General features: G+C 41.9%; 1 protein-coding gene across 3 annotated transcripts; it reads left to right on the top strand.

Annotated features, from left to right (window-relative positions):
- The first annotated feature begins 43278 nt into the window (after positions 1-43278).
- Positions 43279-136307, top strand: LOC126108665 (uncharacterized). 3 transcript variants are annotated; one of them, XM_049913975.1, is made up of 9 exons: positions 43279-43416; positions 72187-72304; positions 85394-85464; positions 94966-95142; positions 106867-107103; positions 117835-117924; positions 125755-125814; positions 132120-132191; positions 135973-136307. In XM_049913975.1, the coding sequence occupies exons 1-9, from the start codon at positions 43303-43305 to the stop codon at positions 136132-136134; spliced, it is 1101 nt and encodes a 366-aa protein (XP_049769932.1). In that variant the 5' UTR covers positions 43279-43302; the 3' UTR covers positions 136135-136307. The 3 variants fall into 3 exon arrangements, with proteins under 3 accessions (XP_049769932.1, XP_049769931.1, XP_049769933.1); XM_049913974.1 differs by having other exon boundaries at positions 106864-107103; XM_049913976.1 differs by having other exon boundaries at positions 43382-43510; positions 106864-107103.
- The last annotated feature ends 7872 nt before the right edge of the window (positions 136308-144179 follow it).

The following is a 144179-nucleotide window of genomic DNA, read 5'->3' as shown; positions in this document are numbered from 1 at the left end:
GGTCATTTGATTAAGTTGAATAGTATATAGCTTCAAAAAGAATCTACATTTCAGTACATTTTAGCTATAAATCATCATACTTGTGTTTTGTGTATGCAGAAAACGTTAAATGATCCATTCAGCCCAAGTACAATATGTGCTCATAGAGTTTTCCTACTATGCATGTAAAATGGAAAGAATAGTCAAATGGTTCGGTTGACTGGGGATCATGGTTTTCATTCAGAGTTTGCCCTTGTGCTACTTTACAAGGGATAAAATACAGGAAATAAAGGTTTTCTATAATGGAAACCAGACTGCATTTAAAGGCCAAACAACATGAAAGATAGAAAGTATTTGAGATTAAATGATAAAGATTTTATGTAAATAAAGCAGTAAAACAAACCAAGGAAAAGTACGAAAAGTGAATTTAAGCTTAGAGAGAAGAAATAAAAACTTAGAGTTTTGCAAGTGATGTATTTATGTTGGAGATTGCAAAGTACTTCAAACACTAGTTATTTAAAAACAGTAGAAAGTTGAATGTGAACAAGACTAAAATGTGGGTAATACATTACACTCAAATAAAGTCCAGTGATGCCGGGAATGAGAGTAAACAAATAATTGTAAAGATAGAAGTCAGACTTTGCACTTTACATAATAAAATAACTGTTGATGGCTAAAGCAAAGATGATGTATAATGCAGACCAGCAACATCAAAAACAAGGAACTTGTTAATACTGAATGTAGATGTAGGAGTTGGGGAGACTTTTCAGGAAGTATTTCTTTGGAATGTAATACTGGATGAAAGTGAAATATAAAGACATATACTTGGGATGAGAAGAGAATTGCTTTTGAAACATGATGGCTACTGCGGAACACTGACTATTCTATGGGTAGTTCAGATATTTAATGAAGAGATAGTGAATCAAGTTAGGAAGAATAGCATTTGTTGCACAAGTTGGCTAAGTAAAGAGATAGGTTAGTAGGACACACCCCGAGATATCTAAGAATAGATTATTTGGTAATGGAGGGAAGTGTGTATGATAAGAATTGTAGGAGAAAACCTAGGCATGATTAAAGTGATCAGGTTCAAGTAGGTATGGGCTGCATTAATTACAAGGAGATGACTAGACTTATAGAGAATAACTGTTGTTTAGAGCTGCATCAACCTAGTCTTTGGACTGGAAACAACAACAAAATTGCCATATGGTGTGGTAAGGGGGGAAGGGGTGTAGCATGCCGTTAAGACTTCTGTAGTCCCTTCAGGGATGTACAAAGAGAGTGGCATGTAAAAATAAGTTATTTATTTGAAATCAACACTCTTGATTTCATTAGACTGATTGGTTCTAATGCTGGTGACACATAAAACCTAATGTTGGAGATGCCATTTGCATAACTGTGAAGCACACAGAGCAGCCTCAGTATACCTTGGTACACAAATGTGTTACTATTCTGGGCTGGGGGAACACTCTGATACTAAGGCACCTGAAACATTCTGAATGGGGTTACTGGTAGGACGGAATGAAAGCATAACTCTGTACAAATATCCGCCAAAATTAGTACGTATACGACAGTCTGTTAAGTACTGTGGAACATATTTTAGATTGCCATATTTCTACTAAAGATAAATTTTTATTTGCTCAATAGTGGGTTCACACGGAACTACATTTATGTTTGCAACCTGGAGAGGGTACTATAAATATTGTTTATAGTCTAGTTTTTTGTTGAATTATTATGAATTTGTAGAAGACTTACTTTTATACTGGATTTACACTTTAAAAAACATGCAGGCTAATTATTCAGCTCTGTATTTTTTAGGGTGTGATGAGTGAGAAGGTAACATTCCTTAAATCTACAGTTATTTGGGATGAAACTTGATTGGCTAACACAATGAGTGCAATGGCAGTGTACTGAATGCTTGTTGCCAAAACACCTGAAAATACAGTCTGTGAAAGAATAGTCATCATGTTTGCTGGGAATAATGTACGGTGTCCGTAACAGACTTTCTGACTCCAGACAAGCCTGTGAACACCGACCATACTGAGTGTTGCATAGAGAAGATTTGTGCAGTTACTCAAAACGAGGACAATCAGAGGGGACATTTTTGTTGCATAATGCTAGTGCATAAGCCTCTGTGTGATAAATAATTTCATTATTGCAGAAGGTATAAAATGCCATTTGCACAAGTTCGAGGGAGTTTTTGTTAACCACGTATATAGCATACCTACAAAATATGATACACTTCCATGCAAAATATTTGGAAAAAAGGTGTTCTGAAGTGAAGTGATGTGTTTGGAAAGGATACACGAGATTAAAATGTTACCACATTTGCCGCATCCACTCACATTTCGTAAATGTGAACATCATTGTGGAAGTGAAGTAGCCCAGTACATTTTTTACTTAAATAAGGCACACTGTAAGATAAATTTGAAAATAACACAGAGGAGGCTGAGGAAGGGAGGGGGAGGGATAGTAGGGCAGGGGTGGCAGACAGTGAAGTGCTTCAGGTTACACAAAGGACATGGGAGAGGTGGGGAGGGGGGTGGGGGATAGCCTCCTCCTTTTCCCAACCCTGTCACCACTCACATCATGCACTGGTGCTGTTGCTCACAGTGTGGCTACAGTTGCCTAAGACTGCAGTCATGTGTGTGTGTGTGTGTGTGTGTGTGTGTGTGTGTGTGTGTGTGTGTGTGTGTGTGTGTGTGTGTCATCTGTCTTTGACAAAGGCCTTACTGACCTAAAGCTTTATTTGTGACAGTCTTTTTGTTGCGCCTATCTACGACTCAGCATCTCAGCTATAGAGTGAGTAGCAACTTTACTTTCCATAAAAATAAAGGAAAGTTCTATGTATAATGTGTAAGCATAAAAGTTGAACCCTGTTGTCCTCTTTTTTTTCCAGACACAGAATATTCAGGCTTACAAATTATACTTATAGGTGTCAGTGCTCTATAATATTTCAGAATTTGCTGCTAGGGGAGAAAATCCCAAACACAACACCAGAGCTAAAGCTAATTTACATATACCAAGGAGCATGTTAACAACAACGGGAAAGAAACTTCCTGGAAGATTAAAACTGTGTGCTGGACCGAGACTCGAACTCAGGACCCTTGCCTTTCGCAGACAAGTGCTCTACCATCTGAGCTACCCAAGCATGCCTCACACCCCGTCCTCACAGCTTTACATCCACCAGTACTTCGTCTCCTACTTTCCAAACTTCACAGGAGTACTAGTTCTGCAAGGTTTGCAGGAGATCTTCTGTGAAGTTTGGAAAGTAGGAGACGAGGTACTGGTGGAAGTAAAGCTGCGAGGATGGGGTGTGAGTCGTGCTTGGGTAGCTCAGATGATAGAGCACTTTCCCCCCCAAAGGCATAGGTCCCGAGTTCGAGTCTCGGCCTGGGACACAGTTTTAATCTGCCAGGAGGTTTCATATCAGAGCAGACTCTGCTGCAGAGTGAAAATCTCATTCTGGAAACATCCCCCAGCTTGTGGCTAAGCCATGTCTCCGCTATATCCTTTCTTTCAGGAGTGCTAGTTCTGCAAGGTTCGCAGGAGAGCTTCTGTAAAGTTTGGAAAGTATAAAAAAACAACCCACTCACCCATAAACAGTCAGCCACTAGATTCTCCACATGTGATAGCACTTCGCCACTAATTACAATGTTGACTTGTGCTTCAGTCTTCACTGGACTCATTTGGTTACCTACAGTGCCCAAGATCTTGATGTTGCACGAGCATCATTAGAATTTCTCTGTCCTCCTTCCACTGATTACTGTTTCCACAGGAAATCAAACTCATATCTGAACCACTGTTATTTGCCTTCAATTAAGCTATTGTATGAATTGCTTTCCCTATAGCTGCTATGGCCACAACAACTTCCCCACTGCTAGCAAAGGCAGTGACAACAGTTGGTATGCAATTTTTTTCTCTGCATATGCTATACAAACCAGTACCTCTGCTCCCTACCACTGACATCGGTCAATCACAAAGCTATTTTAATCGAACTGCATGTAATGTGTATCAGGTCACTATATCGTGTACCAGCCTCTGGACTAATATTGGGCATTTTGGTGCACCAAATGTAAAAAACCTTTCGCCAGTGCTTTCAAATAATAATAGTGCTATTCTTTGACATTGTCAGTGGGGAAACATGTGGTTTGTTGATTTAAAATGCGTGCGGAAAAAAAATCCTTCATCAAACTGCAAATATTTTTTACTGATCACAAGGTTTGGCTCGTTATCAAGCCATCTTCAGATTAATCTACAATGTCATTCATGCATAACCCTTATTACAGGATACTATATTTTTCACAGCTAAGTCTCCCTAGTTAAATAAAGAATCATAAAGTGAAAAATCTTTATTGGTTATTTAAAGTGACAACATTAATCACTAATCAAATTTTGTTATAGTGGTCATTTTTCTACAAATATGTACAAACTACTGATGGCAATGATAGTTGAATTGCCCATGAGTTTATGCAAACAAGATATCATTTCTAAGATCCATATCAGGAACAAGGACACTGACAACTGTAAACCACACGTCTTATAAATGTAGTGGTTGACGAGTGTGATCAGGTGTACTGCCGTGGCATATCGCCATTGTGACAACTATTCTCCGTCCGTCGTAAGAATAAATCTCGTGTAAGTAAACATTACACTATGTCTTCTTCTCTGTTTGCTGGAACCTCATTGGATTTCGTTTCATGTGGAGCGGAAGCTGAGCTGTCTTGAATACACTCGAGTGCGATAATACGTATTTGTTTTGTGCTCTGCATCATGCATACGTCGGCTCAGCGATGATATGGGGTGACAGGTTTCAGTGCGTTTAACTTGGACAGCACTGACCAGACAAGTGATCCATCTAACCCGCAGTGAAGTAACAGTTGCAGTAAAGACATAAAGAGAGATGAGCAAAGAAACAATATAGCTTTGAATGTCATTTAATTTTTAAACAAAAGGAAGTAATATATGGCAAAACTCAGGTGATACGCTTCTTAGGTGAGCAGACGGAAAACGTGACATGCTCTCGATGTTAGCTAACATAGACACAGGTTCCCAGGTAGGTGCCGTGTTTCTCGACTTCCGCAAGGCGTTCGATACAGTTCCCCACAGTCGTTTAATGAACAAAGTAAGAGCGTATGGACTATCAGACCAATTGTGTGATTGAACTGAAGAGTTCGTAGATAACAGAATGCAGCATGTCATTCTCAATGGAGAGAAGTCTTCTGAAGTAAGAGTGATTTCAGCTGTGCCACAGGGGAGTGTCGTAGGACCGTTGCTATTCACAACATACATAAATGACCTTGTGGATGACATCAGAAGTTCACTGAGGCCTTTTGCAGATGATGCTGTGGTATATCGAGAGGTTGTAACATTGGAAAATTGTACTGAAATGCAGGAGGATCTGCAGTGAATTGCCGCATGGTGCAGGGAATGGCAATTTAATCTCAATGTAGACAAGTGTAATGTGCTTCGAATACATAGAAAGAAAGATCCCTTATCATTTAGCTACAATATAGCAGGTCAGCAACTGGAAGCAGTTAATTCCATAAATTATCTGGGAGTACGCATTAGGAGTGATTTAAAATGGAATGATCATATAAAGTTGATCGTTGGTAAAGCAGCGCCAGACTGAGATTCATTGGAAGAATCCTAAGGAAATGCAATCCGAAAACAAAGGAAGTAGGTTACAGTACACTTGTTCGCCCACTACTTGAGTATTGCTCGGCAGTGTGGGATCCGTACCAGATAGGGCTGATAGAAGAGAGAGAGAAGATCCAACGGAGAGCAGCGCGCTTTGTTACAGGATCATTTAGTAATCGCGAAAGCGTTACGGAGATGATAGATAAACTCCAGTGGAAGACTCTGTAGGAGAGACGCTCAGTAGCTCGGTACGGGCTTTTGTCAAAGTTTCGAGAACATACCTTCACCAAGAGTCAAGCAGTATATTGCTCCCTCCTACGTATATCTTGCGAAGAGACCATGAGCATAAAATCAGACAGATTAGAGCCCACACAGAGGCATACCAACAATCCTTCTTTCCACGAACAATACGAGACTGGAATACAAGGGAGATCCGATAGAGGTACATAAGGTACCCTCCGCCACACACTGTCAGGTGGCTTGCGGAGTATGGATGTAGATGGAGATGTAGAACATAACGTTGTAATTAAAAACAAGAGTGATGAAAATTGCTGACTTCAACAAGTGTAATTTTTTTTCACGAGCTATGTGTGGCATAAAAGCGCACTGGTAATTTCCCATGTAGTTAAATATTGATGCCACCGAGGGTATTACAGTCAGTCATCTGGTAATCTCTGGACTCCTTCCACATTGTACTCCGAGCAATACGGTACATTTTGGAAGTTTACGTTGATAACAAGATGATCAGCAACAGAATCCCAAGCCACCAAAAACACATTTCTTCCTCCTCCTCTTTTATGACGTACTGTTCTGCATTTCGCCATTGTTCTGCAGTGATGTGTTACAAAGCTTCGTGCATTATTTCCAGGACATTTGGCAGTTTGTTATTTCTCTCGACAAATCACTTAACTTGGCTCCAGATCAAGTCTGTTGGGTTCAGTTGCAGTATTATGTGAAAACAGTAAAAATGCCGCATTTGCAGTGTGCTTGACGCTGTGAACATTATAGTTCTCCATTTTTCTACATGCTTATTACTCTGGCTCATATGAGACCACATCTGTCCTACAAAACAATGTGCATATTCAAATAAAGAGTATTTGATTTTTAAGTTTTCTCCAAAAAATTTAGTTGTGTAATGTTTTCTTAACTTCAACAATCTCTGATAATCCTTTATGAAATATTAATAATTAAGAATATGTAATTGCAATGAAAACCAGAATTTTGCTTGCAATATGTAGTTAGAAACTAGCAGACGTGTATTTTTCTTGAAAAGTATGCCTTAATTAACATATATTTGATGAATATCACATTTAAACGATTTAGGTATTCAAACAGGAAAAAATCATAGACAACAACGTTTTTTGAACCACCGCCTGCCAGCATACACAATTGTCGTTCAGTGACACTATTGTTTTCGCCATGCATGTAATTGGAATTCTTTCCCTTATATTTATTTCTTAGGTTTTCTCAAAAATATAAAAGCTGCTTTTTCTGTACAATCTTGTGAAAAACATTAAGAACAACTTGTTTCTCACCATTAATGGTGTTACACGAGAATTTCACTACGAAGCAGTGTCATCAATTTTCACAGTACATATGAACAATAAGACAATCAGAGCACAAGTAGCATTTACAGAGATTTGTGACAGTACACGATTTTTGAAATAAAAATTATGTAACGAAAGTATGATTAAGAAAAACGTTGATGGCTGTTAATACGTCAGAAATTCTTAAAGGTTCTTTTACAGTAACATAGTAGTATCAGGCCACGGAGTACGTCCGGCGACACAGCCTGTTCGATTGTGTCCTCTTCTCGGATCCGGTCGGTGCCCTTCAAAGTCTCTCTGCACCGTACACTGCCCATCCCTCAGTGCAGCGGGTCCAGGAAAACTGTCACTGGCTCACTCTCGGTGGACCACTGTGACTTTTCTGTGGGTCCCCGGTCACGTCGGTCTGCCAGGACGTGAGGTTGCCGACGCTGCTGGCGAGGCTGCAGTCCTCGTACCTACGCCCGCTAATTCCCGTATTCCCTCCGACGATCTCTGTGTTGCCGCCTGTCAGGAGGTGGTGCCCCTTTGGCATTGCCAACGGTCCTCTCTACACGGGAATAAGCTCCGGCTCACGAAACCTCTCACAGCGGCTCGGACGACCTCCTCTCGGCCCTCTTGCCGGGAGGAGGTCATTTTAACTGGGCTACGTATTGGGCACTCCCTTCTTAGCTATCGTCTTTTGGTAAGTGGTGCTACCTCACCTTTTTGTAAACATTGCGCTCAAGTTTTAATTGTTCGCCACTTCCTGACCGAATGCCCGTTTTTTTAACTGTCTATTTTCCCGCTCGGGTTTGCTGTCTGCCGTTTCAGCAAATGATGTGCGACTGTGCTTTACTTTTTATCTGCCGAAACAATATGGCAGAGGCCATTTAATTTTTGGTTTTGGACTCCTATTTATGTATGGTGTCTTTTTCAACCCTTCCTCCACTTGCCTGTTTTTAGCTGCCTTCTCTTATGTCAATTGGGACTGACATATAGTTGTTTTTTAGCTCCTCTGTGTCTTCATGTTCTGTAGTTTTGACTTGGGTGCGTACAATCCCAGTTGTTTTTTCTGCCTCCCTCCTCAATCCGAATTGCCGTCACTCCTCTGCCCACTCGGTACTCCCTGTAAACTCGAGCAGCGCTGCGGAGACCGCCCGACTCTGTCAGAATAGCGCCTCGGCGTTGAACGAAATGGGGGATCTCGCCAGTACCCCAGATGTGGCTGCGTTAATGAAATGAAACTATTTGCTTCCAGAGATAGTTTCACGTGTCAAACATCTGTAATGTATATATGCAGACTGCAGTGCCAACAAGTTTAGGAGAATACCAAATGCGCTGAGGCACGAATGGAAATTTGAATTGGGGATGGACGGTGTCCTGGGTCAGTCAGTGTTGTCGTGCAAACCCACTGTGCCAGATTGGCGTATCGGTCGGCACGACTGCCTAGTGAGCAGAAGACACGGGTCGGAATTCCCGCCTCGGTACAAATTTTCATTTGTAACTTCAGTTTGCGTATAAAATTTTTATTAGTTGTGGCAAATTCGTCTCGAGTTCTCAGTGACTCGGTACAATATGGAAAGTCGTATTCCTGCCACTCGGAGAATTTTCGTAACTGGTGGCGGAGTGAGGCCACAGTGTAATGCAGCTGGCTACAGTCTCGTAAGGTAAAACACGTTTCCGAGTAACGAGGGCTGACTGCAGAATGAATGTCACGTTACAGTAAACATACAAGTACAGCACATTAACAAGTGTTCTTTCGAAAATAAATTATTCAGTTTTCGAAATGCAGTTCCGTCGAGATCGATATTGGTGTGGTCTGTGATAAGAGTCAAGTGTATCAGCATTTCATCTGCGTAATGCACTGAGCAGAAAGTAATGTGCCAGGATTACAGAAGTGCTTTCGCTAAGTGGGCACAAAAAATGCAGACGTGTGAAAATCGTAATCCGAATAATAATGGAGATACACTGTAGCCATTGTAGTGCTAAGAAAGGACTGTGGTGGCATTTAGATTCAAATTGATGTTCTAGTGGCTGATCCTCAGATGAGGACACCACGTGCTAGTTATTAGGCAGTGTAGGCTTCGGGCTCACGAGGAGCAGGTATGCGAATACGAGTCAGTAATTTTCCGAATAAAGATTACGATAATGTGCACAGTGTGCAGACCCGGTGTCACTGCCTCTGTCACACTAGCCCGAATAATTACGGTCTTTTCGAGATTCGTCAGTGTGAGCCGAGGAAGACTGACATTCGGTGCAGTTGTCGGCGTCGGCTGGTGAAACACGTTTTCCGTTGACAGTTCACCACGTGCCGGGGGAATTCTGTGGTGGGCGTCAGCTCAGCTACGTGTATGTGTGCACCAGTTAGTGTGTGCTTCCCTTTAGCTTTCACAGTATTGTATCGCTTATGTTAAGTGGAAGCAGTGATCCTTTAGAATGACTTTCAGTGCCGACCGGTAAACACCCAATTCTTCAAAGAATTGCACTGAAATGTATAAAACAGCTTCAAAAACCTTATTACTTTACAAATGAGTCAATGTGTTAAATATTTGCTTCTTAGCATGTAAGCGAGAAAAAGTTTAGGAAAGGTTTGAAATTATGCTTAAAGTCTGTTTTGTCTCCTGAACTTGGTGTCGTACAATGATATAACATTAAAGGTACTTTCATTGTTATATTTGGACACTGTCTGCAAACTGTGTAGTGAATAAGTCCATAGTAAAGAAGTAATAAATTAAAACGTCGTGTTTGCACCTGAATTTTGACCACACAAACAGTGAACGTGTAGTGAGTGATAAACTTTTTTTACTTTCATCTTTTTGCAGGGAGTGAAAGTGAGAACACGCTTCATAAAGTTTTGAAATTGTGCGTAAACTTTACAGCAAGTCCCTAGGTGCTCTCCTTGTCAAACACTGGACGAATGAAGTTGTGTATCTGCACACTGTCAGTTTGACTGCCTCGAGACGGCCTCACAGTTTGAAACTGTAATATTTGTCTTAAAACTTACTGCACCTCTTACTGAGTGGATTATGACAGCAATTTGATCAATAATAATGTGAAATATTGTATATCGAATGTTTGTTGCCCCTAGGCTGTAGCTGATAACTGGCTCATGTGTAGCATTTTAGTAATATTGATAGTTGTAATGCAGTAGCAGACCCCGAAAGTTTCTACTCAGAGTTCTTGTCTACTGTTTTGCAAAGTATAATCAAGTTTCAACACTTCGAGCCTCATATTTTAACTACGTACCCGTCAATTAATTCAACGCGAACTCCCTCTACTCAAAACTCTGATCAATTTTAGCCACTTTCACTGGAAGAGCATTATTTTGGAAAATAATGTTGCTATCTGTTTGTCTATACTGAGACTGTTCATTACGATTTACCCTGCGACAGTAAATTGTCTTCCTCCATTACGAATTGTGCGATCTCTCGTTTTTTTCCTGTAAAATTATAGACTGAAACAGAAGGTGTCAACTACTTAGAAGGAAATTCAGAAATCCCAGTACATTTTAGTGATGTATTTATCTACATTTACATCTACATACATACTGCACAAACCGTTACAAAGTGTGTTACGGAGGGAACTCGGTGTGTTATCACGTGTGAGTGTCTCTATCAGTTCCAGCCACATGTGGAGTGCTGGAAGAATGAGTGCTTAAATGCCTCAGTGACTGCTTCAGTGAGTCCAATCTTCTCTTTGCGGTCCCCGTGTCAGCTGCATGTAGGGGGTAGAACGATATCTGGAAATTCTTCATTACTACTGATTCTGGAAATATTGTGGGAAGGCTTCCGTAGGATAACTCGAGCGTATCTCGGAGTGTCCGCCACTCTGTTTTATGTGAGGCTCTCCTGTCAGTCTGACAAACATTCATCCAATTGTGCTGCCCTTCCTTATAACTCCAGTGTCCAATGTTAGTCCTTTATAGCACGGTTCGTACACACATTTGAGCAATGTTCTGGGACGGGTTGCACGAGTGTTTTGTAGACAAGTTCCTTTGTATGGTGCATTAGGAAAGTTACTATGCACCGAACTACAGACTATAGATGTAGATTATGCTGGAAATTCAAAACAAAGTTGATGGAACTGTCTTTTCGTGTGCTTTTTAATTATAAAATAATTTAACTTATTTAACTTAATGTCTTTATTTAAAAAAAACTTTTTGGTAACCACGTTAGCTGTTAGCAGTTCCTTTATTACAGGATCACACACAACTGGTTTCAGAACTATTCAGTCGGATCCTCAGGTGCATACATCATACAGAAAAATATAATATGAACTAGAAGATACAATAATGGTAAAAAATAAGGCAATTAACCAGAAACTAATTTATATTTGGTTTGTTAAAGTACACAGTCTCACATTATTCGGATGGCATTCGAATTGCCAGAGCTGCCTGAATTGGATAGTTACAAGATGAAACATCAGAATTTCCAGTGGGTAGCAGGTGCGGGCAGTGTATACGAGCTCTGTGAGCTGCGGGTACGGACCTAAAAAAGGAGTCGAAATAAGATGCTGGAGAAGAACTGTATGGAACAAACCCTTGCGTGGATAGAAAAATACACTCCTGGAAATTGAAATAAGAACACCGTGAATTCATTGTCCCAGGAAGGGGAAACTTTATTGACACATTCCTGGGGTCAGATACATCACATGATCACACTGACAGAACCACAGGCACATAGACACAGGCAACAGAGCATGCACAATGTCGGCACTAATACAGTGTATATCCACCTTTCGCAGCAATGCAGGCTGCTATTCTCCCATGGAGACGATCGTAGAGATGCTGGATGTAGTCCTGTGGAACGGCTTGCCATGCCATTTCCACCTGGTGCCTCAGTTGGACCAGCGTTCGTGCTGGACGTGCAGACCGCGTGAGACGACGCTTCATCCAGTCCCAAACATGCTCAATGGGGGACAGATCCGGAGATCTTGCTGGCCAGGGTAGTTGACTTACACCTTCTAGAGCACGTTGGGTGGCACGGGATACATGCGGACGTGCATTGTCCTGTTGGAACAGCAAGTTCCCTTGCCGGTCTAGGAATGGTAGAACGATGGGTTTGATGACGGTTTGGATGTACCGTGCACTATTCAGTGTCCCCTCGACGATCACCAGTGGTGTACGGCCAGTGTAGGAGATCGCTCCCCACACCGTGATGCCAGGTGTTGGCCCTGTGTGCCTCGGTCGTATGCAGTCCTGATTGTGGCGCTCACCTGCACGGCGCCAAACACGCATACGACCATCATTGGCACCAAGGCAGAAGCGACTCTCATCGCTGAAGACGACACATCTCCATTCGTCCCTCCATTCACATCTGTCGCGACACCACTGGAGGCGGGCTGCACGATGTTGGGGTGTGAGCGGAAGACGGCCTAACGGTGTGTGGGACCGTAGCCCAGCTTCATGGAGACGGTTGCGAATGGTCCTCGCCGATACCCCAGGAGCAACAGTGTCCCTAATTTGCTGGGAAGTGGCGGTGCGGTCCCCTACGGCACTGCGTAGGCTCCTACGGTCTTGGCATGCATCCGTGTGTTGCTGCGGTCCGGTCCCAGGTCGACGGGCACGTGCACCTTCCGCCGACCACTGGCGACAACATCGATGTACTGTGGAGACCTCACGCCCCACGTGTTGAGCAATTCGGCGGTACGTCCACCCGGCCTCCCGCATGCCAACTATACGCCCTCGCTCAAAGTCCGTCAACTGCACATACGGTTCACGTCCACGCTGTCACGGCATGCTACCAGTGTTAAAGACTGCGATGGAGCTCCGTATGCCACGGCAAACTGGCTGACACTGACGGCGGCGGTGCACAAATGCTGCGCAGCTAGCGCCATTCGACGGCCAACACCGCGGTTCCTGGTGTGTCCGCTGTGCCGTGCGTGTGATCATTGCTTGTACAGCCCTCTCGCAGTGTCCGGAGCAAGTATGGTGGGTCTGACACACCGGTGTCAATGTGTTCTTTTTTCCATTTCCAGGAGTGTATATTCACGTTGCTGTGCGTGCTCACACAGCCAGCCTCTTCGTTTGTATCTTTAATATTCATTGGTCTGCAAGCACTGGCAATGGCAGGATACCCGTAAACGCGAAGTTTAACTGCACAAATAGTCACGGGTAATGACGTCAGCACTGCAGGAAGCATCTGACGCTGCCTTCCACTCGCCCCACACCGCCCGATCCCCTCGTAAACCTTTCGTTCCCCACAAACACCGTGCGATTCGTCGACAGGCAGTAGAGGGAGGACTGAAGTGAAGGGAGGATGAGTGACGTAGCGCCGATGTGATGGGTGAGGGAGAGGGGAAGACAGTGAGTGAACTAGAAAAAAGTGTGGAGTGTGCTATCTGTGAAGAGTTTGAAGTACCAGTTCATTGAAATTGAGTGGTTAGTTCACACTTCACTGGAGTGAAGCGTTCATTTGAACAACTCATTCACGAGCTCCCCATCACTAAGTGCAGTGCATACAAACAGGCGCTGAAGCGTAAGCAAGACAAGAGCAGGGCACAGCACGACATCCCACGTCCCAGGCCAGCGCCGAAGCCAGTAAGGAAGGAGCGGCGTGACGTCTGCCACGGTCGCACGCCCTGGCGGAACGGCACAGCCCGTGGAACCTCGGCGCCCTACACACACACGCGAAACAACCGCTGCAGCAGCTACACAACAGCCACAGGCAACACCTGAAAACCAACAAGCATCGGTGCCGACACCTATGCCCCCAAACAACACGACCCCACTCCCGGAAGTCACGTGCTCCGAAGAAACGGACGATATACAGGAAAACACATCCACGCAAGAACCCCCCGATCTCCAAGCCCAGAGGAGGAATAGACGTACACGTAAACACAGGGCGGGGAACACGAAATCACCACAACAGGCCACGCAGCAACAACAGATCAGCAACACACAGGAAAACAGTCAACAAGACAAAAAAAATGGTTCAAATGGCTCTGAGCACTATGGGACTCAACTGCTGTGGTCATAAGTCCCCTAGAACTTTAGAACTACTTAAACCTAACTAACCTAAGGACATAACACACATCCATGCCTGAGGCAGGATTCGAACCTGCGACCGTAGCGGTCGTGCGGTTCCAGACTGTAGCGCCTTTAACCGCTCGGCCACTCCGGCCGGCAGTCAACAACACACTGAGACTGTAACTCACACTACCATCCCCCTCAACACGGAAGTAACACAGGCGCCACAACCTCTGTCACAAAACATAGCCGGCCGCGGTGGTCTAGCGGATCTGGCGCTGCAGTCCGGAACCGCGGGACTGCTACGGTCGCAGGTTCGAATCCTGCCTCGGGCATGGGTGTGTGTGATGTCCTTAGGTTAGTTAGGTTTAAGTAGTTCTAAGTTCTAGGGGACTTATGACCTAAGATGTTGAGTCCCATAGTGCTCAGAGCCATTTGAACCACAAAACATAAACACAAATGCCACTCCTAACAACACACCAATACCCGCACAAACGGCCGCTAACTCCACAACAGCACCTCAGGCTGCCACAGCCAACATCAACACACCACCTGGGGGAATACTGGAAACACTATTCCCCGACACACGCCGTTCAAATCCGTACCCAGGTGCTGTCGGCCGTTGCTACACTCGTCACGCAGCTCATGAGCGCCGAACCCGGGCAATACTGGGCTGTCATACACACTGCCATCACAACACTGCTTCACACTCTTACATGAATAATATACCACATCCGGCCCGTAACGCAGACCCGCACACACTATCACAGATCCTGTTCTGGAATGCAGACTCGATCCACAACAAAAGGGCAGGTGGAGCGCATGGACCGCAAGCGAATCCTTGTCGCGCTACTGAGCGAGACTAAGCTTAAACCGCACAAACAATTAAACTTTCCTGGCTACTGTGTCTATCGTACCGACCGACCGGATGACGCCGTGGCAGGTGGAACTGCAATCGTCATACACAAAGACATTGAGCACACAAACATAGAGCTCCCTGAACTGGAAAAAGTCGAGGCTATGGCCATCAGAGTCAAGTTCGACGGAGCCTACACCACACTGATATCGGTATACAACAGCCCTGTAGGCATTGCGAGAATTATTGCACAATCAGCATAACAGCTCATGCATCGAAGCTGCTTACAAGAATAATATACAGAAGAATGGAAAAGAAAATTGAGAATGCGCTAGGTGACGATCAGTTTGGCTTTAGGACGGGACGAGAGAGACAATTCTGACATTACGGCTAATAATGGAAGCAAGGCTAAAGAAAAATCAAGACACTTTCATAGGATTTGTCGACCTGGAAAAAGCGTTCGACAATATAAAATGGTGCAAGGTGTTCGAGATTCTGAAAAAATTAGGGGTAAGCTATAGGGCGAGACGGGTCATATACAATATGTACAACAACCAAGAGGGAATAATAAGAGTGGATGATCAAGAACGAAGTGCTCGTATTAAGAAGGGTGTAAGACAAGGCTGTAGCCTTTCGCCCCTAGTCTTCAATCTGTACATCAAGGAAGCAATGATGGAAATAAAAAAAAGGTTCAGGAGTGGAATTAAAATACAAGGTGAAAGGATATCAATGATACGGTTCGCTGATGACATTGCTATCCTGAGTGAAAGTGAAGAAGAATTAAATGACCTGCTGAACGGAATGAACAGTCTAATGAGTACACAGTATGGTTTGAGAGTAAATCGGAGAAAGACAAAGGTAATGAGAAGTAGTAGAAATGAGAACAGCGAGATACTAAACATCAGGATTGATGGTCATGAAGTCAAAAAAGTTAAGGAATTCTGCCACCTAGGCAGTAAAATAACCAATGACGGACGGAGCAAGGAGGACGTCAAAAGCAGACTCGCTCTGGCAAAAAAGGCATTTCTGGCCAAGAGAAGTCTACTAATATCAAATACCGGCCTTAATTTGAGGAAGAAATTTCTGAGGATGTACGACTGGAGTACAGCATTGTATGGTAGTGAAACATGGACTGTGGGAAAACCGGAACAGAAGAGAATCAAAGCATTTGAGATGTGGTGCTATAGACGAATGTTGAAAATTAGGTGGACTGATAAGGTAAGGAATGAGGAGGTTCTACGCGGAATCGGAGAGGAAAGGAATATGTGGAAAACACTGATAAGGAGAAGGGACAGGATGATAGGACATGTGCTAAGACATGAGGGAATGACTTCCGTGCTACTAGAGGGAGCTGTAGAGGGCAAAAAGAGGAAGACAGAGGTTGGAATACGTCAAGCAAATAATTGAGGACGTAGGTTGCAAGTGCTACTCTGAGATGAAGAGGTTAGCACAGGAAAGGAATTCGTGGCGGGCCGCATCAAACCAGTCAGTAGACTGAGACAAAAAAAAAAAAAAACTCAACATTTCACCGCGAGTAATAGTCGCTAGAGATCTGAACGCAAAACACCCAGAATGGAATTCACGCATACGAAATCCCAACGGCAAAAAACTGTACGAACATTCACTAGGCAGAAACTACATCACACTAGCGGCGACTGAACCGACGCACATTCCCTATCAGAGACACGGGCCAGACGTGTTAGACATGGCCCTCATCAAGGGCATCACATCGACACTCAATGTAGCCGTTGAAAGCGATCTGCCCTCAAACCACCAACCTGTGAGGAAACACTGCAGCACATGGAACAACGCAGGATGTTGCACTATGGGCGTGCGAATTCGACATTGTTCAAGGAAACGCTCGATAGCCACTTCCCACCCGTACACGAAATTAACGAAACAGCACAAATTGACAAGGCGGTAGAAACCCTCACTAACGCCGTCCAGGACGCAATGGCGGTCACCATACCTGATCGCACCTCACAACAACACAGTGTGGCCCCGTCCCAGGAAATCCTGGACCTAATCTCAATGAGGAATCGCCTCAGGAGACCATGGCAGCGCACCAGGCGTCCGTACTTCAAACGGCACATTAACAGGCTGTAGGGCATCAAACACGACAAAATACGAACACACAGAACACAACATTGGAACCAAAAACTCGAAGGGCTGGATACCACGCGACCTGGCGTGTGGCAACTAGCCTGACACTTCACCTGGGAGAAAATGTACACCCCAACGCTTCAAGGGCCTGACGGACCTGCACACTCAGCGGAAGAGAAAGCAGAACTAATGGCCCGAACACTCGCAGCGTCATTCACAACGAACCTGGTACCATCAGATCCAGTGTTCACACTTGCTACTGACCAAGAGGTTACACGCATTCTAGCCCAACCATCGCGCGACGACAGTCGACATGCTAGTATAGCCAAAGTCTCCTGGGCTACAATGCATTCCGCTGCTAGGGAAGCCCCTGGTTATGATGGCATTCAAAACCGTGTCCTCCAGGAGTTCACGGATAAAGCAAGTGAGTGCCTAACACACATAACGAATGCCATACTAAAACACCAACACTTCCCCGCCTTTTGGAAGACGGCCAAGGTCCTGATGTTGAGGAAGCCGTGGAAAGACCACAGCCTCCCACAAAATTACCCGACCCATCAGCCTTCTGAGCTCGCTCAGTAAGATTATTGAGAAGGTGATTCTCAAACGCATCACTAGGCACTGCATAACAAATGACATCCTGAGACCGGAGCAGTTCGGCTTCAGGAATCACCACTCCACAACGCAACAACTCCTACAGGTCGTTGAACATATAACATATGGCTTCAACATAAACAAAGCTACAGGGGCAGTGTTCCTGGACATCGAAAAGGCTTTCGACCGTCTATGGCACAACGGCCTCATCAGCAAACTCAGCGACGCGGGATTCCCCGACGTGCTGCTGCGTCTAATACACTCATACCTCACAGTCAGGAGTTTCAACACTGGCGTGCAGGGAAAACAATCAACACAACACGGTATACACGCGGGAGTACCCCAGGGAAGCATCCTAGGGCCCCTACTGTTTAACCTCTACATAAACGGTCTCCCAACCACACACAACACAACGATGGCAATCTACGCGGATGACACAGCCATCCTCGCGCAAGACTGGAAACCATCAAACATTACGTCACGCCTACAGACTGCACTCAGAGTGGCCGAGCCTTGGTTGGAGAAATGGCGTGTTAGAGTAAACGTCGACAAGTGCAAAGCCGTTCTGTTCACTAGAAGACCGAAGCAACTGCGCAAACACCGCTACTGCAGACCAATAACTCTACATGCACGCTCAATGCGTTTCCGCGAGAAAGTCAAATACCTCGGTGCCTGGCTGGACCGGAAATTACTCTGGGGGACCACATACAACACGTGACCAACCGAGCTAGCGCGAGGCTCAAACAGCTCTATCCTATGCTCAACAGGCATAGCACACTGAACAGAAGGGTGTCGAGGTCCATGTACCTGACACTTATCCGACCCCTGATGACGTACGCAGCTTCTGTCTGGGGATACGCTGCGCCAACTCGCCTGCGCCGTCTGCAGCTCATACAGAACAAAGTACTCAAAATCATAAGCAATGCTCCACGATACACACGCATCATGGACCTTCACCGGGAATACCGACTTGAGACTCTCACGGAGGTAATCCACAAACTCAACACAAGACTATACAGAAACTCCAGACATTCACAGAACCCGTTTATTCTGAATCTGGAGAACTACGACCACAACCATAGATGGAAAAATAAAAGACCAAAAGATATACTTGTAAGGACCTAACATCTATGGCCAAGCATACGCAAACATAACGGTACAGGCGAGCCCCTCTTAATCAGACGCCATTACTGGATATCCAGCTGGAATACACTGCCGAATAACTGGCACCATGCAGGGAAGCCGTACTGTACACTGCATGCAGGGAAGCCTCCCCCCCCCCCTCCCCCCCCCTGCTCCCCACAGTGAGATGATCTATGGCCGATCTCCCACTACTGTATAACGATCTCGATTGTTCCAGGAATGTAGCAGCTGCAGCAACCGGGATACATCGCCATCGCTTGCCATAGTAATGATGTATGATACTATAGTAACAAATCCAACCTTGCATGAGCTATCGCAGCTAGTAAGCCACTACTGCTCTTACTACCCATCCCACTGTCGCAGAGGTTTTTTTCCCACGGCACGAGCCATGGCACTTTTTTCCCTCTGCTCTTCAAATCGCTACCCTCACTCGCGTTTCGTCCACTTTCTATCACCTGATGGACCGTGTTAATGCGTAGTCTTACCCAGACGCACGGATAACATCACAGCCCAGCATCCTGTGATCCACTTACTAGATAACTAACATGTTGCCGGAGGTGACAGTAGAACTTTTGGTTTGGTCACGTTGGTGCGGGCGTGGAGGGGCCCCATCTCTTTTTTAAATGGTAAATGCCAAACGACGCCTTGCTCGGTGAAAGGAGCGTAAACATTCGACGATTAAACAGTGGAAAAACGTTGTGTGAACTGACGGATCACGGTACCAAATGTGGCGATCCAGCGGTTTGGTTCGGGTATGGCAAATGCCCAGTGAACGTCATCTGCCAGGGTGTGTAGTGCTGACAGTAAAATTCGGAAGCGGTGGTGTTGTGGTGTGGTCGTCTTTTTCATGCAAAGGGCTTGCACCCTTTGTTGTTTTGCGTGGCACTATCACAGCACAGGTCTAAATTGATGTTTTAAGCACCTTCTTGCTTCCCACTGTTGAAAAGCAATTCGGGGATGGCAACTGCATCTTTCAACACGATCGAGCACCTGTTGATAATGCACGGCCTGTGGCGACGTGGTTACACGACAATAACACCCCTGTAATGGACTGGCCTGCACAGAGTCCTGACCTGAATTCTATAGAACACCTTTGGGATGTTTTGGAACGCCGACTCCGTGCCAGGTTTGACCGACCGACATCGATGTCTCTCCTCAGTGCAGCACTCCGTGAAGAATGGGCTGCCATTCCCCAAGAAACCTTGCAGCACCTCGTTGATCATATGCCTGTGTCAGTGGAAGCTTTCGTGAAGGGAGACATGAACTTGTAAGTCATTTTTAGCCAAATGTGTGGATATTTTTGATCGCATAGTATACCTATGCCAGTGCTCCTGGGAGTCGTGTCGAGGCCAGGAACTGTCGCAGTAGAGACGTGTCCTGCTCGGCACTTGCGTGCACAACTTTGGCCGAGTGCAGCAGTGGCAGAAGACCAAAGTCGCCGCGCTGGTCCGGTAGCAGGTGGAAGGACCAGCAGGTCGGCACCAGTGATGGGCTCAGACACATCTTCTACATCTACATTTATACTCCGCAAGTTACCCAACGGTGTCATTACCTCCCTTTCCTGTTCCAGTCGCGTACGGTTCGAGGGAAGAACGACTGTCTGAAAGCCTCCGTGCGCGCTCTAATCTCTCTAATTTTACATTCGTGATCTCCTCGGGAGGTATAAGTAGGGGAAGCAATATACTCGATACCTCATCCAGAAACGCACCCTCTCGAAACCTGGCGAGCAAGCTACACCGCGATGCAGAGCGCCTCTCTTGCAGAGTCTGCCACTTGAGTTTGTTAAACATCTCCGTAACGCTATCACGGTTACCAAATAACCCTGTGACGAAACGCGCCGCTCTTCTTTGGATCTTCTCTATCTCCTCCGTCAACCCGATCTGGTACGGATCCCACACTGATGCACAATACTCAAGTATAGGTCGAACGAGTGCTTTGTAAGCCACCTTTTTGTTGATGGACTACATTTTCTAAGGACTCTCCCAATGAATCTCAACCTGGTACCCGCCTTACCAACAATTAATTTTATATGATCATTCCACTTCAAATCGTTCTGCACGCATACTCCCAGATATTTTACAGAAGTAACTGCTACCAGTGTTTGTTCTGCTATCATATAATCATACAACAAAGGATCCTTCTTTCTATGTATTCGCAATACATTACATTTGTCTATGTTAAGGGTCATTTGCCACTCCCTGCACCAAGTGCCTATCCGCTGCAGATCTTCCTGCATTTCGCTACACTTTTCTAATGCTGCAACTTCTCTGTATACTACAGCATTATCCGCGAAAAGCCGTGCGGAACTTTGGACACTATGTACTAGGTCATTTATATATATATTGTGAAAAGCAATGGTCCCATAACACTCCCCTGTGGCACGCCAGAGGTTACCTTAACGTCTGTAGACATCTTTCCATTGAGAACAACATACTGTGTTCTGTTTGCTAAAAACTCTTCAATCCAGACACACAGCTGGTCTGATATTCCTTAGGCTCTTACTTTGTTTATCAGGCGACAGTGTGGAACTGTATCGAACGCCTTCCGGAAGTCAAGGAAAATAGCATCTACCTGGAAGCCTCTATCTAATATTTTCTGGGTGTCACGAACAAATAAAGCGAGTTGGGTCTCACACGATCGCTGTTTCCAGAATCCATGTTGATTCCTACATAGTAGATTCTGGGTTGACATGATACTCTAGCAAAAAACATGTTCTAAAATTCTACAACAGATCGACGTCAGAGATATAGGTCTATAGTTTTGCGCATCTGCTCGACGACCCTTCTTGAAGACTGGGACTACCTGCGCTCTTTTCCAATCACTTGGAACCGTCCGTTCCTCTAGAGACTTGCGGTACACGGCTGTTAGAAGGGGGGCAAGTTCTTTCGCATACTCTGTGTAGAATCGAATTGGTATCCCGTGAGGTCCAGTGGACTTTCCTCTGTTGAGTGATTCCAGTTGCTTTTCTATTCTGCAATTGTAAGACCCCTTACAAACGCTTGGCGCAGCTCCAGATCTAATTTCGAGTGTCGGTTGTCACGGGTCAGTACTGAAGACTTGTTCAGAGCAGACAGATGGAATTGGGTTGCCGGTTTATGACAATGTAGCAGTCTTTGGGGAAAAATACACACATCCGACTGGATATCCACCATATATTCGTAGCCCGACTTCCAATCAGCGATAAAAAGGTGCCGAGACAATGCTCGGCAACTGGAGGCCGCACCCACTTCTGACTGCTGCTGGCATTTAAATACGTGCACGGCGATGTGCACTCGTGTGCCCGGTCTCTGAATCTTTTGTGATACTGGCAGACTGAGTACTGTTCTTACGAGATACGGGAGGAATGACTTCCGGACCTCCTGCACTACCAGTTTCTGCCGGGATAGGAATCGCTGGTTTGCTCGGTGGGAGGCTCGATCTCCACTGCCGAGTTGTGACAGTCTGTCCTCACGACAACTGTCAGCAGCCGGTGCCCAGGTCGGGGTGGAGAACGTTGTCGACCATACCAGATCACTCGACATCGTCAGCAACTTGTTACACATGGTGACCGACGCACCGACCGTTAGCCATTAGAGTCCTGCATGACCGAGTAAGCGAGCACAAAATACGAGATGGGGCGAGCACACCCTAACTGGATAGGCTGCCCGCACTAGTTCTAGTGACCGAGCATAGAAGTCGTGACCAAATACGTAGCACGCAACTTCAAACACATTACACGTGTTATTATCCGTGTGAGACTGCAGCCAGTACGGGCTTCTTATTTGTGGTGTCTCTCTCTCTCTATCTCTCTCTCTCTCTCTCTCTGCAATCATGCAGTGCGAGGAAACCAGTGCAGTAAGACGTAAGATTGAAATCAATGTTTACACATTGAAGAGACAAGAAGGTCTAAAAAGCCAAGTACGGAGCATATTTTTGGTGGTTGTAGACGAAAACAGTGCGTCTACTGGATACGTAATATGCATAAACTGCTCCACATTATTTTGTTTCCAATCGTGAACCACTCTTTTAAAGAAACACAGTTGCAAGAAACCTCACAAAGATACCGGCAGTAATAAAAAATAGTATTACAGCAAAGTGTGTTGCAGTGTGTGCTAAAGATATGAGACCTTTTAATGTTGTTTGCGGTGAAGGTTTCAGAGAACTAGGCCAAGAATTAATACATCTAGGTGCGCATTATGGAAAAGTTAACGTGGCAGATGTCATGCCACATCCCTCTACTATAAGCAGACATGTCAAAGAACAAGCTGATGGAATACAGTATAATGCCTTCTGTTATTGCGGGAGTTATTAATAAAACATGTGCTGCGATAGTTGATATATGGACTGATTCGCATAATCAGGTGCACTATTTGACGCTTACATCTCATTACATTAACACAGATTGGTCTCTTCTGGTCAATGTTTTATTTACAACAAAATTCCCGGACGTTAGGAAGACGGGAGTAAATATTGTAAAAGAAAGTGCTCTATGAATTTAGCTGAGTAACGTACTCGTTCTTGGAAACGTTACTTTTGTATTAAAAGAAAGAGAGAGAGACAGAAATAGAGAGAGAGAGAGAGAGAGGCGTTGGATTTGTACAGTACAGAGCAGCGAGCCGGGGTGAGGCGAGGTGAGACGTGAGCGGTGACCGGTCATGCTCGGTTATCCGCGTGTCCGGAATCCGGACAACAGACATGGGGCGAGTACGTGACCGAGCCGAGTCGTATGGGGCCAGACACGAGCGGCTCGGTCCCCCCGTCAACAGGTGAGCCGTGACCGGTCAAACATGGAATGTTGCAGCACTCTATTAGCCATCCAGGTGCCCCGGGCGAGTCGTCCAGTTGGCACCCTTTATTGTATAAATAGCGAACCTGGCAGTGCTTTGCAACACGGTATTTGACTGTTTTCTAGAAATCGTCTTAAGTGGTTAATGGTGTCATCTTATGATCATAACATGGTTTTTTCCATCGTAAATTTGAGTATTTTACTTTTTCAAATGGAAATGAAATCCAAATAATCTGAAAGCCCGCTAAGACGCTCCATGTGAGTCTTGTGTAGCCTGTGACGTCAGTCCAGCATGCTGCTGTCGCTGCCGTAACAGTCAGTATAGCAGTGATATATTGTTTGGGCATTCACGTTTTGCAAAATTACCGGAAAATTAAAATGTTGACACAGTCACGACACTCGTTTCACTCACAATTATTCAGCCACGAAAACATGACCGCTGCCTCCGACTCTTACTGACAATTACTGACATGCGGTTGCAAATCGTAGCGTTGCCAACATATGCAGTCTAACAAACATTGTGTGGCGCTGTATTATTTCAGTACGTTAGGGGAGAATTCTCTATGAATGAAGTGCACGCATTGCATGATCTATTAATTAATGTACATGAGTCATTAAGTCACAAATATTCGATATAAATACATTCGTATTAATTAAATCGTAATGTAATGTATATTTCACAGTCTGTATTTTCTTTTATTTGGAGCGACCGGTAGTTTCTGTTGTGAACGAGAGATGGTGCGGCTGCATGGGCTCTTCCTTGTTGCAGTTCTTGAAACAAATAAGAGAGGCGCTTTGGTAGAGCCCGTGCTAGCCCGCGTCAAACATGGATGGTTGCAGACAATACGAAGATTGCATTCAGCATGATTTCTCTTCTGCTACCCCGAATTCATCGTGCATTCGTGAGATTAGTGACGTATGTTGAATGAGACTGAATAATATTTTAGTTTCGCGAAATGGGTGATTGTAAATTGTAATTTTTTTTTTACATGCGTTTAGTACGTGGCGCCCCTTGGGCCCCGGCGCCCTGGGCGACCGCCCGGGTCGCCCCACCCTAAAGCCGGCGCTGCCAACCGGCGCCGGAACTGCGGTGGCTACCGTCCTGTCGGCCACCGCATCCGCAACACGTTGTCCGGCAGGGTTCCGGTGCCCACCTTGTAGCACAAATGCCATAAAAATTGGGAATGTCTTTGGTCCCCTATATCCTCTTCTGTTAACACTTGCCAGAGGTGTTCCCATTCTGACATCCGCTAAATTTGAATGTTTGTTACAGTACCAGAGGACTGTTATACCACCAGAGTGTAAGATATGATCACCACACCACCTGTCCGCCCCGGTAGCTGAGTGGCCAGCACAACAGACTGTCAATCCTAAGGGCCCGGGTTCGATTCCCGGCTGGGTCGGAGAAAAAATGGTTCAAATGGTTCTGAGCACTATGGGACTTAACTGCTGTGGTCATCAGTCCCCTAGAACTTAGAACTACTTAAACCTAACTAACCTAAGGACATCACACACATCCATGCCCGAGGCAGGATTCGAACCTGCGACCGTAGCGGTCGCGCAGTTCCGGACTGTAGCGCCTAGAACCGCTCGGCCACTTCGATGGGTCGGAGATTTTCTCCGCTCGGGGACTGGGTGTCGTGTTGTCCTAATCGTCATCATTTCATCCCCATCGACGCGCGAGTCACCGAAGTGGCGTCAAATCGAAAGACCTGCACCAGGCGAGCGGTCTACCTGACAGGAGGCCCTCGTCACATGACAGTATTATTATTACTACACCACCTGGAGCTGATATGTATGAAAAGCTAAAATCGGAAGTGAAACGTTCAATTTCCGGCACATACGGGCTAGACGACGAGTTGGCGGATAGCGAATCTAGCAGTACGACTGCGGTAGTGACCGTTACACCACATCTGTCGCAGTCACACCTCCCGTCGTTTCGTAGGTTAAATCACATCGGGGTCACCGCCATGGTCGTACTGCTAGATTCGCTATCTGCCGACTCGTCGTCTAGACTGTATGTGCTTGGAATGACTTACCACTTCGTATGTAAATGGTCTCTCTATTGCATTTGCCTAAGTAGTTATGCTCTTTACAAGGAAATTGTAAGTTTACGGGTGGATGACATACAGTCTTAGTACAGAAAAAAATGAAATGAATCTGAAGTAAAATCATTTCTTGTTCCTAAGGAACAGAAAAGCAGAAACAAGATATAAAAACCGTAAAACTCTCTGACAGCTCAGAATAAATTCACCATTGATTCCAGCACTCCCGGTGGCTGACACATTCTCACACACACGACACAGCTCAACACTGCAATGCATTAAATTGCGACAGAAGTGAAGCTCGGTCACTACGTCCACTGACAGGTGTGCAGATGCTTTGGCTCACGTAGTGTACTTGGCAGAGGTCCCATACATATGAACAGCATTCTAGTTTGGGTCACACAAGTGATCTGTAAACAGCCTCCAGTCAGTCTACAAAACAGACTGTTTGCAAGTAACCAGTGTGACCCAACCTAGAATACTGCTCAAATGTGGGTGACTCATACCAAGTAAGATAACAGAGGCTATTGAACGTACGCAGAGGAGGGCTCCTTGAATAGTCACAGATGTGTCTGGACTGTGGGAGTGTAATATGGAGATAATGAACAAAAAGAACTGACAGATCCTTGAAAAGAGATGCAAACTATCACAAGAAATTCTACTTACAAAATTTCAGAAACCAGGTTTTAGCGATCAATCTATGAACAAGGATAACAAAGAACTGAACTGAACATGGCGGAACAGTCAAAGATAATGCTTAGAGTCCAAAGATGAATGCATATTGCTGTTGGTGTCGATTTCATCGGCGCCACAACTATGTTATGACCCCCTGTGTATGACTCCTGTAGGGGTCCCACGGACAATCATTCTTCTCCGGGTTCCTTGTGTGAATGAAACGGGATCGAGCTCTAATATCTGATACAGTGGGAAGTACCTGCTGCCATGCACTTCACAGTCATTTCCCGTGCACAGGTGTAGATAATACTTCCTTCAAAATCAAGGAAGAAACATTGTGGTGCAAAAAAATTGCACAAAATGTAAAACAGAAGAGTTTTTTTTAATGTTTATGAAGAGGTACCATACTTGGCATACTTTCTTTTACATAAAACTGATTTTACAGGAACTAAATTGGACAAGTCATTTCTAGCTGCTTGATCTATCGTGTAGCCAGAACAGAATGTAAAAAATAACCTTGGTACAGAGCAGTTTGAACTATAGTTTGAAACTGCTCTATAATAGTCCAGTGAATTCAAATGCCATGCAGAGGCAACAGAACACATAAGTTACTTGTTTGGCAACTGTATGTTCCATATGTCAATTAGTTTGACAGATTAATGATATGAATATAATAGAGGGAAACATTCCACGTGGGAAAAATATATCTAAAAACAAAGATGATGTGACTTACCAAACAAAAGCGCTGGCATGTTGATAGACACACAAACAAACACACAAAATTTTGTGTGTATGTTTGTGTGTCTATCAACATGGCAGCGCTTTCGTTTGGTAAGTCACATCATCTTTGTTTTTAGATATAGTTTGATAGATTTGTTAGATTTTGTTCAGTTAAACTCTAAAGTTAAACTGTGATCTGACATGAATGGAGAGATTAGTTCTATTTTATAATGACCCATTAAAGAGAAACTAAGAAATCAGGAAACAAAATAAAAACATCTGGAACATAATAACGAAGGAAAGCAGCAGAAAAAAACATAACATACATAGAAATTTAAAAAGGTAACGGTTTTGTAGAGAAGCCTTAAAAGAGTTGCAGAAATATTAGATACACATTTTTTGACAGCAGCAAAGAGGACTGGCTGTAAAGGGTCTCTGGATGAAGCACTGGTCCTTTACAGAAAGCTATTAGCAAAAGGTGTTACAGTAATGAGACTGAAAGAGTAATTATGGCAATTAAAAATAAAAATCTGTCAATGTGAATAATATTTAGTATGGTATTGAAATATGGCTAAAATGTATAAGGGCAGTCTTATGTAACATACAGTATTCAGTACGTCTCTGCAAAAGGAACTGTTCCTGATAGACTAAAACCAGCTGTAGTAACAGCACTGTTTAAAAAAAGTGATAAATGTAATGTCACAAACTATTGCCCAGCCTCTCTTTTAACTATCTTTCCAAAATTTCTTGAAAAACTTGTGTACAGAATAATTGTTGACCATCTATACTTACACAATATCCTCAGCAATAATCAGTTTGGGTTTCTTGTTGGTCTTTCAACCAAACATGCATTTTTTTTTAACAGTCAAGTTTTGGAAGCCATCTACAACACATGTCACCAGTAGGTATTTTTTGTGATCTCTCAAAAGCTCTATTTTAGGTCCACAGCTATTTCTTATTTTTGTGAATGACTTTCCTCTTTGTTCCAAAACAAAGACTGAATTTATCCTTTACTACAATTCTTATTGATGAAGTGTCAGAAAATAGCTTTGAACAAACTGCCAACAAAGCTTTCACTGAAATCTTAAAATGGTTTTCTCCAAATGGTCTCTCACTCAATGCAGTTAAAACCCATTATACACATATTAAAAAAAAAAAAAATGTATTGCATCATCCCAGTTCCCAGAACTCCTGAAGATAGGCATTGAATGTGGGTACTGTATCACAGACACGTTCCCTTTGACTGTTCAGAAACTAAACTCGCCCAAAGATGTAAACAGCCATGAATGAGCAGCGCCTGTTATACGGAGGGGGTCCGACAGCCGATCAGTTCCAGACATTCCACCAGGAAGGAGGTACACGGCTCGTGTTGTCTGTAGTTCAACAATGCCTAGACAGTCAATACCACAGTTCGACCGTGTCCGCATTGTTACTTTGTGCCAGGAATGGATCTCAACAAGGGAAGTGTCCAGGCGTCTCGGAGTGAAGCAAAGTGATGTTGTTCGGACATGGAGGAGATACAGAGAGATGGGAACTGTCGATGACATTCCTCACTCAGGCTGCCCAAGGGCTACTACTGCAGTGGATGACCGCTACCTACAGATTTTAGTTTGGAGGAACCCTGACAGCAATGCCACCATGTTGAATAACGCTTTTCGTGCAGCCACAGGACGTTCTGTTACGACTCAAACTGTGCGCAATAGGCTGCATTATGTGCATCTTCACTCTCTATGTCCATGCGAGGTCGATCTTGGCAACCACAACACCATGCAGTGCAGTACAGATGGGCCCAACAACACGCCGAATGGATCGCTCAGGATTGGCATCACATTCTCTTCTCCAATGACTGTCGCATATGCCTTCAACCAGACAATACTCGGAGACGTGTTTGGAGGCAACCCATTCTAGCTGAACACCTTAAACACACTGTCCAGCGAGTGGAGGTTCCCTGCTGTTTTGGGTGGCGTTATGTGGGGCCAACGTATGCAGCTGTAGGTTGTGGAAGGTGCCGTAACTGCTGTACGATACATGAATTCCATCCTCAAATAGATAGTGCAATCATATTGGCAGCATATTGGGGAGGCATTCATTTTCATGGACGACAATTCACGCTCCCATCGTGCACATCTTGTGAATGACCTCCTTCGGGATAATGACATCGCTAGACTAGAGTGACCAGCATGTCTCCAGACATGAATCCAGCAAACATGCCTGGGATGGCATGTATAGTATGCCACGATGAATACAGGCATGCATCAATGCAAGAGGACATGCTACTGGGTATTAGAGGTCCAGTGTCTCCAGCATTTCGCACCCCCATCATGCACATCTTGCACCACATCTGAAGGTCTCGCTGTATGGTGGTGTAACATGCAATGTGCGGTTTTCGTGAGCAATAAAAAGGGCAGCAATGATGTTTATGTTGATCTCTATTCCAGTTTTCTGTACAGTTTCCAAAACTCTCAGAACTGAGGTATGCAAACCTTTTTTTTATGTGTGTATGAGTGTCCACACATCACAAAGAAGGTATGAAGAAACTGGAATAAAGTGTAGAGATTAAAATTCCTTGGCGTTTATATAGAAAGCAAATGCAACTGGTGAACCTACAGATTTCATCTTTTTAAAAGACTTAGCTGACCAACATTTGCACTAAAGATTATCACTTCAGTGGCTGAAGCAAATACCATAAAGGCTTTCTACTCTGGCTACTTTGTAGGTACTAATGTTTTAAAGTATGGGGTCCTTACCACCGCTTGACAGTACATTTTTTCCATGTTGACTTTTGACTGTAATAACTTTTCTCTGTATAAAAACGACAGCAAATATTATGACTACAACACAAAACCAGAAACAATCTGCATCTTCTAATTCTTTATTGTCGCCTTGTCCCACATCACGTAGGGTCGGCGTTGCTCTTCTGGATCCTTCTCCTCCATGATACTCTATTCATTGCCTCTTCCTTCTTCCATCCTTTCTCCCTTAAGTCCCCAGATATCTTATCCTTCCACCTCATCTTCGATCTTCATCTTCTTCTCACTCCTTCAATCTTTATATCTTCAACTCTGTTTCCGATATTCTCTTCCCCTTTTCTCTGTAAGTGTCCGTACCAACTTAGTCTGCTCTCTTGTATCTTTTTCCCCATGGTTCCCACTTTCACAGCTCCTCTAACAAATTCATTTCTAATCCTGTCCTTCCTCGTTACCATACATATCCACCTCAGCATCCTTATTTCTGCCATCTTCCTTTTCTGGGCTACTGTGATTGGCCATGCCTCTCCCCTGTATATCATAGCAGGTCTTACCACCAACTTGTACACTTTCCCTTTCAACCCAATGCTCACCTTCTTGTCACACAACACTCCATTCATTTTCCTCCAGTTGTTCCAACTGCAATTTAGTCGGTGTTGTATCTCGCTTTCCAGTCCTCCGTCCCTCTGTATGTACGACCCCAGGTATTTAAATTTGCAGACCGATTTCAGCTCATCATCCTGGATCTTGCGAGACCTCATCTGCACATCCTTCAGTGCTAAATATTCTGACTTTGTCCCACTAATTTCCATCCCTCTTTCTTCTAGTGCCTTCCTCCAATCCTCCAGCTTTTCCTCAAGTCTGTCGATGCTATGCTCACAAAGAACCACATCATCCGCAAACATCATATTCCACAGCGCTTCCTTCTTTACACCTTTCACCAGCACATCCATAATCAGGTCGAAAAGGTAGGGACTAAGTGCAGACCCTTGATGTAACCCTACTTTTACTGGAAACTCCTTTGTCATATTGGACCAAAAAGCCTTGATCAGGTTCAAAAAGGAGTTTATTTGTCCAGTATTAAGCTCTTTACGTGCTCCCATTACATAGTATGTGTCTTCATAAACAACTGCCACTATTCAAACAATTCTCAAAGAGTACCTAACAGAGAAATCTTTTTATACGGTTGATGAATTTCTGAGACAAAATTAATATCACTGCTAAACTTACAATTATGTCAGAACTAGATTTGATTAATTTTATATCAGGATATCTAATTTAAACATGATTGTGATGCACCACTTAACAATTTACATCTACATCTATACTCTGCAAACTGCCTTGCAGTGCATGGCAGAGGGCACATCCCATTGTACTAGTTATTAGGGTTTCTTCCTGTTCCATTCACCTATGGAGTGCAAGAAGAATGATTGTGTGAATGCTAGTGTGTGTGCAGTAATTATTCGAACCTTATCCTTGTGATCCCTATGCGAGTGATCTTTGGGGGCTGTAGTATATCACCAGGGTCATAATTAAAAGCTGGTTCTTGAAACTTTGTTAATAGACTTTCTTGAGATAGTTTACATCTGTCTTCAAGACTCTTCCAATTCAGTTCCTTCAGTATCTCTGTAAAGCTCTCCCATGGATTAAACAAACCTGTGACCATTCGTGCTGTTCTTCTGTGTATATGTTCAATATCCCCTGTTAGTCCTTTCTGGTACAGATCCCACACACTTCAGTAATGTTCTAAAACCGGTCACACGAGTGATTTGTAAACAATCTCCTTTGTAGAATGATTGCACTTCCCCAGTATTCCATCAATAAACTGAAGTCTGCCACCAGCTTTATCCATGACTGAACCTATGTGATCATTCCATTTCATATCCCTGCAAAGTATTACACCCAGTATTTGTATGACTTGGCCAATTCCAAGAGTAACTCATTGATATTATAGTCATAACATACTACATTTTTCCGTTTTCTGAAGCACATAATCTAACATTTCTGGACATTTAGAGCAAGTTGCCAATCTCTGCAGCACGTTGAAATCTTATCAAGATCTGACTGATTATTTATGCAACTACTTTCAAGTAGTACTTCATTACAGATGGTTGCACCAACCGCAAAAAGCCTGATTTTACTATTAATATTGTCTGTGAGGTCATTAATATGCAATATGAACAATAAGGGTCCCAGCACACTTCCCTGGGGCACTTCTACATCTGACAATGACTCTCCATTCAAGATATCGTGTTGTGTCCTCCCTATCAAAAAGTCCTCTATCCAGTTAGAAATTTCACTTGATATCCCATATGATCGTACTTTTGACAATACGTGTAGGTGTAGTACTGAGTCAAATATTTTTCGGAAATCAAGAAATACTGCATCTACTAGGTTGCCCCTTGATCCAAAGCTTTCAGTATGTCATGTGACAAAAGTTGAGCTATGTTTCACATCCATATCCATGCTGGTTGGCATCAGGGGTGATTCTAGAAGTCAGTCAAGGGAGGCGGGGGGAGTGGGGCTATGGTGTGAGGTGAGGGGGGGAATGCAATATTGCTTAACAAAAGGAGAGTTGGGGTCCTCCACCGACAAACTGGTAAAATTTAGTGTTGCTTAAAGCAGTTTTTGATAACTGTTTTGTCCTTCAGGGAAAAAAAAAAAAAGACTTATTTTAACATGGAGGTTTTTATAAATTACATAAACCATAAAAAAGGTCAACTTACAACAAATAAGTTTTCATTAATTTTCTGGATTCAGAAGATTACATGAATGTAAAAATTTGCCCCCTGGTTGGCATTGAGGAGGTCATTCTGTTCAAGATGCTCATTATGTTCAATCTCAGAAGATGTTTTAAGATTCTACAACACACTGATGTCACTTCTACTACTCTTCTAGTAGATGGTGTGACCTGTGCCTTTTTGCAAGAACTGGGCACGGTTTTTTGTTCGAGGGGTCTATGATAGTTTCTAGAAGACAAGCTAACTCAGTCACAAATTCAGTATAGACTCTGACAGTGATACCATCGGGGCCTGGAGCTTTGTTCAATTTTAATGATTTCAGCTGTTTCTCAACACCACTTACACTAATATTTATTTCATTCATGTTCTCCGTAGTGCAAGAATTAAATTGGGACAATTCTCCTGGGATTTCCTTTGTAAAGAAACGTGTGAAAACAGATCATACAATGTAAGCTTTCACAGCTGGTATTGTCTTCACTTAAAACTTTTGGCCTGCTAGGCCATGATCAATGTATAAAACACTCCCCTGACATTTCGTCTCCTACTATGGGAGATATTCTCTGAGGTAAAGCGGCGAACTGCTATCGTGCATTGCTGCGAAAGGTGGATATACACTGTACTAGTGCCGACATTGTGCATGCTCTGTTGCCTGTGTCTATGTGCCTGTGGTTCTGTCAGTGTGATCATGTGATGTATCTGACCCCAGGAATGTGTCAATAAAGTTTCCCCTTCCTGGGACAATGAATTCACGGTGTTCTTATTTCAATTTCCAGGAGTGTACGTGCACGGCGATGTGCACTTGCGTGCCCGGTCTCTGAATCTTTTGTGATACTGGCAGACCGAGTACTGTTCTCGTGCGGACGTTTACGAGGTACGGGAGGAACGACTTCCGGACCTCCTGCACTACCAGTTTCTGCCGGGATAGGAATTGCCGGTTTGCTCGGTGGGAGGCTCCATCTCCACTGCCGGGTTGTGATAGTGTGTCCTCACGACCACTGTCGGCAGCCGGTGCCCAGGTCGGGGTGGAGAACGTTGTCGACCGTACCGGATCACTCGACATCGTCAGCAAATTGTTACACACGGTGACCGACGCACCGACCGGCGCCGGAACTGCGGTGGCTCCCGTCCTGTCGGCCACCGCATCCGCAACACGTTGTCCGGCAAGGTTCCGGTGCCCACCTTGTAGCGCAAATGCCATAAAAATTGGGAATGTCTTTGGTCCCCTATATCCTCCTCGTCACACTACGTTATTATTATTACCACACCACCTGGAGCTGATATGTATGAAAAGCTAAAATCAGAAGTGAAACGTTCAATTTCCGGCACATACAGGCTAGACGACGAGTTGGCGGATAGCGAATCTAGCGGTACGACCGCGGTGGTGACAGTTACACCACATCTGTCGCAGTCACACCTCCCGTCGTTTCGCAGGTTAGATCACATCGGGGTCACCGCCATGGTCGTACTGCTAGATTCGCTATCCGCCGACTCGTCGTCTAGACTGTATGTGCTTGAAATGACTTATCACTTCGTATGTAAATGGTCTCTTTATTGCATTTGCCTAAGTACTTATGCTCTTTACAAGGAAATTGTAAGTTTATGGGTGGATGACATACAGTCTTAGTACAGGAAAAAATGAAATGTATCTGTAGTAAAATCATTTCTTGTTGCTAAGGAACAGAAAAGCAGAAACAAGATATAAAAACCATAAAACTCCCTGACAGCTCAGAATATATTCACCATCAATTCCAGCACTCCCGGTGGCTGACACATTCTCACACACACAACACAGCTCAACACTGCAATGCATTAAATTGCGACAGAAGTGAAGCTCGGTCACTACGTCCACTGATAGGTGTGCAGATGCTTTGGCTCACGTAGTGTACTTGGCAGAGGTCCCATACATATGAACAGCATTCTAGTTTGGGTCACACAAGTGATCTGTAAACAGCCTCCAGTCAGTCTACAAAACAGACTGTTTGCAAATAACCAGTGTGACCCAACCTAGAATACTGCTCAAATGTGGGTGACTCATACCAAGTAAGATAACAGAGGCTATTGAACGTATGCAGAGGAGGGCTCCTCGAATAGTCACAGATGTGTCTGGACTGTGGGAGTGTAATATGGAGATAATGAACAAAAAGAACTGACAGATCCTTGAAAAGAGATGCAAACTATCACAAGGAATCCTACTTACAAAATTTCAGAAACCAGGTTTTAGTGATCAATCTATGAACGTGAGGAGGATTACCGGGTTGGTTGCACCAATAATCACACCCATTTAGCAATAGTTCATTTATTAACCTTAACATATACAAGGATAACAAAGAACTGAACTGAACATGGCGGAACAGTCAAAGATAATGCTTAGAGTCCAAAGATGAATGCATATTGCTGTTGGTGTCGATTTCATCGGTGCCACAACTATGTTATGACCCCCTGTGTATGACTCCTGTAGGGGTCCCATGGACAATCATTCTTCTCCGGGTTCCTTGTGTGAATGAAATGGGATCAAGCTCTAATATCTGATACAGTGGGAAGTACCTGCTGCCATGCACTTCACAGTCATTTCCCGTGCACAGGTGTAGATAATACTTCCTTCAAAATCAAGGAAGAAACATTGTGGTGCAAAAAAATTGCACAAAATGTAAAACAGAAGAGTTTTTTTTTAATGTTTATGAAGAGGTAATTCCAGTACCATACTTGGCATACATTCTTTTACATAAAACTGATTTTACAGGAACTAATTTGGACAAGTCATTTCTAGCTGCTTGATCTATCGTGTAGCCAGAACAGAATGTAAAAAATAACCTTGGTACAGAGCAGTTTGAACTATAGTTTGAAACTGCTCTATAATAGTCCAGTGAATTCAAATGCCATGCAGAGGCAACAGAACACATAAGTTACTTGTTTGGCAACTGTATGTTCCATATGTCAATTAGTTTGACAGATTAATGATATGAATATAATAGAGGGAAAAATTCCATGTGGGAAAAATATATCTAAAAACAAAGATGATGTGACTTACCAAACGAAAGAGCTGGCATGTTGATAGACACACAAACAAACACAAACATACACACAAAATTTTTTGTGTATGTTTGTGTTTGTTTGTGTGTCTATCAACATGCCAGCGCTTTCGTTTGGTAAGTCACATCATCTTTGTTTTTAGATATAGTTTGACAGATTTGTTAGGTTTTGTTCAGTTAAACTCTAAAGTTAAACTGTGATCTGACATGAATGGAGAGATTAGTTCTATTTTATAATGACTCATTAAACAGAAACTAAGAAATCAGGAAACAAAATAAAAACATCTGGAACATAATAACGAAGGAAAGCAGCAGAAAAAAAAACATAACATACATAGAAATTTAAAAAGGTAACAGTTTTGTAGAGAAGCCTTGAAAGAGTTGCAGAAATATTAGACACACATTTTTTGACAGCAGCAAAGAGGACTGGCTGTAAAGGATCTCTGGATGAAGCACTGGTCCTTTACAGAAAGCTATTAGCAAAAGGTGTTACAGTAATGAGACTGAAAGAGTAATTATGGCAATTAAAAATAAAAATCTGTCAGTGTGAATAATATTTAGAATAGTATTGAAATATGACTAAAATGTATAAGGGCAGTCTTATGTAACATACAGTATTCAGTACGTCTCTGCAAAAGGAACTGTTCCTGATAGACTAAAACCAGCTGTAGTAATAGCACTGTTTAAAAAAAGTGATAATGTAATGTCACAAACTATTGCCCAGCCTCTCTTTTAACTATCTTTCCAAAATTTCTTGAAAAACTTGTGTACAGAATAATTGTTGATCATCTATACTTACACAATATCCTCGGCAATAATCAGTTTGGGTCTCTTGTTGGTCTTTCAACCAAACAAGCATTTTTTTTAAACAGTCAAGTTTTGGAAGCCATCTACAAAACATGTCACCAGTAGGTATTTTTTGTGATCTCTCAAAAGCTCTATTTCAGGTCCACAGCTATTTCTTATTTTCATGAATCACTTTCCTCTTTGTTCCAAAACAAAGACTGAATTTATCCTTTACTACAATCCTTATTGATGAAGTGTCAGAAAATAGCTTTGAACAAACTGCCAACAAAGCTTTCACTGAAATCTTAAAATGGTTTTCTCCAAATGGTCTCTCACTCAATGCAGTTAAAACCCATTATACACACATAAAAAAAAATGTATTGCATCATCCCAGTTCCCAGAACTCCTGAAGATAGGCATTGACTGTGGGTACTGTATCACAGACATGTTCCCTTTGACTGTTCAGAAACTAAACTCGCCCAAAGATGTAAACAGCCATGAATGAGCAGCGCCTGTTATACGGAGGGGGTCCGACAGCCGATCAGTTCCAGACATTCCACCAGGAAGGAGGTACACGGCTCGTGTTGTCTGTAGTTCAACAATGCCTAGACAGTCAATACCACAGTTCGACCGTGTCCGCATTGTTACTTTGTGTCAGGAAGGGCTCTCAACAAGGAAAGTGTCCAGGCGTCTCGGAGTGAAGCAAAGTGATGTTGTTCGGACATGGAGGAGATACAGAGAGACGGGAACTGTCGATGACATTCCTCACTCAGGCTGCCCAAGGGCTACTACTGCAGTGGATGACCGCTACCTACAGATTTTAGTTTGGAGGAACCCTGACAGCAATGCCACCATGTTGAATAACGCTTTTCGTGCAGCCACAGGACGTTCTGTTTCGACTCAAACTGTGCGCAATAGGCTGCATTATGTGCATCTTCACTCTCTATGTCCATGCGAGGTCCATCTTGGCAACCACAACACCATGCAGTGCAGTACAGACGGGCCCAACAACATGCCGAATGGATCGCTCAGGATTGGCATCATATTCTCTTCACCAATGACTGTCGCATATGCCTTCAACCAGACAATACTTGAAGATGTGTTTGGAGGCAACCCATTCTAGCTGAACACCTTAGACACACTGTCCAGTGAGTGGAGGTTCCCTGCTGTTTTGGGTGGCGTTATGTGGGGCCAACGTATGCAGAGTAGGTTGTGGAAGGCGCCGTAACTGCTGTACGATACATGGATTCCATCCTCCAATAGATAGTGCAATCATATTGGCAGCATATTGGGGAGGCATTCATTTTCATGGACGACAATTCACGCTCCCATCGTGCACATTTTGTGAATGACTTCCTTCGAGATAATGACATCGCTAGACTAGAGTGACCAGCATGTCTCCAGACATGAATCCAGCAAACATGCCTGGGATGGCATGTATAGTATCCAACGATGAATACAGGCACGCATCAATGCAAGAGGACATGCTACTGGGTATTAGAGGTCCAGTGTCTCCAGCATTTCGCGCCCCCATCATGCACATCTTGCACCACATCTGAAGGTCTCGCTGTATGGTGGTGTAACATGCAATGTGCGGTTTTCGTGAGCAATAAAAAGGGCAGCAATGATGTTTATGTTGATCTCTATTCCAGTTTTCTGTACAGGTTCCGAAACTCTCAGAACTGAGGTATGCAGACCTTTTTTTTTATGTGTGTATGAGTGTCCAAACATCACAAAGAAAGTATGAAGAAACTGGAATAAAGTGTAGAGATTAAAATTCCTTGGCGTTTATATAGAAAGCAAATACAACTGGTGAACCTACAGATTTCATCTTTTTAAAAGACTTAGCTGACCAACATTTGCACTAAAGATTATCACTTCAGTGGCTGAAGCAAATACCATAAAGGCTTTCTACTCTGGCTACTTTGTAGGTACTAATGTTTTAAAGTATGGGGTCCTTACCACCGCTTGACAGTACATTTTTTCCATGTTGACTTTTGACTGTAATAACTTTTCTCTGTATAAAAACGACAGCAAATATTATGACTACAACACAAAACCAGAAACAGTCTGCATCTTCTTCTTCTTTATTGTCGCCTTATCCCACGTCACGTAGGGTCGGCGTTGCTCTTCTGGATCCTTCTCCTCTATGATACTCTATTCATTGCCTCTTCCTTCTTCCATCCTTTCTCCCTTAAGTCCCCAGATATCTTATCCTTCCACCTCATCTTCGATCTTCATCTTCTTCTCACTCCTTCAATCTTTATATCTTCAACTCTGTTTCCGATATTCTCTTCCCCTTTTCTCTGTGAGTGTCCGTACCAACTTAGTCTGCTCTCTTGTATCTTTTTCCCCATGGGTCCCACTTTCACAGCTCCTCTAACAAATTTATTTCCAATCCTGTCCTTCCTTGTTACCCTACATATCCACCTCAGCATCCTTATTTCTGCCATCTTCCTTTCCTGGACTACTGTGATTGGCCATGCCTCTCCCCTGTATATCATAGCAGGTCTTACCACCAACTTGTACACTTTCCCATTCAACCCAATGCTCACCTTCTTGTCACACAACACTCCACTCATTTTCCTCCAGTTGTTCCAACTGCAATTTAGTCGGTGTTGTATCTCGCTTTCCAGTCCTCCGTCCCTCTGTATGTACGACCCCAGGTATTTAAATTTGCAGACCGATTTCAGCTCATCATCCTGGATCTTGCGAGACCTCATCTGCACATCCTTCAGTGCTAAATATTCTGACTTTGTCCCACTAATTTCCATCCCTCTTTCTTCTAGTGCCTTCCTCCAATCCTCCAGCTTTTCCTCAAGTCTGTCGATGCTATGCTCACAAAGAACCACATCATCCGCAAACATCATATTCCACGGCGCTTCCTTCTTCACACCTTTCACCAGCACATCCATAATCAGGTCGAAAAGGTAGGGACTAAGTGCAGACCCTTGATGTAACCCTACTTTTACTGGAAACTCCTTTGTCATATTGGACCAAACAGCCGTGATCAGGTTCAAGGAGTTTATTTGTCCAGCATTAAGCTCTTGACATGCTCCCATTACATAGTATGTGTCTTCATAAACAACTGCCAATATTCAAATAATTCTCAAAGAGTACCTAACAGAGAAATCTTTTTATAACAGTTGATGAATTTCTGAGACAAAATTAATATCACTGCTAAACTTACAATTATGTCAGAACTAGATTTGATTAATTTTATATCAGGATATCTAATTTAAACATGATTGTGATGCACCACTTAACAATTTACATCTACATCTATACTCTGCAAACTGCCTTGCAGTGCATGGTAGAGGGCACATCCCATTGTACTAGTTATTAGGGTTTCTTCCTGTTCCATTCACCTATGGAGTGCAAGAAGAATGATTGTGTGAATGCTAGTGTGTGTGCAGTAATTATTCGAACCTTATCCTTGTGATCCCTATGCGAGTGATCTTTGGGGGCTGTAGTATATCACCAGGGTCATAATTAAAAGCTGGTTCTTGAAACTTTGTTAATAGACTTTCTTGAGATAGTTTACATCTGTCTTCAAGACTCTTCCAATTCAGTTCCTTCAGTATCTCTGTAAAGCTCTCCCATGGATTAAACAAACCTGTGACCATTCGTGCTGTTCTTCTGTGTATATGTTCAATATCCCCTGTTAGTCCTTTCTGGTACAGATCCCACACACTTCAGTAACGTTCTAAAACTGGTCACACGAGTGATTTGTAAACAATCCCCTTTGTAGACTGATTGCACTTCCCCAGTATTCCATCAATAAACTGAAGTCTGCCACCAGATTTACCCATGACTGAACCTATGTGATCTTTCCATTTCATATCCCTGCAAAGTATTACACCCAGTATTTGTATGACTTGGCCAATTCCAAGAGTAACTCATTGATATTATAGTCATAAGATACTACATTTTTCCATTTTCTGAAGCACATAATCTAACATTTCTGGACATTTACAGCAAGTTGCCAATCTCTGCAGCACATTGAAATCTTATCAATATCTGACTGATTACTTATGCAACTACTTTCAAGTAGTACTTCATTACAGATGGTTACACCATCCGCAAAAAGCCTGATTTTACTATTAATATTGTCTGTGAGGTCATTAATATGCAATATGAACAATAAGGGTCCCAGCACACTTCCCTGGGGCACTTCTACATCTGACAATGACTCTCCATTCAAGATATCATGTTGTGTCCTCCCTATCAAAAAGTCCTCTATCCAGTTAGAAATTTCACTTGATATCCCATATGATCGTACTTTTGACAATACGTGTAGGTGTAGTACTGAGTCGAATATTTTTCGGAAATCAAGAAATACTGCATCTACTAGGTTGCCCCTTGATCCAAAGCTTTCAGTATGTCATGTGACAAAAGTTGAGCTATGTTTCACATCCATATCCATGCTGGTTGGCATTAGCGGGGCGATTCTAGAAGTCAGTCAAGGGGGGCGGGGGGGGGGGGGGGGGCTATGGTGTGAGGTGGGGGGGAATGCAATATCGCTTAACAAAAGGAGAGTTGGGGTCCTCCACCGACAAACTGGTAAAATTTAGTGTTGCTTAAAGCAGTTTTTGATAACTGTTTTGTCCTTCAGGGAAAAAAAAAAGACTTATTTTAACATGGAGGTTTTTATAAATTACATAAACCATAAAAAAGGTCAACTTACAACAAATAAGTTTTCATTAATTTTCTGGATTCAGAAGATTACATGAATGTAAAAATTTGCCCCCTGGTTGGCATTGAGGAGGTCATTCTGTTCAAGATGCTCATTATGTTCAATCTCAGAAGATGTTTTAAGATTCTACAACACACTGATGTCACTTCTACTACTCTTCTAGTAGATGGTGTGACCTGTGCCTTTTTGCAAGAACTGGGCACGGTTTTTTGTTCGAGGGGTCTATGATAGTTTCTAGAAGACAAGCTAACTCAGTCACAAATTCAGTATAGACTCTGACAGTGATACCATCGGGGCCTGGAGCTTTGTTCAATTTTAATGATTTCAGCTGTTTCTCAACACCACTTACACTAATATTTATTTCATTCATGTTCTCCGTAGTGCAATTGGGGCAATTCTCCTGGGATTTCCTTTGTAAAGAAACGTGTGAAAACAGATCATACAATGTAGGCTTTCACAGCTGGTATTGTCTTCACTTAAAACTTTTGGCCTGCTAGGCCATGATCAATGTATAAAACACTCCCCTGACATTTCATCTCCGACTATGGGAGATATTTTCCGAGGTAAAGCAGCGAACTGCTATCGTGATATCTCCTGTAGTCGGAGACAAAATGTCAGGGGAGAGTTTTATACATCGACCTCGGCCTATCAGCCCAGAAGTTTTAAGTGAAGTAAATTTGGTGCTTCTAAAAGCCTTTACATGTGACCAGTATTTCTTTGGGTTCTGTTAACGACTACTTGACAACATTGTGCTACTGTAGTCACTGGTGGCCTCATGCATAGCTCTGTTGACAGGCAATCGCATTTCATTCAGCATCTCCCTGCCTTAGCTCTACACTTTGTTTTACACATATTGTGTGTTAACCCCTGTTTCTTTACACTGACTGTGTACAACAATGTCTGTGTCATACTTTTCATATTTTTTGTTACTGCTAACCTTATAATTGTTTTGGGGCTAGTTCTGATTAACTTTATGCACGAAATTCTATGTTAAACCTAACAGTGGCGCTCCACTCAAGGACAATGTCTGTATTATAATTTTCAGCTTCATTGTGTTGTGTTAAGTTCGAAATTTTACCACTCCGTTATTTTGGGCACTATAACAGATAAGTGAAAATTCAGTTTTTGTATTCATATATTTATTTATTGTATTATTTAGGATAACCTTGTGTCATGTATGTATTACTCATTCTTCCACAGAGAAAAACAATTATGCATTCCTTTAGTATATATTTTTTGACTGATGTTTTATTTAACTGTAGTACGTTTTCCGATTGTGTAGTGGGTGGTCATCATGTAATGGAAAGAAGTAAATGTTTGGATTTTCTTTTCTTCTGGGAAGCGCCAAGAAATAAAACAGTCATTTATGCTGACAGATACTCGGAGGAAGGCGTACGTACTAATAATAACGGACGTGTCTTCCAACAAAACCTAATACATACGATCGTTACGTCATAATTTTTCTTTACAACTGGTAACATGACGCGAAACTCCTAATCAATGCTCGTCACGATTCCGGTGACGGGCAGAATACGTCGCAAATAAACTTCTGGATACGCTTTCAATATTAGCTAATTTTTGATCTCGAAATTTTTCTCGAGTTCCTGAATCGCTTTGCGTAATAGCGGGTTCTTCTCTCAGACTTAAAAATCACCAGGCGGGCTTTATGAATATTTTGTGCATTGCGCCGAGGCCCTTGAAAAGAATGCACTGTTTTCATTAAGTTTGGAAGACTGTCAACACCTTACTCGTATAAATCAGGAATTATCTGTTTCACATTCCTCCATGATGACCATCTCTTCGATGGATATTAACTATTTTAGGAGTACATGATTCTTATTGTTAACTCATAGCAACACATCGGTTCTTACACAACCATTCGTTGTAAAGAAAGCGTCCACTGTATTTGTTCCGGTTCCAATTTGTTGTCTTTGCAACATTTGTTTTCCCTTTCGAAATCTGTTGTAAAAGCAGGACAGAAACGGCCAGGGTATTAAAACATATTATTTGTTCAGGAATGGTTGCGCAGCCAGTTGATGCAACGCATTGGAACGACAGAACCACTACTATTCTCTAACCTATCACTGATCTGCTCGTCGACTTCCCAATCCCAAGCCAAGTCCCAATTCCTCTCTTGTAAAATATCAAACATCTACGTACGTGCGCGGAAGTACTACCAGTTTCCCACCTCCCGCGTGGTGAACAACGCACTATCAACGAATGTCTAGCGAACACGTAATGTGAAAAATAAAAAGAATGACTTCCATTACTCGTTGTACTTCTTTATTAAATGTATGATATAGGGAAAGTAATTCGACAGAAGAAAATCCAAGTATTTTTTCGAAATTTTTCTTCATTTTTAATTTTGTATTTTACAGTAGCTCCACTAGCTACCTTCTTCTTCGTGAGTACTTTGGTCGTATTTGAGTTGGTTAATGTGTGTTTGAAAAATGTCTGAAGAATTGAATGACAACGTTAAACATTATGCCAAACTGAAGGTATATTAACAACTATTTTTAAATTACGCACGCAATATACTGGTAGTTATGGAATGCCTGATTTGTCGACGTCTTTTTATAGTTGCTTAATTCGCCACATCTCCTGTATTGTAAGGACTTCGAAGCGCATTCGGCGTCCTTAAATTAAAAATGCATTGAGTAAACCTTGGGTATTTTATTGCATGACTGTATTATTAATTGTGGACGTCCCATTCTTGTGGAAGTTTGGTGCACCTATATTCGGGGTTTAGCGCATGAACATTGCGTAGGTATGAAGTATATTTACAATCAGAAATTCGCGATACTTGCCAGTAAGTTTCGACCACTAATTTAAAACTGCATGGTGGTCATTCTTTACATAGTAAGCTAAGTATCAACACCTTCATAAATTCTTTCATGTGTCTTATTATAATGAAATCATTAGCGTAACTTTCTGGTGTATATGTTTTAGTAGTTGCTAATGTTCGATAAGTCCGAAAGAAAGCAGTATGAGTTTCGTCGTGTTTAGAATACGAGCTGCTTTGTGAGGCATGAGTGTAAGGTACGTTCAGTTTTGCATCGGTTAGCAGAATGTTCCTTGATTTAGTGCAAATGTCGATAAATTGATAGAACAGCTTATCTTCGAAATATGTATTTATCTAGTAATTAGAAACGCGCAGATTTTTTTTTAGTCCTCGTAATGTTTTTTGTCAGATAACTCCATGCTAGTTAGCAATAATAGGTCAGCTAATTCATATTACAAGTAAATTTCATACTATCCAGACTGTAGAAAGACTTTTTGTTTACATTAACTATTTGAAATGAATAGGAAATATCATGAGTATTTTTAGGTGTTTAGTACCAGAATTGAAATGATTGTTAAAATTGTTACACTACTCATGGTATTCGTGAATATAAATTAAAGTGTGTAGAAAATGTAAACAAAGGTAATAATCAAATGAACTGAAAGTACATAGTTGTCACACATCTCCCTACTACATTCCAAACAAACTGGCTGGCCACATTTGATACACTTATACTCTGTATTTCTTTTCTGGGCCACAGGAGACTTCATAAGTGTCTTCCGTTCTGTTACTTGGTATATGCATTCACTTGATTCCTAAATGTCACCGTGAATGTCTGTGGATCATTAGCTTGATGTCTGTGGTAGATTTTGAATTTGCAGGTACTTCTTTAGATATGGCTCTATCAGTTCCATGGCTAGACTTTTGGTGACTTTGAAACAGTCATCATGGGGTTTCCTCTGCAACATAAATACAGAGTAATTTTATTGATGCAACAGATGGTTTACCAGTATATAGAAGACTACCATCAGCCAGTGTTGTATCCATCTTTTGGCAAATAATTGGAAGATTTTGTGTTGAACAAATCTGCACCAGATTTTGTTGAATTGTTGTAACATATAATTTCTGGCATATTTTTTATATCATTTTCAGTTGAATGATTTATTGAAGATATAAGAATTACTGTCTTATTTCTCTTAGGAGAAAATGAAACTGCTGTTGTGTTATCAGAGAGGCCCTATACTGCTGATATAATTTTATCAGCCTAAAACGCTGGGGGAATTTCACACTTGTTCTTTCTGACTGTTACCATATAGGTTAGTCCCCTCTTTCATAGCTTACCAATGAGTTTTCAGGTCACACGCATCACTCCCTTTCCGTGTGGTTATATTGACATCTGAAGATGTAAGTGCTGCCAGAATTTGCTAGGCACATTATTTTTATGCCATATTTGGTCTTGCTAGGCATATAAATGCAGAAAGGAGAATTTCACCTAAATGGGACTAACATTTCATCCACTGTAACATTGGCTTTTAAACAATGTATGCACTGGGAATTGACAATGAATTTATAAAAAACGTTTTATACTGCAGCTGCGTAATCTGAGTCGTCTTGCCCCTGTAGTAGTCATAGTGTCAGATCTGAGGCTGCTTAGAAGTATTTCAAAGAACTTCACTGACATTGTCACCACAAATATGCAGTGACCGGTGAGGTCTTTTTCAAAATGAGATAACATATCTTCATGAAATGATTTTAATACTGATATCATCAGTAGAAGGCCTATGAAAACTTTGATTTCAGTGATGTCAGTATCTCTCGAATCGGATGGAGTAGTTGCTGCTTTCATCTGCACTAACAGGCTCACAACATTCCCACTTGAAATTATTTTTGCCATAGTAGTACTATGTTTGCTGTAAGGAATTATCTGTAGCACAGATCACACCGGGCTCTGTAAGAATAATCAAAAATATCATTGTTGTTCACGTTTTCCTCTTCAGCTATATCGTATAACTACTCTTGCACACAGGCTTCAAAATTTGAAGCAGCTGCAACCAGCTTATATCTCTTAAAAAACCACTACAAATTATAGCTGAAAAATAACAAGTAATGGGTATAATAAAGTTTTAAAATAAGCAAATTGAACACAAAATATGTAGTAATTAAAACATACATACTTAATTAAAAACATTAAATAATAATTCCATAGTTAAAAACATATGGCGAATATTTTCCTAATTATTACGTGTAATGTGAAACGTGCAGTACTCCAGACATCCAATGGTTTTGTGCTCATATCTAAACAATATGGGCCTCACTTTATCGCTAGACTTTCAAAGTCAATCGATTATTGAATGTTGCTTTACATGCAACAGTTGTAAAGACAAAGATACTGAAAAAAGTGAGACCGCAGCTTTTTGCAGTGCTGCCATACTCGATGTTTAAAATGAATAATGGCTCTGAGAGATCAATATTTTGAGTTGAGCGTTATGCCAATAAGTTTGTTCCAGTGATCTGAGTTAACATTTTGCTAAAACCAACACACTAGAAACAGTTATTAACTATCATCGTTCGAACAGTAAAGATTGATTATTTGCTTTTGACCTCTTGCAAGTTTGACATGTCAGCTACAGTATTTGTGCTAAGTAAATATTAAAGATCTACTTTGTACGGTAACTGTAGAAAGCTGTGACAATCATAGTTATGAGTGTAATACACAAAGTATGAATCAGCTTTTGATGTTGGAGAAACTGTTACATCCTATAATGTTAATCAAAGATGTATTTGCAATTTAGCTGCAGGTCTTAAATTGCGGTCGACCGAAGCGTCCGATCCCACCCGCCGGCTTTGACCAGTGACGTAAGGCTGTTGTTGTGTGTGATGTCATGATGGTGCGGAGTTTGGTTTGCGAGTGTGGCGTGTTTGTAGGTGTCGTGTTGCTGTTCGTGGTGCCTTCTGGTGGTGTTTTTAGGGTTTTCGTGCTGTGTGGTGTATTGGGTTCAGTTGGGCGTTACTGCTTGTTCTGAGTGGTTCTTGTTTTGGCTGTGTGTGGAGGGGAATTCTTTTCAGTGAGCTAATGATTTAGTGTTTTTGTGTGAAAGTTATTGTAGTGCTGTTCACTGTAGGTCGTGTGTTAGAGTAAATTAATTTGTTGCTGCTCTTTTTAGGTATGGCTATGATGGATAAAATTAACAGTGGGCACTTGCATGCTGTGATGGGGGGTGAGTCCATTAGAGTTGATTAAATTTCTGCAGCTGTTTGGCTTGTTGGCAGAGGGTTTGAAGTGTGCTGTTTGTGTGCATGACATGAAATTGGCAAAAGTTCCGGTGTCTCGGACCAGGGACGGTTATGTGGTGGTGCCGTAGGGATAACCTATGGCACTCCATACATCGCGGTTCCTGGTTAGTGAAGTCTATGTTGGGCATGCACGAGATTGTGTTGTTGACATATTACTTTTGTTATAAATCCTCTCACAGTTTTTGCGCGCATGAGACTGGTGTGAATGAGAGGAGTGTGCTTGGCTGGTTTTCATTTTCTCGTGAAGTATGTTCTGAGTTTATTAAGTACAGGGGTAAGTTGGGTGGGCCTGGGGTTGTGGTGGAGGTGGATGATTCACAGTTTGGGAAAAAGAAGTATGGGAGGGGTAAGTCTGTGGTTGATCTCTGGATGTGTGGGGGCGGGGTGGGGGGGGGGGGGCTGTTGTACCGCGGGGTGTGTTTTCGAAATGTGTTTTTAGGGTTGTGGAGGGGCAGTCTAAGAGGGAATTAGTGGAGTTAATTCAGGAGTTTATAGAACGGGGTTGTACTGCAGTTCATGATCCTTTTTCTTCTTATAGGGGGTCGGGTGAGAGGGGATACAATCATTTAGTAGTGAACCATAGTTTAGAGTTTAAAAATTATGAGACGGGGTCTTCTACGAATACCATAGAGGGGATGGCGGGGGGGGGGGGGGGGCATTAAGTCAGTTCTTGGGAGGGAGAAGAGGTGCTCTTGTAACCTTCAGTCTCATTTAGATGACTATTGTTGGCGGAATAGCGCCCCTGAAGGCTATTGTTATGTTTTCTTTTTTCTTTGTTTCTTCTCTCTCTCTCTCTCTCTCTCTCTCTCTCTCTCTCTCTCTCTCTCTCTCTCTAAAATATAGGGCTATCAGTAAGATGTCCAGGTGGTTAGTTAGGGTGATTTGTGTGGGTGGGTGGCTGCGGCTTGGGGGAGGGGGGGTTAGTTGTTGGTAGTGTATGTGAGGGGGGGGGGGAATGTGTTGGTTTGTGATTTAGTTGTGGAGGATCAATTTTGTTGCAGTTTTTGTTGAGTTGTAGTGTGTGATTGAGACACTTTTTTTGTGTGCTGCGAATGTCAAGGGAAGTGTTCGATTCCAATTTGTGGTTGTGGCTTTGGGTGTTCTGGGATCGGGAGCTGCTGTTGAGCTATATAGGTCAAGAAAAGTGTCTGATTCCAGAGGATATTGTGTTTAGTGGAATTTGGGGAGTTTTGTGTTGTCAGTTTTTTCTTCGTTTTGTGTGGTTTGGTATGGTGGTGTGTGTCTAAATTTGTTTATACTTACTTTGTCCCCACCAAAAAACCCTCAATTTCCCACACTTGTCCCATTAGTTTGATTAGGTTTCTTGTGGAAGTTGTGTGTGTTGGTTTTTTGATGTATTTTCGTGTTTGTTGTCATGTTTACATAATGACGTCATAGGCGCCATATTGGAGTCGTAGTGGATGGTCGTTTCCTCCATATTTGTGACGTCATGGGTCAAAGCAGACGGGTGGAATTGGGCTCTTCCGTATTTCCCTTAAGGTGTTACAAAGCCACTATCCAGTAATGGAGTTGAAATGTTTGGTTGCAGGTGGACAAATGTTTGCATTGCAGGAGAATAGAGTATTGTAAAAGGTGCATGGAGAGAATCAAACAGAACTGATATTTCATTGTCAGAGGTTGTGTGTATTTCAGGCTTTTAAAGTCAGTGACTATATGGGCAGGGAGATTAAAAGGGCCTGTTGAGTTTTTGGTAATCTAAATAGGATTTTCAAAACCCAGCTTCTGATCAGCCTGAAATGAAAGTTTGCAGTACCTCCAATTTTGACACAAGGACTGAGAGACATGGATGTTAGTTAAATACATGTGAAAAAGCATTGAAAATCTTAGAGGCACTCAGTGTATAATTGAAAGATGTGTGTTGGAGAGCAACTTGTGTTAATCGGTTTGATCTAGAAAACAGTCAAACTTGCAAAACTGAGTTGTTTTTATTTAATTGATGATCCGTTTCAGGCATTGGAACCCTTTTTCTAATTGTCCTCTGAGGCAGAAAGTTAAAATTACTATTTATCCATAAACCATTATAAAAGTAAGTGCAAATAACAGGATATAGAACACACTGTACCAGGATATACGTACCAAACAGAAAAAAAGGTGTATTCCTTGATAGCATGCAATTCCTGTTAATATTGTACATGCTTGTGTCTTAAGTCGAGCTATACAGTGACTATTGGCAGGACAAACATACAGTCGACAATCTACTACCTATGCTGCCACAAGGAAACCTCGGTAGGGGGCACCATATCAGGATGCAGGGAATTTCTGTATTGCAGTTTCCAAAAGAATTTTTATGGAGAAACAGTACAAGTCAAATAACACACTTTAACATTTTACAAGATTTTTTGGGAACAACAGGACATTTTAAAACTCCTTAAAAATTTTTGTATTTAAAACAAGCTGTGAACAGCAGCAGCTCTACATACTACGTATAGAAACAAACATCATATGCTAGGGTGACACATAACATTGTGCATTAAGAACCAAAATTAGTGTGGGAAGAAATGTAGCATGATGTTGAGAAACATCATCTTTCTAATTACTTCATGTTCGTAAAACAGAATACATATCACTAAATTTATTTTTTTTTACTTTTGTTTATTATTTTGTTACACTTCATAGGTAAAACAAAAATTAATGTACAAGTTTATCTCTTCCACTGTACCAAAGGCTAAGGCGTGTAATGACATGTGACAGCATGATGTATCAATTTTTCCAACAGTACTATAGCAATGTTAGATACATAATATATATTAAACGTTGAAGGCATGGAGCAATAGACATCCTGGGGAGAGGTGAGAGATGGGGACACTCCTGGGAAAAATAAGGAGGGTGGACTTCCTAGGGAAGGGGGAGGGTTGTTTTTTTGGGGGGGGGGAGGGGGGGGGCATGAAGGGAAGAAGTAGAATGCGGTGTAGTCTTTATTACAATTTACAATAATCCCGTATAAAATAATTGATACAATACAGTATAAGTCAACTACCGCATGTTTGCTCTTATTAATTATTATTCCAAAAACAACGGATTGTTTCAAATCACTGAATAGTCGAAAACGTTAGCAGCACATATGGTGTATACAAACGAAAGCCTCACGTTTTAGTGACACGTGCCATCAACCACTGTGGCACCATGAATACTATGGAAAAAAGCCAACTTAGTTTGGTGTTGTAAATCACCACCATTTTTCAAATTACATCCTCCCTGTAAAACACTTAATCATTACAAACCTCAAAGAATATAAAAGTATAAAAACTTTTTCTTAAATAGAGACTTTAATGTTATGTTTTACACTGCACCAAATACTATGGTCCGTGCTGATACATGACGACATAATTCATCTGTTGAACCGACCAGTAGGGATAATGGATACATAAAATATATTAAAAGGCAACAGCCATTCTGGAGTGACAAGGACTGGAACCACACCCGGAGAAAGGTTGCAGGAGGGGCAGGGGTGAGGGTAGGAAGGGGTGAAGGAAATGTGGGAATGGAAAGGGCCGAAAGAGAGAATTGATAAAAGGAGGGCGACAGGAATAAATTGCAGATTCCTTTATTGTGACCCTTAAAATAACGTGAAAAGGAACCAGATAATATGGCACTAAAATTGTAGACAAAAGTACAAAAACCAAACTTATTAGGTCACTTTTGTGAACTGCCTAAACTGTTTGGTAATAAGATACACTAAACTGAAACTTGTTAGCAAATGGAGAAAAAATAGTAGCATGATTCAGTTCGTTCAGGAACAGACTAAGAAATGTTCCGAGTATTACATAGGGCATATCATTCACAAAGCTTATTCACAGTATTGTATATTTATAAAATGTATTGTATGTTTATAAAATGTGCACAAAAAACTCTTTCACTAAACTGCACTAGATTAAAACATTTTTTTGTAACATCATAATATACAGCGACCAGCAACTGATACACCAACAAACTATAGTTTGTGCTGGGATCGAAGATTGTGTTAACCACTTAGTGCTTCAGCCATGAAGCATCATCAGGTGGAAAAGCGTGCCATCAGCCAAAGGAGATTATACTGAACAAATCTGTTCAGTATACAGTATGTGCAAAATGGCTTAGCAGGCATGGCTAGAGGACAAATGTAAGGATGTAGAGGCTTATGTCAGTAGGGGTAAGATAGATACGGTCTGCAGGAAAATTAAAGAGATATGTGCAGAAAAGAGAACCACTTGTATGAATGTCAAGAGCTCAGATGGAAACCCAGTTCTAAGCAAAGAAGGGAAAGCAGAAAGGTGGAAGGAGTATATAGAGGGTTTATACAAGGGCAAGGTACTTGAGGGCAATATTATGGAAATGGAAGGGGATGTAGATGAAGATGAAATGGGAGATATGATACTGCATGAAGAGTTTGACAGACCACTGAAAGACCTGAGTCGAAACAATGCCCCGGGAGTGGACAACATTCAATTAGAACTACTGACAGCCTTGGGAGAGTCAGTCCTGACTAAACTCTACCATCTGGTGAGAAAAATGTATGAGACAGGCGAAATTCCCTCAGACTTCAAGAAGAATATAATAATTCCAATCCCAAAGAAAGCAGGTGTTGACAGATGTGAAAATTACTGAACTATCATTTTAATAAGTCACGGCTGCAAAATACTAACGAGAATTCCATACAGACGAATGGAAAAACTGGTAGAAGCCGACCTCGGGGAAGATCAGTGTGGATTCCGTAGAAATATTGGAACACGTGAGGCAATACTGACCCTACCACTTACCTTAGAAGCTAGATTAAGGAAAGGCAAACCTACGTTTCTAGCATTTGTAGACTTAGAGAAAGCTTTTGACAATGTTGACTAGAATACTCTCTTTCAAATTCTGAAGGTGGCAGGGGTAAAATACAGGGAGCGAAAGGCTATTTACAGTTTGTACAGAAACCAGATGGCAGTCGTAAGAGTCAAGGGGCATGAAAGGGAAGCAGTGGTTGGGAAGGGAGTGAGGCAGGGTTGTAGCCTCTCCCCGATGTCATTCAATCTGTATATTGAGCAGGCAATAAAGGAAATGAAAGAAAAATTTGGAGTAGGTATTAAAATCCATGGAGAAGAAATACAAACTTTAAGGTTTGCCAATGACATTGTAATTCTGTCAGAGACATCAAAGGACCTGGAAGAGCAGTCAAACGGAATGGACAGCGTCTTGAAAGGAGGATATAAGATGAACATCAACAAAAGTAAAATGAGGATAATGGAATGTAGTCAAATTAAGTTGGGTGATGCTGAGTGAATTAGGTTAGGGAATGAGACACTTAAAGTAGTAAAGAAGTTTTGCTATTTGGAGAGCAAAATAACTGATGATGGTCGAAGTGGAGAGGATATAAAATGTAGACTGGCAATGGCAAGGAAAGCCTTTCTGAAGAAGAGAAATTTGTTAACATCGAGTATTGATGTAAGTCTCAGGAAGTCATTTCTGATAGTATTTGTGTGTAGTGTAGTGATGTATGGAAGTGAAACATGGACGATAAATAGTTTGGACAAGAAGAGAATAGAAGCTTTCTAAATGTGGTGCTACAGAAGAATGCTGAAGATTAGATGGGTAGATCACATAACTAATGAGGAGGTATTGAATATAATTGGGGAGAAGAGAAGTTTGTGGCACAACTTGACTGAAAGAAGGGATCGGTTGGTAGGACATGTTCTGAGGCATCAAGGGATCACCAATTTAGTATTGGAGGGCAGCGTGGAGGGTAAATATCGTAGAGGGAGACCAAGAGATGAATACACTAAGCAGATTCAGAAGGATGTAGGCTGCAGTAGGTACTGGGAGATGAAGAAGCTTGCACAGGATAGAGTAGCATGGAGAGCTGCATCAAACCAGTCTCAGGGCTGAAGACCACAACAACAAGAGGATATTCACGTTCCTGCTAGTGGAAGGTTGGAGGGGAGGGGGAGGCGCAAAAGAAGTCAGGGTTGGGGATAATTGAAACAGCAGAGATAGATGACAAGATGTACAAGAATCCTGCCCCCACAACTTCCACCATTTTTGTTCTGGGGCTTCTTCCAGTCTTTTCTCTCCGGAATGGTTGTTGTATTTTTGCTTTAACACTTTTCATATATTTCATGTATCCATCATCCCTATTGTAATGTTGGGTTAAATAGATACATCGTGTTTTTGTGTACCATTACGGGCTCTAGCATTTGGTACTGTGTAAGACTTAACATTGAAGTATCTATTTAAGAAATTTTTTTATGCTTTCACATTCTTTTAGGTTTGGATATGATTAAATGTTTTATGAGGAGAATGTAGTTTCAAAGGTGGTGGTATTTTCAACACCATGCTAAGTCCATATTATTCATGGTCATAGTGGTTGATGGTATCTATCACCAAGGCCAGTATTACACTATCAAATTTATTTGTCAAAGTTGATACGTCAAATATTTTTGTCAAAGAAGCTTGATGGTGTAGTAGGGCACTTTGTCAAATCTCATTTGTCGTCAAATAAACTTGATCAAATCTAGGGCCTCGCTGCATATTTGATCAAAGAAACCGCTTGTCTTCTGTTCACTGCAATGTGACATGTTACCACATGGAGCACAAGCATCGCTGCAGTGTTCTGTCATCTGTCGTGTTCTTATAAACATTGCCTGTAAATAAAATTGGTATGTACCGACAACTACAAAATTAATAGATACGTATGAAGCTGATGATGCACTTTGCAACATGAGGCACCCTGAATACAAAAATAGATTAAGAAGATTGGAGACCTAACCCAACCCAACCCAACTTTCTGCTGTAGCAAGGAATTGGAGTGTTACAGTAAGCCTGTCTTCTGCAGATACAGCTGTTCTTAGGTGAGTATTGTGCTTGGTGATATGAGGATACACTTCACTGAGCAAATACTGAAATGTTTGCTCATCCATTCGTAAGTAATATATGTACAACTTGACGTGTTCCACTACATGCTCATGTAACAAGTTTTGTTGAATGCTTTTATCGTCTCATCGTAAAACTCAAGGCTTCACCCAGGTACTTCCCCCCCCCCCCCTCACCCCCCCTCCCCTCTCTTTCACATGTGCACACAATGTAGTTGTGGTACATGCAACTGCTGTGGCTAAGAACAAATTGTTGTTGTCAGCCATCTTGAACTTTGAAGAAAAATATGATGGCAGTGTAGTACCCCTTTTTAGCGCCATGTCAAAGATCTTTGTCAAATAAATTTGATGAATATTTGATCATATCTTTGACAAAGAAATTTGATATTGTAATACCAGCATAAAGCATGTGACTTTTGTTTGTATGTGGTGCTGAGGTTTCTGACTGTTCAGTTGTTTTAAAAGTCCTGTTGTTTTCAGGATGATAATTTATAAGAGCTTGCATCCAGTAGTTGATTTGTACTGTATTGTATCATTGTTTTATCTGGGCTAGTTCTAAATTGTAATAAAGATATTCACAGCATTCTGCATTGCCCTCCCCCAAAGAGACGCTTTCTCCCTCTCCTTCCTTAGGAGCGAGATGGTGTAGTGGTTAGTGAACTGGACTCACGTTCGGGAGGACGACAGTTCAAACTCGTGTCCGGCCATTCTGATTTAGGTTGTCCGTGATTTGCCAGCCTTTAATATACAGGGTGTACATAAAGTCCAGTAACACTTTCAATTATTTATTGCACAAGAACCAAACACTGTACAGACATCATACATGTGTCATTTTGAAGAGAAACCGTGAAAGTTTTTTTTTTTTTTTCCCCTACCCCATGAATACTGCCATGGTGTAGTTTGGTAATTTGCCGATAGTGCTGGTAGCAAACATGGTGAGTTCAGGTGAGGAGTAAGCTTTCTGTGTGTTGGAGTTCGACAAAAACCTGTCGTAACAAATTTGTTGTGCCAGTGGTAAATGGCCTTCCTTGTTGATGGATTCTTACCGTACTTGGTTCTAAACATCCGTTAAACAGCTGTAGCACACTTGTTTTTGTTGAACTCAAACGGGCCTTAGCATTTGGTACAGTGGGAAAGGTACTCTTGTATGTTAATTTCTGTTTATTTATGAAATGTCATTAAAATAAAAAATAAAATAATATGAAGAAATTTATAGGTATATAGTATGTTAATTTGCTTCTGGTTAAGTGTTTTACGAATATGAATTAATTCAAAAAGTGATTTTTTTTCCAGTGTCACGCTAAGTTTCTTTGTGCACAAATTATGGTTTGTAATGTACGGTGTTATGTGTTGTCACAGCAGATGATGTTTGTTTCTATACACAGTATGTGACACCATTGTTGTTTACTGCTTATTTTAAACAAAAAGTTTTAAATAGTTTTAATACATTGTACTGTGCTCAAATAAACTTTTAAAATATTGAAGTGTGGTAGTCGATTTGTACTGTTACTACATAAAATTTTTCTTAGAAATCATAATACAGAAATTCCCTGCATCCTGATAGGGCGTACCCTACCTGAAGGTTTCCTTGTGGAGGCGTAAGAAATACACCATTGGTTGTATGTTTATCCTGTCAGTGGTCACTGTGAAACTTGACTTAGACACAAGCATGTACAATATTAGCATGGTTTGCTTGCTATCATGAGAATATACCATTTTTTTCTGTTTGGTACGTATATTCTTTTGCAATATGTTCTGTATCCTGTTACATGCACTTACTGTTGTAGTGGTTTATTGGATAAGTAGTAATTTTTACTTTCCATGTTTCGGTATGATTTGAGAAAGGGTTCTGATAACTAGGTCATCAGTTAAGTAAAAAGAATTGAATTTCACAGCTTTGGCCATTTTCTACATCAAATTAGAGATTTTTTGATGACAAATAAAAATGGTTTACCCAGATTCATGCTTTCTGTGCCACAAAATACTATTTAACAGATTTTATCAAGTACCATGTTTTGTAGATCACATGTATATGTCATGTGTCATTGATCATATTTTATTGATATTAACTTTTCTGTATGTACTTTAATAAGTTCCTAATAACTGGAGTGTAACTGCTAGCTTTTGTTTGGGTTATGTTGCTTGTCGGTAGCTTGTGTTCTGCTTTTAAATTTAAACGAATGATGTGGGGAAACAGACTGAAGTTTAAGTAGTAGTTGTTTACATCCATACTCTGCACACATACACTGTTAGATTCATGGTAGAGGGTACTTCTAATTGCAGCACATTTTCAGGTTCCTCCACATTCCTATTTCTGTGGAGTGCAGGAAAAGTGGCTCGTAAATGCCTCTTGTATGTGCTTTGAAAAGTCTTATCTAGCCTTCACAGTTCTTATCTTTGTGATATACAGGGGACTGTAGTATACACCTTACTTTTAAGTTACATGTGGAAAAAGGCCCTATCAACCATACGTCTGTTCCATGAGTCTCTTAACGTGTCTTCCTGTTGAGTGCCCTGTTTGTCCATTTGTTGTTGATATGCATCCTAGCTGTGTGCTACCAGATGTTACCTCACGAGCTAATTCTGGGTTTTCCTTTTCCTGTTGTGCAATATATTGTTCTTCAGAATGCTATTCTAGGTAGTCTGTTCTTCATCTTTCTTGCTATACAGTTGCCAAGTTCAACCTTCCCTCCATTATCACTTTAACAATGTTACGGTGTTTGTACATCTGTCATGAATCCTCAGTTTTTCTTATCCTCCATTCTGTGTTATACTCATCACATAGAGATCCAAAAATTTCCTTTAGTATTTTTTTTTTCCGAATATTAAGTTTCTTCTGATTTTTTTTTTCCTTTTAAATATTACTGCTTCACATACGTGTAATGTCACTGGCATTTTGGTCTATTGATCAACCAGACTTTGGAGTCAGTACATTAACTGCTCTTTTCTTTAAGGTTTTGCTAAAACTAAAAAGTGTTTTGTTTGCTTTTACTAAACAGACATCTACACTCAAGAGGCAAAGAAACTCGTACACCTGCCTAATATAGTGTAGGGCCCCTAGGAGCACGCAGAAGTGTCGTGACACGACGTGACATGGACGTGACTAATGTCTGAAGTAGTGCTGGAGGGAATTGACACCATGAATCCTGCAGGGCTGTCCGTAAGAGTGCAAGGGGGGGGAAATCTCTACTGGGCAGCATGATGTCACAAGGCATACCACGTATGCTCACTAATGTTCGCATCTGCGGAGTTTGGTGGCCAGCAGAAGTGTTTAAACTCAGAAGAGTGTTCCTGGAGCCACTCTGTAACAGTTCTGGACATGTGGAGAGTCACATTTTCCTGCTGGATTCCCCAAGTCCGTCAGAAAGCATAATGAACATGAATGGATGCAGGTGACCAGACAAGATGCTTACATACATGTCACCTGTCAGAGCCGTATCTAGACGTATCAGGGGTTCCATATCATTTCAACTGCACACACCGCTCACCATCACAGAGCCATATCTAGACGTATCAGGGATTCCATATCACTCCAACTGCACACACCCCTCACCATTACAGTGCCTCCACCAGCTTGAACAGTCCCCTGCTGAGATGTGGGGTCCACGGATTCATTGGGTTGTCTGCATACCTGTGCTCATCCATCTACTCGTTACAATTTGAAACGAGACTCGTCCAATGAGGCAACGTGTTTCCAGTTGTCAACAGTCCAGTGTCGGTGTTGACAGGCCCAGGTGAGGTCGGTCAGGTTCCTTTCAGAGTATGCAGATACAATAGCTCCATATTTAGCAATTATATACAACCGCTTGCTCACAGAAAGTTCTGTACCTAAAGACTGGAAAGTTGCTCAAGTCACACCAATACCCAAAAAGGGAAATCACTAATGTCGATTTGCTGTAGGGTTTTGGAACATATACTGTATTTGAACATTATGAAGTACTTCGAAGAAAACTATTTATTGACACATAGTCAGCACGGATTCAGAAAATATCGTTCTTGTGGAACACAACTACCTCTTTATACTCATTAAGTAATGAGTGCTATCGATAGGGGATGCCAAATTGACTCCAAATTTTTAGATTTTCAGAAGGCTTTCGACACTGTTCCTCACAAGCGTCTTCTAACCAAACTGTGTGTCTATGGAGTATCACCTCATTTGTGCAACTGGATTCGTGATTTCTTGTCAGAAAGGTCACAGTTTCTAGTGATAGACAGAAAGTCATCGAGTAAAACAGAAGTAATATCTGGCATTCCCCAAGGAAGTGTTATAAGCCCTCTATTGTTCCTGATATATATTAGCGACATAAGGGACAATCTGAGTAGCCCTCCTAGATTATTTGCAGATGATGCTGTCATTTGCCATCTTGTAAAGTCATCAGATGACCAAAATGAATTGCAAGATGATTTAGATAATACAAACTCAGATGTGATACATGCCCAAAATTCTACATTGGGCAGACAGGCAGAAGTTTTGAAATTAGATATAAAGAACACATTGATGCTTTAAGACTTGGTAACTGGAAGAAATCTGCATTTGCAGCCCATATTGCTGAAGAAAACCATTCAGTGGGAAACATTGAGAACATCTAGCAGAAAAAGTAGCCAATATGAATATATTAGAAGAAATAGAAATACACACACAAAAACAGCACCCTAGACTTTATCCTCAATGAACAGAGTTAGCGAACACCCCTTTCCTGAAAAATTTCCAAAAATTATTTTCCAACCTCGAAAGCAAGTAATATTAGTATGCCTATCTGCAGATCAGGTAGCAAATTTATATGTTACTATAATTCTCATGATGCTATATGTAGTTAAATAATGTACTATTTTACCCATACAGTACAAAAACTTTATAATTAATGTTACAGTATCAACTCAAAAAATCAATGTCTCAGTACTAGTGTAAAAGGCATTTCAATTGTGTAAATAAATATATGATTCTTTCCAAACATTGGACATCTTCAAATGTTACGATATATCATAGCATCTTTGATACTCATATGTTTGTAAGCTCTTTGTATATATCAAAACATGTGGTGCGTGGTAGAAATCTTCTCAGTGACAAATCTAAAGTGTTCAGTGCGAAAAATTTAAGTTTGCAACAATAAGAATGCAATGGGAATGTATTCATATCTGTTGGACGAATGTTATGAAAACAAACACTCCAAACCGACATTTCACATAAGTCACATGCAACGAAAATCTGTAACGCAACTATCTGTGTGTGGCTTGCTTATAATTATGTATTATTTATATTTTAGGACAATTAATCTGTAAAAAACACACCACGTGTCATAAGGAAAGCATGTAAACCGTCTGAAGATGAATCACAACAAATCGAAATGGGTAACAGTACCCTTTGAGTAAAGGAACTGAAAGTAAATTTGTGGCTGGTTGCTGTCCCAACACCATCAACATTTAGATAAGATATCTGTGTGGTGCAAAAAGTGGCAATTGCCCGTGAATAGAGAAAAGTCCTCCCCCATGAACCATGGACCTTGCCGTTGGTGGGGAGGCTTGCATGCCTCAGCGATACAGATAGCCATACCGTAGGTACAACCACAATGGAGGGGTATCTGTTGAGAGGCCAGACAAATGTGTGGTTCCTGAAGAGGGGCAGCAGCCTTTTCAGTAGTTGCAAGGGCAACAGTCTGGATGATTGACTGAGCTGGCCTTGTAACAATAACCAAAACGGCCTTGCTGTGCTGGTATTGCGAACGGCTGAAAGCAAGGGGAAACTACGGCCGTAATTTTTCCCGAGGGCATGCAGCTTTACTGTATGATTAAATGATGGCGTCCTCTTGGGTAAAATATTCCGGAGGTAAAATAGTCCTCCATTCGGATCTCCGGGCCGGGACTACTCAAGAGGATGTCATTATCAGGAGAAAGAAAACGGCATTCTACGGATCGGAGCGTGGAATGTCAGATCCCTTAATCGGGCAGGTAGGTTAGAAAATTTAAAAAGGGAAAGGGATAGGTTAAAGTTAGATATAGTGGGAGTTAGTAAAGTACAGTGGCGGGAGGAACAAGACTTCTGGTCAGGTGACTTCAGGGTTATAAACACAAAATCAAATAGGGGTAGTGCAGGAGTAGGTTTAATAATGAATAGGAAAATAGGAATGCGGGTAAGCTACTACAAACAGCATAGTGAATGCATTATTGTGGCCAAGATAGATACAAAGCCCATACCTACTACAGTAGTACAAGTTTATATGCCAATTAGCTCTGCAGATGACGAAGAAATTGAAAAAATGTTTGATGAAATAAAAGAAAATATTCAGATAGTGAAGGGAGACGAAAATTTAATAGTCATGGGTGACTGGAATTCGAGTGTAGGAAAAGGGAGAGAAAGAAACGTAGTAGGTGAATATGGATTGGGGCTAAGAAATGAAAGAGGAAGCCGCCTGGTAGAATTTTGCACAGAGCACAACTTAATCATAGCTAACACTTAGTTTAAGAATCATGAAAGAAGGTTGTATACATGGAAGAACCCTGGAGATACTAGAAGGTATCAGATAGATTATATAATGGTAAGACAGAGATTTAGGAACCAGGTTTTAAATTGTAAGACATTTCCAGGGGCAGATGTGGACTCTGACCACAACCTATTGGTTATGCCCTGTAGATTAAAACTGAAGAAACTGCTAAAAGGTGGGAATTTAAGGAGATGGGACCTGGATAAACTGAAAGAACCAGAGGTTGTACAGAATTTCAGGGAGAGCATAAGGGAACAATTGACAGGAATGGGGAAAAGAAATACAGTAGAAGAAGAATGGGTAGCTTTGAGGGATGAAGTAGTGAAGGCAGCAGAGGATCAAGTAGGTAAAAAGACGTGGGCTAGTAGAAATTCTTGGGTAACAGAAGAAATATTGAATTTAATTGATGAAAGGAGAAAATATAAAAATTCAGTAAATGATGCAGGCAAAAAGGAATACAAACGTCTCAAAAATGAGATCGACAGGAAGTGCAAAATGGCTAAGCAGGGATGGCTAGAGGACAAATGTAAGGATGTAGAGGCTTATCTCACTAGGGGTAAGATGGATACTGCCTACAGGAAAATTAAAGAGACCTTTGGAGATAGGAGAACCACTTGTATGAACATCAAGAGCTCAGATGGAAACCCAGTTCTAAGCAAAGAAGGGAAAGCAGAAAGGTGGAAGGAGTGTATAGAGGGTCTATACAAGGGCGATGTACTTGAGGACAATATTATGGAAATGGAAGAGGATGTAGATGAAGATGAAATGGGAGATACGATACTGCGTGAAGAGTTTGACAGAGCACTGAAAGACCTGCGTTGAAACAAGGCCCCCGGAGTAGACAACATTCCGTTGGAACTACTGACAGCCTTGGGAGAGCCAGTCCTGACAAAACTCTACCATCTGGTGAGCAAGATGTATGAAACAGGCGAAATACCCTCAGACTTCAAGAAGAATATGATAATTCCAATCCCAAAGAAAGCAGGTGTTGACAGATGTGAAAATTACTGAACAATCAGTTTAATAAGCCACAGCTGTAAAATACTAACACGAATTCTTTACAGACGAATGGAAAAACTAGTAGAAGCCGACCTCAGGGAAGATAAGTTTGGATTCCGTAGAAATGTTGGAACACGTCAGGCAATACTGACCTTACGACTTATCTTAGAAGAAAGATTAAGGAAAGGCAAACCTACGTTTCTAGCATTTGTAGACTTAGAGAAAGTTGTTGACAATGTTGACTGGAATACTCTCTTTCAAATTCTAAAGGTGGCAGGGGTAAAATACAGGGAGCGAAAGGCTATTTACAATTTGTACAGAAACCAGATGGCAGTTATAAGAGTCGAGGGTCATGAAAGGGAAGCAGTTGTTGGGAAGGGAGTAAGACAGGGCTGTAGCCTCTCCCCAATGTTATTCAATCTGTATATTGAGCAAGCAGTAAAGGAAACAAAAGAAAAATTCGGGATAGGTATTAAAATCCATGGAGAAGAAATAAAAACTTTGAGGTTTGCCGATGACATTGTAATTCTGTCAGAGACAAGAAAGGACTTGGAAGAGCAGTTGAATGGAATGGACAGCGTCTTGAAAGGAGGATATAAGATGAACATCAACAAAAGCAAAACGAGGATAATGGAATGTAGTCGAATTAAATCGGGTGATGCTGAAGGAATCCGATTAGGAAATGAGACACTTAAAGTAGTAAAGGAGTTTTGTTATTTGGGGAGCAAAATAACTGATGATGGTCGAAGTAGAGAGGATATAAAATGTAGACTGGCAATGGCAAGGAAAGCGTTTCTGAAGAAGAGAAATTTGTTAACATCGAGTATTGATGTAAGTCTCAGGAAGTCATTTCTGATAGTATTTGTATGGAGTGTAGCCGTGTATAGAAGTGAAACATGGACGATAAATAGTTTAGACAAGAAGAGAGTAGAAGCTTTCGAAATGTGGTGCTACAGAAGAATGCTGAAGATTAGGTGGGTAGATCACGTAACTATTGAGGAAGTATTGAATAGGATTGGGGAGAAGAGAAGTTTGTGGCACAACTTGACAGGAAGAAGGGACCAGTTGGTAGAACATGTTCTGAGGCATCAAGGGATCACCAATTTAGTATTGGAGGGCAGTGTGGAGGGTAAAAATCATAGAGGGAGACCAAGAGATGAATACACTAAGCAGATTCAGAAGGATGTAGGTTGCAGTAGGTACTGGGAGGTGAAGAAGCTTGCACAGGATAGAGTAGCATGGAGAGCTGCATCAAACCAGTCTCAGGACTAAAGACCACAACAACAACAAAGAAAAGTGTGAAGTTATTCACATGAGTACTAAAAGGAATCCACTAAATTTCGATTACACGATAAGTCACACAAATCTGAAGGCTGTAAATTCAACCAAATACTTAGGGATTACAATTAAAATAACCTAAGTTGGAACGATCACATAGATAATGTTGTGGGTAGAGCAAACCAAAGACTGCGACTCATTTGCAGAACACGTAGAAGGTGCAGCAGATCAACAAAAGAGACTGCTTGCACTACACTTGTCTGCCCTATTCTGGAGTGCTGTGCGGTGTGGGATCCGTATCAGGTGGGACTGTCTGATGATATTGAAAAAGTTCAAAGAAGGGCAACCCGTTTTGTGTTATTGCGAAATAGGGGAGATAGTGCCACAGACGCGATGAGTGAATTGGAGTGGCAATCATTAAAACAAGGCTTTTTAGTTGCAACGGGATTTTCTCATGAAATTTCAATCATCAGATTTCTCCTCCGATTGCGAAAACATTCTGTTGACACCCACCTACAAAGGGAGAAATGATCGTTGTGGTGTCACCGCCAGACACCACACTTGCTAGGTGGTAGCTTAAATCGGCCGCAGTCCATTAGTACATGTCGGACCCGCGTGTCGCCACTGTCAGTACTTGCAGACCTAGCGCCACCACATGGCAGGTCTAGAGAGGCGGACTAGCACTCGCCCCAGTTGTACGACGACTTTGCTAGCGACTACACTGACGAAGCCTTGCTCTCATTTGCCGAGAGACAGTTAGAATAGCCTTCAGCTAAGTCCATGACTACGACCTAGCAAGGCGTCATTAGCCTTACAGTGATTGTAATTAACCGTATCTGGAGATAGTCTCATTTGTATCGTCAATAGCGATGTACCACCAGGATGAATTAAAGTTAAGTATTCAAGGAGCTGCATACTTTTCTTATAGCATTAATTAGGTAACCTCGCCCTGTGTCTAGACTGTCTTATCTAGACACAACAATCGTCACGATAAAATAAGAGAAGTCGGGCTCACACAGAAAAAGGTTAAGTGCTTGTGTTTCTCGCCCGCTGTTTGAGAGTGGAATGATAGAGAGACAGCTTGAAAGTGGTTCATTGAACCCTCTGCCAGGCACTTAATTGTGAATAGCAGAGTAATCACATAAATGTAGATGTGAAGCTTTGTGTTGTGCAGTTATCAAGGTACATGAGTGGGCCTTGGCTCCGAAAGCCCATATCGATGATGTTTCATTGGATGGTTCGCATGCTGACACTTGTTGATGGCCCAGCATCGAAATGTGCAGCAGTTTGTGGAAGGTTTGCACTTCTGCCACATTGAACAATTCTCTTCAGTCATCATTGGTCATGTTCTTGCAGGATCTTTTTCCGGCTGCAGCAATGTCAGAGATTTGATAATGTACTGGATTCCTGATATTCACAGTACACTCGTGAAATGATCGTACGGGAAAATCCTCACTTCATTGCTACCTCGGAGCTGCAGTGTCTCGCCGCTCATGCGGTGACTATAGCGACAGTTCAAACTCACTTAAATCTTGATAACCTGTTATTGTAGCAGCAGTAACCGATTTAACAACTGCTCCAGACACTTGTTGTCTTACGTAGACATTGCCGACTGCAGTGCATTATTCTTCCTGTTTACATATTTCTGTATTTGAATACACATGCATATATCAGTTTCTTTGGTGCTTCAGTAAAATGTAGATGTCTTGTGACTAGGGCCTCCCGTCGGGTAGACCGTTTGCCTGGTTCAAGTCTTTCCATTCGGCGACTTGCGTGTCAATGGGGATGAAATGGTGATGATTAGAACAACACAACACCCAGTCCCTGAGCAGAGAAAATCTCCGACCCAGCCTGGAATCGAACCCGGGCCCTTAGCATTGACATTCTGCCGTGCTGACCACTCAGCTACTGGGGACGGACTTTGGTGCTTCAGTGTATTTCTATAACTAAGTACCTGAAGTGGACAACTATCTTGAAAGTGAATTGATCTGCAGGCAAACGTACATCGCCCACTTAGAACCAGATAGTGTTTCTGTTGTTCATTAACACACAGACCTGTTTTCTCATTCATTTTGTAATAATTTTTCACTATTTTGATTAATTCTGTTTCGGAACTGCTTATTAATGCTACATTATCTGCATAGGCAAGTCTAGATTCCTCAGAAAACATTGTTTCTTGACACTTTCTAAGTGGGCTTTTGTGCGATAGTTGACATCTGTTAATTGAGGTTTCCAGCATCTCTATGGTGCTCTCCCATACGTGAGACAAACCTGTGAACGTTTGTGCTTTCCTTCGCTGTATTCCTTCAGTATCCCCTGCAAGTCCTGCTTGGTATGGGTCCCACACACATGAATAGTGTGGCTAAACTTAACTATTAGTTCGGGTCAAAGGAAATTAAGCAATGCTAAGTTGGGGCTGTAGTAGTGTCTCTTGTGTACAACCTAGTGTGGCGAGGGCTGATGTGTAGTGTAGCCTGAGGCCTGCGTTATGTTAGACTGTGACACTTCACTTGTTTACTCGTACCAATCACATTTCAGTTGATGGTTTCAGAAACTTTGTTGGGTATTTTCAGAATGTCTCGATTTAAGAGATTGTGGTTAGGCAGGAAACTTAAGAGTATAGCTTAAATTTTACAAAGCAGTACTTCATGTGACGGCATTTTACACAACTATATTTCATTAAGGCTCTGCTTATTTTTGTGCACTCATCATGATGATGTTTATTGAACACTATTTTCTGAGTGGATCTGGCATCTTTTCTAATCAGTCAACTTCATTTGTCACCAAATGCTAACCCGTGTTTGTTTTAAAATATAATTTTCAGTGCACTGTACACCAGATATGTGCCAAGCTCTGAATTGGTTTCAGATGTATTTTTAAATTTCACCAAATAGTATTGTGAGATGGCCATGTAAGTAATATCTAAGCAGTCATCTTCATAGACCGACTGCATTTTCCCACTACTGTTCCAATGAGTTGTAGTCAGCTATAATATGGCAGTCAAATGAAGACATATGGAAAATAAGTGGGAAGATGTGTATTCCAAAAGTAATTGCCATAACTTTTAATATGTTTATCCCACTGTAAGACAAGACGGTCAAGGCCTTAACGGAATAATATTTCTGGTTGCCTAAGGAACCGTGACTGTATCCTGTTTTGCTCCTCTTCGTCCAGAGCAGGTCGACGGCCACAAATTTCTTTTTTCGGGGCTCTGAAAATATGGAAATCGCATAGGGAGGGACCTGGACTGCGTGAAAGATGTGTAAGGGCTTTGCAGCATATGCCAAACATGTGAGCCTGCTGCAGAAGTTTCGCCTATACGTCCTCCATATAGTCCTGATCTCTCCACACAGGATTTCCAAATTTTTGGAGCCCTGAAGAAAGAAATTCATGGCTGTCAGTTTGCTTAGGGTGAAGAGGTGCACATCTGGGTACAGCCATGGTTCCATTGGCAACCTCAAACGTGTTTCCGTGAAGACATTGCCCATTTAGTCTCAAAGTGGAGCAAATGTATTAACAGATATGCTGATTACGTTTGAAAAAATAAATAGTTTACTTATTTTTTTCCCATCTGTCTAATTTTCATGTGACTGCCCCTTTATGCAGCTGAGCCTGAGAGATCATTCCATTTCATATCCCTACGAATTTTGACACAGGGTTATTTGTATGAATGAACTGATGACATTTGTAATTCGTTGATATTCTAGTTGCAGGATAATGTATTTTAACATCTTGTAAAGCATATAATTTTACACTTCTGCCAGTCCTTGCATCACTTTGAAATCAATTAAGATCTGCTTCTTCGAGGGGCATTCAATGCATAATTCATTAGGGGACACTGTATAGTATTTCTGCTTCAGCCCATGTAGTTTCATGAAGTTCTGGCATACATCCCCTTCCAATAATGTGTTGTGAGGCTGTCCCATTGAATGGAGCTTATGTTGAAAAATTAGTTTTTGTAATTGAAAGAGTGGGGAAAAGTACGGTGTATTGGAATCCCTAATAAAACCGACCGGCTTTCAGGGGAAAAAAGTGTGGCATTACTTACTGAATGCTCCTCGTATATTTGTAGAGATGTTTTTTAGAGACTAGTTCACTATAGATTTGTGAATCATCTGCAGAAGTCAAGTTATCAATTTTGACTGCAGGACATGAATAGTTACTTCCACATCTGTCAGTGATTGTCTATACGAGGTGACACGCTGTGTCCTTTCTACCGAGAAATCCTCAATCCTGTCGCAAGTGTTGTTTGAGCCCCATAAGACTGTATTCTCATTAATAAGCGCGATGAGTCCAGTGTTTTCTCAAAGTCAAGAATTGCTGCATCCTTCAGGTTTCTTTGTCGAGTGGCTTTCAGGGTGTATTGAGGTTCACACGATCGATGTTTTTAGAATCCGTGCCGGTCGGTGTGAAGGAGGCCTTTCTGTTCGAGAGACCTCACTGTGCTCTGCAGAATATGTTCTAAGAGTCTGTAACAAATAAATGTCAAGGATGTTGGATGATAGTTTTGTGGATCACTTCTGCTACCTTTCTTGTAGACGGGTGTCACCATTGCATTCTTCCAACTACTGACTGAGGGATCTGTATTGTACTGTGGTTAAAATAACCCTTGCAGTGTACAGATCAGACCATTTGTCATACTTTACGTGGTTTATCTGACCGTAGGCTTTCTCGGCATATTCCGATGATACAATCTTCTCGTGTGATCGGCTAAGTGATGGCATCATCTTCACCTGAAAATAGTGTGTATGAATCTCATTGAATAGTTACAACAAGATGGCTTCACCACTTGGCTTATCACCTGAGAAGTTTTTATCTTTGCTAGGTTTGTCAGTTATTTGTCTGTGTACTGCAATGTTTGACATGCTTGTCAAACATAAAGTGTATTTGAGAGACATTTTGATCGATGGCAGATTTGACGGGGTGGCGGATGTTTGTGTTGATGATTCGCTGTGCATATTTAGTGAAAAATTACAGTTTATCTCACTGTTCCATGAGTTTCTACAGCTATGGAAACTATGATCACAAATAAAAAGAAAATACCACAGGCAGTTCCCACAATGGTAGGGGTGTTGTGTCTTCCCCAGCCATATAATACACAGGAAAACCTTGACAAAATAAATAGTTCAAGCATAACATACAAGTGAGTGTGTGTTAAAAAAAATAATTAAAGAAACACACTGGTTGTTCCACAGACAATGCATTAGGTTGGTGCTTAAGTGTGTAGTGTTTGTGTTTTTCATGTTGGTATTCTGGTTACTATGGGTTAATGTACCAATTGTCATGTTTTATTTGTAATTTACTGTTGCTGTTTGAATTTACATATTGTCAGTTTGTCATTTGGAGATAATGAGTGAGTGGAGCTGTGGACACTAGAAAATGGAGTGCCAAGTGGAAAAATTAGAACATCTCCGACATATTCTTCTGCTCGAGTTCAGTGAGGGGTGACAGCAGCAGAGGCAGCCAGAAACATTTGTGCCGTGTATGGGGATAATGCCAGAAGCAAGAAAATGATTTTCTCATTTAAAGGAGGATTCTTTTGACATTAATGACTCATCACATTGTACAACTACATCTATACTGTGAAAACCACCATGAAGTGCATGGCAGAGGGCATGTCCCATTGTACTGTTTTGGGTTATTTCCTGTTTCATTCATATATAGAGTGAGTAGGATGATTGTTTGAATGCCTCTGTTTGTGCACTAATTAGAATAATCGTATCCTCACAAACCGTATGTAAGGCATACATGGGGTATTGTAGTATATTTCTAGAGTTGTCATTTAAAGCTGGTTCTTGAAGTTTTGTTACTAGATTTTCGTGGGATGCTTTACACCTACCTGCAAGAGTCTTCCAGTTCACTTCCTTCAGTATTTCTGTGAAGCTCGCACACAGATCAAACAAAATCGTCACCATTTGTACTACCCACCTCTGTGTATGTTCAATATCCCCTGTTTGTCCTATTTGGTATGGACCCCATACACGTGAACAATATTCTAGGATGGGTTGCACGAGTGATTTGTAAGCAATCTCCTTTGTAGGCTGATTGCACTTCCCTCGTGTTCTACCAATAAATCGAAGTCTGCCACATGCTTTACCTATGACTGACTGAGTCTACATGATCATTCCATTTCATATCCCTACAAAGTGTTACATACAGTGTTTGTATGACTGGGCTGATTCCAGCAGTGACTCGTTAATATTATAGTCATAGGATACTACATTTTTTCATTTTGTGAATTGTGTAGTTTTATGTTTCTAAACATTTAAAGCAAGTTGCCAATCTTTACATCACTTTGAGATCAAATTAAGATCTGACTGAATATTTATGCAGCTTCTTGCAGACAGTACTTCATTGTAGATATCTGAGGTTAGTATTAATATTGTCTGCAAGGTCATCAATACACAATACGAACAGCGAGGATCCCAACACACTTCTCGATAGTACACCCAAAGTTATTTCTACATCTGACTATGGCTCTATATCTCAGATAACACGCTGTGTCCTCCCCACCAAAAAGTCCTCAATCCAGTCACATATTTCACTTGATACCCCACTACTTGACTGCCATGGTCCAAAGTTTTCAGTGGGTCGTGAGAAAAGTGCAAATCGGGTTTCACATGATTGATGTTTTCAGAATCCGTGCTGGTTGGCATTGAGGAGGTCGTTCTATTCAAGATACCTTGTTATGTTTGAGCTTAGAATATGTTCCAAGATTCTACAACAAATAGATGTTAAGAACGTTGGACGGTAGTTTTGTGGATCAGCCTTCCTGTAGACAGGTGTGACCTGTGTCTTTTTCCAAGAACTGGGCACAGTTTTCTGTTTGAGGAATCTACAATAGTTATATTTATTATTTATTTATTTATTATTTTATTTATATCTAAAAACAAAGATTATGTAACTTACCAAACAAAAGCGTTGGTATGTCGATAGAGACACTAACAAACACACACACACACACACACCCACACACACACAAAATTCAAGCTTTCGCAACCCACGGTTGCTTCGTCAGGAAAGAGGGAAGGAGAGGGAAAGACGAAAGGATGTGGGCTTTAAGGGAGAGGGTAAGGAGTCATTCCAATCTCGGGAGTGGAAAGACTTACCTTAGGGGGGAAAAGGGACAGGTATACACTCTCGCGTGCGCGCGCGCACACACACACACACACACACACACACACACACACACACACACACACACATACAGACACAAGCAGACATGTGTACCGAGCGAGGTGGCGCAGTGGTTAGCACACTGGACTCGCATTCGGGAGGACGACGGTTCAATCCCATCTCCGGCTATCCTGATTTAGGTTTTCCGTGATTTCCCTAAATCGTTTCAGGCAAATGCCGGGATGGTTCCTTTGAAAGGGCACGGCCGATTTCCTTCCCAATCCTTCCTTGAACCGAGCTTGCGCTCCGTCTCTAATGACCTCGTTGTCGATGGGACGTTAGACACTAACCACCCCAAGCAGACATGTGTAAAGGCAAAGAGTTTGGGTTACAGGAGGTGTTCCATGTGGCGTCCATTTGTGACAGTGCACTTGTCTGCCCTCTGGTATCAGGAAAGACGTACCCTGTGAAATATACCCGGTTGTTGTTGTACCTGCTGGCACCAATAGAAGATGCGACACTGCAGTGCCCGCACATCATCGATTGCCGTGGCGTAGACCAATTCCTTCAAATGTCCCCGTAACCAAAAGTCTAGGTGATTGAGGTCTGGGGATCGAGCAGGCCGAGGTGTGAGGCCCCCCTGATGATCAATCCAGCGGTCCCAAAACGTCTGCCTCAGATGTTCGCACACATTGTGACGAAAGTGTGCTGGTGCGCCGTCAGGTATTAGCCACATTTATATTCGTTGCTGTGATGACACAGCCTCCAGTAGGTGGGGGATACATTAATGAGAAAGTCTTAATAATGCACCAAAGTTAACCTTTACGGTAACACGTATGGCCCTATTAATTTATTGTCAAGTATGCTTGCCCACAGGCTGATTGAGAATCGCTGTTGATGCCCTCTTTCCTGAATTTCTTGGGGATTTACATGTCCCCATACATACTGGTCATGGAAATTGACAACAGTATCTCTTGTGAACCCTGTGTGATCGGTAAATACAATATTGGGTATGAACAATGGATCTGCATGACACTTTTGCAACAGCCATTGACAGAACTGCCATCTGGCATGGTGATCCCGAGGCCTTGGGGCGTGAATGTGCTGTAGATGGTATGGGTACAGCAATTCTTCATGAAATACCCCCCAGATAAGAGAGAGAGAGGCACTCCTGCTGCTGCTGCTGCTGCTGCTGCTAATCATCACACGCTGGCCCCAGGGGTTTCTTCCACTGAGTGTAGCATGCACTCCTCCATGTCAGGCGTGTGGACTGTGTGGAGCCTTCCACTGTAGGTCGTCCTAGGTGCAAGGGTACTGGAAAAATCTGCTCAACAGCTTATTAGAGGCCACTCTGCACTGTGGATATTTTGTAGCAAAGAGGGCACGAGCTCGCAGGCTATGTCCATTTGCTAAACCGTAGCAGAATATCATATCCGCCATCTCGCTTCTCGAGTAGTAGGCTGCCATTGCTAACGAGTGGTGGAAGAGAGAAAATGTAAGTGTAATACACCATTTGCAAGTATGAACAGCACAATAACAGTAAACACATAAGTGAATCCGCATTTGCAAGAAGATAAAACACCATGATATATATCCAGGGTTGACAGTACTGCACAGTAAGGACACAAACACGACGGAAAGTAACGTAGCCTACAACACGATTTGAACCGCACAGCTGACTGCAGATGGCCTAATGGTAGGTAGAAGAGACATCATAATACCCTGCCGACACAATCAGTGGAGCACCGATCCCGTGACTGTTTAATATCTGCAACCGAGCATCGTGCTATAAACACATGTTTATCTCAGAAAATGTGGCTTTCCTGACCCATGTTTATTATACTTATTTTTATTGTTTCGAGAAGTACTACCAAGCCTGAAAGTGTTAGACACTTTTTTTGAGCACCTTGTATACAGGCTTCGTACTGAAATTAAAAAATTGTTGCCAATCACATACATGATTCACTTGTCAGTATAAAGATGTGCATTAAGTATGTAACAAATATTGCCGTGTTAAAAAAAATTACAGATTAGTCTGTAACAACTACTGTTTTGTATCCACATTCCTGTTTCCAATTTCTGACCAAGTTTACTTCCCAAGAGTGAAACGTGCCACGGTTTCAGCGATATTGTGGTATTCCGTGGGCAAGGTTGCATTGCTCCTATGGATTATGTGACAGTTTGTCAAAGATGAGGTCCATCCCGTGGTACAGTGTTTGTTCCACAATGGTGATGCTGTGTTCTAAGATAACGTGACCTCGTTCACGCCTTGCATTGTACAGGACTGATTTTGTGAGCACGATGAGGAATTGACGCGTCTCCCCTGTAAATTTTTCACAAACCCGACTTGTAACAAACCCTCTTGTCTTTGTGTGTAGGTGGCAGAACTGAAGAAGGAGCTAAAGGCACGGGGGCTGAACACGACGGGCAACAAGAATGAGCTGGTGGAGCGGCTCATCACAGCCACTGGTGGGGTGCCCGGCCCAGCCATCTCTGGTGAGTCTGCTCTCTCTCTCTCTCTCTCTCTCTCTCTATTTATTCAAAGTATGTAAGACAAGTGAGGTTGACACCGGGTCATTAAAGTATTTCGTGACCAGATATTGTCCCAGTGGTTATAGTTTATGATGTCCCAGAAACATAAAATTGTATTTGGAAGAGACATCATCTGATATTTTGGCCGTGTATATTCCAGCCATCTATAGAGTGAGCTGACTGAAACTGTAGGATGCTACAACATTTGTTGACTAATTGTAAACCACTGGGAACTCGAGTGCCAGAGATGTTGATTGGCAGCGAAGAATATGCGTAAATTGAATCTGTGGCTATGCGCCAATCTGTGCTGTCAGTGTGTCACTATTAGCTGCACTATAGTGACATCTTTGCGAGTATGTATATTGGCACCAACAAAATATTTCCACGTTCACCGGAGAAACCTGGCGATCGAAATTTCGTGAGAAGACCCTGCCGTAACTAGAAATGCCTTTGTTTTAATTGTGCCCGCCCCAAATCTTGTACCATGTCAGTCACACGGTCTCCCCTATTTCTCAACAACACAAAATGTGCTGCTCTTCTTTGAAGTTTCTTGATGTACTCCATTAATCTTATCTGATAAGGATCCTACACCGTGCAGCAGTACTCCAAAAGAGGACGGACAAGTGTAGCGCAGGCAGTCTGTAGTAGATACCTTGCATCTTCTAAGTGTTCTGCCAATAAAACACAGTCTTTGGTTTGCATTCCTCACAACATTCACTAAGAGTTCTTTCCAATTTAAGTTGTTTGTAATTGTAATTCCTGGGATTTTAATTGAATTTACAGCCTTTAGATTTGACTGATTTATTGTGCAATTGAAGTTTAACGGATTTAACTCTTGTGTGGATGACCTCACACGTTTCATTATTTAGTGTCAATTGCCAATTTTTGCACCATGCAGATGATCTTTTCTAAATCGTTTTGCAGTTGGTTTTTATCTTCTGATGACTTTATTAATCGATGAATGACAGCGTCATCTGCAAACAACCAAAGATGGCTGCTCATAATGTCTCCCAAATTGTTTATATAGATAAGGAACCGCAAAGGGCCTATAGCAGTACCTTGGGGAACACCAGAAATCACTTCTGTTTTATGCAATGTCTTTCTGTCAGTTGCTATGAACTGTGACCTCTCTGTCAGGAAATCGCGAATCCAGTCTCATCACTGAGATGATATTCCATAAGCACGCAATTTCACAAGCGACTTGTAAGGTACAATGTCAAAAGTCTTCCGGAAATCTAGAAATACATAATCAATCTGAAATCCCTTGTCAGTAGCACTTAACACATCATGCGAGTAAAGAGCTAGTTGTGTTTTGCAAGAATGATGTTTTCTAAATCCATGTTGACTGTGTTTCAGTAGACCGTTCTCTTCGAGGTTTGCATTACGTTCGAACACAATATATGTAACAGAATCCTGCTGCGTATCTATGTTAATGATTTGGGCCTGTAATTTAGTGGATTACTCCTATTGTCTTTCTTGAATATTGGTGTGACCTCTGCGACTTTCCAGTCTTTGGGTAGGAGTATTTCTTCGAGTGAGTGGTTGTATGTGATTGTTAAGTATGGAGCTGTAGCATCAGCATACTCTGAAAGGAACATAATTGGTATATAGTCTGGACCATGTAATGGATCTGGGAGATGTAATTTTTTACCGTATTTGTCGATACCGAATTGTAAATGTTTTCTTATATTATTGTCAGGATTTATTATAATTTGTCTTATTATATGTTAATTTACTTCTGTTTTTGAGAGTAAAAACATATTGATTACTATTAGAAAATGTATCGAAGAATAGCAAAGAGACTGATTACAACTGGAAGATTGTGTGTGGTGTAAAACATCTTTGACGTTAGAGTCGTCTTTGACTGTAGTAAGTCGGCAGCTAACTCTTGGTGTGTGTTGACCATGGTGTTGACGGAAGAACAATGTGGAGGTCGCCGTCATAAATAAATTTGAAGTATGTTACTATTATTTTTGTATTAACTAAAAAGAAGAAATTACATTTGAAGAAACTGTATTTGAAACACCAAAATGAGAGAAACACGTTGAACCACGTCAATTCTGCAACCAACAAAGATGCATTGTGGAATCATACTTAGACAACTGAAGCCAAGACTATATCGCTGTGTAAGCATCTAATGAAAAAGGTACTGTCACGAAATATGGCAAATTTTAGTAAATAAAAATAGTGAGCATATTTTCAACTTGTGTCTTTGCCGTATTTCAATTGTGGGCGTCAGCCGGGATAACATTTTGTCGTATTTCAACAGGGGGCTCAGCCGGGATAACATTTTGCCACATTTCAACTGGGGGCGTCAGCCGGGATGTTGTGTTCACGAAATTTTCAACAGTGCTACGAGGAAGAAAATTTTTTGTGTGTTAATACCAGTTTCTTCAGAATGTGTGTTACAGTGTTTGTGTTCATCGGGAAGTAAAAGTTTTGGAGAAGAAATGTTTCGGCGAAAAATATAATTTTCGACAGAAGAAGTAATTTCAAGAATTTTGGTCAACAATCACATAGATGGAAAACGTGGTTTTGCAACAGTAGAAGAGTGTTCCAGATAAGTCACGAAACCGTCGTATTTTGTTAAACAATCTTTTTATCTTGTTCTGTATTGTTGTGTATAAATTTTTGTTCTTCACAATGACTTATGAGATTTTCGAGAGTATTGTGCCTAAAGTAGAAAGTAGCAATTTAATAGACTTTGAACATCAGGACAGGTCAAATGAAAGTGAAAGAACCGATAAGTTTGATTTAAAAAGTTTTCTTGTAAATTTCACGAAAGAAATTAAACAAACACTTGACGACAATAAGACTTACTGGGATGAAAAAATTGATAATATTTTGTTGCAAGTCCAAGCAGTCAATACCCAAGTGGGTGATCTTTCGAACAGAGTTGGCAATGCTGAGGAAAAAATTGAATCTGTGGAAGCAAAAATAAATGAAATTGATGCTAAATTGAGCGGTGAAATTAATACTGTAAAAAATGAGTTACTGGCAGATAGGGAAATAAATTTAATTGATTTTACTGAGATTAAAGGGGAAATTAAAAATTTGGATGAGAATACAAAAGTTTTAGTAAAAAATGTAGAACAAAAAACTGACAATCGTTTGGTTACTTTAGAAGAAAAAGTAGAATGCAATGATTTAGAAAACAAAAAATCTGTCAAAGAACTTAGCGAAAAAATTGAAAGTTTTAACATTGAATTTCAAAGCAAAAATTACAATTTCAACACATGTAATCTTGTATCTAATATTCCAGTGAAGCACTTTTCGGTAGATGGACCCTTACATCCCGTTGATTTTATGCTGTATTGTAAGGATTGCTTTTTACCTCACTCACCAGATGAAATAAAAATTAAATTTGTGAAAAAATTCTTGGAAGGGGAAGCTTTGACTTGGGCAAACCAGATTGTAACTATGGGGATGACATTTTCAGAATTTGAATCAAAATTTCTGGAAAATTTTTGGGATGAACTTAAACAAACTAGAATCAAAAGTGAATTTTTGAATGGGCGAAACTATAGAGAATCAGATGGGAGCATGAAACAATTTTGCAAAAGTGAACTTCAAAAACTTATTCATTTAACAAAACCTTTGGATGACTTGATCAAAATTGATACCTTAAAGAGAAGATTGCCATCAGCAATGCAGTTGAGTTTAGTTCATTGTCCTGATAGTAATGTAGAGCAGTTTCTCAATTATATTGAAAAGTTGGATAGGGTAACAACAAGAACACACAGTGGGTTTACTCAGAAAGGTAACGGTCAAAATTGGGGAAATGATAACTTTCAAAAAAGGGAACAAAACAATTATCATGGTGTTAGTCAAAATTCAGGGGGATATAACAATTTTCAGAAGAAGGACCATAATTTTTATCCAAAACAAGAACAACATTTTCGCGTTAATAATCAACAAAATAGAGAACACTTTAGGGATCAAAATCACAGAAATTTTGATAGAGGTCAGTACAATAGAAACTACCAACAATCAGGTAATGTTTGCCATAGGAATGGGATCAGAAATGTTGATCAGAGACATTGGCAGAACCACAATCAGCAGTTAAAACAGGAACAAGTTGTAATTCAGGAAACAAAAAACGAGTAGACGCCCCCTTGAAGGTCCGCAAGGTTGAGGCAGAAGGTGAGCATGATGAAAGGACCAATGGATGTGAGTATCATAAACCCAAACATGACAGTTCCAAACCTAAGCTATCACATGAGGTCATTAGTTGTTACTTATTGAAGAAATTTCAAGAGGAAAATAATATTGATAAAAATAAAATTTTCAGTACACAAGAACATACAGTAGATAAAAGTAATTGTGATCCATTTAATTTAACAGAGTTTTACACTTGGGCAGAAAAGAACAACACTTTGTCAGATGATGTAATTTGTAGTAGTTCAGAGATGTGTGTGAATGAAAGAGAGAATACGTGCTGTGAGAATGAAAATATTGGTGAAAGGGATCTGGTAACTTTAGAAAGGGGAAATTATATTTTGGGGGATAATTTGAATGTGTATGTCCTGAATATGTATAATGATAATGATGTTGATGATAAAGTTGATAATGATAGTAATGGGATTGATGATGATGTTGAGGAAAGGTATTTCATTAGTTTAAATAGGAAGTTGGGTATACACATGGTTGAAAATGGATTAAATAGTGAGAATATTATAGAAATTCCCAGGGATGTTACCAGGATGAATAAAGCTCACAAGCTGGATGTATGTGAAAGTGTGAATTTTGATGTTGTTGGTAAAGAATCTGACTACACAAATAACGATGACACATGTATAACTTCTAGCCTAAGTGAAACTTTTACAGATACTAATGGCACACACACATTTCTTATGAATATATGGCTGAACAGTGAAACTATTTCTTTTGACAAGAACTTTAGAAAGATGCTTATTAATGTATGTGAAACTGTATGTCGTGAGTGGTGGAAAAAGATGAGATATTTTATTTTTGAAAAACTGAAGGATAAGTACTTCAATAGTATACAATGTGATTTGGATGAAAATTCTTGGCTTTTTGAGATAATAGAGAGTACTAATGACAATTTTGTATCTTGTGCAAATTTTATAACTGTGACAAATAATACATGTAATGATATACCATATGATTCTGATAAGTATAGGTTTGGGGAAATTGAAAGTGATTTATTACATGAGGATACAGGTTCTGAGAAAAGTGATCAATTTTGCAGTCCTTATATAAAAGTTCAAATTGGGTCATGGATTGGCAAATGTTTAATTGATACAGGAAGTGAGATCTCGGGAATATCTGAAAGGTTAAGCAAGAAATTGAAAGTGGGGAAAGATTTTGTTGAAATGCCAGTTGTTGGGGTAAAGATAAAAGGTGCTACTGGGAAGAGCAGTAAATTGATAAAAAGCCAGGCTTTAGTGACATTTTTAATTGAAGGCAAGTTGTTCACACATGGATGTTTTACAATTCAGGAATTTAATGAGGATTTTCTTTTGGGTATGAATTGGATAGTAAAAGTAAATACAGCATTTGATTGGGTTGGAAGAAAACTTTTGATAGAAATTAGTGAAAGGGAATACATTCAGACAAATTTTGTGAACACACTTGGTGATCAGAGTAATGGAAATTTTGACAGTATCAATTTACTAAAAGAAAATAGATTGGAGAATATTGAAACTCATAGATTTGATACTGATGAAGTTGAATTTGGAAATTTAGTAAATTTGAAAATTTCAGAAACACAAAGTTTATCTGGGGAGCAAAAACAACAGTTAGAAAATCTGCTGTGGGAATACAGTGATGTTTTCAGTGACATACCTGGTAGGGTAAAGGGTTATCAGGGTGAGCTTCAGGTAAAACCTCATGAACCATTTTTCATAAAACCATATAGTATTGCAATATCAAAAAGACCTGCTGTTGAGAAAGAGCATCTAAAACAAAAGTCCTCCACTGGAATACGCTTGTTAGAACAAAACTGCCTGTACAACCAAGTATGTATATTTGCATGTATAAAGTAATAATTTGAAGTCACATGTTAATTGAAACTGATGAAAAAACACTGTTGTAACAAAAAATGAGAGAAAGATTTATTTTTACTTTTTTACAAAAAAAAAGTCTCCATAGTGAGCATTTCTGAATTTTTCTAATTTTTGGAAGCCAAGTCTTCCCTGTGGGTGAAGGCATGCATGTGAGGACATGCATGCAAAGGTATAAGTTTCAAAACCAATTTTAGATAAAGCCTCATGATATATGAGCAGTTTATTGTTGTTTATACTGATGTTGTGGGGAGCAAAAGTACTCTTCACAAGAATGTGATTTGTAGTAATATGGCAGTAGAGGAAAGTGTACATAAATAATTGCAAAAAAAAAAAAAAAAAAATTAAGATAATATTGATGTATCTTTAACTGTACTAAAAGAAGAAAATCACAAAAAAAACATGAGTTAAAAAAAAATTTTAAAAAGAAAATCATAAGCAAAAAAAAATATACAAAAAACAAAAAAAACCATGACTAATAAAAAAAATGAAAAATAAAAAAAAATCCGAAGTAAAAAAAAATATATAAAAGGCAAATATAGAGAAAAACACATTACACTATATATGTCCAGTATCATTTTTACTGTACAATATGTAAGCATAATGAAATTAACATTAATATTTATAAAAAAAATGAAATTAACATTAATATTTATAAAAAAAAATTAAATCTTATTCTGGAAAAAGAGTTTTGCCTTTCTATTATTTTCAATCTGTATGCTGTATGTTAGAATATTTCTCATGTATGGTTTATACCATGTATATTTGTCATATCAAATAATTTCTTTACTTGAATTTTTGTGTATGAGATTGATGGGGAAGTATCATTGCAACAACAGCCAGTAACAAGTCCACAGATTCAAAGAGTCCAAATTTGGAAAAGGTTGTCAGACTGCATCATTAATGTACTAATTGTGTAATACAGATCCATTACTGAGTGTGGTCGGGATTTTGTTGTATATGTTCATAACAACAAAAGCCCTGGGGAGCAGTTGTAATGGATCTGGGAGATGTAATTTTTTACCGTATTTGTCGATACCGAATTGTAAATGTTTTCTTATATTATTGTCAGGATTTATTATAATTTGTCTTATTATATGTTAATTTACTTCTGTTTTTGAGAGTAAAAACATATTGATTACTATTAGAAAATGTATCGAAGAATAGCAAAGAGACTGATTACAACTGGAAGATTGTGTGTGGTGTAAAACATCTTTGACGTTAGAGTCGTCTTTGACTGTAGTAAGTCGGCAGCTAACTCTTGGTGTGTGTTGACCATGGTGTTGACGGAAGAACAATGTGGAGGTCGCCGTCATAAATAAATTTGAAGTATGTTACTATTATTTTTGTATTAACTAAAAAGAAGAAATTACATTTGAAGAAACTGTATTTGAAACACCAAAATGAGAGAAACACGTTGAACCACATCAATTCTGTAACCAACAAAGATGCATTGTGGAATCATACTTAGACAACTGAAGCCAAGACTATATCGCCGTGTAAGCGTCTAATGAAAAAGGTACTGTCACGAAATATGGCAAATTTTAGTAAATAAAAATAGTGAGCATATTTTCAACTTGTGTCTTTGCCGTATTTCAATTGTGGGCGTCAGCCGGGATAACATTTTGTCGTATTTCAACTGGGGGCTCAGCTGGGATAACATTTTGCCACATTTCAACCAGAAGACTTGCTTATATTAAGTGATTTAAGTTGCTTCATTAACCTGAGGATATCTACTTCTAAGTTGACTCATAGCAGCAGTTCTTGATTCGAATTCAGTAAGTCCTGCCGAGTAAGTGCACTGCGGTCTGCTGAAGAGTAGATCGTGATGTCATCACTGTTGTCATGGGAACAAAAGTTGGAGCTATTATACCATTCAGTGAGAGATGATTTCTTGGATAAAGAACCGTCAGATGAGTGGTAATAGCTGTTTGACTTTGGAGCATGTTTTGCGTATACGAAGGTGAATTAGGTGTGATGTATTGTAACTGATGGTACGCTATATATACATACAAGAAGTAGTGTTGATGTTATTCGTTATGGTTGAAGAAATAGATGAGCACACATTTCCATCTCAAACTACAAAGGAGTAGTAGTCCACCATCAGAAGAATATACGGTTTAATGGAAAAAGAAAATCGAAAGATACTAATTCATCATTTTAAAGATATTTTAACTACGAATTTGACAGCATTACCAGTTCACACCGAATGGCATTACAGCTCAGGGCACTGGCATTCAACAAACCAGCAGTTGTTCATTCAGCTGCAATCAGCTGTCTACGTGTCTCTTCACTCCCTGTGCAGGAGGAGCACTTTCCTCGGAAGGATGGTAAGCTGAGGCAAATGCAGATTCCCCCGTGCTTCCTTCCTTGTACTGTTTCATCCCAATGGTCACTAATTCCCTGGAACAAAAGTCTGCCATTGACGTGAGTGAAATACCATTCTTGACATGAATGCATGTTCTGGGCTTTTTTAGATTTCTAGAATAAATCAAGTTCCCTCCAGTTGCTCCAAAGTTAGGCTCCTGGATCAGGACGACGTCCACCTCCTATCTTCCCAGAAAACTTCTACTCACCATAAAAATGCCCACTTGGGTTGCAGATAGGTACAATGAAGATAAACAGTTACACATGTAACTGTTGGCCAAACCTTCCTCAGCAAAGTAAACATTCACACAGGCAAGCACACCTCACACACTCACGGCCGCCACCAGTGGCAGCTCCGACCGGAATACGATTGTCACACGAATAGCAAGGAAGTGGGGTGGGGGCGAGAGAAGTGAGCAGTCTGGGAGACGCGCAGGGACTAGATAGGTGTAGGTTGTGGGGTAGTTTACCATAGGTTGAGGTCAGCATTATTTCTGGACCAGAGAATGTGTTGTAAGCATAATTCTCATCTGTGCAGTTCAGAAAAGCTGATGGTGGAGGGGAGGATCCCATTGGCCTTTGTTTGAAGCAGCCATTGAAATCAAGCATGTTATGTTCAGCAGCATTTTGTGCCATAGGGGGTCTACTTTGCTTTTGGCCTCGGTTTGGTAGTGGCCACTAATCCTACTAGACAGCTGGTTGGTAGTCACCAATATAAAAAGCTGCGCATTGGTTGCAGGAGAGCTGGTGTAGGACATGGCTGCTTTCACAGGTGGCCCGGCCTCTAATGTGGTAAGATAAGCCTGTGACAAAACTGGAATTGGAAGTACTGGGTAGGTGGATTGGGGTGGTCTTCCACCTGGGTCTTGGATCTAATTCCTGTGGCAAGAGGTTGGGATTGGAAGTGACATAGGACTGGACTGGAATGTTGTGGAGGTTGGGTAGGTTGTGGAACACCACTTTAGGAGGGGTGGGAAGGATCTCGAGTAGGATGTCCCTCATTTCAAAGCTAGACGATAGATAATCGAAGCCCTGACAGAGGATGTGGGGTTTACTTGTTCCAGTCCAGAATGGTATTGGATGACAAAGGTAGCACTCCTTTGTGGGTGGAGAAGATTGGGGGTGCAATGGGAAATGGCACGGGAAATCTGTGGACTAGATACGAGGGATAGTGCGTCTTCGAAGGTGTTGGCGAGACCCTCGGCATACTGGGGAAGGGAGTTCTTGTCACTGCAGATATGCCATCCCCAGCTGACAATGGTATATGGGATGGATTGTTTGGTGTGGAAGGGATTGCAGATGCCAAAATTCAGGACGGTTTGTGGGTTTAACGTAGACAGAGGTGGTCGCTGCTCCACCCCACCCCACTCCATCCCACCTCCTGACACTTGCTTGGCAGTCTCCTAATCCCTGCACACCTTCTCTCCCCAATCTATTGCTACCCCTTCCCCTGCACTGCCCCACTCCAGATTGCTATTCACGTGACAGTTGCATTCTGGTCGGAGCTGTCAAGTGGTGGCAACAGTGTGTGTGTGAGGTGTGCTTGCTTGTGTGAATGTGTGTATGTGTTCTTTGCTGAGCAAGACTTTGGCTGATAGCTACATGTGTAACAGTCTTTTCGTTGTGCCTGTCTGCAACTGAACGGGTCATCTTTCCAGTGAGTAGTAATCAATCCTATTCCTAACATTGTTGTTATTCCAACCTAGGGTTTCCATTTTTCGGAGGTCTTTGGTTTGAAACATTTTAACTTGCTCCGTTTAAGTTAAGAAAGCAATTCTTTGCCTTCCATTTCCTTTTGTTCTCTGAGAAGTTTCCTCATCTGAGCACCAGACCAGGTCAACCTACCCAGATGCGGAAACAATTTCCGTCTGTTCTAACGCCAGTGCTCGGGCGTTTGAGGCCTCGTCGAGTATCCCAGTTTTTGTGTCGTCTCGTGTGTCCTCTGTTTTGTTCCCAGGAGAACTGGGGATATATCAGGTCGACACCGACGAAACCCCACACGCTGGAGCTCTCTGTTCGTGATACGTCTTCCCGTGTGCCACTCACCCCTCAGCACAGCTCGCATCAGATCTCGGGTTAGACCCTAGGGAAGCAGTGAGGTCTGTCCGGCATGGGAGAAACTGCCAGTAGCTGTGCTACAGCCAGCATAACCCTCAGCTTCACGCGAAGACGAGAGCCTCTCCAATGGCACTGTCGGTGCTACAGCTAGGTGGTGTCCTCTGGCGAGGTCATTTCTCGGTGTGATCTTTTTACCGGAACGAAAAATGCTCCTAGTATAGCACAACAAAAGCAACTGTGTCCTGGTCAGAGTTAGGGATGCAGAAGAAAGGAACTAGTTATTCGACTGATGGCAGCTTCAAAGACATTTAAATCAAAACATCATTTTTACTGGCCCATTATAATTATCCGGGCTGTTATGCCGTGGTCGGTTGATGAATTTTGTCTCAATTCCCAACCTTTCGTCTCCGACTGCGGGAGACATCTTCGAGGGGGTCCGTAGGTCGATGGAAGGTCCGACACACCCACTGGCTCGCAGCAGCGAGGCACTGACTCCTGAATTGGTGTCAGCCTCATATCTATTCTTTGGTACACGTAATGACACTTTCTGATGCCAAACCAACATATTGTTCTTTTTGAAATGCTTCTAATTATACCCAGACACTACATGGGGTGTCAAGTTGGTACAGGTAAGCCGTTTTGAGTCACCTGAGGCACTAGACGAGGAGGCTGGAATTGAGGTTGGGAATTGAGACAAAATTCATCAACCGACCACGGCATAACAGCCCGGATAATTATAATGGACATGATATTTCCGGCCGTGAAAGTCTACATTTTAGTATCATTTTTACTTGTTAGTATTAATACCCGTGTCGTTCAATATAATGAATTGTGTCAAGTAAAGTGACACAATATGTGATGTCTTGTTGTATAATGTGTTGTGTCGTATAGTGTGACATACGCAGTCATGTAGTGCAACGAAGCATTTGTCAGCATTTCTCTAACGTCTAGGATGCATGCATCCCCACTTTGGGATTCTTGCTGTGACAGATGCACTACCCACCCTCAGATCGTTACTGTTGTAGATGCATCCCACTCTAGAGGCACATAAAGTTGTCTTTTTGTTCTTGCACACCTCACAATACATGTAATGGGGAGTGTATCTGAAAGAGCTTACTGCACTGGGGTAGTAGGGTAAACTTGTAAAAAAGTGCGAATATGTGAGATGTTTTGATGTAAATGTCTTTGAAGCTGCCAAATAAGTCAAAAGTCAGGATATATTTGCCTTATTTTGTGCTTTGATCTGAACACGTTTTCATTCTGGTTCCCGACTTGTACTCTACTGTAACTTTGACATTAGACTGCCATAACATGGCAACCAGTGTAGATTTTTGTTGACTCGGGCTACGAGATCTGGTTTAGGTTTTTTTATAGACTTTTTAACTACGTTGCTTATATTGTAGCAACAGATCAAGTTTTCACAAATCGACAGGATGACCATTAATTACACGTATTTGTCTACCTTATAAAATTTGGACCACCCCGCACACATTTAAAAGGTGGAAATGGTGCAATTAAAAGAATTCACAAAAAATGTGTTCTTTTCACATAAAATACAAATGAAGCTAAATTTTTGAATTTTAAATTTTATTGTAAGGATGCAATTTTATTTATTTAATTCCCTTTAATCCGTTTCAGCGCATTCATTTCACATAACAGCGAGTTTTAAGTGTTACATTTTGCTCGACTTTAAATCATTGTACCTCGACAAGAGATAGAGATTATCACATTAAAAAAATTCGTTTTGGCTTTATCCCGTTATTTACCTTTGTGCAAAGTTTGTACTGATTTGTGCAAGGTCAAAGCAGAGAAGTGGTGCACTTCAGAAACTTACCAGAAAAATGTATTTTTTTGCGTGTAAAATCCAAACAAAGAAACTTTTTAAAACAGTTAAAACTTTTCTTAGTCCTGAAGCATCAGCCTCTATCCAGTCTGGGGTTATTTAAGGATGACTGTTTTTGCTTATAAAATCTGAATGAGGGTGACTGTTTTTGTACATTAAATCTGAACAGTGCACATACAAATGGTGCCTGTAACTGAGCATTAATGTCAGCCTAATTAAAATCTTTTGTGAAAGGAACCAATTGATTTGCACAATTTGCATGGGCACCAGCTCTAGTCCGTCATTCAAAACTTGCTTAATATATTGTAACATAGCTACAGTAAAATAGATGTTCGACTGGCTATACAGATGGCCTCTGGTCCAGCCTAAACAGAACTCCACATTCCTAGCTCAAACAGGAACCGAGCACCAGGCCCCTCTCCAAAACGCGATTCTGTGCGTGGGCCTTTCAGACATATTTGTTACAGCGTTTCTGTGCTATAATGACTGTAAATATGTATTTGTTACCCTGTGTGCTTTTTGAGACTGAATTGTATTTCTGCACCAGTAATGTTTTGAGATAGTACTGGCAAATTGTCTGAAAATCCGAGGCAGTTTACTGAAAAGGGCCTGTTTGCTCCAATTATTATAATATTTCATTTATTACCTGACAAAGGTTATTTTTCCCCACACACCTTATAATGCAGTAGATAGTTGATCTGCTTGCTGCAGTTTCCAGTCTTCTCGAAATACAGTTATCGCTATTCTCGATTGTTGCAGGAATTGATGCGGATGTCGATGCAGAGGACATCTTGGGCCACGACGATGAAGATGATGATGTAGATTCAGGTGTAAGTGCTTCTATCTGTACCAGTATTTATGTTAATTGGGCAGGACATCAGTTTCTTGCATCATAGAGGAATTCGTGAGGGCTGTCAGTGGAACAGAAGGTCAGTATTAATATCCCGTGATTATCACTTTGAATAGATTAGTGACCATCATAGTTTTGTGTCTACTGGTGTGTCACGTCCCATCTCCTTATATACGGTAGTTATCGGCAACGGGGGTTTAAATCTCTCAGTGAATGCTCCGAAGCAGTTTAACAGGTGTCTTAGCCAGTCACTGAGGGAGCTGCAACTCACGCACGCCAGCCACCGCTGCAGAATGACACCTCTGTTGCCTTATTGCTTCAGAGGCTGCCTACTGAGCTGCACTGATGGCAATACTCTTATCTCATTGACACTCTTTTTCAGAAATATTTTTGATGTTTTGGAGCGAGTCTGTGTTTTGAATAGCCATCGTAGTTATTTTGCTGCCCAAGTTGTAAAACTTACCTATTACTTTTAGTATCCTATTTCCTAATCTGATTCCCTAGGGATCACCTGATTTAATTCTACTACTTCATGCTTGTTTTACTTTAGGTGTTGTTGATTTTATAACCTCTTTTGAAGACACTATCCATTCTGTTCAACTACTCCTCCATGTACTTTGCTGTCTCCGTACGAATTAAAATGTTTTGGGCAAACCTCGATACAGCTTTTATTCCTCCCTGAACATTAATTCTCTTTCAAAAATTTCTCCTTGCTTTCATTACTACCTTTTCAGTAAACAGTGTTATTAAAATTGGGGATAGGCTACATATCCGTCTTACATCCCAACTACTGTTTCCCCTTTTCATGTCCTTCAACTCCTTATAACTGCTGTCTGTTTTCTGTACAAGCTGTAAATAATCTTTCACTCCCTGTATTTTATCCCTATTACCTTCAGAATTACAAACAGTGTATTGCCATCAGCACTGTCCAAAGGTTTCTCCAAATTACAAATGCTTTAAACAGGTTAGCCTTTCTTGACTCTACCTTCTAAGGTAAGTCGGTCAGTATGGCCTCACATGTTCGTCCATTTATCTGGAATTCAAACTGATGTTTGAAAAGATCATCTTATACCAGGTATTCCATTTTTCTGAAAATAATTTATGTCAATGTTTTGTAACCATTAATTATTAAAGTGATAATTCAGTGGCATCCACTTCTGTCAGCACCTGCCTTCCTGGGAATTGGAATTATTACATTCTTGTTGAAGTCTGATGGTAATTCCGCTGTCGCCCATGTCTTCCAGATGGAATACTTTTATCATGTCGGGCTCTCTCAAGGCTATCAATAACTCTTGAGTGAATGTCATTGACTTGAGAGCCTTCTTCTTCCCCCCCCCCCCCCCCCCCCCCCCCCCCCCTACTTAGCACTTTGTCTTGGTCAAATTCTTCTTTGAGTATTTTATGTCATTTTACAGCTTTATAATATTGTTTTCAAGTTTATATTCATTGACAAAAAAAATTAAAACATCTAGAAAGCTTCTGTACTTTGAACTCTTTGTCAGCAGCGCTCCAAACTTCCCCTCTTACAAGTAGTACTGACCATCCATTCTTCCTTTCCTTTTTTTTCAGCTTCTAAATATGCAATGTGGGACATAGGCCTCTTCTGAAGAGTTCCGTGTCAAGCTTTGCTGTTGCGGTGTAGATCTAGTTTTCCATTTTTTTCCCAGTCGTCATCGGATTTCATCTCCCCATCTCGTCACAGGGCACCTTATTTCTGGCCACGTGTTCTGTCCAATGCACCTTTAGTCTCACTATCCACTCGCCAATGTGATAGATCCCCACTCTTATCCCTACGTATTTGACCCCACTCCAGGCATTGCTCTCTGTTGCTCTTTGACAGACCCATAGCCAATTTGTGCTACTTATACATCTACATCTACATCTACACTCTACAAACCACTGTGAGGTGCGTGACAGAGGGTACGCCACATTTCACCACTTAGGATTTCTTCCTGTTCCATTCACGTATGGAACGCGGAAAGAATGGCTGTTTGAATGCATCTGCACATGCAGTAATTATTCTAATCTTGTCTTCACGATCCCTGTGTGAGCGATACATAGGGGGTTGTAGTATATACCTAGAGTAGTCATTTCGAGCTGTTTCTTGAAACTTTGTCAGTAGACTTTCTTGGAACAGTTTACGTCTGTCTTCAAGAGTCTGCCATTTCTGTTCCGTCAGTCCTTCTGTGACACTCTCCAGTGATTTAAACGAACATTCGTGCTGCTCTTTTCTGTATACATTCAGTGTCCCCTGTTAGTCCTGTGTGGTACGGGTCCCACACGCTTGAGCAGTATTCTAGGATTTTCGCACGAGTGATTTGTAAGCAATCTCTTTAGTAGACTGATTGCACTTCCCCCTTATTCTACTAATAAACTGAAGTCTACCAACTGCTTTACCCGTAACTGAACATATGTGATCATTAAATTTCATATCCCTACAAAGTTTTACACCCAGGTGTTTGTATGAGTAGGCCAATTCCAACAGTGACTCATTGAAATTATGGTCATAGCATTCTACATTTTTTCGTTTTGTGAAGTGCAAAATTTCACTTTTCTGTACATTTAGAGCAAGTTGCCAGTCTCTGCGCTATGCTGAAATTGCATAAAGATCTGACTGAATATTTATGCAGCGTCTTGCAGACAGTACTTCATTGTAGATAACTGTATCATCTGCAAAAAACCTGATTTTACTATTAATATTGTCTGCAAGCTCATTAATATAAAACATGAACAGTAAGGGCCACAACACTCTTCTCTGGGGCACACCCGAAGTTCCTTCTACACCTGACGACGTGTCTCCATCCGAGACAACGTGCTGTGCCCTCCCTACCAAAACGTCCTCAGTCCAGTCACAAATTTCACTTTATACCCCATGTGATGGTACTTTTGGAAATAAGCATTGGTGCGGTACTGAGTCAAATGTTCTTTTCGGAAATCGAGAAACCTGGTTGCCTCGATCCAAAGACTTCAGTATGTCACGAGAGAAAAGTGCGAGTCAGGTTTCACACGATCGATGTTTTCGAAATCCGTACTGATTGGTATTGAGGAGGTCATTCTGTTCAATATACCTCATTATGTTTGAGCTCAGAATATGTTCTAAGACAACAAATTGATGTCAAGTTTATTGGACGGAAGTTTTGTAGAACACATTCTTATAGACAGGTGTCACTTGTGCCTTTGTCCAAGCACAGGCCACAGTTTCTTGTTCGAGTGATCTACGATGGATTACAGTCAGAAAATGGGCCAACTCAGCCGCAAATTCAATATAGAATCTGAATGGATTCTATTGGGGCCTGGAGTTTTGTTCAGTTTTAATGATTTCAGATGTGTCTCAAGACCACTGACACTGATACTTTTTTCATTCATCTTTTCAGTAGTACGAGTATTACATTCGGGCAGGTCTCCTGGGTTTTCCTTTGTAAAGAAACATTTGAAAACAGTGCTAAGCATTTCAGCTTTTGCTTTGCTACACTCAATTTCAGTTCCCGTCTCATTCACTGGGGAATGGGCACTAACTTTGGTGCCACCGACACCACAGAATTTCTTTAGATTTTGTGACATATCATTTGACAATATTCTGCTATGGTAGTCATTGAAGGTATCACACATTGCTCTCTTGACAGCCAAACGCGTTTCATTCAGTGTGTCTCTATTTGTAGCCCTAAGCTTGTTTTACACCTGTTATGCAGTACTTTCTATTTCTTTAGAAGTTTCTTTACATTGACTGTATCGTACTTTCTATTTCTTTAGAAGTTTCTTTACATTGACTGTATCCCATGGAGATTCCCTCCCATTATGAGTATCTATCCAGTGGTTGGTGAACTATTCTTTAAACTTGAGCCAGAGTTCCTCTGCATGCTCCTACCCTGTGCTGAAAGTTTCAAGTTGCTCACTGAGAATAGATACTACTGATTTTTTTATGTAGTTTACTAAAAATATATATCTTTCCACTTGTTTTAGTTGTCCTTCGTACCTTAGTAATCGTTGTTGCCACATACGAATTTCGATGTGGACATCCTCAAAGAGGTCAGGTCTGTTTGTTGCCATTAGATCCAATACATTTCCATCATGAGTCGGGTTCCAAACTATCTGGTAGATTTCAGAGTAAAGCATTTAGTAAAGTTCCACAAGATGTCTTATCATGCCCACTACTAACAAAATTGTAATTTCCCCAGTTAATTGTTGGATGATTAAAGTCTCCACTGATGGTTACAGTGTGATTGGGGAACTTATGTACAAGTGAACTGAGATTTTCTCTGAACTTTTCAGTTACATCAGGAGATGATCCTGTTGGGTGATAGAAGGATCCAATTATCATTTTATGCCCATCTCTGATATTGAGTCTTTATTTCCACATGTAGATTGGCATTCTTGTAAATGTAGGAGACTAAGTTGGTATATTTGTAGTCAATGCTGGCTCTGTGCATCACTCTGAATACTCCCCATGTTTTGATTGTGTCAAACACCTTCTCGTAGTCTACGAAGGCTATGTAAAATGCTCCATACATTTTGCTATTAATGTGTGTACTGCTTGAATACGATCAGTTGTACTGAAACCTCTTCTGAATCCCGCCAGTTCGACTGTGTGGTACAAATCAAATTTCTGACTCAGGTGGATGGTAATGATTTTTGTTAGCAGCTTTGTAAAAGGTAGATAAAAGACTAACATATCTGTAATTGATGATGATCATGTTGTCACATTTATTGAAGAGTTCTCCATGACTCTGGAATTTTCCCTTCATTGGGACATTTATTTAATAGATTTAAGAGTTGTTCTTCTAGTATTGCTCCTCCAATTTTAAGCATCTTGCTTGTGATCTGATCTTCTCCTAGTGCCTTATAATTCTTGAGTTGTTTCAGATGTATTTTCATTTTATTTTTTTCTCTGTTGGTTCCAGTTCTTCCAATTTCACATTTATAACAGATCTTTGTGATTCATCATCTACGCCTTGGCTTCTCACCAGTTGACTATAGAGCACCAAATGAAGGTTCCCAATAGTTTATGTGAGTGTCTTTCTTTATGTAACGTCTCCTCGACCATTCCTAATTTTGTGGATGATCCACTTGCCTTTTGACTAACTGAAACAAAGGACTCTTCATGTTCACATTGTTTTTGATGGTCTCTTCAATCGGTTTTGTGTTTTGCATTCTCTGATTTCTCTGATCGCTTTCTTTATGTTTTTGTTAAGGTATCTTTGTTTGAGTGAGTCGCTGTCAGTGTTTCTCTTTCTTTCTATAAGCTGTTCTGTTTTGATTCAGAATTTAGGATTTTGCAATTTATTTTATTTTATTTTTTTTTTCAAATCCTGGTTCTAACTACATGTAATTGAAGTTATTTATAACTGACATGTCTGAGTATATTCTCTTGTTTGATGTGAGGATGTAATCTATTTCATTCTTAATTGTGCCACCAGGGCTTCCCAGATCCACATCCTTTTCAGACTTACCTTGTAAAATACGTTCATGCAGTTCAATTGTTCTTTCCTTAAGATAATTCATTATTGTTTGTCCCCTTTTGTTTCGTGTTCCTGAGTCCAAAATTTCCAATCAGGGGAAGATCTGCAGACTTCACTCTTATCTTGGCAATAAAATCTTCTAGCATTAGGTAAATATGATGTTTTCTGAATACTTTGTTGTTGTCACAGCTTCATACTATTGTTCTAGCTCTTCTTCGGTTGAAGTGGAAGTAGATATGTAGAAACAAATTACTTAGAGGCCAGTCTTAGCATTCAACTGAAGGACTGCGTAGATCACTGTGGCGAAGGTGGACTTGGTCTAGTGATATAGTGTTTTCCCTTCTTACGAATTAGCAGAGCTACACCACCAGTATGCAAATTTAAGTCCCAAGCTATTTTTTGAGTATGTCCAAAAAGAATGACCTGATTTCCAAAGTCCATATTTATTGATAAAAACATACTACAAACATGGGATGAATTGCAAATTACTATGAATCAGTGTCTCAATTTTAGCTTGTTGTTGTTGTGGTCTTCAGTCCTGAGACTGGTTTGATGCAGCTCTCCATGCTACTCTATCCTGTGCAAGTTTCTTCATCTCCCAGTACCTACAGCAACCTACATCCTTCTGAATCTGCTTAGTGTATTCATCTCTTGGTCTCCCTCTACGATTTTTACCCTCCACGCTGCCCTCCAATACTAAATTGGTGATCCCTTGATGCCTCAGAACATGTCCTACCAACCGATCCCTTCTTCTGGTCAAGTTGTGCCACAAACTTCTCTTCTCCCCAATCCTGTTCAATACTTCCTCATTAGTTATGTGATCTACCCATCTAATCTTCAGCATTCTTCTGTAGCACCACATTTCGAAAGCTTCTATTCTCTTCTTGTCCAAACTATTTACTGTCCATGTTTCACTTCCATACATGGCTACACTCCATACAAATACTTTCAGAAATGACTTCCTGACACTTAAATCTATACTTGATGTTAACAAATTTCTCTTCTTCAGAAACGCTTTCCTTGCCATTGCCAGTCTACATTTTATATCCTCTCTACGTCGACCATCATCAGTTATTTTGCTCCCCAAATAGCAAAACTCCTTTACTACTTCAAGTGTCTCATTTCCTAATCTAATACCCTCAACATCACCTGACTTAATTCGACTACATTCCATTATCCTCGTTTTGCTTTTGTTCATGTTCATCTTATATCCTCCCTTCAAGACACCATCCATTCCGTTCAACTGCTCTTCCAAGTCCTTTGCTGTCTTTGACAGAATTACAATGTCATCGGCCAGCCTCAAGGTTTTTATTTCTTCTCCATGGATTTTGATACCTACTCCGAATTTTTCTTTTGTTTCCTTCACTGCTTGCTCAATATAGAGATTGAATAACATCGGGGAGAGGCTACAACCCTGTCTCACTCCCTTCCCAACCACTGCTTCCCTCTGATGCCCCCCGACTTTTAGCTATGCCATTACAAATGCTGTGTGTGTCCACCAGCTGCAGCAGGAGCGACATCTAGATGATAGCTAAATTTGTCATAACTTTACACAGCGTCTCTGCTAGAAATTATGGCAACTGTTACTCTGTTCTTCATTTCTTCTATGTAACGAGGCAAAGGAGAGATGAACACACTTTTCTTCACGTATTCCCACAAGAAAAAATTGCACGTCATCGTGTATTGCGATCTTGGAGACTAAGAATCCAGGTAAATGTCTCAGGGTCCCACGCATGCTATCCAGCTTTGAGGCAGAGTATCATTGAGAAGCTGACGTGTGTTGTTGTGCCTGTGTGTTGGAGCTTGTGATGTTACGTAATAAAAGTGATGTTGTTATTCAATGGAAAAGTTGGAATTTGAGATTTCGCTTACTGTTTTATCAATCACAATTGGCGTAAGAATCATGGACTGACCATTGTCATAAAATATTGCATTATGAAATGTGAATAGCCTTTACTTGCAGTTTCTCGTGGCTTGAAGCAGTAACAGCTAGCATGCTATTGATTAAGAAATTGCGTTATCGTCTTTCTAATTACTTCATGATTGTAGGTACGATCATACCTGGTTGTGAAGTTATTGTTATATTAAAACAATTTCCTAAGGGACCAGAAAGTTCTTAAGGGCGCAAAATCAACTGTAACATCACACAAAAGGGAAATTCAATATTAAAGCTGATGCAAGATGACGATAAAACAGTTTTCTTTTTATCAATGTAACACGCACATTGGACTGGTGATCTTGGTGTCTGTAATCTTAGCAAAATGCATAATTAAAATGAAAATAATACTGAGGAGATGATAGGAATGAGCACTGCTAAATGATTCAGTATTCCCAGAACAAATATTTATTATAACTAAAGCACGTATCGTACCTTAAGCTTAGTACTACAATGACGGTAGATTTTTATGTCCGTATCATGTCCATTGAGTGCTCTTTTATATAGACATTGTCCTTTTGAGTCGCTCGTGCGTCGTCACGATAAGTTATAACAGTTCTTCTTTTTACACTTCACTCAAACTTAGATGGAACATGTTTTTATTTATTTAGTAAAAAAAATTAGATCAGACCGCCACAAATCTGCGTCCGTCTTACTTAAGAAAAACAGTACAGTACAAGTTTTTAGTGCTCAAGGCTTCATTTGTTCTCCAGTGAACAAAATAGTGAAGGATCGCATATCTATCCGTATTTTTCTGTTTATGTTGCCGCCCAAAGACTACGAATTACTTTATTTAGGAAATTCCGCGGCACTATGCGACGCCTTCTTATACATTAATCATTCTTTGTAAACAAGTATTTGCCTTCTGGCTGAAAGTATTAACTACTCGTATTTGCTTTTTTAATGAAGTCAAAAATAGCGAATATCACAAGCTCCATCCTGTTGGAAAACGGAGTTTGAAAACAGCTCATTCCAGTTGCTGTTTTCTCGTCAAAAAACAAGGGCTGTACACTGTTTCACGAGAAATGGTACAAGAAACAGTCACTTTAGGTGAATCTCTTTCGTACTCATTAATGTCGTGAGGGATCTGGAGTATAATGTCAATTAGCATTACCACTAACATGAAATTTTGTGGCATAATTCAAAATTAACTGGGGCAAAAATACATCATCTTCCATGTCCCCTACCAGAGCATTGCTGAAGTCAAACCAAATGTTTCTGGGTGCAGGAGGGTCAGTGCCGAAACACCAACAAAAAGCACACTGGACCTAAATCACTGTTGTGCAAATGGCAGAACACAAAATGCATCTGTTGAGTGGATGTTGTCTTACTTCTGACTGACTGCAAACTGAGAAGACTCATTGACTGACATCTATGAGTGATTTTCTGAAAGTCCCATTTGAGCAACACACATTTCCTTGTGAGCACGTCACATGTTTCACAGTTATATTAGATTTTCTTCTTCTTCTTCTCTCTCTCTCTCTCTCTCTCTCTCTCTCTCTCTCTCTCTCTCTCTCTCTCTCTCTCTCTCTCTCTCTCTCTCCCCCCCCCCCCCTTCCCTCTCTCGGTATTATAAGCTGCAGTATTTTGTTGAAGTTGTTTAGTTTGATTAGGATTAGTTGAATTCTTGCAACCCCCCCTCCCCCCTTCTTCCACCTCAATTAACCCATTGGGCAAACTGACTTTTCAGCCTCCAGCTCTTCTTGCGTGGTGTATGCTTGTTTTAAAGTTTGACATTTTCATTTAGAGAAGGTTTGGACCATATCTTCTCGTGCCGATTGGGTGGGGTCGAGAGGAAGTCGTAGGCAGTAGTAGAGGTTTAGGTGGTAAGAGTTTTAGAGCACATTCAGCTGGGGATTTGATGATGAGGAATAACAAGTTCTCGTATAGGGCAGGGCCACCGCTCTCTGAAACAATCGTTTTTCCATCTGTGATTGTGATAGGGAACTGCCTATTACCTCTGGGCCAGCCATTCTACCTCCTCACAATTGGGAAGTAGAGTAAAGTGGTTTAGTCTTCAGAGAAGTTTGCTAACAGTGCGGTGTTCTCCTCACAGAGATTTTCTGACAGTACGGCGTTCCCCACACAGGGTGACGAGATAGCCGGCGACGAAGAAGACGCGGTGCTCGGCCGGGAGGAGGAGGAGGAAGTCCTGGGCGGTGCCGGCGCACTGCCCGACGTGGTGGGGGCGGGGGCGGTGCCGGCGACGCCGGCCCCGGCTGCAGCCTCACCGGCAGGAGGGGAGCAGCCGCAGGCCGCGCAGAAGGTATGCCAGCTGCAGTCTGGGTTAATGTGGACCCCGTGCCACACAAGTAACCGAGAGATATGGTACGAAAAGTATGTGTGTCCGTATTGGAAAGTGCTGTTGACTGTATCTGCAATGTGTGCTACATGTCACATTTGAATGTCGTCTGCGTTACTTATGCATTACACAGTAAACTTACAATTTATTTACAAAATTACACTTAAAAGAAACTGTAAAGCTTATCGCCTGCTTTCATTTTAGTTTGAGGAAGTCGTCATTGCACTTTTTTGTTTCTGTTGTGCAGTCACCTTGTTCCTGACGATAGTTAAATTTGGTCCTGCGTATTCCAGTCACAGTTGTAAGCTCCCCACCTGTTTTTGAGACACCACAGAAAATTTAATTTGAAGGTAGTTGGACTTTCAAAGGGAGAAAATGTACAACCGTACCGAGCAGATAATAAAACTGTGTAGCTGGCGTCCGTGAGGTGCCGATAATTTGCTGCCACTCACAATTGACGCCGAGGATCCCCTGCAATAAAAGACTCAGTTTATTAATCTTCAGACTATAGAGCGCACACAGTTACGTCCTCCTCTTTCACGCTTCACAATTAAAAGTCCATTTACTACAGAGAAGCTTCAGTTAATTCAAGTTTGTTCCGTACAAATCTGATTATAAATAATTTAAGGTCGGTTATAAGCTATTCCCCATGTTCGCAACCACACTAACAGTCGGCACCGACACAAAATGCGACTGAGCGAGGTGGCGCAGTGGTCGGCACACCGGTCTCGCATTTGGCAGGACGACGGTTCGAACCTGCGTCCGGCTGTCCCGATTTAGGTTTTTCGTGATTTTCCTAAATCGCTTCAGATGAATGCCGGGATGGTTCCTTTGAAATGGCACGGCTGACTTCCTTCCCCCTTTTTTGCTCCCCACTCTCAAATCGACTAACCGACCACGAAATGCGTAAGTTGGCATTTGATCCTGTAAAGTTACTTCTGCTAAATTTAAAAGATTATCCAATTTACATCATCTAACTAATCTTTTATGTCATTTAATATACAACTCCTTAAACACTCCCCACCTTATATTTCACATGTCTGTTTCCTTCAACTCTGTGACCAGATGTCAATACAGGCGACCTGAACTTCTAACTCGGTACCACTACTTGCTACATTTGCTACTGATAGCAGTGTTATGGTGACCCAGCTGCCAGAAAAGATGTGTAACAATGAAAAAACTAAGCTCACCACCTAGTGCATGCTACGTCGAATAGCATAAGTATTAAAAGACCTATGCTTCCATAGTAATTCAGGAGTGAAGGAAACCAGTCGCTAAATAATAGTAGTTTTATTTCATACTTCGTAGTTTTCTTTTGTTTAATGAGCCATTTGTTAAAACAAAAGTAGTTCCACAACAGATACAGATGGCGCAGTAAGCACCGCATGTACACCTGTCAAGCAAAAATGACCATGGGTATAATTATTAGAAACAGTATTAAGACTTGAGTACATATTGTTGTTTACCATTATTGTTTGTTTAATGTAAAACATACCAAAATCATATGATAATGCCAAATAAATTGAATGAAGGTGGCATCAAGGTTGCACACATTACACTTAATAGCTTAAAGGTATATGTATAAGGCCAGACCTCAAAAGTAACTCATACAAAAAAAGTTTGTGATGAAGTCATGTCAAAATTTCAAGCACTTGTAAAGTTTTTGAAACCTATTTTAGAAACAACTGGAAAATTATCCATGTGCAACATGGTGGAATTCAAACTATAATTCTATTAGAGATCTACTCACAGTCTACTCACAGTCAAGGATACTCTAAATAAAACTGTAGGGAAAATCAGATTAGCAGCTTTTAAAGAAATGGAAATAAAATTTCTTAATGAATACATAACCTGTTCAAAACCTATTGCTAATGGCATTGTAAGTTTGGGGGGGGGGGGGGGGGGGGCAGAGATACTTAACTATGAATGTCTTCCGCCAGAACTGGTGAGAATGCTAAGCAGCTCACAAATGGTGTGGTGTGCTGACAGAAATTGTAAAAGAAAGTCTTCATAGGTGTTTTGAGAGTTTCTATAAATTAAAGGAACCAAAAGCAAAGGATGGCACATTTGCATCCGTAGTTACCCCATTTTTCAAACTGAAATAGGTAATGAACGCTAGCAGAGAATATGTTAAAGAACTTTTTATTTCAGAATTGTTAAAGATGAAACTAGAAGAAGGAGATGGGAAGAATATGCAACATTCTGATAAAAAAAAAAAGGTTGAACTTATTATATGTTTGATGGGGTGTCCAACTCTTTGATAACCAGTGATACTGCCAGCACTAAGTATGTGAAAGACAATGGCAACAGTTTAGATTCCTTGAGCAGATATCCAACAGTAATTTTTTTGTGAAGTATCGTACTTGTTTACTGAGTTCTCCCGTTGAACTAGTATTTCCTCATTTGGTGGCATAATAATGAGGCCACATAGGCGGAATATGAAAGATTAAATATTTGAACTATTATTGCTGTTAAAATCAGTGAAATAAATGCCATGTAAAATGTTCACTAATTAGTGATATTTTATTTGAATGAAGATATTTAGAACATACATATTTTGGATTTTGGATTTGAATACTTTTATTCAAAACAATTATGTATTTACATTTGAAATACAAAAAAGTATTTGTATTTTGAATTTAAATACTTTTAATAAACTACACTTTGTGATCAAAAGCTTTGATGACAGCTTCCACTCTCGCAGGCGTATGTTCAATCAGGTGCTGGAAGGTTTCTTGGGGAATGGCAGCCCATTCTTCATGGAATGCTGCACTGACGAGAGGTATTGATGTCGGCCTGGCACGAAGTCAGTGTGTCAAAGGTGTTCTACAGAATTCAGGTTAGGACTCTGTGCAGGCCAGTCCATTACAGGGATGTTACTGTCGTGTAACCACTCTGCCGCAGGCCATGCGTTATGAACAGGTGCTTGATAGTGTTGAGAGATGCAGTCGCCATCCGCAGTCGCCATCCCCGAATTGCTGTTCAAAGTTGGGAAGCAAGAGGGTACTTAAAACATCAGTGTGGGCCTGTGCTGTGATAGTGCCATGCAAAACAACAAGGGATGCAAGCCCCCTCCATGAAAAACACGACCACACCATAACACCACCGCCTCCGAATTTACTGTTGGCACTACACATGCTGGCAGACGACGTTCACTGGGCATTCGCCATACCTACACCTTGCCATCAGATCGCCACATTGTGTACCGTGAATCGTGACTCCACGCATTTTTCCACTGTTCAATAGTCCAATGTTTACGCTCCTTACACTGAGTGAGTCATCGTTTGGCATTTACCAGCGTGATGTGAGGCTTATGAACAGTCTCTCGACCGTGAAATCCAAGTTTTCTCACCTCCCACCTAACTGTCATAGTACTTGCAGTGGATTCTCATGCAGTGTTTGGAATTCCTGTGTGATGGTCTGGATAGATGTCTGCCTATTACACATTACGACCATCTTCAACTGTCAGCAGTCTCTGTCAGTCAACAGACAAGGTCGGCCTGTACGCTATTGTGCTGTACGTATCTCTTTACGTTCCCACTTTACTATCTCATCGGAAACAGTGGACCTCTGGATGTGTAGGAGTGTGGAAATCTTGCGTACAGGCATATGACACAACTGACACCCATTCACCTGGTAGGATTACAGGGAGCAAAGGATGTGTGGCAAGTATAACTCCCACGTACATAGTTCAGTAAAGCTGGTGCTGGAGGAAAGGATCCAAATGGTTCGGGAATTGTGAAGTAGCGGTTGCACTTGAACATGTTGTTCCACTTAGTTTGGCAGTGGTCATTCATTTTGGTGGATCGTGGTGAGTTGTAATTCCGGACATAAAAATCTGTGCAGTGATTGTTGCAGAATCGGTATATGACATAGGATGCTTTCACAGGCGGCCCAGCCTCCGACGAGATAGGATAAGCTGGTGATTGGGGGAGTAGAAAGTGCTGTGTGGTTGAATCGGGCAGGTCTTGCACCTAGGTCTTCTGTGGGAATATGAGGCAATGAATCCTAAGTTCAGGTCATGAAGGTATCATCAGTGAACTTGAGCCAGACATGGGGTTTGGTGTTTTAGCTGGCCATTTCATATACCAAATCTGTTGCAATAACTGCACAGCATTTTATGTCAGCACGACAACCGACCACCTATCTGTCAGGGTGAATGGTCACCACCAAACTGTGGCTGAGAATCAGTTGACCCCCCTGTAGCGTGTAGAGGTGGGGGATCCGCTCCTGAACTGATTCATAGAGTTGAATCTTTCACAAGAGTAAACAATCAGTGATTCAGAAAAAAAGATCGGTAGCTCCAAACGTTTCCCACAGCAGAGAGAGAGAGAGAGAGAGAGAGACGGAGCATATCAGAGGGGCCTCTGCTGGTCAGAGCACAGTGCACGCCACACAACACAGCCAGCGCCGGCCTCTGCCCTGCTTCTGCCTTGGCTGCCTGCATCGTTCAGTGAGTGCCCCATTGTATTTTGTGTTTCACATACGCCGTGCCGTCCCTGTGCTTTCTCTGCCGCGTGCAGTGTCTGGTGCAGCTTAACTTAGCATCGCACTCTGTCGGCGATCGTTTCAGTCGCACGTCCTGCCCTCTGGGCAGTTGACGCGAGCAACAGGACAGAGAGCCTCCTAGCGGAGAACATAAGAACTACTTGTAACAACCTGCTCACAAGAGAACGGACGATTTGTCTCGGAGCGGGTGACTGGTGGCCGTTCACCGCTCCCCCCACCCACGGAACTCGCCCGCTCAACGCTCACCCCACCGTTCTCGACTCTAGTCGCACGTCCTGCCCTCTGGGCAGTTGACGCGAGCAACAGGACAGAGAGCCTCCTAGCGGAGAACATAAGAACTACTTGCAACAACCTGCTCGCAAGAGAACGGACGATTTGTCTCGGAGCGGGTGACTGGTGGCCGTTCACCGCTCCCCCCACCCACGGAACTCGCCCGCTCAACGCTCACCCCACCGTTCTCGACTCTAGCCAGAGCGTTGAGCAAAGCAACTCAGGTGTCACTCTGGTCTCTGCGGTCTTAGCTCACGCAGTAATACAGGTCGCCGCTCGACCTGCTTGACTCAGCGCCTCTGCATCGGAGTTCTTCTATACTGGATATTGTTCTTCGTAGTAATACCGGTATGAATATTACATAAATATGTTATGTATACATCATTTGTTTTTATTTTATTTTTATTTGTTTAAACTGATCAGATGAGGTTCCTGACGATTCCTCTTACTATAGGATTTTTTATTATGGACACTTGAATTTACGCTTCAATTACGAGCGACCCAATAAACGTATCGCAAAATGTGATACACCAATATTTTCCATGTTTTATTCTGCGTAAGGCTATATGCAGCACTTTGGTCTTACAGTCAAATTTATATACTTTTTTTCTTATTGTAGTACGGATTTTGCGATTTTAGGCGTCTTCGGAAGGAAACGTTCACTTTAAAAATATATGGCTTGCGATGTATTTGTATGAGGTTAATGATATTTTAATACATTATAGCCAAATATATTGTTAATGTAAATCTCAAGTTACAACATTTTCCGATCACCCAAAAAACCGCGATAGTGCAAAATAAATCAATAATCAAAAACTTTGTCATATCGTGGAAATTTCAATAAACAATAGAAAATTTTTACTCATTATCTGTGTTACTTCAAAATAGGATCAATTAAGATCAAAATACAGGTATAGTACTGGAATAAACCAAGTTTAAAGGGCAATGTGCCTTCCATTTATTTTCTATTGTGAATGAGTTGTGAGTCATGAAAAAGAGCTAATTCATTTCAGGGAGTGAACAGTTCTGATCCGATCTCTGAAAAGAACAGTTTTGCCCATCTTTAGTAGCGTGATGTGCAGTAGCTGCTAATGAACCTGGTTCCTTCCCTTCACCAACAGCTTTTCTGAATTATACAGATGGGAATTATCCTTGCAATACATCCTGGGCTCCCCTCCTTGTTAACTCATTGTCCCCACACCGAACAATTTTCCCTCCTCCTGTCCTGTCGCCCTCTCGCAATCTGCATCCCCGCGTCACCTTCACCGTGCGTCACGCCTGACCGGCCCCCGTACCCGGGTACCTCGTGCCTAGCCTGTGGACCTGCCACCCCTCCCTCCCCTTCCTAGCCAAAACCGTACTGCCTCCCTTTGAGCCATTAGTTACCCATCCCGAACCCATCTCCTTGCTCCCACCTCATCCTCCCTGTATCCACCTCACCAGACACAGCAGCCACCCCACCTGCTGATCAGAAATCCCAGCATTGTGTGTGTAAGGCCGGTATTACACTATCATATTTCTTTGTTAAAGTTGATATGTCAAATATTTATGTCAAAGAAATTTGATGGTGTAACAGGAAACTTTGTCAAATCTGGCACATTGTCAAATAAATATCGTCAAATCTAGGGCCTCCCCGTAGAAATGATCGTAAAAGTCGCTCGTCTTCTGTTCGCTGCAGTCTGAAATGTTATTACCACTTGGAGCGTTAGCATCAGTGCAGCTATCTGCCACCAGTAGTATGTTTGTGAAATATATGAAACTGACGAGGCACTGTACAACGTTTTTGACAGACAGGTGGGATACGCTGCAGGTGAAAGTTCCTCAGCCACGTCTAGACACATCCAGGCAGTCTTCCAGGAAACTGGTATACAGGAGGAAGATGCCCTATAAGATATATAAAATTTTCTGAGATCTCCAGTCTTCTTAATCTCTTTTTGTGCTCAGAATGCCTCACATTGTAAAGCACGTAATCAGCTTCATACATTTCTATTAATTTTGTAGTTGTGGGATACAAAATGTAATTATTGCTTTGTTCGACAATAAAAATAGTTCTTAATGCACATAAAGTGTATTGCACATTTATTTACCTTCAGATATTGGTTCTTTAGTGCTTTATAAATTGCTTCACCCATTTATTTTTATTATTTTCGTTAATATGCACCGCGGTATTCGAGTGCTGTACTGTTAGCTAGAGTAACCCTGTCCTGTAGCAAGAAATTGGAGTGTTACTGTGAGCCTGCCTCCTGCAGATATAGCAGTTCTTATGTGAGTATTGTGCTTTGTGATATGACGATACACTTCACTGAGCGTATACTGAAATGTATTCTCATCTATTCTTAAATAATTTATGTACGACTTGACGTCCTCCAGTTGAAGCTCACCTAACAAATTTTTCACCCAGGTACGTTTCCTTTCTTTTCCCCGCTTCTCTTCCAAATATGCACACAGTGCATACAACTGCTGTGCATAAAAGGTTGTTGTTGTCAGCCATCTTGAACTTTGATGAAAAATATGATCACAGTGTAATACCCCGTTGTAGCTCCACATCAAAGATCTTTGTCAAAGAAATTTGACGAATATTTGATCATATCTTTGACAAAGCTTTGACAAATCTTTTTCAAAAAAATATGATGGTGTGTGTGTGTGTGTGTGTGTGTGTGTGTGTGTGTGTGTGTGACTTGATTCTTCCAAAAGTTTGCAAGTTTTCATTAATTGTGTGTGCCTTGTGATGACTGAATGCTGTTCTGTCTCCTTTACTCCTAAGCTATAGACACTCAACTATTTGTTTTGTCTTATTCTGCATGATTGTTACAATATTGATTTGTGTGTCAGATACGGTATACTACTGAATTTATATCACTGATGTAAAATTTGAAATTTGTCTTTTTTTCTGAATTATTTATAACTGATAAGAATTTTGTCAGTTCTCAATAAACAGTTTATTCCCAAGTTTTGTTTGTTTAAAATACTATTTTGATTTTTTGCTAAATGTGCATAGATTCCTATTTCCTCTCATTTTCATGATTTGTCTCACGGTTTACCATTTCTGTGGCACATTTCTCTCGATCTCTGTACTCCTTGAGAACCTCTCTGCCGGTTCAACACATTTCAGTAGTTTGTCGAAGTACTACGGCCAGTGTCTCGCAGTTCCCTTTGTTATCCAGTGCTGTTCTCAATCTTTATTTTCCGAAAAACAGATTTTGTAGTTGATATCCTATGATTCTGGTATTAAATGTGTAGTTGAAGCCTCTCGTTTTATAGTTTCGCAAATCCAGTTCTGTTTCTTTTAATTGATTTGTTACTTATTTATTTTTGACTCCCTCGTGTCTTTCCCACCTCTGCGTATGTTGCCAGATTAACTTCTGTTTTTGTGCTGTACATATTGTTGTATGCCATCGTCCTTTTGCTTTATCGCGTTTATTCCACCTTGGGTGTCTCTCCTTCTTGATCGAGGAATTTTCACTTCAGATTAAGCGATTATCTTCTCTTTGAATTGTTCCGAGTTCACTGCTGTCTCTTCCTCCCATTCCTCCTTTCGTCCTTGACAATTTCTGTTTTGTCGTATCAAACTTTGGTGTCGCTGTGTGTGATTGCTACCCGTTTGATTTGGTATTCTCCGAGGGATCTGACTAGTGATTCCCACATCTCAGCTTTCTTGAAGTGAGTTGATGTTATCCTCGTATTGCGTCAATACCATAATTCGGCCAGTCTCTGGCCGATCTTGTTAGTGAGTCTCTGACCTGGGTATTTTCTTGTTCTTTTGAATCTCTTTCCTGTCCATAATTATGAGTTTAAATCCCCTAATTAAATTCGAACGTCTCCCATAGGGATCTTTCTTACGGTTTTCTCTAGTTCCTACCGTTACTTACAGACACCTTCTTTCTCTGTCTTGCTATCCCAGTTTACTGGTGCACATTTGTCGATTATGATGTAGGATGTGTTAGCAAATTTTAACGTTATCATCATAACTTTTTAGTTCATTGGTTTCAGTGGTGATTGGAGGATCCTCCTGCTGACTGCATCGGCCATTCCCAGGAATGGTGCTCCTCGTCCACTTTTTCCTGTCTGTTTTGCTATCGAACAGTCTGTAGTTACCGAAGTCCGTGGAATACTCGCAAAATCGCCCGTCAGTCTTTTTCCTTTTCCACGCGGCAATTGAGCAAGGGAAAGACGACTGTCTGTGTGTTCCTGCATGAGCTGATTTCTTTTTTCTTCTCTTTGCAGTCAGTATGTGACACGTTTATTGGTGCCAATAGAATTGTTCAGCAGTGTGCCACAAAAGTTGTTTCTCTAAACTTTCGCAATGGTGTTTTTTGAAAAAAGTGTCTTTTTCCCCTCCTGGAATTCCCACGTAAGTTCACGGAGCATTTTTCTAATACTCAAATGTTGATCGAATCTACTGGTAACAACTCTAGTAGCATGCCTCTGAAATGCTTCAGTGTATTTCTTTAGTCCAATCTGGTGGTTCAGGCAAACAATACTTCATAGTCACTTGCACAAGTGCTGTGCAGCGGTCTCCTTTCCAGATGAACTACAATTTCCTACAATTCTCCTTTCCTACAGCCGACCTTATGTGCGTATTCCACTGTGGATTGCACGTCACAGCAGTAACTTCTATCTGTCACTGGCTCTCCACTAAATGCTCTGACCAGCACGACAGCAGTCCGTCTCCGAGGAAGTATTGTTATATGTTGTAGTGTTCGTGATGAATTTAAAAGTGTAGACTTGACTTACTTCAATTAATGGAGTGGATGTTATTCTGTTTTCTTAGTCTTCTCTTTACTGACTGTAGGATTAAGAGTTCTGCTTGCACAATTTATGCTGGAAGGAAACAATCTAATGATTTCTGCTTTTCTTCAGTAATTTTTCTGAGGAAATATTTATCTTCTACTTATCAAACTTGGAAATGCTATGTACACAGATACAACATACAAATTCTGAATTCAGAATGGCAGATCAGTCAGTTATTCCTTTGTTATAAAGAGATTAAAGCCACTGTCATGTTTTTCTGCGTGTATTCTGGGGCGACACGCTTCCCCGATGTTGGTTAGTAATTCACAGAGCTGTGTTATCGCGTCTGTGCAAGTATTTCCCTTTGTGAAGTTACTGCCGACGCTGTCCCATCTTGAAGGCATACACCTTCCCTATCCTGGTTGTCCACGTGCACAAAAAGCAGTAAATTCACACAGTAGTTGTGCTGGCTTATATCAGTTTTTTGTTCGTCAGTATCTTTTGTCAGTAAGGAATATGAAAGGATATATGTCACCCTTGCAGACTGTTATACAACACAATGCTATGTTGCTCCAGTCCCTGCTTGCTTGTTCAACATGAAACACAAACAAAATAAACATTTTGCATTTATTTCAAAATTATAATGGACAAAAACATATTACATATGTTTTCTAAACAAATATTTACCGTACACTCCCGAGTTGGTAAAGACAACAGTATGAGTGAAAATTCTATCACACCTACGGTGTATTCTTTAGCTGCATGTCAAGTAGCTTATTTTTTTATGTACTATGAGGGTTGAATACAAAGGAATGCCTCCACCTTCGTTGATTGGGTTTGGATGGTAATATTGTAATAAATTAAATGCAGAAATAATCCTTAGAATGTGATCGTTAAATACCAATATTCACTTTTCCACATAATCACCAGCCAATTGGATACATTTCTGCCAACAATGAACAAGTTTTCTGAAGCTGTTACGGAAGATGTCGACACTGTTTCTGCAACCACAGTCTCACATTTCCATCAACGTCTTCATCAGGAGCATAATGTTGTTCCCGCAGATCGTGTTTCATTATCGGGAACAGATGGAAGTCAGACAGTGCTAAATCTGGACTGTATAGAGGATGCCGTACGGTGAGATTCAGTCTCTAAAAGTTCTGATGTGGTGGTACGTGAAGTGTGTGGTTTGGCATTGTCATGCTGCAGGAAAACATTTCCCTTTTCCTTTTGGACCCTTGTTAGCCGTCGTTTCAGAGTTCACAGCATTGTGATGTAACACTCTGAATTTGTTGTTGTTCCTCACTCAAGGAAATCAACAAGGATAACACCATCTGTGTTTCAGAACACTATGGTCATGATTTTTCCAGCTGAGGGCTGGGTCTTGAATTTCTTTTTCTGGGCCGAGTTTGGTGTGTGTGTGTGTGTGTGTGTGTGTGTGTGTGTGTGTGGGTGGGTGGGTGGGTGGGTGGGTGGATATTCCATAGATTGACGTTTCATCTCCGGGTCATAATGGTGTACCCACGTTTAATCTCCTGTCACAGTTTAATGGAGAAAGGCATCACCTTCCTTCTTGTAATACGAGAGCAGTTCCTGGCAAATTTCAAGTCTGTGTGCTTTCATTTCAGGAGTCAGCATCCAGAGTATCCATCGTGCACAGATCTTCTGATAGCCGAGCAAAGCAATAATGTGACCCACACGTTCTTGTGAAATGCCAATTGTGCTTGCTGTTTTTCTCTGATTGATACTACAATCATTCTGAATCAGTTTGTCAACATTTTGCCTGTGAAACTCTGTGGTTGCTGTCACAGGACATCCGACTGTATGTTTGTCACACAGGTCAGATGTTCCTGCCTCAACATCTTTAAGCATACCACCCAACAACGCACAGTACTCACATCGACACAATCACCACAAACTGCTTTCATTCTCTGATGAATCTCCTTTGGGGTAACGCCTTACACTGTAAAAACACAACCGTTCAATGCTAAGGCTTTCTGCCAACAACAAGCCAGTACCTGCTGCATAGCAATGCTGCCAAATGTTCAAGAGTTACGAAGGTGGAGGCATTAGTTTTCAGACAACCCTCGTAGTTCGTATATGTTGTACTTTTGTGTGTCCCTGGTACGAAATAGATAAAGTCCGGGACTGTATCTGCTCTCTTGCCTCTCCCAGCAGGATGCGACACCCAGCTCGGGCACCCCGCGGCGCATCGTCCTAAAGCGGCGCCCGTCCACTCCGCCCAACATGGGCAGCGGTGCGGGGGCGGAGGCCGCCGCGGCGACGTCGTCCACCAGCGGGGGCGTCAGCACCACTACGGGGGGCGGTGGCACGGCGGGGGCGGAGGACCGGCCCGGCAGTGCTGTGGGATCCGCGAGCAAGAGAGTCCGCATCACGGCACTCGGCCCTGCCGAGGTGAGTCGTGTGGCTGCTGGGAAAAATTATCTGATAATTAATACGAATTGTCGAGACGACTGACTTACAAAAATTGGTGATAGTGACCTCCGTTGTGCAACTCAAATAATTCAGTATGACAGTGTAAGTTCTTACGAACAACGTGATAAGTCAGTACACTCATTTCTGACTGTTACGATCCTGCGAATGAAGTATCGCAATCCCTGACAGTTAATAACTTATCTTGCAATGAGATCACATGGGAATCAGTTTCTTGTGTTTTTTTATGTTTGTGGTGTGTGAGATTCAGAGCCAAAATCAATCAGCCAAAGCTGTTCAAAGTATTCTCAAAAATTATTGAGAAAATTTAATTTGAAGGTTTTAGAGTGTATTAATTCACTGAAGATAAGCTAATAGTTTGACGAGCTGCTTGCCTCGGTGGTAGAGTGGCTTGCCTGTCCTGTCCAGTGGGTGGCCCAGCTTCAGTTCCTGGTAAATGCTCATTTCTAAATGAAGGTGCACGTTGTAAGAGTTTTTCCATGAAGCGTAAAATATGTGAAGATGAAAACTGGAATTTGGCGTGTGATATGTAATTAGAAATAATATTATGCACAATTCTCATAAAACTAATTAGATATATGTTAATTACCATGTAGTTGATGAATTTTATATTTAAATTACATAGGTATTCTAATTGCATGAAAAAAAAAAGAATAAGGTAATGACTGTAATCAGACCTGAACTAGCGATTGCCAGACTCGAATGATACCAGTTTATTTATTTTTCATGTTTAATATTTTACGTTTTGCAGAAATGCTCTTAGATTGTGGACCTTCATTTCAAAAATTGCATTGCCCAGAAACTGAACCCTGGCTGCCTGGCGGCAGGTGAGCAGTATGGCAGAGAACAGAGTGACCCGTTGAAATATTGTTTTAGTTTTAGAGAATTAAAGGTACTCAGAAAACTTCAAATACACTTTCTGTGAGAATTTTTAGAGTTGCACGAACCTGATTTGGGGGATTGATATTTGAGTTCTGAAATTTGTATAGTGTAAATATAGAAAACCGCAAAAATTGAGCTGCTGTGTGGTGCCCGGCTTAGCACCTGCTGGAAAGGTGAACTGCCAGACAGACTTCATTTGATCTCTCCACGTGCTCACTGCTCCCCCACTAGGTCTCGTGCCCTAGAGTGTTCCTTTTGTGATTATTGTCTGTAGATGACCGAAGAACTGGAGAGTGTTTTGGTTGTCGAGAAAAGAAAGGTGCCTGGAAATATTAAGTTGATCAATAATGGACACCTGTGTTCTTCTTTCAGTTAATTTTACGTGCAGCATGTGCACCAACATTAAAGCTCAAATGTGTCAATGTGCTGCTTGTTATCGGGACCACGTTTCGCAACTGCAAAAGAAGACGGGAAACGTGTTTCGACAAGCTGAACCTTTGTAATGTCTATTATCACTCTGTTCTGCCAAATCTCGGTGAGATACTTTGCAGCCACTCGTCATAGTGTGATACGTCTTCTTATCACATCTTCACAGCTTCCCGTGTTGTAGACGGTTGACCCAAGACAGATACTCTAATTGAAATGCGAGTTAGACCTGTGCCCTTTGATCTATTACCACTAGTTTGGACTTGACGAGAATGATGTCAGATCCATATCATAGGCTAATGCCCATTACTCTTGTTAGTAACTCAGCAAATTCCTCTTTGATTATGGCTGAAAGCACCGTGCCGTCGGCAAATCGGAGGTTGTTAACCCTTTCACTGCTGTGATGGGTATGCGTGTCATATGAGGTGCATTCAAGTTCTAAGGCCTCCGATTTTTTTTCTCCGGACTGGAAAGAGATAGAAACATGTGCATTGTTTTAAAATGAGGCCGCGTTCATTGTCAATACGTCCCAGAGATGGCAGCACCGTACGGCAGATGGAATTTTACCGCCAGTGGCAAGAATGAGAACTGTTTTAAATACTTAAAATGGCGACGTTTTCCTTACCTGAACAGCGTGCAATCATTCGTTTTCTGAATTTGTGTGGTGTGAAACCAATTGAAATTCATCGACAGTTGAAGGAGACATGTGGTGATGGAGTTGTGGATGTGTCGAAAGTGCGTTCGTGGGTGCGACAGTTTAATGAAGGCAGAACATCGTATGACAACAAACCGAAACATCCTCGGGCTCGCACAAGCCGGTCTAACGACACGATCGAGAAAGTGGAGAGAATTGTTTTGGGGGATCGCCGAATGACTGTCGAACAGATCGCCTCCAGAGTTGGCATTTCTGTGGGTTCTGTGCACACAATCCTGCATGACGACCTGAAAATGCGAAAAGTGTCATCCAGGTGGGTGCCACGAATGCTGACAGACGACCACACGGCTGCCCGTGTGGCATGTTGCCGAGCAGTGTTGACGCGCAACGACAGCACGAATGGGACTTTCTTTTCGTCGGTTGTGACAATGGATGAGACGTGGATGCCATTTTTCAATCCAGAAACAAAAGTGCCAGTCAGCTCAATGGAAGCACACAGATTCACCGCCACCAAAAAAATTTCGGGTAACTGCCAGTGCTGAAATATGGTGGTGTCCATGTTCTGGGACAGCGAGGGCGTAATCCTTACCCATTGCGTTCCAAAGGGCACTACGGTAACAGGTGCATCCTACGAAAATGTTTTGAAGAACAAATTCCTTCTTGCACAGCAACAAAAACGTCCGGGAAGGGCTGCGCGTGTACTGTTTGACCAAGACAACGCACCCGCACATCGAGCTAATGTTACGCAACAGTTTCTTCGGGATAACAACTTTGAAGTGATTCCTCATGCTCCCTACTCACCTGACCTGGCTCCTAGTGACTTTTGGCTTTTTCCAACAATGAAAGACACTCTCCGTGGCCGCACATTCACCAGCCGTGCTGCTATTGCCTCACCGATTTTCCAGTGGTCAAAACAGACTCCTAAAGAAGCCTTCGCCGCTGCCACGGAATCATGGCGTCAGCGTTGTGAAAAATGTGTACGTCTGCAGGGCAATTACGTCGAGAAGTAATGTCAGTTTCATCGATTTCGGGTGAGTAGTAACTAGAAAAAAAATAGGAGGCCTTAGAACTTGAATGCACCTCATACTACGCCGTTCTCCAGGTGATGTGGATGTGTGTACACCCACTGCTTTGGTTTTCTTACAGCGCTTTGGATGTCTGTCTGTGTCCCGAACTGCCGAGCTCACATTGGTGCAGACGAGTTACTTTTGTGTCTCAGTTTTGAGTATTTCATACAACATAGGTGCTTCATAGCAAGCTATCATTTGCAAAAGAACCTAATTTCTACATCTCGAATCATTTATGAGATATGACGATTCTTATGATCGTACGAGTCACAGTGGCCTTACCAGCAGGCAGTACACCGAACAGATCCTGTTCGACCGTACGGTGGCTGCTGCATATGCCGGTGGTCCTGAATTCCTTCTCACGCACAGTAATGCCACGGCCCATTTGGCGGGCATCAGCGGGGGTCTCTTTCGGTGACCGGACATCGAAGCAGTGGAATGGGCAGTCGTGAGTCCCGACCTAAACTCTGTAGAGCAAGTGTGGGATGTGCTCAGTGAAGTGTTTGTTGTCCTGTTCTGCCACAGTCCGCCATTGAAGAGTAGAGACCGATACCACAGTGTGACCTCCATAGACTTATGTGGATTGTGCAACATACGTTTCAGGTTGTGATTGATGCTCACAAATGGTTCAAATGGCTCTGAGCACTATGGGGCTTAACATCCTGAGTTCATCAGTCCCCTAGACTTAGAACAACTTAAACTTAATTAACCTAAGGACATCACACACATCCGTGCCCGAGGCAGGATTCGAACCTGCGACCGTAGCAGCAGCGCGTGTCCGGACTGAAGCGCGTAGAACCGCTCGGTCACAATGACTGACTTAATGCTCACAGAGGGCATATATGTAACTGAAGCTTTCAAAGTCTAATGAAAAGAATCCAGGATGACAAGATAAATGACTGTTTCTACTTTGTTTTTGAAACCTGTCAGTTCTTGTTATGTAAGGGAATGAGGATGTATTGATGATTTGTTTTGTACTTCATTTGTGAAAGATAAAGATATAATTTGGTAAAAATCAAACAGTGGAAAATCTAGGATGATATAATTTATAACACATACAGACCACAATTATTGCTCAGTGGAGTATGGCAGATGCCCAACATCATGTTCCCCTAATTGTTTTGAGCAGTGTATTTATCATGTGTTACATGCTCTATTAACTTTTTGCTGCTCTTGTTCTTTAATGAGGTTTTAAAAAGTCAGTTGCCAGTGGATTGAGATTTCTAAATAGTTTATAATTATACTTAATGCACGTGAGTGTGCACAGAGTGTGTGCGCACGTGTCCAAATTACTTTTAGTGTTAAAATTTGTACATCTTGATGTGAAAGGCCATTTAACGTGTTACTAACAGGATGTCTCTCTAGCAGTGAAGAATGAATAAAAATGTTGTCTGTAGTTGTACTACTGTTTCCCTGCACTCTGGTTTGAAGGACACAGTCTGCACGAGATTGATATGAATTTAGGAGATCTTTCAAAGCTCTTTTTCTTACTTTTAAAATTAATATTAAAGTCACCACAAACAACTAATTTTTGGTACTTTCTGTTGAACAAAGAAATTTCTCTGGCTTAAACAGCAATGTACTGAAATCAGAGGCAGGGGGCTTATAGGTAAGTATAATTAAGTGTTGTTTAATGAAAATAGTATGAAAAGGATAGATTGCTACTCACCATTAGCAGAGATGTTGAGCCACAGACAGGTACATCAAGAAGTCTACTAAACACGTAAGCTTTGGCCAGAAGACCTTTTTCTGAAATTGACACCGACCCCCCCCCCCCCCCCCCCCACACACACACACACACACACACACACACACACACACACACACACAAGCAAGCACACGCGCGACCACTGACTCTGGCTGCCGAGGTCAGACAGCCCGTGCTTAACATTCAATGACCTGTTCACTGCCGTGCTCTGATAGATTGAAATGGAATACCATTTTCATATATATGGCCATTCTCCAAAGAGCTGCTTGAAAAGTAGCCAGCTGATCTCTATACCAGTATAGAAAGCCTCCGTGAAATGGCTCATTAAGTGGTGCTCTGATGTACCAATAATGTCAGTCAACATCAACGAGCAGTTTACTGACTTTATTTCTAATACCCCTTATTTCTTGATGAAATACGATAATTCCTCTGTAAGTTAGATTCGTTAACTTTTTTTGAAGATGGTTACTTTGTTAGAGAGACTTACACAGGAATGCCCACTGGGTGATTTCAGTCTGGAGAAGGTGCAGCTCCAGCACCAACTACTACAGGAATTTTCAAAGGAGCGAGTCCCCCCTTCCGCCCGCCCGCCCCCCCCCCCCCCCCCCCCCCCCCCACTACGTTGTCACCTACAAGCTTTGCCAGCCTCACAGCCACACGCCCTTCCCGTACGTGGGAAGATGCAGTCCGTGCCTAGTGAAGCCCATTATCAGTATACTCAGCCGGTAGCACTGCAGCGTGAGCCGTAGCCTCCGTCGTCACTGCCCTCTCGAGCCCCGTGTTAATGTGCGTAACAGCCGTATTAAGACGAGGCCAGTCGTGATGGTGAAACGTCTACGTGAGGTGCACATTTGTGCTACCAGTTTGAGTAGCTGTCTTTTCCACGTCACTACCTCTGTCGTAATCCCTGCCTTTATCGAGACTATATCCTTCTCCACACACAATCACTGCCGGGTCCACTTTTGTAAAATTCCTAGGTAACTGCAATTGCTGGCATACAGCTGCGCCATGAGAACACCGCCATTTTCTTTCTATTTGAAGTTACAGCTGACTTGTGCTTCTTAACTCTTTAGGTCTGTTGCATATTCCCTACACTTACAGCTACAAGAGATTCCTTTCATCTAAACTCTGACAGTTGGTAAAATCTGTTGATGATACACCAAACGAAGCAATCTATCTTTTCCTACATTGTTGATATTCCTACGTGGAGTTTCTATTGTTTGATCTATGTTACCTAAGTTATGGTACTACAGTAAAATGACTTTATGAACTGTATAACTACAGTGATATTATTAATGCTATTACTCCCCCACTAATATTACTATTACTTAAAACAAAAGTTTCATGCGCCCACAGGTACACTCAGCAAAAATTGAATCCCACACAGTGAGCTAAATTTCCCAAACTTTCTTCTATAACTATTTCACAAGAAATGTAGGTTGAAAACTACTAAAGTTAGTAACTCATTACAACATACAAATTTATCAGCACGAAGCTTTCAGATCTGCTCTAACTGCTAACTGCTTGGCACGTTCATTAGTTAGTTAACTTCATGTTCCACAGATCATTTTACGATAAATCGTAATAATGTGGTACAAGTCATTTTACATTCAGATCGTAAATTAGTTTACAAATATCGTTTTTTTATTTGATATTATTATTACTTTTAAATATAGAGATGTAAGTTAGTAATTCCTATCCACCACATTTTACACATTACAATAACGGAAATTATTCCTTGGAAAAAAGCAGTTATTGAGGAGAAACTTTTTCAGTTTGTTTTCAAATTTTGCTTTGTTATCCATCACACATTTTAAATCTTAGCTTTTGGTCAAGGCGTTCTTCTGAAAAAGAAACACATACACAGTCATTCACATAAGCAAGCACACCTCATGCATCTCTGTCAGCTCGGACTGTCTTCGGTCCTAGCTGCTTGAGATGGTGGTCAGGTGTGCTTTCTTGTGTGTGTGTGTGTGTGTGTGTGTGTGTGTGTGTGTGTGTGTGTGTGTGTGTGTGTGTGTGTGTTTCCTTTGCTGAAGATGCCTTTGGCCGAAAGCTAAGTGTGTGACAGTCTCTTCGTTGTGTCCGTCTGCAACTCCACATGTCATCTTTACAGTGAGTAGCAATCTATCCCTTTCCTCATATTGTTGATTTTCCAACCTGGAGTTTCCATTGTTTAATACATGTAGTATCATTGATCAAGTTATCAAGAATTTTAGTTGCAGCATTGTGCGGCACTTTTCACGCTGAAGACAATTTTAATGTGGAGTAACAAATGTCGTTTTCCTGCTGATATTAATTATGTTCATCATTGTTCCATTTGAACTGCTGTGAGTTATTTACAACAAACTTTATGAGGGAGTAAATATATTGTGGATCAGTAGTCAATTGACTGCCAAACTCCTTTAAAACATGTCTACAAGATTATTGTGGGTGAGCACCATATATTTTACAGCTCATTTTTGAGCAATGAAGACTTTCTTTCTTAAATGTGAGTTACACCAGAACATTATTCCACATGACATTATTGAATGAAAATATGCAAAATATGCCAACTTACTGATTTCTCTCTCCCCAAGATTTGCAATGATTCTAACCACAAGTGTGACTGAAGTAAGTTGTTTTAAGATAGTCCGGAATATGCTTTTTACAGATTACATTTTCATCAATACAGATACTTAAGAATTTTGAAATTTCCACCGTATATATTACTGTTATATTTCAGTCTAGTACCCCTAGATGTCCAGAACTGAAAGTGTTATGTCTTTTTAAAATTGAGGGTGAGACCATTCACAGGAAGCTAGTCAATGATTTTTATGGACCTGTTTCTTCTGTTGATGTGTGTACGCTTCAATTGATTATAACACTAGTGTCCTGTGCAGAAAGAACTAATTATACAAAAATCAGATTAGATGGAAGATTGTTTACAGATATGAGGACTAATAGCAGACCTAAGGTTGAACCTTGGGGGATCCCGTACATGATTTCTCCCCAGTCAGAATAATTTCCATGGACTACGTTGGTTGAATTACTAAATACAACTTTCTGCATTCTTTTAGTCAGATATGACATTATTCATTGGTTGGTTATACCATCAGTCCTGTAACACTTCAGTTGATCTGGGGGAATATTATGATTCACATGGTCTAATGCCTTAGTTTAGGTGACAAAAAATACCAACGAGCACTATTTTGGTATTCAGTACTTAATTTGGTAAGTGAGTATGGCATTTTCAATAGTGCAACTCTTCTGAAATCCAAACTGTGATTTGCTGAGGATTTTATTGTTGCTCAGGTGAGATACTAGTCTAGAATACATTACATTCTCCGGAAAATGATCTCGGTAGCGAAACAGTTTAGCAGTTATTGACATCTTTAAAGATAGTTTTAATGACAGCATATTTCAGTCTCTTTGGGAAAATGTCCTGAGTTAGTGATGCATTATATATTTCAAACAACACACGACTCAGTATATGGGAACACATCTTTATTACTAACTCCCCATCCAAACAGGTCTCGAAAGACTCTAACGGTACCGACTGACCACTGTGTCATTCTGAACCAGTAGGATCACTGGATGCAGATACGGAAGCACATGTGATCAGCACACCGCTCTCGGCTGTTGTAAGTTTTTGTGACCGGAGCTGCTACTTCTCAATCGAGTAGCTCCTCAATTTGCCTCACAAGGGCTGAGTGCATCCCACTTGCCAACAGCGCTTGGCTGACGGACAGTCACCCATCCAAGTGCTAGCCAAGCCCGACGGTGCTTAACCGGTGTTACCACTGTGGTGAGCCTGTTGGTTCTTTAGTACTCTTTTGCAAATGCAGTCAAATTCAGGTGAACTTTATTTTTGAGATAATATATAGTGTTCTTAATTTCAGAAGGAAATGTTAGTGATACATTTGTATGACTGAATTTTGTGAGTTGCTTTTTCAACATTCTTCTGTGATTTTTCTGTTGAATTGTTTGTCCCTAAACTTTCTTCTATATGTAAGAAATTATTATTAATCGTCACAAAATGTAAATACACCTGAGAGAATTCGCTGCATGACATACCGGTAAACATACTTGCATACGGCAGGCTGCCAAAGCGAGGTAGTCAAAGGTAAATATACATCCTCTAATAAATTAATTTGAGCAAATATTACCACAAAAAATTAATAAGAAAGTATTTGAAAATTAAAACCATTTTAAAAACTGCAGAGCAATGTGAATAGCTGTCCTCCAACTCTGACTCACACCAAAGATATGTTGCACCTTCCAAGTGCTGTGCCAATAAAATACTATTTTTGGCTTACCTTCATGACATCATTTTATTTGTGATAGTTCCAGTTGAAGTTGTTTGTAATTGTAATCCCTAGGTATGTAGGCATATGGACAGCCATTCGATTTGTGTGATTTGTCATGCAACTGAAATTATTTTTAGTACGCATGTGGAGGACCTTGCACTTTTTGTTGTCCAGGGTCAATTGCTACTTTTTGCAGCGTGCAGATATCTTGTCTAAATCATTTTGTGATTTGATTTACTGATGACTTTGCTAGCAGTAAATGACAGCATCAACTGCAATCAATCTGAGAGAGGTGCTCAGATTGTCTCCTAATTCATTCATATATATTAATAACAGCAGAGAGAACATAATTTTTCTTGCGGAATCCCTGATACCACTTCTTTTTTGCTCAGTGACCTATCGTAAATTACTACAAACTGTGATCTTAAAGACAGGAAATCACGAATGTAGTTGCACAGCTGGCTTGAGATCCTTTAAATCTATTCAGTTCTATCAGCATGTGTGTCCTACTGTCCAAACAGAAGTCCTTCTGCAAACCACATACACAGTTCGCTGTGGAATGGGAGATTCGTGCTGACGATGGCATCTAGTTTGTAGTGGTATGCTATATTCGTTCTGATCACTGTCCTAATCCGGCAAGGGGTGCAGAAGAACTTCAGTGAAGTGATGTGTAGACAATCGGGCAAACACAGTATTTCTTCTGAAAAGCATTGACTCGGAAACACATCAGCGTTTATTACCAAAAGTACTACGCCCCCCTCCTCTCTTGTTGAGGTCCGTTAGACAGTGTCGAGTAACGTAAGGCATTTCTGGAATCCTTATCACAGCCAGAAAATGTTGCATTCTTTCCCCGTCTTCTCTCATCCGTCCAGTTGCTATTCTGCTTTTGCACATCATTTAAGCTGTTAAAGTTGTCAGTCAGTCACTGTACTTTGATCAGTTAGAAATGTCTACCTGTGTCAGTCCGACACCTCTGTTATCCTTTCTTACTCACATGAACCATTAATCAGGTACTTTAGGTTTGTTATCCAATGCATTAAAAACTGTTTCACTAGTTGGGTTGCATTCATCCTGAAGAGATATCCCTACAGCTTTTGTTGTCATTTATTTATTGACTCCATCAGCTCCTCAGTATCCCTGTCTGTCTATTAAGGTGTTACGATTGTACGGACCGTGGAACAAAATCTGTGACCAGATTGAGAATTTCTCGGTACGGAGGGCGCAGCACATTATCTCGGATGGAGGTGTACAAACTTACCTCAAACAGTGTGCGGAAGTGGGGTAGGGCTGGCAACTCGGCACTCTCTTGTAAGATGTAAACGGCCACATAGTTTGGTTCCGTACAGACCTCACTGCGTGTCTCTAAATGAAGTGTCGTGTCTGTGACAAGAGCCATGTTACACTAAAGAGAAGAGGACTAGGAGCACAATCTAAGCTTGAGCAACAATTTCAGGAGGGAAAATTAAATGCCACAGTTTGTTGATAGAATTAGTAGATAAATTTTCGGCATTCAAGTGAATTGCGTGAATTCACACTTAACTTGAAGTGTAGTAGGCATAATTAAGTGTTAACAATTACCAAAATTTTCAATTCTTATTTAGTTTTTCATGTTTGTGTGCTTACCAGATATGCGTAACTAACTATGACACTGTGATGTTTTCACAGCGGATGGAGATCAGGAAACAGAAATTTGGAGTTGTGTCTGACGAAGCGAAGAAGGAGATACGGGCGCTCAGGTTTGGAATTGCTCCAAAGGTATGTCCTTTATGCTCACTGCGAAAGCTCTTAGTCGATATAAGTTGTATAGCTCAAAAATAAATTTAATATTAAGCTACCAGTTATTTTGAGGCTGATTTTTAGATTGTTGCTCAAATGCTGCTTTCAGCAAGCACAATATCTGAATTTCATGATGATATCACCATCAACTCTTTGTGTCTTTTGATAGTTAAGCTGCATGTATATGAGGCAGAGCATTGTTTACTATCCTGCTCATTTTTTATCAATGACCTAGCCGCTGGGAGGGGGCAGATCTTCATACCAACAAATTTCTGACACATTATGAAATGAATAGATTGCTACTCACCACATAATGGACATGTTGAGTTGCAGACAGGCACCCCCCCCCCCCCAAAAAAAAAAAAAAAAAAGCTTTCAGCCAAAAAGCCTTCTGCTATAGTACACACACACACACACAAAACCACCATCTCTGGCTGCCGATGTCAGAGTATGAGCAACTGTCCATAATGGGAGAAGCAGTCTGTGTAGTGGGGGCAAGGAGCATGCCAGTTCAGGGAAAGGGGGGGGGGGGGGGGTAGCAGGGTAGGGGGGGGGGGGACGGTGAACTGATGCTTATGGGAGCATATATGGATGAGTAGGGGAGAGGGTAGGGCAGCTATGTGCAGTCGGGAGGTTAGATAAAAGGGCCGGGATGGAGTAAGGAAGAGAAGTGAAAGGACTGTGGATGCATTGGTGGAATAGAAGGCTGTGTGTAGTGCTGGAGTGGGAACAGGGAAGGAGATGGACAGTGACTAAGGTCAGGGGGCTATAGAAATGCAGGTTATAGTGCAGAGAGAGTTCCCACTTGTGCAGTTGAGAAAAGCTGGTGTTGGTAAGAAGGATCCAGATGGTACAGGCTGTGAGCAGTCATTGAAATGAAGAATGTTATGTTGGGCAGCATGCTCAGTAAGTGGGCGGTCCAGCTGTTTCTTGGGACAGGTTATACTTGTGACCCGACTAGAGTAGGTGGTGGCAGGAGGGTGTATGGGCCTGGTCTTCCATCTAAGTCTGTTACAGGGATTTCAGCTGTGAGGCAAGGGGGTCGGAGAAGGGACGAATGAGGATGTTGAGTAGGTTTGGTAGGCATCAGAATACCATTGTAGGAGGGGGTGGGAAGAACATGAGGTAGGACATTCCTCATGTCAGGCCACGATGAGATGTAGTTGAAACGTTGGCGGAGAGAGTGTTTCAGTTGCTCCAGTCCTGGGTGTTCCTGAGTCATGAGGATACTGCTCCTCTGTGACCAGACAGTGGGACTTTGGGAGGTGGTGAGTGATTGGAGAGATAAAGCGTGGGAGAACTAATATTTGACGATTTTGTCAAATTTTTATGTCGATATATGCGTATATTTAGCACACACAGTGACTGAAGAGCCGGTGATGCGAAACTGAGAAAATCCATAAAACTGTGAGAATTCGTCGGTTACCAAATCTTTCTGGCTGCTCATAGTTTGGCTGTAAACCATCCAGCCGTCTTCGGAGCGAATGACTATAAAGTGCTCCTGTCGAACTTCTATGCTGTTATGGTGAGCCAGTTGCAAACACGTAGGCGGAAGATGGTAGTGAAAGTAATTCCACACAGGTGGCAGAAGGGTACGCTACTGTGACCCCTATGAGAAGGATGTTGTGTTACAAATTCTGGTGGATGTGAAACAGTACTGGACTGATGTGGACTATCTAAATAGTCAGTGCCAGATTCCATGTTTTGTGAAAGTTAAAATGGTCATCACGATTAATTAAATAATTTATCAGACATATTTTGATAGCTTCTGTGAAAACCAATTTCCTGAAGGATGACAGGGCACGAATGCTACTTTTTACATGCCGTTTCAAATTTTACCAGATATTTTCTGCAGGATGAACATCTGACGAACCAGTAGAGGTGTGACAGCGTACCCGAGTGTTCGTCAAATGGGGAATGTATGTGAGCAGTGCCGTGAACATGACTGTTGCCATCTCGGAAGGCAGCTGTGCCCACAGTATGCGTTGCGTGAAAATGAAAAGGGCATCACTTGATCACACAGAATGTTGCAGTTTACATTCACGGTTACCTTAATGTGTAAATCCTTGTCACGGTATGAAGAACACCCACAAAACATCGTAGAACCACCCACGGCCTGAGTTAAGTCCTCCATACTCTACGCATTAAAAGCCTAACTAAATGTGGTACACTCGGTGCTTCGGACAATTAGAAAAATGGAAAATGGTGACTTCTCGGACCACACAGTGCACCCACAGTCAGCTACTGTCCAGTTTGTGTGTCTTTTGGTCCACCAAAGCCTTGCATTTTTACTTGCCACTGCGCGCAGTAGTCTTTGATGAGCCGTCTGAATGTCCACAGACACAGTTTCCACATTGCAATAATTGCTCGGAAAGCAGTCGAGACAGGCCAGCATTTACTGACAGCGGCAGTTGCTGTCGGGTTTCCTAACTGATTGTCATTAACCATGTGTCACACTCGCCTCCAGTCCCTTTGCTTGACCCATTGACTTACTGATATTTTCTTTCATAGTTGGTCCTGTATTTACCGTTTAAATTTACTTAAATCAGCCTTTTATGTGATGCACACCTTTCTCAAAATTATATAATTTTTTTATGGGAATTCTTTATAAGTTGTACCTTACTATTTACTAAAGTGATGAGGAGTGAAGATAATATTATTTTAGAAGCTGTTGTATAGGTGTGCTATACCTGAAAACAATCGGGCATGTGCAATGCCACGAGACATTTCTCATACTCGTAACCGTGTGTCACCTGTCTTCTTCCTTGCTATGCACACTACACAATTTCTTGAGGGTGTTTTCTTGTTGGATTTTGGGGGAAGGAGGGATAAACCTAACAAAATATGCCTAATTTGCTACTAGCAGACTAATGGGGAATTCCAGATTCTGATGATCCACATAAAGGGTAGTCTGATAGAGTGACCTGCTCAGTTATTTTCTCAACCTGCTGAATTCTAAACTGATTGAAACAAGATTTTTTTCCTGTCACTTTGTTTAGTTGGATACATTAATTGAAAATCCCAATGGCCATTAGGAAAAAGAAAATCTTATATTCTTTGGTACGTCTTCCCACGAGAGGGAAAGACTGTGTTGCAGGTCTTATCTGTCGACTACATTCATTGACTTGTTGTATGGCTTTAGGCTTCTGGGCTGGGGTTTTGTTTTTCCCATCAGTTTCTCCTGTTGCTCTCATATTGACATCTGGATGGATGGTGGGTAGAATGCTGTATTTACTTCTTTTTTATCCATCTACTTCAGAGCCATGAGCTTTTGTGAAGATAATAAAGGGTCTCTCCTCTTGTTAGTTTAGATTCTAGGAACTGGTCTGGCATATTTGGTGGTGTGGATCTAACTATCCATATGGCATTTTTGCCTCTTTCTGTGATCCTTATAAACAGTAACACGGAATTTTACCAGTCGTCAATATATACAGTATGGCCATTGTTTAAATACAGTTATGTAAGGTCCATAACAACAGCTTTACTACTGGTGAACTGGTTGCAAAAGTCGATGAGAAGATTTGAGAAAACCGCTGTTTCTTGATGATGACAGAGCAATCATTTAGTTTTCCACAGTGTTTGTTGCTTCAGATTGTTGCACAGAAGCTAGGCAAGATGAGTGCCAAAAATCTTGACAGAAAACAACAAGAAACTGTATATAGCTGCATCGTTAATATTTCTGGATTATTGCAAAAAAGGTGATGACTGATTTATCGATTGAATCATAACTGGAAATGAGACTTGGTACAAATGTACGAACAGCAAGACCAGATTGCAGTCTGCAGAGGGGAGCCATGCAAATTACTCAAAAAATTGCTTGCTGACGTTGTCTGCGGGAAAGTTTGTGGCAACTGTTTCTTGGAATCAAAAAGTTGTGCTTCTTGTCAGTTTTCTTGAGTGTGAGACAACTGTAAACTCTGTGATGTACTGTCAAACTTTGGAGAACTTGGGAAGAGCAGTTCATAATAAGTAGAGGAAAGTTGAGCTCAAAAATTTTGTTCTCTTGTGATAACGCTCGACCATACGTGGCAAATCGCACTCGAGAAGTACTTGATGCTTTCAAGTTGGAGATGTTTCCCCACCTGCGGTACAGTCTGGATTTTGCACCCAGTGACTACCATCAGTTTCCAACTATAAAGACCTGTCTCGCAGCACAGTGCTTTGATGATGACGCAGAACTGTGGAAGGGTATGACAGTGGAATTTCAAAGCTTGTTCACAACTATGTTAAGTCCCCAATTTTTTGTGTGGAGGCTATGTAGAAAAGTAGTATTAAAGTGTTACTTTGAATTGAAAAAAAAAAAAAAAAAAAACCTTTTTTCCCTGTAAACTCCCCCCTCCCCTAGCAATCCTATAATTTTTTGACACCAAAACACAGTCTACTTTCTGGATAGTCCTTGTACCTCTGCTTACCCAGCAAAAGTGTGTCATTTAAGGTGTAATCATTTTCAGAGAGGAAAAACACCAAAGGAAGATTTACAGTATTATCTTGTTGTAATATGCATTGAGTTCAAACTGCATATCAATAACAAATCTATTCATGTCATTAATAACAGCCAGTTACTATATTACCATCATGAGTAATATAGCCCTACAAGAACACTATTTTTAACATATTTCTATGACACAAGATCAAATTGTATGCTTAAAAATGCTGAAATTGCAATAGGAAAATAGAACATTTGCAGCTAAAACTGAAGTGGCACCATTTTAGTACTGGTAATATCAGCTTGTAAATATCTGGAAGGAACTCTTATTTGTTATGCACAGAAAGTTCTGGTTGAGAGTTAAGAAATATTTGAAATATTTAGAATAAAGGAGACCACTCGCTGAAAGGCGTAAGCACTGCTTCACTGATAAGTACACAAAAAAAAGTATAGATTTTTTGCTAGCTTTCGAAATGAAATTCCTTTTTTCAAGTTTGCAGGAAGAAAACACACACACACACACACACACACACACACACACACTCTATTGGTTAAGGGATTGGGAGGGGGGGAGGGACAGCAAGTTACCTTAGGTTTAGGCCAGGGAGGTTATGGGAGCAAAGGATGTGTTGTAAGGATAGCTCCCATCTGTGCAGCTCAGGAAAGCTGGTGGTAGTGGGGAGGATCCAGATGGCACAGACTGTGAAGCAACCATTGAAGTCTAATATGTTGTGCTCTGCTGCATATTATGCCACTGAGTGGTCTAGCTTGTTTTTGGCAGGTTTGGCAATGGTCTTTCATTCTGATTGATAGCTGGTTGGTTGTCATGTCAATGTAAAGCGCTGTGCAGTGGTTGCAGCTGAGCTAGTATATAATGTGGCTGATTTCACAGGTGGCCCAGACTCTTGATGGGGTAGGAGAAACCTGTGACAGGACTGGAATAACTGGTGCTGGGTGGGTGGATTGGCCTTGCCAAAACTACAAACCCCCTGGTCCAGTTCAGGTTTACCGATGACATCTTAATAATCTGGACCCGAGGCCAGGAAACCTTATCCTCATTCCTCCACAATCTCAACACCTTCTCTCCCATCCACTCCACCCGGTCCTCCTCCATCCGTCGTGCCACTTTCCTAGATGTCAATCTCCTCCTCTCGGACGGCTCCGGCCACACCTCGTTCCACACCAGACCCACAAATCACCGACAGTACCTGCACTTTGACAGCTGCCACCCGGTCCACAGCAAAAAGTCTCTCCCATACCGTGGTGGCAGATGCATCTGCAGTGACAAGAACTCACTCGCCCAGTGTGCCGAAGGCCCTGAAATGTGGGACATCCAACCCGAGATACTTCTATCCCCTCCCAGAGTGGTGTTCTTCCGCACACCTAACCTCGACATCCTAGTCCGTCCCTATGCCACTTCCACCCCCAGTCCCCTCCCACAGGGATCGTACCCTTGTGGAAGACCCAGATCCGAGACCTGCCCAATCCACCCACCCAGCACCACTTCAGTCCCATTACAGGTTTATCCTACCCCATCAGAGGCAGAGCCACATGCGAAAGCAGCCGTGTTATATACCAGCTTTGCTGCAACCACTGCACAGTGTTTTACATTGGTATGACAACTGACCAGCTGACAGTCAGAATGAATGGCCACTGACAGACTGTTGCCAAAAACGAGACGCACTCAGTGGCACCACACACGAAATTTCAATAGTTGCTTCGAAACCCGTGCCATCTGGATCCTCCCCACCACCACCACCACCACCACCACCACCACCACCACCAGCTTTTCTAAACTATGCAAATGGGACCTATCCTTACAGCGCATCGTTTGCTCCCTGGCCTAAACCTAAGGTAACTTTCTGTCCCTTCATCCAATAGTGTGTGTGTGTGTGTGTGTGTGTGTGTGTGTGTGTGTGTGCGTGCGCGCGTGTGCGTGTGTGCGTGCGTGCGCACACCATCCCCTGTCCCAGTACCCACACCCAATTCATGTCAGCAACTTGTGTGCTGCCATCTCATGCCCTCGTCTGTGAAATCGCATCCCCTGCTGTCTCCCGCCTGCCCCATCTACCTGCACCTCTAGCTAGCCCACAGACAGCTCCTCTCTCTCTCATGAGCCACTACACACTACCCCCAGCCCCCTCCCTTCCTCCTGCCTCTCTCCACCCCACCCTGTACCCCACATCACCCCACTACAAGGAAAGAGCTGGCAGTCAGCTGATCACGTTGTAGGCAGACAGGTGTGTGTGTGTGTGTGTGTGTGTGTGTGTTTGTTTTCTTCCTGCAAACTTGAAAAAGCAATTTCATTCTGAAAGCTAGCAAATTTCTGTTCCTTTCGGTTCCTACTGATGACACACACCCTTTTGGTGAGTCATCGCCTTTATTCCCGAATAATTCAGAATTCTTATGTGTTAATTGAAAAAGTCTAAATCCCCAGTGTTTTAAAAATATTAAGAGCATTGCAGTTGAATAAATGGCAAACGAAAGATTCTTAATGTGCGTAAACAGTGACAGAATTTTTCCTCAAAAAAACAATGATACACTGTATACACAGGGTATAAATGATAACCGTTTACAGCGTGCCACAGTGACGAAGGTGAAGTTGAGATTAACAAATTGGTATGGGCACTTGAGGTCTGTGAAGCCAGGGAACAACCGCAGATTGGCCAACAAAATCCACCTGGGCTACAGTAGGCTGCAGACTTTGAATGTGCGGCATGTGTCTACAAGAGTAAATTTTAGCAGTAAAATAAATTACTTTACCGTTATCTAAATGCGGAAGGTCGAAAATGCTATTCTCGCCTTCCCCCTCCCCTACCCTTTTGGTGCGTATCATTTAACACACAAATATATTTTGATCCACTCAGTTTTGTTTTAATATTTTCCACTGTCTTTTCATTCAGTGTGAGTATTTTTACTGTGCAGTGTAAGGTGTGCCATTTTGAAACTTCCTCGCACATTAAAACTGTGTACCGGACTGTGACTCGAACCCGGGCAGTGCTCTCGCCCACTGAGCCGAACGGGCACAACTCGCGGCCCACAGTCACGGCAGTCGCGTGTGGATAGCTGGCCTGCAAAGGGTGAGGTTCAGGGTTTGAGCTCCGGTCCAGTATGCAGAGTATTAATTTGCCAGTATGTTTCGAGTGGCCCGTACATCGAGAGGGGAGCTGAGATAGAAGAAGGGACTAAAAAAAAAAAAGAGAGATGAACAGATCGAAGGTGGAGGGAGAGATTACACTGGAGTCTAGGTCTGTTACATTGTCGGTAGTACTGAGGTTATAGCGTTTCTTCTGCTCAGCCGTCAGCCCTTCTCGAATGTATCCTGTCTTGAGGACTGACAATTAGACACAGGTAACTATCACAATATTTTGGTTTTGTTTCAGACACCGGACTCGGACGTTTTGAAGAAACGAGCAGAGCGCTTCGGTATCACTCCTGAGACGGTAGGTGAAATTGTGAGATGTTACTGTGTGAGTTGTCAGATGTGGAAACTTACTTTATAAAGTGTACCGGTCGCTGTCGGATGATCTATTTTAAAAAAACAATAGGTGGAAATTGCTAGGAAACTACATTACGAGACAGACTTAACTGCTATACACGATCGTATGTAATTGAATACCTTATATATCAACTGCTTAACTGATGACGCACAGAGGGGCACTTATATTGTAAATTTGTCTGTGCCCTGATGGTTGGAGCTTATTGCTAACATTTTAGCACAAACAGTGTAAGGTTGGCAACTTTCAAATCCCAAGTATAAGATAAAAAGTGTTCACAATATAAAACTGAATGTGAAAGCCTTGACAATGTGAAAACTAGTAAAAAAATATTTAAATTTATCTAGATAACCTAAATGTGGGTCAGAAGCAGGGTAGTAACTGCACTGCGTGTCTAATTTATGCGCACCAGTAGTTAAACTACTTCTTTACCAGTTTTCACTCTGAGATGGCTTTCACATTGTGGACATTTTCAATCTTAAATTTGTGATTTAAGAGTTGCCACCTTTATATTGTTACACTGTGAACGGCAGCTGAAAGTTCTATCAACTGAAGCACAGATGTATTTGCACTGTAACCGCTTCTCCGAGCCTCTCCAATTAACAAGTGAGTATGTAACGTATTCGACAATATAATGTACAGGGTAGTTGCTACTCACCATATAGCAGAGATGCCGAGTCACAGAAACACACAACAAAAAGACTGTTAGAAAGTCAGCTTCCAGCCAATGAGGACTTTGTGCGTGTGTGTGTTTTGTCTAATTTTGACAAAGTCCTCATTGGCTGGAAGCTGACTGTTAGAAAGTCTTTTTGTTGTGCATTTCTGTGACTCGGCATCTCTGCTATATGCTGAGTAGCAACTATCCTGTACATTATATTGTTTTACATTCCATCCTGGATTTTCAATTGTCTTATGTCAAGTACATACAGTTGTTTATAGAAATTACTTTGTTTTGTAATTTAGGTTACTGACACCTTTTCTCATTATTTTTGTGCAAATCATCTGATCATGTGACCCCCGCCCCCCCCTCTCAGGGGCTTGCCGCTGTTTGGTGGGTCTGTGCTCGGCTACCACGGGGCCGCAGCCTTTGCAGCATCTTTCCTCTTTCATACTGCTTGCCTATCCTCTTGCTGTTCTTTTCCCCCTCCCTTGGGAAACATGTCTGTGCTGTTTTTGGCAACGTATTCTGTATTTTCAGTAGTCAATATCAGAATACTCTCCACAGTTTTCTGTTCCTCTTTTCTTTCTTCATTCACCTTCTCCTATCGTTCCTCTGCTTCGGCATTTGCGGTTCCTCTTTTTCTTCTTCCCCCTGACCACTCCTGAAGGCCGCCCCACACATCTGACACATAACGGGTGACTGGGTAATGCGTAATTCCCAGCCCTGGGTCGACAGGTAAGGTTCGCACGTACCCCCGGTACAGGCCGGGCCCAGGAAGCTGCTGTCTTCCCAAATTGCCGATTGGTCCCTCTGTCAGGTGTTCGGCAGGTGTGAACAATCATCTGAGGCAGGTGCACCCCGAGGCAGGTGCGCCCCCAGTTGGAAGGAGCGCGCCGTCGGAGACGCTGGCAATCGTGAGTGACTTTCTCGCAGTGAGTCGGTCGCCTTCACAATCGACGTCTACAAAACGTAAATGGAATGAGGCTAAAGATTAAAAGTGCTACACCGTGCTACGATTCTCAACCAGCTTCGCTCCTTCAGAGCTATCCTGTTCATTTCGAGGCCCGTCGAACACTGGGCTGCTAGATGGCCTGACCGAGGCGGAAATCCAAACGTACCTCTTTGACCAGGGTGTCATTGTAGTCCCTCGGGTGATGAAAAAGGTAGATGCCTCCTTAGCGTCCACACACACTCTCTTTCTCACTTTTGATAGATTGGTTCTTCCGTCAAAGATTAAAGCGGGGTTGAAGTTATCATCGTCAGACCGTATTTTCTGAACCCGATGTGCTGTTACCGGTGCCATCGTTACAACCACTTTTTAGCGCCCTGTCGACATCTTGCTAAATGTGTAACCTGTGGTAGGGTAGGGGTGCTCACGAGGGCTATTGTCCCCCTCTTCCTCCTCCTCCTTGCCGCATCAACTGCAGCGGTGACCACGTTGCCTCCTCCGGTGACTGTCCCGCGTATCTCGATAAGCGGGTTGTCCGGGACATCGGGGTGAAGGAAAAAGTGCTCGACCGGTCGCTCGCAAGTTGTCGGCTAGTCGGAAACCCCGCATTCTACCGTCTGGCGCCTACACTACTGTTCTCGGTACATCTCGCTCCACGCAGAACGTGGCCACACAGACGTGCGACCTCAACTTTAGCACCACGATTGTGAAATCGCCCAGCATCACGGTAGCTTCCCTGTCGCCTCCTCCAGCTGTGCGACGAGCCACCAAACTTTCGCCACACGGGGCGAAGTCACCTGCTACGCAACTGGCACGCCTCGAAGGACAGTAGGAATGCTCTCGTGAAGACTTCCTACGTCCCTCCAGCCGACCGGCATCTGGTCTTCGTCTGCCAACCAGAAAGGCTCCGAGAAGCCAAACAGAGGCAAACGATCTTCTCCTTTGGTGACCCGAAGATCCTCTCCGACAGTGTCACCACGTGATAGCCTCACCTGACCGACGTCCGTGCCACCGGCGTGCACCGCCAACAATTTTTCTGCCCTGGACTACACAGGCCGACAGAAGGTGAATGCAGACGCTTCTGCAGACCTCGTGGAGCGGGATCCCGCTGCCTCTGTGCCCTTTAGCAGTGAGTCTCGGAAGGCTGGCACTCGGCAGCCGCAAGGGTGACACCCCTTCATTTTTCCCTCGTCACGACTCTCCTCCAGTGGAACGTTTGCCATCTTCGATCCGACAAAGATGCTTTACAGCTGGTCTCGGAATTGCAGCGGCCACGTAGTCTCTGCTTTCGGGAAACAAAATTGTGTCGTCGTGATCGCTTTGAGCTCTCGCATTTCTTCCCGGTCTGTTTAGACCTTCCCTCCTGAGGACACCATTTCTCGTGGGCGTGTCACATTTCTCGTATTGGATGATGATCGTAGTCAACCCGTCTCCCTGAGTACCCGCCTGCAGCTGTTGCAGTTTGCCTTTTCCTTTTGTACATTTTACATCCCTCCATCATTCGATGTCACCAGGGCAAACTTCCTGTGGCTTATCGGGCACCTACCTGAGCCCTTTCTGCTGCTCGGGGACTTAAATGCGCACCATCCCCTTCTTCTGCCTTAACACGGAAGCACCCACATCCCTTTCAGACCCCACGCACACCTATACCCATTTAGATCTATCCTTCAGCTCTGCCCAGCTTTCCCATCGCCTCGAGTGGTCCGTTCTCTCCGACACGTACTCGAGTGACCATTTCCCGTGTGCTGACTCCTACCCCACCTACGTGCACAGCCAAATGGTAGCTTACTCAGGGTTACTGGAGGCTTTGCTTTTCCCTGGAGACCTTCACTAACGCCATTTCCCCAGTTGTGACAATCAGGTAGAACATCTTACAGACATTATCCTTACTACCGCAGAATGTTCCGTTACTCACAGTTCCTCTTTACCGGCCCGTATTCCGGTCCCTCGGTGAACTGAGACATGATGCGACGCAATTTGTGCGTTCCGGTGTGCTCTCGACATTTTTAACCGTCATCCTACGGTGGCAGACTGCATTCGTTATAAACAGTTGCGCACAGTGTCATCGTGTTCTTTGGGATAGCGGAAAAGCTACCTAGATGTCATTCAGTAGTTGTGTTAACAGTTCCACTCCCTCTTCCATCGTGTGGACCGGCCTCCGACGACCCTCTCGGACCGAGAGCCGTTCCCCAATTTCCGGCCTGACAGTAGCAGACAATGTCGTCGTGGACCCTGTTGCTGTCTCAGACACCTTGGGCCGCCATTTTGTGGACGTTTGGAGCTCCTCCCACTATCACCCTGCCTTCCTCCTTCGGAAACGAGCAGAGGAGGCTTGCACGATACCTTTCTCTTCTCAGAATCGTGAGTACTACAATGCTGCCTTTCCTATGATGGAGCTAGATTGTGCTCTCATTTCATCCCCATCTTCTGCCCCAGGGCCAGATGATATTCACATTCAGATGTTGCAGCACCTGTCTCTTGGGGGCAAGGACTTTCTGCTTCAGATGTACAAGCGCATCTGGGCAGAGGGCACGTTTCCCAGACACTGCCGTGAAGCCACCGTCATATCCGTACCTGAGCCCATTAAGGACAAACACCTTTCTTCTAGCTAAACGCCCCCCCCCCCCCCCCCATTTCTCTCACCAGCTGTGTTTGCAAGGTGATGGAACACATGTTTCATGCCCAGCTGGTACAGTGACTCGAGTCTCGCAGTTTATTAACCACTGCACAGTGTGGATTTTGAAAGCGCCGTTCTGCAGTTGACCGTCTCGTCACTTTGTCTTGCCGTCCGTCAGCAGGTGTCGTCAGTTTGGCATGGCCACCAGTGCTCCCTTCACGGGAACTAGCTCCAGTTATTAAGCCTCTCCCAGCGGCTCGGACGACCTCCTCATGGCCGTCTCGCCACGAGATCAGTTTCACTAGGTTACGTATTCGGCACTGTCTTTTTAGCCGTCACCATTTGTTAAGTGGTGCTGCCCCACCACTTTGTGCACGTTGCACTGAACTATTGACAGTCTGCCAGTTCCTGACAGAATGCCCTTTTTCAACCACTTACGTTCTCATTTGTGTTTGCCATCTGAGTTATCGGTCGTTTTAGCGAACGGCACGTGGGCTATCGATCGCATTTTACTTTTTATGTGCTTTAGAAATACGGTGCTCTGGACCTCCATTGTTCTATGACATATTTTGTAGACCTTTCTCCAGGTCCCTGTTTCTAGCTGTCTTCTCTTCCGTTGATTAGGATTGACATGTAGTCGTTTTTATCTCCTCTCTCTGTCTACATGTTCTACAGTTTGGCACGGGCACATGTGACCCTAGTTGGTTTTGCACGCTAAAACAAAACAAACAAGTACAACTGAAACTGCATACATTAGCTCCGTACCACTCTTAAAGAATGTTGCAAAGAACCAATCAGTTTCTTTCGGTGGCAAAGACTACCGTTTTGTATATACTACGTGTGCTGGAAGGAATAGTCAGTGTTCATGGATATGACAGGAGCGATCATTCAGGGCAAAGCAGTCTTGGTAAACGTGGACTGTAAATATTTTATGAGCGATGAGTACTTGGCCATCTTTGCAAGTGTGAAACACATACTGAGCAAGTGTTCATAGTTCTTGAGGTATGTATTTTGTATATTAGACAGTTTTTCTTGTTTTGGTCCATACTATCTCATCCCAAAATATGGAAAGCAAAGAGCTTTTTATAGAAGAGATTTGTTTCACAGTATCAAAAATGAAGAAATGCTCATAGCTCTGGAGGAATGCATTTTAGAGTCCATATTTATTGACTTTTTTGCTTCAGATGGCCATTCCTGCCCCTGAATCTGCCATTGACCATTCTTCTTGACGCGCACACACACACCCACACACACACACACACACACACACACACACACACACACACACACACACACACACAGAGTCAACCTCAGATGATCCTACACCATGCTATTCTTATAGTTTTCTGCAACTCCTGTGCATTCTCTCCATGTGTTACTGTAACTTCTTTAATGAATTTCCTGTCTCTCCCCTTTGAAAGTGATATACCAACAATCGGTCATGTTGCAGTTTTCTTATCTTTTGTTTTTCTTTTATTATTTGTTTTGACCAACTAGTTTTAAGTAACAGCTTCATTTCCTCTCTCTTCTTTGTTGTTTCCTGTATTTCCAGTACTCCCTCTTCTCCCTTGTTGTTATATCTGTTCTTCCTGTCCATGTTGTTTTTCATTTCTTTTTTTTTTTCTGCTACGAAAGCCTTCTAAACTCAATACTTTTTCTTAAAAAATTCTTTTGTTTATTTCTGTTTATTTCAGATTGTTTCTGTCTCTTTTAGTGTTTCTACAATATCTTCTGTTATTGGCACTGTTTTTCACAAACAAAGATGTATTTATTTCATTAGACTGTCCTCATTGTATAGGAAGTTATGCCAAAGATTGACCTTTTCTTTGCCATTATTTCTGATATTTCTCTATATTTCCTTAGATCTCTTCATCAGTTCTCATTTTCGAACCGTCGGTAGCTGTTATTAATGCGCCATTCGCGTGTCCAGGTTATAGTTCATTGATGTTTCATTCTCTTACTGTATATATTTTTGTCATCCGTGTACATATGTAAGTAATCAGTTTCTTCCCCCCTCGTTTCAGGCTCCAAGTTCTGACGTGTTGAAGAAGCGGGCCGAGCGATTCGGAACTACAGTCTCGAGTGCTCTGACAAAGGTACTGGGGTTATCAGTCATATAAAAGATAAAATAACTTTTAGAGCAAGAATATCTTCACTTTGTTTTCCTGATTAGTAGTTTCTTTGGCCACAGTCCACTGACACGTGGCTTCCTGCTCCACAAAGGGGAGCCACAAATGTTGGTCCACAAAGGGGAGCCACAAATGTTGGGTGTTTGTGGTGTGCAGCTTTTCTCGTGCCATGTTGTAGCTGATCAAACATCGAGAGTTTAGAAAGTTCAGTCCCCAGTTGCCCCTAGGATTTTCTATGTTTAATTAATTATTTCAGTTATTTCTTAATTCATTTCTGTTAATGATGTTCCAATGTGGAAAGTGTCGGCTCACACTGCGGTTCTGTATCCCCGTCGATGCCCTCGCTATGATAGGTGGGGTAAGTTAGTCGGTAGACAGAGAGCTGAGCACCTCTTGTAGGACCGTGCCCAGTAAATAAGTCTGTGTACTGTTATGGTCAGCCTTCAGGTAAATGACAGCTGTGGTTATGCACTACCGAGTCTGTCACCGCAGTGTCTGTATTAGCAGGGTTGTAGTTAGTAGCTTGTCATAATTACGAAACACCGTAAAACTAAAACATGTGTACACTACCTTATCAAAAGTATAAGGAGACTCCTGTGTAATACGGAATTGACCACTAGATGTCACGAGAGATGGACCCCTCAGTATAGGAGGAGGCAAGGAGTGTTGTATTGTCAGTAACAGAAGAACGGATCAGTCGGGGGAGCTCGGTGACTCCGAACACGGACTAGTCGCCGGATGTTACCCGAGTAACAGATTCGGCAGTAGCATTTCGACACTGCTGTAGCTGCCCGGGTAGACTCTCGGTGGTGTGATTCTGAAGTGGAGGTACGAAGGAACGGTGAGCATTGTGGAGAAAGGTTGTAGAAAATCGAACAAAACCTGCAGAAGAAATCTCTTGTGAGTTTCCGAGTGCTACCAGCATACCAGTTGCACAGTGAATTTGTGCAGGGAGTCAAAAAGAGTGGGGCACTATGTGTGAGCCGCTCGGAGCTGATCGCCACTCGAGACGGTGTAAAGAGCGACGCCGTCGGACAGTGGGTGACTGTAGATGAGTGGTTTGGAGCAACGAATTGGCAGCTATAATTGCTGTCGATCATTTGTACACGTTTGTGGCAATACGGGCACCGTAACTATTTGATTAGTGCTTAACGTTGTCAATTTACATAACGATCTACAATTTTTCATTTTAGGCAAGGTATTTCATATTAATTGTCACATATTTTGCATGTTTTTATTGTATCACATTTCAATATTTTTTCTCATTATGCCTATATGAGTCTCATATTTAACTGGGGCAAGTTAGTTCAAAGAATACGAACAACATTTTAGATTGGAATGTATTGTATAAAGGAAATTCAAATATTGAGTGTATCGGTAATATTGACTTTTTATGTACAATTTTCTGTATTTTACCTCGGAAGATGGCTCATCAGTGAGCCAAAACCGGTAACCGACAAAGAAAATTTATGATCTTGACATGAGGAGTTTTATCTGCACGTGTTTTAAATCAAAGGATCACAAATATCTCCATTCAAAATGTCAAAGATAACATTAACATAAAATATAGCAAATTCCAGTTGGAGAAAGACTGAGCCTATGTAACTGACAGGGTGTATACGACCTGGGACAACAGGGAGAGCCAGGAAAAACCCGGGAATTTTTTCATCCGGGAGAAAACTGGGAAAAACCCAGGTATTTTTTAGAATTCTGGGAATTTCTCATGGTTTTAGTTATCATTTAAATTTTTGTGATTTTGACTGGTAAGAAGCAATACTCTAACAAAGGATATTACTCTGTCCCGCTTCTGCAGAATAATACTGCAGCAACAAAACATGAACGAGGGGGAAAAAAAACAACCTTAAGTCCGAAAGGAAATTTGCCACATGCAACAATAAAACGCAGTGCTCATACAAGCGTCTGCCAACAGCAAAGTGTGTCAAAAGGCTTTAGGAAGAATATGCAATGCTTCCTAACAATGAATTGCCTCCAGTGAGCGTGACGTGACAGCTGTTTACATTAGATTCGTTTGAGCAGTTGTGGGCGGGCTCTTGCGCATGCGCAGTTGAGTCGCTTAATGAGTAGTACCTTCTCCCACTTCTGCTACAGATGTGTGGCTGGGCGCCACTATCTAACATTGTCCCGGTTCGGAAATTTCGTAGATCCGGGGCTGATATACAGAGCAATCAGAGTTGTAGTGGGGAGGTGGGTAGTCTCCACGTGACCTGTGTTTACGTTTAGTGATTTTGCTGTTTCCTCTTCATTTATTGCTCTCACATTAAATGAAAACAAAACGGATTTCTGTGGCCGGGAGCTACCAAGTGAATTAAAATACGTTCGCATAATTACAGAAGGCTAAAATATATTATTAGTTTCAGGTTTTATTTCTACCCCTCTGACAGTCAAGCATTAATCCTCTTTCAGAACAATGAAGTTGTTTTTGTCGGTTTGCTAAAGAGATTTGGCTTTTGCTAATCTTTTGTGCTGAGCTTTACCAAGAACTTGGTAAAGTGAATCTACTTTTCGGCACAATATTTGCATCCCCTCTGGCCCGGATGCATTTTCTGATTCATTTGGGAATGACGTCATAAAACTGCTGTATCCCCTCCCGAGGAAAGCTGGCCAACAACTGTCATAACTGGTCAGTGTTATCCCGAGTACTTTCACTGGGACAAAGTCGACGTCCTATTCGGTTCCACACTTTTTCTATCCCGGACATTTCTCGGGATCTCGCCGGCCTCTGCAGTACGTCGACGTTGCACAGACAGTTCGTAGAGACACGTGCCGTGTGTGAACGAGTGTCATTCTGTGAAAAGTGGCTCGGGGACACTGTCGCAGGAGAGTGATGCCTGCCGTCACGGGACGTCCGTGACGTACTGCTTGCGATCGGAGATCCCTCGGTCACCAGTACCCAAAGGTGCCCCACACCTCGACACCGAGAGTAACACCGTCGCGTCTCTCCAAAATATTGAAAGAATAGGACCTTTCCCCAGTCACCATTGTGTCCCGTGACGACAATAATTCATAATTCGGGGTTGTGCAGAATCGCAGTCCGTGCTTCCCAGTCACGGCACCACTCCAAACGCATCCGTTCGGGTTGTGGCGATAGCGGCAGCCTACGTGTCAGATGGCAGATCCCTAGTTCTGCTGCTGCTGGTCTCCAATCGTTGGTGCGAGGTGCCACAGAATGTCACGAGTAGTTCGTTACCTGTTGTCACGTGTCGGGTGCAGGTGTGAAGAGGTTACAGCATCCTTGGTGCACAATACATCAATCCTTATACGTGGCAGTTGGACGTGGTCTGCCGGAACTTTGTCTACGAGTGTACTTCCGTTCGTGCTGACATTGGCCGAATGCCTGACAGTTGGAGTTCCACAGATTGACCAGCTAGCCAAAAGGAAAGGCGTACTGAAGCCCTGTTTAAAATCTGCCACGTGGTTTGCGTGTCGCAGATAATTGCAATTCTAATTATTTACATACCTGCAGATAATGTGTACGTATACAAAGTTATGTCGACACCTGACAGAGTCCTCCTCTGGGTGCTTCACATTTTTTAACAGGCAATATCTATTAAATTTGGGAAAGAAATGAGAAAAGAATGGGAAAATAGTGTTCATGTTCGGAGTGGTGTTGTGGCGAGTGGACCTGTTGCAACTCGCTACTTTTTAACGTGATCAGATTTTTTACAAATCGATTTCTTATTAGTCCCCGCATTACCAGAAGTAATTTCGTGGGCACATCTCACCGCAGGCCGAGCTGGAGGAGAAGATGCGGAAGAGGCAGGAGCGCTTCGGCACGGTGACGGCGGAGCCCGCGAGCAGTGCAGCCGCTACGACGGCCAAGGCGAAGGCGGCTGATATGACGGCGGCGGAGCGGAAGCGGCTGCGCGCCCTGCGCTTCCAGTCCGAGTGAGGCCGGCGTGCAGTGTAGCAGTGTAGGAGGACTTTCCCGTTCCACTTTGTATTGTCTGTCAGCCGTGGGTCGTACAACGAACTCGCAAAAGTACCTGATAGCGAGGAATGCTGTGTGTGATGAAAAATTTATTATTGACTGTATAAATAAATACATTTCTATTATTTACCTAAGATGTTCTGTTCTTCAGTCTTTAACACCTCCCAAAAAGCAATGTGTGTGTGTGTGTGTGCGTGCGTGCGTGCGTGCGTGCGAGAGGGGGGAGGGGAGGGTAAAAACAGCAGTTTCACTTTGTGGTGCCCAAATCAGTCTTGTGGACTCCACCATTGAATCTGTATTTCTTGTTTAAAACTCAAAAAATATTAACTCCTCCACATGACATTTCAAGAACAAACATTTTCCACTACATGAAATCTACCATTGGACATGTTTGTCCATACTTCCAGCACATTAAAGCTTCCACAAATGCGTGCGTGCGTGCGTGCGTGCGAGAGGGGGGAGGGGAGGGTAAAAACAGCAGTTTCACTTTGTGGTGCCCAAATCAGTCTTGTGGACTCCACCATTGAATCTGTATTTCTTGTTTAAAACTCAAAAAATATTAACTCCTCCGCATGACATTTCAAGAACAAACATTTTCCACTACATGAAATCTACCATTGGACGTGTTTGTCCATACTTCCAGCACATTAAAGCTTCCACAAATCTAATATATAGTTACTTCAAATTACAGTAGCATTCTGTACCACAAATGTTCCTCTGGCTTAATTTTCATTACATATGCATCACTACGATGCAGTTTCTTGGGAAGTCTGTGCTCATTCAGGGCCAACATTATGCATCTACTTTTACTAAATGTACTGTTTTATGTCAATATTCCTCAATGTGTAAATTACTTTTATTGAGAGTGTAATTCATCAGTAAGATGACTTGGGGATACTCCTCACATTCGTGGACAGCCGAGACACTCAGGAAATCTACCTTTTCTGGTCAGCAGCGGACTGTGCTTCTGAAACCAGCAATCATTGAAAATTGTCTCAAGTGCAGGTAGTAATTGAATGTTGTCTGAAATGAGTAAAAACAACTGTGTCAGCTATTTAACTCACCAAAATTATTTTATTCTTTCTAGTGCAGAAATGATGTGTTTGGAAGGTAGGAGATGAGATACTGGCAGAAGTAAAGCTGTGAGTACCGGGCGTGAGTCGTGCTTCGGCAGCTCGGATGGTAGAGCACTTGCCCACGAAAGGCAAAGGTCCCGAGTTCGAGGCTCGGTCGGGCACACAGTTTTAATCTGCCAGGAAGTTTCATTTCGTATCTATTTTGTGTCCGTGCAGTAACACAGTCAGAACAGGAGAAAGTCTATCTTTCTTTTTCCTTTTCTTCTAATTGTTAGTAGATCAAAAATATTTCATTATGAGTGACAGAAGTTGACTACACAGATAAGTCAATAGACCTACGTAATCAGTTTAAATGGCGAAAAGAATACAAAAATATTACTGGTGTGAGACTGTTAGTTGCATTACATCCCTTCCAGGGATGGCAATATGACAGCTGATACTGTGCTGGTTGCATTCATTCCTGCACCATTCATACATCGTGTCTTCTATTGCATACAGTAAGTATAATTATACAGTAATTGGTATACCCAGTCACTGTAAGCTCTTTCAGTTAATTATACTAACAGTTATTACAGGTACACACCTTTCTCATTTTGATTTGTAATCCTGTAAATTCCCCCATCAAATTGCATCTGAAATTGTCACCTGCACTTTTCTGTGCCCACTCATTCACTCAACTGGATGAGATATATTGAAATATACACATATTTATACATAGAAATATAGACCGAGATGACAGAAATTTTGGGATACCTCCTAATATCGTGTCGGGCCTGTTTTTGCCTGTCGTCGTGCAGCAATTCGGTGTGGCATGGACTTAATAAGTCATTGGAAGTTCCCTGCAGCAATATTGAACCATTCTGCCTCTATAGCCATCTGTAATTGTGAAAGTGTTGCTGGTGCAGGATCTTGTGCACAAACTGATCTTTCAATTATGTCGCATAAATGTTTGATGAGATTTGCGTCAGGTGATCTGGGTGGTCAAATCACTCGCTCAAATGGTCCAGAATGTTCAGCAAACTACACTCGTGCTCATAAATTAAGGATAATTGCAACATGTGGTGCCACACAACGTGGCACTACACAAAACTGGTGCTAATAGCATAGGCACATAGGGAACACACACACACACACACACACACACACACACACACACACACAACACAGATCTGTAAGTCCACAGTATTGGTAATATGTTGAGAAAACTGTCCCAAAACACGTGCTATAAAGTGCCACTGTTTGCTGCGTGTGTACCCCGACATCAGTATGGGATATGATCACCGTGCACACGTACACAGGCCGCCCAACGGGTTGGCATACTCTGGATCAGGTGGTCGAGCAGCTGCTGGGGTATAGTGTCCCATTCTTGCACCAGTGCCTGTTGGAGCTCCTGAAGTGTCGTTGGGGTTTGAAGACTTGCAGCAATATGTCGACTGAGAGCATCCCAGATGCGCTCGATGGAGTTTAGGTCTGGAGAACAGGCAGGCCACTCCATTTGCCCGATATCTCTTGTTTTGAGGTACTCCTCCATGACAGCAGCTCGGTGGGGCCGTGCGTTATCATCCGTCAGGAGGAAGGTGGGACCCACTGCACCGCTGAAAAGGCAGACGTACTGGTGCAAAATGATATTCCGATACACTTGACCTGTTACACTTCCTCTGTTAAAGACATGCAGGGGTGTACGTGCACCAATCATAATCCCACCGCACACCATCAAACCACGACCTCTATCCAGGCCCCTTTCAAGGACATTAAGGGGTCGGTATCTGGTTTGTGGTTAATGCCAGATGAAACCCGGCGAGAATCACTGTTCAGACTATACCTGGATTCGTCCGTGAACATAACTTGGGACCACTGTTCCAATGACCGTGTACTGTGTTCTTGACACCGGGCTGTCCTGTGACCAGAAGTCAGTGGAATGCACCCCGCAGGTCTGCGGGCGAATAAACCGAGTCTGTTCAGTCGTCTGTAGACCTTGTGTCTCGAGACAACTGTTCCAGTGGCTGCAGTAAGGTCCCGAGCGAGGCTACCTGCAGTACTCCGTGGCCGTCTGCGGGCACTGATGGTGACATATCGGTCATCTTGTGGTGTTGTACACTGTGGACGTCCCGTACTGTAGCGCCTGGACATGTTTTTTCTGCTGGAATCGTTGCCATAATCGTGAGATCACAGTTTGTGCCACACAGAGGGCCCGTGGTACGACCTGCTGTGTTCGACCAGCCTCCAGTTGCCCTAGTATTCTACCCCTCATAATATCAATAGGTGTTCTTTGAGTCATTTTCGACACACAGTCACCATTAGCACATCTGAAAACGTCTGCACACTTACTCGCTGCACCGTACTCTGACACGCACCAATACACCTCTGCGTACGTGGACTGCTGCCAGTGCCGACTGCAGGTCAAATGCACCACACGGTCGTACCCCGAGGTGATTTAAACCCGCAAACCGCCCACCATAGTGTTGTTTCACCACCTGTCAGCATTATCCTTAATTTATGAGCCTGAGTGTAGTTGCCAAAAGTTGTGACATCGCATGTTGTCATCCACGAAAATTACGTCATTGTTTGGGAGCACGGTAGTCCAGAAATGCCTGCAGATGGTCTCCGAGTAGCCAAATATAACCATTTCCAGTGGATGATTGGTTCAGGTGGACCAGAGAAGCCAGTGCATTCCTTGTAAAAACGGCCCTCACCTTTATGGCGCCACCACCAGTTTGCACAGTGCCTTGTTAACAATTTGGGTCCACAGCTTCAGGGGGTTTTGCACCTTGTTTGAATGCTACCATCTGAAACTGGAACTCGTGTGACCAGGCCACAGTTTCCCAGTAGTCTAGGGTCTAACGGTATTACAAGCCCGGGAGAGGTGCCGCAGGCAGTGATGTGCTTTTAGCACAGGCACTTGTGTCGGTCGTCTGGTGCCGGAGCCTTTTAACACGAGATTTTGCTGCAGTGTCCTAACAGGTACATACGTCCCGTATTGAGTCCTGCAGTTACTTCACACAGTGTTGCTCGACTGTTAACACTGATGTGGTCGGTTAGCACTGACGACCCTAAGCAAACAGTGCTGCTCTTCGCCGTTATGTGAAGACTGTCAGCCATTGTATTGTCTGTTGTAAGAGTTAATGCCAGAAATTTTAGTATTCCCGGCACACTGTTGACACTGTGGGTCTCGGAATATCGAATTTCTCAAATGGAATGTCCGATGCGTCTAGCTCGACTACCGTTCCACATTCGAGATCTGTTCCCTTTGTGCGGCCACAATCTCGTCGGAAACCTTTTCACGTTAATCGTCTCGGTACAAATGACAGGTCTGCCAATGCACTGCCCTTTTATACCTTGTGTATGTGATACCGTCACCTGTATATGTGTGTATTGCTATCCTGTAACTTTTGTTATCTCAGTGTAGGTGTTTACGTGGAAGATCAGTTGAATGGAATGGGTAGTGCGTTGAAAAGAGCTTATAGGATCAAAATCGAGAAAAATAGAACAGCGGTTCTGTACAAGGTGCGGCTAGAAAAAAACCGGACTGATGCTGGAAAAAACATTTATTTACAATTATTTACAATTTCATGTTATCTCCTTCAATGTACTCTCCTCCTCGGTCTCTACACTGCTCCGTATGAATTTTCCAGTGTTCATAGCAATGCTGCAGATCATTTTCGGTAAGTCCATACATTACTTCCGTCGCTTTTTCTTTTACTGCTTCAACAGTCTCAAATCTAGTTCCTTTCAAAGCTGACTTGACTTTAGGGAAAAGAAAAAAGTCACAGGGGGCCAAATCAGATGAGTAGGGTGGATGATCTAAGATGGGAATGTTGTGTTTTGCCAAAAACGTCTTCACTGACAACGCACTGTGAGCTGGGGCATTGTCTCGGTGAAGGATCCGTGACTTTTTTCTCCACAAATCATTCCGTTTCCTCCGTACTCACTCACGTAGGGTAGCCAGGACGCTAATGTAGTAATGCTGATTCACTGTTTGTCCCTCTGGTACCCAATCAATGTGCACAATCCCTTTGATGTCAAAAAAAAAAAAACAATCATCATTGCCTTGAATTTCGATTTTGACATTCGTGCTTTTTTTTCTCGTGGACAACCAGGAGTTTTCCAATGCATCGATTGGCGTTTAGTTTCGGGGTCGTAAGTAAAAAACCACGATTCATCACAAGTAATAACATTTTGTAAGAAGGTGGGATCACTTTCAATGTTTTCCAGGATGTCGGAACAAATCATTCTTCGGCGTTCCTTCTGTTCAATTGTGAGACACTTTGGAACCATTTTTGAACACACTTTGTTCATGTTGAAACTTTCATGAAGAATCTGCCTAACACTTTCCTTGTCAAGTCCTGTTAACTCAGACACTGCTCTGATTGTTAAACGGCGATCTTGTCGAACGAGTTTACCGATTTTTTTCAATGTTTGCGTCAGTTTTTGCTGACAATGGTCTGCCAGTGCGAGTGTCATCACTGGTGTCTTCGCGGCCATCTTTAAATCCTTTAAACCACTCAAACACTTGTGTTCGCGATAAACAATCATCGCCGTACACTTGTTGTAACATTACAAACGTTTCACTTGCAGATTTTCCTAGTTTGAAACAAAATTTGATGTTAACACGCTGTTCTTTCTGTACACTCAACATTTTCCGACGCACAGACAAAACGTCAACTACTTAAAACAGACGCCAAGGGCAGACTGAGTGCAGGAGGCAGATGAAACTCGAGCAGGAGGCGGAGCGAGAGTCACATGACAGGCCACGCGACTTTCAGCCTTATTGCATTCGTTTTATTGTTTCACCAGTACTAGTCCGGTTTTTTTCTAGCCACACCTCGTAAGCTGATAATGCCAGAAGTAGAGAACACACAGAATGCGAAGTGGTGATGACAGCAAGAAAAGCATTTCACTAAGGGTTAAATTCGTGTACACTGTAAAAATAATGTTAAGAAGTCTTTTTTGAAATTATTTGTCAGAAGTGTAGTGTTTTATGGGAGTGAAACATGAACAACAAATAGTTCAGACAAGATAATAGAAGCTTTCGAAATGAAGGTGTACAGAAGAATGCCGAAGATTAGATGGGTAAATCGTATAACAAATAGCAGCTAGTCAACTGAATTGGGAATGTAATTAATTTATGGCATAATTTGAGCAAAAGAAGGAATCAGTTGATAGGGCACATCCTGCGGCACGAAAAAGTCGTCGATCTGGTAATGCCGGAAAGTGTGTGTGGTGGTGGTGGGGAGGGTAAACACTGTAGAGGGGGACCGAGGCTTGACAACAGGAAGCAGTTTCAAGTGGATCTCAGTTGCAGCAGCTACAAAGAGGCTTACACAGTGAATAGAATAGTGTGGAGAGATGCATCGAACCAGTCTTCAGACCAAAAACCGTGACATCATCATTAAATAGTAAACAGAAATAGCAGCCACATAGTGCAAGAGGAAGGGCACTGACTTTTTATCTAGAATGCATTACTGTTTGTAAAAAGTAAGACACACTGAAGCAGTGGTCTGCAACATGCCATGATAAGAAAATGTATAGAAAAGTAGAGCCACAATAAGTGCCCTTTATTGTGTAACTGGACATGTCAGTGCTAAACAATACTCAGTCCATAGAGCCATCGTACAATGTGGAAACGTGTAACCGAGTGCCGCTACGACTCGCCGATATTACACTGTAGAATATCGGCAAACGAGTTCATTCGAACGGGGGAGAATCGTCGGTCTCGAGGAGGCAGGTGTGTCGTTCTGTGGCACTGCAGCTCGTGCAGGGCATGCTACTTCGACAGTGAGGTGTACTCGGAACCAGTGGAGAGAAGAGGACCGTACATTGCACCGATAAGGTACCGGAGGTACTGGACGATACAGTGTGAGATGACTGTCATCTCGTCTGATTGGCCGTAACAAGTCTGTTAACTGACTACTGAGGCTCCATACAGTGTAGACGAAATTAAAATTTCCAAGTACTGAGCACCGATTCTGACAGTCAGTCACGGTTTCGCAAACTGAGGGCAAGTACAAGTCCTGACTATTTGTTGTATCACCAAATAAATCTAAATCCCAATTGAGACTAACGTATGAAAAATTCAAACATTCAATTAGCACACACAAAGGGGGGCATTATAACTCTGTGAGAACTTATTTTAAATTACTTTTTTTATTAGTAGAAAAGCAACTACACTAGTCTTTGGAAAATGTGAAACACCAAGACCAAGAGATGTGATCATAATGAAATTTATTCCACTTATTACGGACATGACACTACACACAGGATTAGCATTACAGATTGGTACACACACTGTGACTGCGGAAATTCAGTAAGGATTATGTGTAAATAAGCTCCAAAACTAAAATAACTTATGTTAACCTATGTAAGAAATGCTGTATTTTTGTATTAATTCCGTGTATTGTCTTTAAATTATCTTATATTGTAAAACTGTAATTAACTCTTAAGGCTATGTGGCTGCTGTTTCTGTTTACTATTTAATGATGTCATGGTTTTTGGTCTGAAGATTGGTTTGATGCATCTCTCCACACTATTCTATCCACTGTGTAAGCCTCTTTGTAGCTGCTCCAACTGAGATCCATTTGAAACTGCTTTCTGTTGTCAAGCCTTGGTCCCCCTCAACAGTTTTTTCACCACCACAACAGCCACAAGCACAACAACAACAGCACCAGCCACAGTGTTGGTGCAATGTCAGAGCACTGCAACGAGTGTGAACATGTCTGCGGACTGGACTGGTGACACGGGTGACATTGCGTCGGCTCCCATTGACCAGAAGACCCGGACACTGAGGACTGCACTGGGCACGTGAATCTCGACACTCGTATGCCGAGTGCCAAAATGTAGTGTATTCGGACGAGTCCTGCACACACGTTTGACACCGCCGTAACGAACAAACCGGGCACACTGTACTGCTGAACGGCATAGTGGACAGACACC

Source organism: Schistocerca cancellata, chromosome 11, assembly GCF_023864275.1.
Source record: "Schistocerca cancellata isolate TAMUIC-IGC-003103 chromosome 11, iqSchCanc2.1, whole genome shotgun sequence".
NCBI classification, from domain to species: Eukaryota; Metazoa; Arthropoda; class Insecta; order Orthoptera; family Acrididae; genus Schistocerca; species Schistocerca cancellata.
The sequence above is the reverse complement of the archived record's forward strand: the minus strand, read 5'-3'. Positions and strand labels throughout refer to the sequence as shown.

What these genes read in the sequence shown, in the direction of transcription:
- LOC126108665 (XM_049913974.1), top strand. Translation starts at nt 43,303, where the DNA reads ATGTATGATATAGGGAAAGTAATTCGACAGAAGAAAATCCAAGTATTT. An exon ending in GCCCGGCCCAGCCATCTCTG is followed by an intron (nt 72,305 to 85,393) that starts GTGAGTCTGCTC and finishes CGATTGTTGCAG; the next exon opens with GAATTGATGCGGATGTCGAT. An exon ending in AGCCGCAGGCCGCGCAGAAG is followed by an intron (nt 95,143 to 106,863) that starts GTATGCCAGCTG and finishes TGCCTCTCCCAG; the next exon opens with CAGGATGCGACACCCAGCTC.